This window comes from Balaenoptera physalus, assembly GCF_965194825.1.
Source record: "Balaenoptera physalus genome assembly, chromosome: 3".
Taxonomy (NCBI): Eukaryota; Metazoa; Chordata; class Mammalia; order Artiodactyla; family Balaenopteridae; genus Balaenoptera; species Balaenoptera physalus.
Genome location: NC_138890.1, coordinates 122,883,259 through 123,027,437, shown reverse-complemented (window position 1 = coordinate 123,027,437; position 144,179 = coordinate 122,883,259). Strand labels below are relative to the sequence as shown.

At 41.8% G+C, this 144,179-nt stretch overlaps 1 pseudogene across 1 annotated transcript; it reads right to left on the bottom strand.

The window, feature by feature from the left end:
• Positions 1-57,979: 57,979 nt before the first annotated feature.
• LOC309658535 (ras-related protein R-Ras2 pseudogene) lies at positions 57,980-128,592 on the bottom strand (annotated as a pseudogene). The gene is made up of 3 exons (XR_014268326.1): positions 121,741-128,592; positions 109,944-110,077; positions 57,980-85,438 (listed from the first exon to the last, which is right to left on the bottom strand). The product of XR_014268326.1 is annotated as a ras-related protein R-Ras2 pseudogene (transcript).
• Between the last annotated feature and the right edge of the window lie 15,587 nt (positions 128,593-144,179).

The following is a 144,179-nucleotide window of genomic DNA, read 5'->3' as shown; positions in this document are numbered from 1 at the left end:
AGGATGGAAAGGGATGGTTTTATTTCTTTTTCCAGATAACTCATCTATATTTTAGATGGGCAACTTTCTTTCTGTCCTGTCACAATGCACTTCAAACTAGATAGGAGGAATGAATTAGGATCTCTCAAGAACTCTTCCAAACTTTTTAGCCAGAAGCCTGAATTCCATATGAAGTTCCATCTTTAATAATATTTATGTATTTTTTTTTAACTGAAGGAAAGTTAAGACATTTTATCAACACAGCATGCTGGAAGAGTTTATTACCTTCATTTTTGAAAAAAGGGAAACTGACGCCTAAAAAGCATTAGTATTCTTTTCTTTTCCTTCCCGTATAAACAGAATAAGACCATTTTTCTTTTTCCCAAGGTTTTCTAGGCATACGATTTCCTATCATTGACTCTGGATTTGGCCTCTGAATGTGGAGAAAACATAAAATACAACTTATGTTTTAAAATTGCCTTGCCTGCATCTTTCTTGATTATACTCACCTCTATTTACTTTCACTAGGAATGATTAATATTCCGGGCAGTCTTACAGATAACAATTTTCTCTTTACCAAGGCGAACCGCAATACCTGAGTGACACAATATTGTTTATTTCAATCATGTTACTGACTACGGAGGGATGCAGGATGGAGGGATCTGAGATGAATTCTGAGATGGTGGAAAGGCTGGTAAAAGTTGGAGTGGTCAGAAAAATGCTGTACTTATTGTAAGATTATGGAAAGGGTTTGTTGGAAAAAGTGGCTGCACTTATAGTCAAGGCTTCAACATCAGGGCTTCAAAATCAAGTCCCATTTACTTATTAAGTCACTATTGTTTATCTTCAGAAGGAAACCAATATAGCTGCTATCAGAAAGCTCAGCCTGCGAAACAACTGGAGGGCAAAACAAGACAGGATTCCATCCTCCCTCCTTCTCTGCACTCCAACTGCAGTGTTACAACACTATAGATTTGCCCCCCTGCCAAGAAAATTGGAATGCAGTGGCCCTTTGCTTCCAAAATAAATAGTTTAGTATCCCAGCATTTCCCATCTTTTCCAGGTTCATTCCAGGAGCTTGGTTTTAAACAAGATTAAACATGCACACAGCTGAAATCAAACTGGGTCCTATGGAAATGTTGAAAGAGTGGACTTAAATCTTAGCTCCTCAAGACAGTCTAGATTCATCCCACAGCAAATGTTCCTCGCAGCTGCTGCTCTTCTGGTAAACAGAAGAGAGAAGAAAAAAAATAAGTTATTTTCTGCCTGTTGAAACTATCCCAAACTTAGGTAGTATAGTCGTCATGTAGCATAAATTTATTTTATTTTATTTTTTAATTTTATTTTTAGTTTTAGTCGACCAGAACTGCTGCCTGTTGGAGAACTCCATGTTCTAAATGAAGAGAAAAATAATTTCACTTATTAAAAACTTGATTTTGTTTCTTCTTGGACATCTCTACAGCAGATTTAAGACTGGATTCAGTGTCTTTCCCAAATCTGAACTCACCATTTACTAAGGTTCTCTGTATTGTTGGCAACTGTGATACAGGAGAACCATTTTTATATCTAGCAAGAGCTCTTTGTCTTATCTTTTAAGGATAAGATTGATTTAGGATAGAAGAGAACCAGGCAATGTACATTTGAGAAATTATCATTACCCTCCAAGTCCTGGGTATCGAAGCCCATGGACGATAACTGATGATCTGATCTCAACTTAAAACACACAGACACATCAGGTGGAAGACACCTCGGAGACTGGCTACCTCTAGCCTCTTCATTTATTACAAATGAGGAAGCTGAATCCTAGAGGGGACATCGTGTCCTTCCAGCATCTTCCTAGGGGGAAGTCACTTTGGCTTCCCTCCTTGTGACTTAAATAAATCAAGAAATCCTGCAAAGAGCCATGCCCAGGTAAGAATTCCGTGAATACCATGGCTGCCTGGTATTTATGGCCACACTGGGCACCAAGCCATACAGAGGGTGTCTGGATGGGTGGTCTGAATTGTTGAATTCAGCTAAGTGGTCAGAATAGGAGGATCTTGGCCCAGATTGCCTCAGGAAGGTGACATAGACTCAAAATCAGAATTCCCTGCTCCCTCATGGACTATTTTTAAGGGCCAATGATTTAGAAAGGAGCACAGATTGAGAAGTGTTCCCATTTTAAGATGTTCCCAGGTATTGGTGGTGGTTTATTCCTGATATGCAAACCCTGGGTTCTAGATGAATCTCCTAAGCAAAGAAATCTAGTTTGCTTGTGTGTGTGAACCACTCTCTTTCTCTGCCACTGGTTACATCTATCGTTACCGTGGCATCTGGGATTCAAGCCCAGTTAGGGTCCAGGCTGACCGATGAGGAGTGGAAGAAGTAGTCAAGAGATAGTCCTGGCTGATTTGGGATTAACAGCTACACACTGCTATGTACAAAACAGATAACCAACAAGGACCTGCTGGATAGCCCAGGGAACTATATTCAATATCTTGTAATAACCTATAATGGAAACAAAACTGAAAAAGAATATATATATATGTATATGTTCAGTTTCATATATATAAATGAATCACTTTGCTGTACACCTGAAATATTGCAAATCAACTCTACATCAATATAAATAAATTAATAAATAGGAAGAGAGAGAGAGAGAGAGATAGTCCTGGCCAAGTTGGAAGAAAGCCACAAGGCAGTGAGTGAGGTCTGATTTGGCCTTGCTACTCAAAGTGTCCCCTACAGACTAGCAGCATCAGCCTCTTCTGGGAGCTTGTTAGAAGAGCAGAATCTGCAGGGTCACAAGATCTTCACGTGATGCTCATATGCATTAAGCTTTGAGGCAGTGCCTGGTCCTACTCCCAGAGATTCTGATTGAATTGGTCGAGTTTGTGGCCTGGGCATGGAGAATATGACAGGCTCCCCCAGGTGATTCTAAAGGGCAGCCACAGCTGACAACCACTGCCCTAGAGGGCTGGGCTGTGGCCACATGCCCTGGACAAGAAGAGGGCACTGGGCAAGTGCTCTTGATCCAAGGAAATTCAGCTTATTTTTGCTGTTGTTACCTTTCCAGGCAGAAATCTCCATGGCAGTTTAGAGAAACGACTTTTTAAGAAGAAAATAATGGGGAGAAGGCAAACCTAAAGACAGTTGGGGAAAGAGGAAAGGAAAGATGGCTAGAGCATAATAAGTGGGATGACATGAATTAATGTAAGCAAATCACTTAGAACAGCAGCTTAAACATAATCAGGGCTTTAGAAATGTGTGTTATTGTTACTTCTATTGTTATTCATAGAGAATGTGGACTTGAATAAAGAGGATACTACAATAGCTACCTTTCATTTTAGTATCTCCTAAGTGCCCAGACTTTCATATTCATTATCTCATGTAATCCTCATAACGACACTTTCAAGAAAGTATTATTACCCCATTTGGCAGGTGAAGAAGCTGAGGCTTAGGGAGATGTCTTAGTCTGCTTGGCTGATGTAACAAAATACTATAGACCAGGTGGCTTAAACAAACAATACTATTTCTCACAGTATTGAAGGCTGGAAAGTCCAAGATCAAGGTTCCTGCCGAGAGCCCTCTTTCTGGTTTGCAGACAGCGGCATTCTTGCTGTGTCCTCCCATGGTGCAGAGAGAGAGGACGCTGGTTTTTCCTTCTTCTTGTAAGGGCACTAATCCCATCACGGGAGCCCCACCCTCATGAGTTCAAACCCAGATATACTTGACCCTAAAGCACCACTCCATTTCAACCAGGATGAGGATTATCATTGTATGCTCTGGGAATGTAGAGGATGGAGGTAGGTGAGTAGAGGCTGAGAAAACTGGGAAGAGAAACAGAGATGATCTTGATAAATTCCAAATGTTATCAATTTCCTAGGCCCTGCCTCCTCTCAATTCCCAGACCCTCACTCAGCCTGCTGCCCAAAGAGCAGTTATAAGTTTTTGCCTTTGGAATAATGCAAAACTTGGTCATTCTAGGGAAGCTCATCTCCATATTCAAGAGAGACATCTTGACCCTGGCTTAGCACACCTGGGCTGGGTTCCAACTAACGAACCTCCCCAGCCAATTACAAAGGCGGGTTGAAAGGCTAAGAATTAGAAAGGCGCGAGTGCCAAGTCCAACACATTTTATTACTGAACTGTTAGAATTAGAAGAGGGCGTCTATCAGATTGGCTAAGAAAACACTAGCAACCACTTGGACCGTGGAATTGCAAAAGGATTTGCAGTAACAGAGTCTGATAAGATGTAGCCAGTGTGGATTTGTGTGGGCAGGCCTAGCTTGAAAGAACTCGTTGGGTTTGTTTTCGTTTTATTTTTTTAAAAGGAATTAATGTTATAGGAGACAAAAGAAAAAAGAAAGTCTAGGATTCTATTTACCTAAAATTTCAAAAAGCATTTGATAAGGTTGCACATTAAAGCTAATTGCCCCAGGTGAGAAATCGTGGTAGGGGGTAAAACAGCTCACCATGAAGACAAGATGCTGCCCAAACAGGAAACCAAAAACGAGTAATAAAAGGTAATATATCTAGCTGGAAAGGGGTTACTTGTGGGGCTGGTTTGATCTTTTCTCATTTACATGATTTAATCAGGAGACAAAGACTCTGGTGGCTTTTCATTATTTTTGGGGGGGTGGAAAAGAAATTGAACAAGGATATTGACTGCCTAGCACCATCAAAATCTACCCTCAAGTCCTCTTCTCCCCAATTCTTCCTCCAATAACAATTTATGGGATGCTTCTGCAGTGCCAGGCACTGTCGTAGGCCCTTGGGATAATCAGTGAACCAAAAAGACAGAAATCCCTGCCCTCCTGGAGTTTGCAGTTGTAGTGAACAGACACTAAACTGTATACACAATGCTGTTTAGTTTGGGCTTAAACACCTATGTCATAAATGTAATTGAATTCCAGGAATGTTGCCATGGTTCAGCTCAGAAGAATCAAAAGGAAATGACTGGAAAAATTGAGTGATTTGTTAGAATTGTCACATATCCCACCAGAGGCTACATGGCAAGACTTATGGAATCCTTTCATTTCCAGGTTAGGATTAAGCGGTACTTAAAAGTCTTCAGTTCTTGATGGGAGTGTATTCGTGCACCTTTTCCCCAGCACAACTTGGAGGTCCTTGAGGGCAAGAATCATGGTACCTCTTCTGTTTCCCATATCTCTGCCTGGCTCATGGGAAACAATGAATTCTCAACCCTGCAAATGTCAATGACTTCCGACTTCATTACCCGTTTTCATAAAGTAGAGAAGGAGACCACAGAAACAGTTACAGTAGCATCTCTAAGCCCAGGAAAGATTATTAGTGTTAAGACTACGGCAAACAGTTCTCCATCTCCACAGAGACCAGGAAAAAAAAAAAGCAGAGGAAGTGAAAGTTGCTCAGTGCCAGAACAGGTTGATAAAGATATCAGTAGAACATTTTTCCTCTAGGGATGCTTAAAATGGAAAGGATTCTCATGGGCCTAATGAGATTTGGGGATGGAAATTTCTAAAAACAGACAGTGGTAATAAATGTTTATGTCAATTCTAACTTGTGATAACAACCTAAAAAGCAGGAGGCTAGCACTGGGAAGTTGAGTTCACAGCAGGACATTTAAGGATTGAGTCTCCCGAAAAGGATCCTTGTCGGTGGGGAAGACACAAGGTATCTCTGGGAGAGAGAGCCTTGGCATGTTATAAACCCAATGCTCGAGCCAGACTATTCAGCGGATTGAGTGAGCTTTGATCAAGTATGGCGACTCTGAAGCCTTAACTGGCCAACGCAGGATAGCAACAATAATGGGAGACTAAAGCTATCCTCAAGGTCAGTCCTAGAAGAAGTCTTCACCTTGGAAGACAAATGTTCAAAAGAATGTGGTTGTACTCTATGACATAAATCACAGCAAGATCCTTTTTGACCCAGCTCCTAGAGAAATGGAAATAAAAACACAAATAAACAAATGGGACCTAATGAAACTTAAAAGCTTTTGCACAGCAAAGGAAACCATAAACAAGACCAAAAGACAACCCTCAGAATGGGAGAAAATATTTGCAAATGAAGCAACTGACAAAGGATTAATCTCCAAGATTTACAAGCAGCTCATGCAGCTCAATAACAAAAAAACAAACAACCCAATCCAAAAATGGGCAGAAGACCTAAATAGACATTTCTCCAAAGAAGATATACAGATGGCCAACAGACACATGAAAGAATGCTCAACATCATTAATCATTAGAGAAATGCAAATCAAAACTACAATGAGGTATCATCTCACACCGGTCAGAATGGCCATCATCAAAAAATCTACAAACAATAAATGCTGGAGAGGGTGTGGAGAAAAGGGAACACTCTTGCACTGTTGGTGGGAATGTAAATTGATACAGCCACTATGGAGAACAGTATGGAGGTTCCTTAAAAAACTAAAAATAGAACTACCATACGACCCAGCAATCCCACTACTGGGCATATACCCTGAGAAAACCTTAATTCATAAAGAGTCATGTACCACAATGTTCATTGCAGCTCTATTTACAATAGCCAGGACATGGAAGCAACCTAAGTGTCCATCAACAGATGAATGGATAAAGAAGATGTGGCACATATATACAATGGAATATTCCTCAGCCATAAAAAGAAATGAAATGAAATGGAGGTATTTGTAATGAGGTGGATGGAGTTAGAGTCTGTCATACAGAGTGAAGTAAGTCAGAAAGAGAAAAACAAATACAGTATGCTAACACATATATATGGAATCTAAGGAAAAAAAAAAAAAAAAAGGGTCATGAAGAACCTAGTGGCAAGATGGGAATAAAGACACAGACCTACTAAAGAATGGACTTGTGGATATGGGGAGGGGGAGGGGTGAGATGTGACAGGGTGAGAGAGTGTCATGGACATATATACACTACCAAATGTAAAATAGATAGCTAGTGGGAAGCAGCCGCATAGCACAGGGAGATCAGCTCAGTGCTTTCTGACCGCCTCCGGGGGGGTGGGATGGGGAGGGTGGGAGGGAGGGAGATGCAGGAGGGAGGAGATATGGGAACGTGTGTATATGTGTAGCTGATTCACTTTGTTATAAAGCAGAAGCTAACACACCATTGTGAAGCAATTATACTTCAATAAAGATGTTTAAAAAAAAAAAAAAGAATGTGGTTGTGATCCGCCATTGTTCTAGCAAAGTAGCCAACAACCATGGCTTGTCAGCTTAAAGCAACAAGATGAGTGTACCCGAGGACAGGGAGGGTTTCCATCCATTGTTTTTGTGGGTTGTGATGGCAGAAGACACGCAAGACTTCAAATGATGCTGCTGAGCCAAAGTAGAGCTCCTGTGTACCAAGGCATGGTGGTCAAGTGTTGGCTTTCCCCTCTCCTCTCACCCCTGCTGTCCTCCTTGTCCTGCTAAACACATACACACACTCAGATGAACAGTTGAGTCCTTGAGAATCTGATATTTCTTTGTTCAGTACATTTAGGCAGGTTTCCTGACCACTTATGACTTCCTGATATCCATTTGTATCACACTTCAAAACAGCAAGTCTGTCCAAAATGATCTTGTCTTTGAAACTGTCAGGTTTATGTTAGGCCTTGTAATTTTCTTGTGGCTACTTCTGAAGACTGCAAACTTCCTACAACAGGGTGTGTAATCCAAAAGAAATCTGCTATGAGAAGCGCATTACAGTTTTGACTGATGACCTTGCTTAGATTCCAAGTGTAGAGATACTTCTAAAATTCTCTCTTCTGAGTGTTTCATGTGTCATATCTTTTGCATCATCAGAGGAGGGAATTGGAGCCCAAGTCTTTTAGAACTCAATAGCCAGTGTTCTTTCTTCTGTATCACAGTGCTTTCAAAATTAGCAACATTCTCCTGACATTCCTTGCTAAATTAGAGTGCATTTCTTAGTCACTTTTTTCTGAGCCTAACTTTCTCCTTCTCTTACAATTTTTATTTTTCCAATCGCATATTGGCAAGTCACCTCTGCCCTCAAGCTCCAGGTCCTAGAATCCCATGGATTTGGCTTCCAAAGGACCTTCCTTTTGCTGTTCTTCCAGACCCGGAACAAACATTGCTCTGGACCTCTCTGTTAGTGAAATCATGGGCTGCCTGGGTTGGTGAGGCCCTCAGAGATCACCATGTTAAATGCCCACATTTTACAGGGGTAGAAATTAAGTGCAAGGGAGCCCTCAGTTATACTGGGCATCTGACTCACAACCTACGTCCTTTCTACCTCACCAGGCCATCCTTAACAAGCCCAGCTTCAACTCAAAATTGTCCGGAGCACTTTCTCTGTGCTCCCTATTCTCTGCTGATTATGACAGAAGTACTCAGAAAAATTCTAACTGGTGCACTTTCCCAGCAATAGATTGTCATTCTGAGGTGACAGTGTCTTAACCCAGTAAACTATGCTATTTTACAGATGAATGTTGTGATATGAAATGAATGGTGGGAATTCTGGGTCCTGAGGCAGACGGGAGAGAGACTGTGGGTTGAGTCGTTCTGTCGGACCCTTGGATCACACCGTCAGAACTTGTGGAGGGTTGAGAGAGGCTCCCTAAACCAAAGGTTCCCATGCTGTTTCTTTCTAAGTGTAGATAAAGCATGATGTCCTGAGAAAGGGCAGTGAGCCAAGGAACCCCAGCTTCTCCTTTGCCACAGATTTTCTGTGAATTTTAGTCACATTTCAATCTCTCTGGGACTAGTTTCCTGGACTAGTTAATCCTAGGGACTCCCCCAGTTTTAAAATGTTACATTTTATGATGATAGTAACCTCTAGGTTAGGATTTGCAAACTCAAATATCTAGTGGGCCAGGGAGTTAACATAAGGAAGTAGGATGTTTGTATATCAAGCATTTTATTTACTATTAAACGTGTAGGGCAGCTCTTCTTCCCTATACAATAGACTATGCTGGTCCAGTGTTGCTAGAGCCTCTGACTTTTATCAAGAAAAGCCCCAGGGACTTCCCTGGTGGTCCAGTGGGTAAGACTCCACGGTCCAAATGCAGGGGGCCCGGGTTTGATCCCTGGCTGGGAAACTAGATCCCGCATGCATGCCGATTCCCACATGCCGCAACTAAGACCCGGCGCAACCGAATTAAATAAGTAAATAAATATTTAAAAAGAGAAAAGCCCCAAATCCAAACTTAACATATGGAAGTCTTGATTTTTAATGTTGGGAATTCAAAATTTCACAACAAAAGAACCTGTGGGGACAGAAAACATCTCGCAGCCTCAGGCTGTGAGCAGCCCTGATTGGCCACTGAGAGACCACTAGGTAACTAGGGCAGTCTGGAGTCCTATGTCCGAGGGATGCTGACGGGTACTTGGAAGTGTTATAAAGAAAGTTCCGTGCACCTTGGAAGTACATTTCTGTGCAGGAACAAAGAATTACTAGGCCACGATTTCTCCTGCAGGGGCTGGGCACCGGTGGGAGGGCTCAGAGATCTGGAATTCCCTACCTGGGTGGTCCAAAGAGCTCAGACCGGTTGGGCTCTGCTGCATGCCCCAAGGCTCTGAGCGTTCACAGTTCAAGGAGCGCCTATTGTTAGATTACCGCTCTGCTCAGAGGAATGTGAAAGTGCCTAGAGGTTATCACTTTACAACCCAGAGAAAGGAAGAGGACGCCATTCCCTCACTGCTTTCTGGGGGAGAAGCTGGCCACAGCCCCACCGTGAAACCTGGGCACAGAGAGAAGGCTGTTTAGAGAGGCAGAAAAACGTCGATGGAGTGGGGCCCACAGACGATTAAGGCACCGAGGACCAAGCTCGATAATAATAATGATACTAATCCCAAATGCTATGCATTGACCTCTGGCTCTGAGTGAGAAGCACTTTATAAGCAAGATCGCACTTAATTCCTATAGCAACGCGACAAAGACTAAGTCAGTTGCCCAAAGTCACCCAGGAAGTGGGAGAGCCCAGATGCAAAATCAAGCTCAGGCAAAATTTCTGAGCTGGCTATTAACTTGCAGAATAAAAACACTGCTTAGAGGGTTCAGGGGAAATTCAATATGGTTTGCTGTCCCTTAATCTGTTTGCCCTGACCCTCCTGGAACTGTTATAACTGGTTTTGATTTTCTGGGTGTCACCAACTTCTCCTTGATTTTATCAGAAGTTGGCTTTTCTCCCTGCGATTTTGTCATGCTTTATCCAAATCCTTTACTCTGGAAATATTTTTAAAGGAACAGAATGTTCGTAAATAGTTTTTTATCTTGTCCAAATGCAATAAAAGCTCAGGTAAAAAGCTGGTGGCCAGTGTAGTTTTGAGAGACAGTGATGCGTCATGTACAGTGGCTGGTCTGTCAGTGAGGAGAGCAAGCTGCGTGTTCCCATGAGAAAATTCATGTTTCTTTTTTCCACAGAGGAGACCCCAATAGCTTCAACTTTCTCCCTGGTCAAGCTGAGGCTGCTCTCTTCCTAAAGCTCCCCCATTTCTCTTTGTCCCTAGAAAGCAGGCTTGAATGAAACTTTTCAAAAGCCAACTTGCTTGCCTGTCTCCCCAGACCTACAAGGAGGCATCTTCTTATGTGTGTAGCTCATCACATGATTCCAATCATAATGAAAGAGCCATGGGCCAGAGAATGACCTGATTTTTCTGAAAAGCTTTTGCTGATACAGTAACTGATTTTATTTTCCTATTAACGATGAAATTGGAAAGCTGTTTTTAGCAGCTTGCTGCATGGATGACCATCACCTCGGTCCCAATCAAGAGCCATATTTTTCAGAGGAAACAGTACCAGCGAGGACTGCAAATGAACCCAGTGGACAGGCCTGGCACCTCACGGCATATTACATTATTTGACATTGTTGAGGTCACCACTCCCTGCCATGAAATCAATCTTTCTCTTAATCAGAAAAGGCATAAAGGGTCACAAGTTCCATTTGAGACAACGGTTAAGGGGGCAAAGGAGGAAAAGGGCCCGATGATTTATCTTTATGTGCACTTATTTGATGGACATTTCCATGCATCTTGCTATTATCAATCCACAAAGCGGACAGAGGGAGGGGAGGATTTAAAGGGGAAGAAGGGGATGAGGTGAAGAGGGATTCACCTGGGAGAGACAGCTTAGCCACAGAGGGCAGTGAAATAACATGGTGAATTCAGGAATCAATCCCACAGTTAATCTCCAGTGTTTTGGCTTTGATTGCTTAAATATGGACCCTGGAATCTTAGAACTTATCCACAATCTGGGCACCTTCATCTTGAGTTTGGATGGGTGTGTGCTAAGAGCCCTTGACTTGGCTGATTCATTAGAAGGAACGTTGTCACCATAGTCAATGCGGCAAAAGCAGTTCAGGTGCTTAGTGACCACTTAGGGTGGGTCTAGGCCCTGCTTGGCACTAGAGTTGAGAGGAGGAGAAGTTATAAAAGCATTATATCTGATCCCTGCTCACAAGTTTATACTCAGGGAAGAAATAATGACACAAGAATCATCCAGAGGAGGCCTGAGGATATGGACCAAAGAATATTATTTAAACAGAAAATGCCACCAGTAGAGGAAGAAGAATGAGATGGGTGTGGGCCCGAGTAGCTTTACAGCATTATTGGCTCAAGAACTTAATGTTTAGTGAAAAGTTCCTAATTCCAATTATCTTGCTTATTTCCCCCAGCCTATGATGAGCCATTATAGTACACGTGGAAGGAGCTTAAAATGGAAGAGGCTATAAAAATAAAATATTTTTAATTTTTCTATTGTGAACTAAGAAGCCAGCAGTTAGTTACTGACCTGTTGCTGCTTGTATTCTCACTGGGTATTTGCAGAGAAGAATAAAAATGTGGGATCCAGACAATACCTAATTATTTGGAGCTTCCACCTTCCATCATTCTAAAAAGACTTTATTAAACTGATACAGCCACTATGCGGAACGGTATGGATGTTCCTTAAAAAACTAAAAATAGAGCTACCATATGATCCTGCAATCCCACTCCCGGACATATATCCAGAGAAAACCATAATTTAAAAAGATACATGCACCCCAATGTTCACTGCAGCACTATTTACAATAGCCAAGACTTGGTAGCCACCTAAATGTCTACCTACAGATGAATGGATAAAGAAGATGTGGCATGCATATATATATATAATGGAATATTACTCAGCCATAAAAAAAGAATAAAATAATGCCATTTGCAGCAACATGGATGGACCTAGAGATGATCATACTAAGTGAAGTAAGTCAGACAGAGAAAGACAAATATCACTTATACGTGGAATCTAAAACAAAAAACAAAAAAAGATACAAATGAACTTAAACACAAAACAGAAACAGACCCACAGACACAGAAAACAAACTTCTGGTTACCAAAGGGTAAAGGAGGGGGAGGGATAAATTAGGAGTTTGGGATTAGCATCAACACACTAGTATATATAAGATAGACAACCAACAAGGATCTACTCTATAGCACAGGGAACTCTACTCAATATTTTGTCAGAACTCATAAGGGGTGAAAAAAATGTGTATATATATATATATATATATATATAAACTGAATCACTTTGCTGTATACCTGAAACTAACACAACATTGTAAATCAACTATATTCAATTAAAAAAATTAAAAAGTCTTTTAATATGAGTTCTGCTTTATCAGACAGGAGTTAAATACCACTCTTTACGTAGATCATGTAACGCAGGAATTGTGCCTCTAGGAGTCAGATAATTAATGTGAATGCGTCATAGGGTAGAGGCAAGTAGGACAATAGGTGAGGATTCTAGGGCCCTGTAGAGGAGGGCAGGCTCTGTCAAAAGCGGTATTCACTACTCAGCAAAACCATTACCGCCGTGTGGGGATATGCCACCAATGTCTGCAGTTTTTCAGAAGAAGAAGAAGATGAAAATGGTAGTTTGTATGTGAAATTTAGTGATGTCTAAGTCATTATTTAGCTCACACACACACACTCCAAGGCTAAACAAAACAGAACTCACATCTGGATCTAGTCCATGGATCTCTGGTGTAGAATGCCTGATTTAGAGCAACCTGTTCATTTTACAGATGAAGAAATAAGATCCGTAAAAATGAGATGACTTGCTCAAGGTCACACAACTAGTTCAAGAGCCAAGACTCTGTTTTCCTGAATGTTAAATCTCAATTGCTTTCATCATACCATACTGTCTTACAAGAAATAAGTCTTAGAGGTTATAGAAAGATTCAAACTATAGAAGGCCTGAGAAGGACTTTCATTCTCCTCTACGCCTCATCCTCCGTTTGAATGATTAACCACAAACATTTGTTAGTGGAAGGTCTGGGACCTCCATGTGGCTGCATCTCAAGTCCTTCTCAGCTGAGTGTCCCTTTGAGATTTGTCTTGACAAAGGGAATATGCGAATGATGGAGCCATCTACAAAGAAAGGCAAAGTACTGGGCCTTGACAGCTCACTGAGGAGTTTCAAAAGAAAATTCCCCAGTGCTTACAGTTTGCAGGATGCAACCTAGGACCAGCAAACTCTTCCCAGTTTATAAGTGGGAATCAGCAACGGACAGCAAGTCCTGGTTTCATTTCCCACCAGGAATAGACAAAGTCTCCCCAAGAAAATCATCCCTTTATGACTGATAAAAATAGAATTGCAATTTATGCTTCCATCTACTCCCTCTGTCTTCAGGCTCTTAAGGTGTATTTTCCATTGTAATGGCTGATTTAGATGGACTTCCGGGGTGCTGCATCACTGCTGATGACATTAATGGTCTTGGGTTCCTGAATTTTGATTGACTGGTATGATCTGTGAAACTATTTCAGGACCTAGATTTATTATTATTAAGCCTATAAAATGGTGTCAGCGTCAAACAAGCCGATGATGTGTGTTGTGATGCAAATATGGCCAAGGGGTGGATGCCACCATTTAATAGATGTGAGTAGCTGGAGCAAACCATGCTTCATCCTCTACTCAGGACCTGCCTCTAGGCCCTCTCCCAAAGGCACAGTGGATTTAGGTCCCGATTGTACGGGGCGGAGGGTTGAGGGCTGGGGAAGAAGGAAGATAAAATGGGTATTACTAATTATTCTCCTAAATTGTTTAATTCCTTAAAGAGGTTTTGAAGATTTTATTTTTTTTCAGCTCATTTGGAAAGGACTAAAGATTTCCTGTTTTTTTTTTCTCTGACTTGCAAATATTATCTAGCTTTCCTAGCTCAAACCTGTTGTTTTTGGAGTCTGAGAGAAATATTGATGCTATCTCATTCAACCTCTATCAACGAGAGAAGAAAAGACTAAACAGGGAATTATATGACTAGCCATTTATCCTTTCTTCCTTCCCTCCAGAAAGCTTGGCTCCAGTATTAAGAGCAAGGAAATGGACCTTATATTAGGCTGGGTTCCAGAAAGATATTCTCAAGAACACCAATCCTAAACAAAATGTCCCCTGTCTTCAGAGAGCTGCCAGGCAATCACGGGAGACAGATGAGCAATGCCTGTCTCTGGTCCAACTGAGATGCTCCCCGGGTCCTTCAGAGGCTGTGCTGACAGCCATCATAGCACATTGTAGCGTCATTACGGCATTGTTTACCTGTCTCCCATGACTGAGAAAGCATCAGCATGAAAAAGAAGTAGAAGAAGGATCCACACAAAACAACTGGAATTATTTTCATGTTTAACCTAATAAGTGCAGTTTAATGGAACAAAACATGCTAAACTGAAAAATCTTTTAGTTTATACTACACTCTTCCAAATTCTGTAAGTAGGGTATTTCATTCTTCACTTAAGTCACGGCTAGAGTCCTGTGTCTTAGAATTTTGTGAATGCTGGCTTTTCAGCAACTCATTTAAATCTGTTTTTCTATTCTTTTTTTGGTAATTATGTAAGAGACATGTATAGACAACTAAAAAAAATTAACCCTTTTGGGGGGCTTATGAGGACCAAAGGACTCAGAAGACAAGTTAAGGTGATAATTCACCATGTTTCAGTACATTGCTGAATGGATACTTGCATAATGACATACACATATCAGTAAACAAAGAAGTTGCACATCCCCACTAAAATTCAGTGCAACAAGATACCTAAAAGTCCTGAAAAGTACGTTTTTAGGCACTATATATATAATAAACCAGCTCCTAACACACTGAGTTCAGATGTCTGTATATCCAATATTCTTGATATGAGATGCAGTTATGTTTAGACTTAAATCTTATTAAAAGTGTTCTGTAGAAATCAAAGTCAGCTTTTAGAATAACCCCATGTAAGTGGAAATTCTATGGCTGTGTGTATGTGTGTGTGTGTGTGTGTCTGGAAAGTCTTCCCTGGAAAGGCTTCCCCAGGCAGATAGATGGTTTGCTCCCAATTAAAATGAGGGGCAGTGATGAGAGGTGAGACTCAGGGAGGCCACAAACGTATCTGGGGCTGGAACAGGCATTTGTTCTGTCTCAGAAAAAACCAGGAACTGAAACTGTGAGAGTCAAGGAGCTCTAGGGAGGAAGAGAACCGTTAGAGCTGAATTAAGGTTGGAGCCCAGGCTACGGTTCCCAAAAGGAAGTTAAATGCCTTCTGAAAATGTCACCTACTCCATATCTATTATACCAACATATTCTAGTTTAGGTTTTTGTCCTAAATAAGCTCTATCCTTGTCTCTTGAAGAGTTTGTTGCCCTCTGGTGAGCACATAGCTTTTCTCCTGAGGCCTCTTCCCAGCCTAGGCCCAGACTTGCTGGTCTTGATAGACAAAGTAGCGAACTCAACCAAGGACTCTAATCCAAAGGGTGATTGTGGGTGTGTGTTTCCAGAGGAGTCTGGGGCACTGTCTCAACCCTCAGCTTTGTCTATAAAGCACTATCTCCCAATCTTGTTCTAGTCTTTCCCGTGGTATGGACCAGACAACTGGATTTTTCAAAACTTCCATGATTTTGTTCTTCAGTTCCATGAGAACCATTATATTAGATGGGGATTTCTCAAAGGACAAAGACTGTATTTTTCTCTATTTATGCAACTAATATTTGTTGAGCATCTCCAATGGGCCAGGAACTGTTAGTGGATGGCTATAGGATAGTGAGTAAGAGAGGCATGGTCCCTGATCTCATGGAATTTTCACTGGGGGAGTTAGACACTAAACAAATAATTACAGTTAATTAAATATTTACAACTGATTTAAGAACTACAGAAGAAAGACAAACTTCTATATCCCAGGCACGTGGCCTAACACAATACATACGCATAATAAGTATTTGTCGAATGTCTGCTACTCTGTGGGTTACCTGCATTGACATTAACTGCCCGAGTATATTCTGGTAAGAGTTACTAGGCAAGAAAAACTCTCAGAGAATGTTGGGGAAGCCTGGTTTAGGCAAAGTCAACCAGGCTTCCTTAATGTAGGATTTCTTCAGACTTTAACCCGCTGATGTGTACTGTGACTCTATAGCAGCCCCCTGGTGTGCATGGGGTGTCACAGGCACTTGTACTCTGCAGTGTGTCAAGGAGCCTAATCATCTGGAGACACTCTCTTGGAAACACTTTTCTGAGTGTTTTCAGGTGGAACTTCAATGCTTCCTTTCCATTGCTGGCAGTTGAGCCCTAGAGGGTCTGGCGCTGACCTGGGTTTTTTTTTCGGGTAACACCATCCTGCCCCTTGTTCAGGGAACACTCTCTATGGCACCCAGATACAAGGGGAACATTGCTTTCACTTAGGGTTGCATGGAACATACTTATACCAAAAGATTATTTGTGTTTATCTGAAATTCAAATTTAATTGGGCACCCTGTATTTTTAATTTGCTAAATCTGCCAGCTCCACTTTGGTGCCAGCCTGCTCTGTCTACCACGAGTTCTGCCCGTGGGGTGCTGGACTTTGAATACAAGGGGCCGAGGAGGCTGCCCTGCAGGTGCCACCCTGGCCAAGCTAATAGGAATCCAGTCCAGCTGCTGTGCAGATGTGCAGGACAAACCCTGCCGGGAGGCACTCCTGCTGCTGCCCTACTTGGCCAGGGTCCACTGCTGGGGAGCAGGTCAATTTCACACTTCTCATTTCAAAACCAGGAAAATGATGAGTTCTGTCAGCAAGTTTCTGTGGCGTGGAATAGACTCCAGCGGTGATTCTTAACCAGGGGCAATTTGGCAATGTCTGGAAACAGTTTTGGTTATCACAACTGGGAGGAGGGGACAGTGTTACTGGCATCTAGTGGGCCAAGTCCAGGATAAACATCCTACAATGCACAGAGTAGCCCTTGCACCCAAGAATGACCCAGTCCAAGACCGCAACAGTGCCAGGGTTCAGAAACCCTGGACGAGAGGAAGCATTACCACGTTTCAGAAGCAAGGCCAACCCTAAGGAAGTTTGCAAAGAGGAGAAAGTTTTAGTCCTCTATCCCTGACCTTCTTCTTTCAATAACACCCGCTCTACAAAGAGTCCAGTGTCCCTATGTTGCCTTTGGTTCCTTTAGTTGAGGAAAACAATATCTGCATACCGCGCCCCAATTTTCATGACAGTATTAATGACACAACATGCTAATATTTCAAAACATGTTCCTGTTCAAAACACCATTCAAGAGATGGTGTGGCAGACATTGCTAATTCCTTACTTCAGAGCCAACCTCCCCTTTCTCCTTCCTAAGAGAATATCCAGCTTTGTCCAATGAAGCGAGGTGCCCATTTGAAAATATGGACCCCCTCAAACTTCGACTCAGCTAGAGGTGGATATGAAACAGGACAGGAAGTTTGCTGGGTGGAGGTTTCAGAAGAAGACTGCTTGTCTAATAAAAGTGGACAGACTTAGCTGGCACTGAGCTTTGTTCCTTTTGTTCTTTCTCACCTAGACTGAGGGTGTGATGCGAAACAGAGAAGCAGCTGCCATCTTACAAGTGTGAAGACATAAGCCACACCCAGAAGGTGCTTGAGCAAAAGCGCTCGAATCCTGGGTGGTTTCCTCCAGCTGGGGCATCACCCTGCACTAGTTATCTCCCGACTCCTTGCTACGAGAGAAAAACAAGCAACTTGGTTCAAATGCTCAAGTTGGGTTTCTGTTCCATGTAACCCAACTCAGTCTTAATGGAGACAAAGGCCTGGAGGGGAAAATGTTTAACCCAAGCATGGAATCTAGTGGTGAGATGCTGGGAGCCATCAAGTTCCTCAGGAATGATGAAGTATTGTACTTAGGGACGGGAAACTCTCCCACCCCTCCATCACTCACACAGTAGGTTCCTCTGCACATGGGTAGCTGCTCTAGTTCTGACCCAAGAAACAGATTATTTTTTTTGTTGTTGAAGTAGAGTTGATCTACAATGCTGTGGCAATCTCTGCTGTACAGCAGTGACTCAGTTATACACATATATATTCTTTTCCATTATGATTTATCACAGGATATTGACTATAGTTCCCTGTGCTGTACAGTAGGACCTTGTTGTTTGTCCATTCTAAATGTAATAGTGTGCATCTACCAACCCCAAACTCCCGGTCCATCCTTCTCCCTCCCTGCCTCCTCCTTGGCAACCACAAGTCTGTTCTCTACGTCCGTGGGTCTGTTTCTGTTTCGTAGATAGGTTCATTTGTACCATATTTTAGATTCCACACGTAAGTGATATCATATGGTATTTGTCTTTCTCTGTCTGACTTACTTCACTTAGTGTGATCATCTCTAGTTGCATCCATGTTGCTGCAAATGCATTATTTCATCCAAGGAACAGACTCGATAAACACTTGGCTGACTATTAATGGTGGCAGTCATTGCTACAAAGAGTGGATACAATTCCAAGGAGATAAAGGGTTACAGGAACGGCACTTGGGAGTCCACCAGGCGGCCCAGTGCAAATAATAATTGACCAGCCTTCATTAGGACCCTATCTCCTCACACTCACAACCAGGAAGATGCTTTTGATGGTACTGACTTTTGAGACAACAAGGCCAGCATGGTGCCAAAAAGAGAGGTTCTGGGATCGTCCTTAAAATTGACACAAGGTATTCACTCTCTTTTCATATCCACTTTAGGTGTGTTTGGGGGGGAAGGATTATGATCAAGAAAAGGCCTTCCTCAATATTAATGGGCTGTTTGCAAAGCTCAGTGTTCACACCTACCTTTGGCAGAACTTGCCCAGCTGTCTAGCCTCATGGGGACGGAGCCTGTGATGAGGTATTACATCATCCTGACACTATGGACATAATCAGAGAAATGGCCCCTCACCCCCAATTCACACCCCTCTTTGTCCCCTTCCCCTCCAGGCCCTTGTCAGTGTGTCCCGAACAGGACTATGTTGGGCCAAGGAGAAGAATGGCTAGGTCTGAAGCCCCTCCTTATTAGGATATGACCTTGGCCTCGTTTCTTGATCTCTCTGTTCCTGAAGCTTCCTCATCGGCATAAGTGGTGTCAATGGCAGTGCCTATCTCCTAGGGTCCTCGTGAGGATTAATAGGAATAATTCTGAAAAGGGCCAGGCACACAGCAGGGAATACTGGCTTGCACTGTATGAGTATAAGCCTTACTGGAGTTTCATGAAGCTGCAAAGAGGCGAGAGGATGTCTCCTCCCTCCGTGTAGGAAGGTGCGTTGCTGCATCCTCCCTGGGGAAGCAGACACTGTGTTGTTTTATTATCGCATCGCTCTATTGACTGATCTGTAGAGAACACAGAGCAATCCAGCCCAGCTCTCAGAGAGGAAGAAACTCACACCCAATAGGCACTAAAGCAGTTACTTCCTTCGGGAGCGGGTGCTGCTGTGTCCTGTCAGGCCTGAGGTGCCCACTGCCCCGCCTCTCAGGCCTCGTGATGCTGGCTGGACCTGAGCCCCAGGGCCCTGAGGGCTTGGAGTCACATGCGAAGCCAGCAGTGGCTCCAGCAGGAGGGGGCAGACAGTGGTTGACTGAGGAGAGTGACAGGGAGGGGAAGGCAGGCTTTGCACTCCGGGTTTTAGGGGTGCAAAGCCTCCCTTAAATGAGGTCGGTCTGCACAGATGGTCAAGGAGTCCTCGGGTTGCTCCTGCCAAATATGAAGTATATATTTAAATTGGAGGACACGACGTGTGTAAACCATTAACAGGCCTCCCAACAAAGCGACAATGATACAATATGGCCTTGTTGGGAGGCCTACCTGAATTCTGCCTTTGTGTAATATAATCTGGGCAAACTGCCTCTGGGCTGGGAGCCACTGTGAGCAGGCTGGGTCTCACCTCAGGTTTTTATCTAAAAGCTTTACCTAAGAAACACAATAGCCCAAGTTGACCTGATGCGATTTCTTTTCAAGGGGGGTGTGTGTGTGTGTGTGTGTGTGTGTGTGTTGAGGGGGAAGGGAAGCAGGTAAAGGAACCAAACTGGAACTCACATGTCAACTTCTCACTTGTAAAATTTGTGGGGGAATAAAGATAAGGGCATAAAATACAGTGCTTAACATTCCACGTGGAGGGGGATTCAACCAAATGCGGTCACACAGTTGCAGGTTGTGTGGTATTTGGACGGGACATTTGTCTCACTGGCAAGCCCTCAGTTAAACAGTAAATAGGTTCTAGGACTTTGGCTTTTCGCAGAAGAGAAGAGGCTGATCCTGAGCTGGGCATTGCTGGGCAGACGTGGTCACCCACCCAGCTTTCTCCAGGGATCCTCAAGCAGTCTGTCAACATGACCTCACTGCTGAAGCAAGCTCACTGCCCACTGACATGGTCAAGAGGGCCAGGAAAGAACCAACAAGGGCTCTATCCTCTTCCCTCCTCGGAGTTACCTTGGGTCCCCTCACAAGCCTGAAGAGAACACTGCCGAAATATTTCAGCTGGATTTCAGCGCCTCTATCACTGAGAGAGAATCTCCAGGTCAACAGCAACGGGCATCCCTGACATCCTCTCTTAGGCTCCTTTGCTTGCTTCTACCCTCAGCAGAATCTCACACACCCTCCTTTTTCTCAAGGTTTATGCCTGTATGATATTTTGTAGGCCATTTCAAAATATTTTGACGACTAATTTTAAGGAAACGCTACAAATAGAACAAACTAATGGTTCATCAATAGGACAGCCATTTAAGCATAATCTTACCATGACATACTACACAGTGGCTTTTAAGAATAAGGCTATGCTACATTGGTTGATATGGAATGATTTCTGTAGGAGGTTGAATGGTGGCCCCCCAAAAGGTAAGTCCATGTCCTAACCCCCAGAACCAGGGAATATGACCTTATCTGGAGAAAGGGCCTTTGCAGATGTAATTAAGGATCTAAGATGAGATCACCCTAGATTATCTGGGTAGGCCCTAATTCCAGTGACAAGTATCCTTAATAAGAGACAGAAAATGCGAAGACACTGACACAGAAAAGGAGAAAGACAGAAGGACATGTAAAGATGAAGGCACAGACTGGAGTGATACAGCCACAGCCAAGGAATGTCTGAAGTTACCAAAAGCTGGGAGACCCAAGGAACAGATTCTCCCCTAGAGCCTCTGGAAGGGGCATAGCCCTGTCACCACCTTGATTTTTTTTTTTTTTTTTTAATTTCCTTTTTTTTTGTGCCACCTTGATTTTCGACATCTGCCCTTCAGAACTGTAGAGAATACACTACTGCTGTTTTAAGTCAGCCAGTCTGTGGTAATTTGTTACAGCAGTCCTAGGAAACTAATACAATCTCCAAGATAGATTTAAGACTAGAAAACCAAAAACAGGAAACAAGGTGAAAGACAGTATATACAGTAGGTAGTGTATTGTATTTTCTACTATTGGTATTTTTAAGAAATATGTTTTTAGAAACACGTTTGCATATGCATAGAATATGACTTAAGGATATAAAAGACACTGGTAACAGTGCTGCCTCTGGGGAGAGAGGCACTTTTGTTCTGCTCTAAGTAGCATCCCCTGCGGAATTCCCTGGCGGTCCAGTGGTTAGGACTCCGTGCTTTCACTGCAGAGAGCCGGGGTTCAATCCCTGGTCAGGGAACTAAGATTCCACAAGCCAAAAACAAACAAAAAAAAGCATTCCCTGGAGCTGGGCACTCTGACTGGCATAATAATGGCCCCCCACTAAGACATCCACACCACAATTAAGATTGCAGATGGAACTAAGGTTGTTAAATGTTGACCTTAAAATAGGAAGATTATCCTGGACTGTCCAAGTGGGCCTAGGAATCACAAGAGTCTTTAAAAGTGGAAAAGGGATACAATGGAATATTATTTGGCAATAAAACGAAATGAAGTGCTGATAGATACTACAACACGGATGAATTACAAAAGCATCATGCTAAGTGAAAGAAGCCAGTCACTAAGGATCACATATTATGATTCCATTCATATGAAAAGTCCAGAATAGGCAAATCTATAGAGTCAGAAAATAGATTAGTGGTTGCCAAGGGCTGGGAAGGAAGAAGAGATTACAGGGGAGGTGATGGGTACAGTGTTTCTTTTGGGGGTGCTGAATACATTCTAAAATTGATGGTGGTTATGAATTTACAACTCTGTGAATATACTCAAAGCCATTTAAGTGAGTCAATTGTATAGTATGTAAATTATGTCTCAGTAAACTGGCTGAAAAAAAAATGTAGAAAAGGGAGACAGAAAGGAGTCACAGTAGGAGAAGTGACCTATCATTGATGGCCTTGAAGATGACAGGGGCCCATGAACCAAGGAATACAGGCAACCTCTAGAAGCTGGAAAAGGCAACCAAGCCTCCAAAAGGGATGCAGCCCTGAGACGCCTTAATCTTAGCCCAGTGAGACCCATTTCAGACTTCTGACTTCCAGAACTCTAAAAGAATAAATTAGTGTTGGTTTAAGCCACTAATTTTGTGGTAATTTGTTACAGCAGCAATAGAAGACTATTATAAGTACTTCTTATACCCTTTTTTCCTTTCAGATTTTGTGCTGTGTACATTACCTACTCAAAATTTAAATCAAAACGAAGCAAAACGCCTATTCAGGGCAATAATTTGATGTCATTTCGGAAAATTTTTTAAGTATCTGTAACACTCCTCTTCAGTAGAAATACAATACAGCCACAAATGTGAGCCACATGTGTAGTTTTAAATTTTCTGGTAACCACATTTAAAAAAAAAAAAAAGAAACAGGTGTAATTAATTTTAGTAATAAATTTTGTTTAGCCTATTATATCTAATATATATCATTTCCACATAGCAATATAAAATTATTAGAGATATTAAAATTTTTTTCTCATATTAAGTCCTCAAAATTGGGTGTGTATTTTAGACTTACAGCACATTTTCATTCAGGTGAGCCACATTTCAGGTACTCAACAGCCACGTGTGGCTAATGCACGACACGGATCTACAACATCCATCTGGGGTACAGGGTAGGTTTTTTACCTTTTGAGCATGCTACATCATGCCTAAGAATGTGGCTACAAAAATATTTCTTGGAGCATTGATCAAAGGGTAAACAAATGAAAACAGTCAAAACACTCTCCACCGCAGTACAGGCACACTGTGGATATTATGTAGGTATTAAAAAGAATTAGTTAAAGCTACATGAATTGACCATAGAATATTGACCATGATCATGGCATATTACTAAATGAGAACAACCAGGTAAGCATTGCTTTTTGGGTAAATTTTTGTTAAGAAAACCAAACAACATATAAATACGATATTATTTACATGAAACTGTTAAAGTTGGCTACTCTGTGAAACAGTACTGCGGTATTACAGATACTATCGTTAATTTTCTCCTTGTACACGTTTTGTTGTGTATTGCTTTGTAATTTTTTATAAAATTCATGGATGGATAGAGAGAAATATAGATAGATAGATAGATAGGTAGATGATTAGATAGATAGATAGATAGAGTTGCTAATCAAATCCTTAGGAGGTTCCCAGGGGTCATACCATTGCCAAAGCATAAGCAACCACATCAAAGACTCTTTCCCCACCATAACTCTACATAGGACTCACCTTCCTTTTACCAGGTACTTTTTTCTTATTAGAGGGAGCATCTCAAAATATGCTCTATGTAACAATACTTGTAAACATACAAAGTCACTATGCCTGTAGAGCCTACCAATCTGCAATTGAACCAATATCTATTCTGACATTCAGAGAAGCAGTTTTCATTTTCCCAAGCTCACACTTCCCCAAACCCATTCCATACCCAGATAATAATGAGTGTTTTAAGAGCTTGAGTTTGCAGGGGAAAAAATATGGGGGAGGGAGCCATCATGGATTGCATACCAAATAGAAAGCAAGAAGTTCCACGCATGGATTAAAAGAAAATTCCAGAAGGTTTCAGACTTTGGGGTCTCTTCCACATTCAGCCTTGATCAGTATTATTTGTTACATGGCACCATCAGTCTCGTACAAGGTCTATTGTCCTGTATTAGTGGCATGCAACAGGCAACTCAGGCCCTACAGTACCCCTGTGCAGCCCCCAAAGTCCATGGAATGAGATCCTTCTAACTTGGGTAATTCAAACACAAGTTTATTCCTACAGCACAGTGCCCCTGTGAAGTGAGCCATCACCTGCTGCCTTGAGAGTCTGTCACTCTAAGAGTCCTATTCAGGAAGAAGCATACATGTGTTCCTTGGACTGGTCTGTGTGACCGAGTCCCTGAGAGTATTCCCTCCAGGCAAAGGATGACCTGGTAAAGAGTTTGGCCAAGACCCAAAAGGTTGTCATAATACTTTTGCTTTATGTCCTTTTTTTTTCCTATGGCAAGTATCATTCAAAATGTTAGACTTTCATTTGTTTTCTTCCTTTCCTGCATTTTAAATATTTGTACTGGGGTATGTGTGGGAAGGACGGCTGGGGAGAGGGGAACCCTCTGATGCACTCAAAAGTGGGTGCTGGCACTTACTGACCTTCTTCCCTTGGCCCTACAGACTAATTACAAAATGGCAGAGGGTATGCAGGAGATAACAAATCTAACTTCAACAAATGTTTATTGGGGGCTGTGTATGTCTTAGGCACTGAGACACAAAGATGATGATGTTAGTTGAAATACAGATTTCATGGCTCTTAAGCTATTTGGAATACTTTAAATCATTCAACAAATAAACATTGTCAAGAAGAGAAAAGTAACCCAATTAACTAAATATAAGAGTATTTCAGAAATTCACTGAATATTGTTTTAAAAAAATACATTTGAAAATATAAACCATATATTGAAACATGAGGCAAATATTTATATAGAGATGGAGATAGAGTCAGATGTTTATTAATATTAATTTTGTACCATCTCTATTTCAACTATTATGTAAAATAAGTTATTAATTTAGAAACCTTGCTTTTTCCTAGCTCATGAAATAATTTTATTCAAACTTTTATATTCACTTTTTAAAAATTTTAATGCTTGCATATTCTTCATTATAGCTATCCTTGTGTGGCATTCAATTGCCATGAAAGTTTTTTTTTTTAAAGTTTCTTTGAACCTCTTCTTTTTTTTAATTAATTAATTTATTTGGCTGCATCAGGTCTTTGTTGCAGTATGCAGGATCTTTCGTTGTGGCGACTGGGCTTCCCTCTAGTTGTGGCGTGCAGGCTCCAGAGAGTGCAGGCTCAGTAGTTGTGGCGCATGGGCTTAGTTGCTCCATGGCATGTGGGATCTTAGTTCCCTGACTAGGGATCGAACCCACGTCCCCTGCATTGGAAGGCAGATTCTTAACCACTGGACCACCAGGGAAGTCCCTATATTCACTTTTAACATTACTAATTTCATCATTATTTAAGCTGTGTAGATGATTTTATATAGTTTCTGGAAGATATCATGTTCTATTCTGTGATCTCTAAAATACTTATTTTCAGTGACCTAGAACACTTCTCTGTGAAGCCACATCCCCAGGATAATGACTAAAACTTTGTAAAATTTTTACTTCTTTTTCACTGATCTTATCAGCTAACCTCTTAAGCATCTCCAAACAAGCAAGTACTGACTTTGTTTCAGGTTAGTACATGTTAAACAAACAGTACTTGGTTGTTCAAAATAAAGTAGCCCACTATATGAGAAATATAAGGACACCCACTCCCTCTTTTCTGAGGGATAATTTTAGGGAAAATATATACTTCCCATATTCAGGCACACACAGTATAGAACTTAAGACTGTGTTTGGCACGCAGGATATGTGGTGGACTCACACTGTTCTTAAAGCTGAAACACCTTCACAGGACACACATCGTAAACTGTATTCTCCAGAGATGCCTCCACCAATACATCCTATTCCATCTGCTCCTCTTATATGATGTTGACACTCCTCCATTAAGAACTGAGAGGTTTATGTTCCCTTTCCTTGAATCTAGACAGGCTTGCAATGGTGGCAGAGGTAATACCACATGATTTCTAAGACTGATAAGAGTGATAGAGCTTTCACCTGGCCCTCTTGGGACTCTTGCCCTTAGAATCCAGCCACCATGCTGTGAGGAAACCAGGCAACCACATAGAAAGGTCACATGTAGGTGTTCTGGCTGACAGCCCCAGCTGAAGTCTCACCAACGGCCAGCATCAACACAAGTGGATGCTGAGTGGAGCAGAAATGAGCTGACCCCACCAAGCCCTGCCCATATTGCAGATTTGAGAACAAAATAAGTCATGTCATTGTCCTAAGCCTCTAGGTTTTGAGGTGGTTTGTTATGCAGCCATAGAAATCAGAACAACACGGTTTCTCACAACTGATACACACAAAAAGTATTCTTACAAACTTACATAAAAGACCTTTTACTTATTTCTGTCATTCCATTTAAGATGAAAACTGCTGAGATTTTGGTGAATTTTTATTCTGTCATTCATATACTACTTCTGTTTGTGTTTTCTACAGATGTTCTACATTTAGAAAGCATGTTAGGCACTCATACCTTACTGGCAGAAGTGTAAATTGGGATGCTCTTTCTGGAAGATAATTCATACCCATTCCTCCAAAAATGGGGCAAAACTTTAAATGTGCATCTGTTATGTCCCAGAAATTTTACTTCAGGAATTTGTTTTAAGGAAACGATAATAGATATATGCAAAGAATAGCTACAAAACTTTTTATGTTTTTAACGTATTGGAAACAATCTAAATATCAACATAGAACTGGATAATAAGTTACTGAATACTATTTGGCCATAAAAGATGTTGAAGATGGAGATGTCCTGACATGGGAATAGGTTGAAAATATATCATTAAGTGAAAAAACAAAACTGTATATAATTCCATTTTCACAATACTAAATATATAAACATGTTCAAAGATACAAAGATCTAAAAGTATTTGCACCAAGGTTCTAACAGAAATTAACCAAACTTGGTGGGATTATGGATTTTGTTATTGCCTTCCTTCCTTCTCTCCCCCGTTCTTTTTAGCTTATCTCAATTTTCCACTTACTTTCAATAAAGTTGCATTGCTTTTACAACAACAACAAACATTAAAATAACCTTAGCTTAAAAAATTTTTACAGCTGTGTATTAGGGTAGTCCAGAGGAGAAGAACCAATAGTTTAACCAATAGTTTGTGCGTGTGTCAGTATAAAGAGATTTATTAAAAGAAAGACTGATGTTATTACGAAGGCTGACAAGTCCCAAGATCTGAGGGTGAGTTGTCAAGCTGGAGACCCAGCAGGGCCAATGGTTTCATTCCAGTCCAAGTCTGAAGTCCTGAGAGCCAGAAGAACCACTGGTGTAGCTCTAGTCCAAAGGCCAGCTCGAGACCCAGGAAGAACAGATGTTTGAGTCAGAAGGCAGAAAAGGGCCTCTATCCCAGTTTGAAAGCAGTCAGACAAGAGGAATCCCTCCCTTACTGTGGGGAGGTCAGCCTTTTGGTTCCATTCAGACTTTCAGCTGTTTGGTTGAAGCCCACCCACACTAGGGAGGGCAATCTGCTTTACTCAGTTTACAGATTCAAATGCAACCTCATCCAGGAACATCCTCACAGACACCCCAGAATGTTTGACCAAATATCCAGGCACCCTGTGGCCCAGTCAAGTTGACAGACAAAATTAATCATCACAAATGGAAAAAAAAAAAGTGCAATGTAAACTTCAATTGGAAAAATCACGGAGAAATCCAGAGAAAAAAGTGGATTCTTTTAGGACAAAGTCTTTTCTGAGCCTCTTTAAATCACTTGTCAAGTCAGATTATTTGAGTTAATTTTTTAACTTTAACAAAGTTAATATTTTTTTGTTTCAGAACATTTATTTGACTTGATAGGCATTATGGTCTATGTGTGTTAGGGATGAGCAAAGCATGTGAAGTCTGTTTTTCCTCTGTATTTTTACTATATTTGTAATTTACCTTTTAGGAGACGTACTCACAATTCCAAAGGCAGTGCCTGACTGGTCTGCACAGCTAGGGGAAGGAGGTTTCAGGGGTGGGGGTGGTTCCTTCCCTCCGTGTGCTCCCATATCCCCAAGTGTTGACCTGTCACAGCACTTAATCTTATCGTCCTGACCCGTGTGTTTAGGTCCTTTATGCGATGGTGAGCAGCCCCAGAGCTACTCAGAGCAGAGTGGCGCTCAGCACAAAAGTTGAGCCCAATGTGTTGAATGGAAAAAAAACATCTCTTCATCCAAGTCACTGATGAAAATGTCCAACTAAGCAGGGTGGAGTATTGAGCCCTGCGATGAATCACAAAACACTTGCCTCCATTTACAACCGCTCCTTTCAATTATCTGCCTTTGAGCCAGGTTTTTCAGTTAGATAATATGTTTTATTACAAAGTCTTAAAATGTAGAATTCCACACTTATCATTGACTTGCCCCACCATCCAGCCCAGCATTTTCCAAACTGCAGGGGCACGACCAATTCAAAGGTTGTGAAACCAACTGAGTGGGTTCTTAGCAGTCCTTAAAAAAGGGAATTCCCTGGCGGTCTAGTGGTTAGGTCTAGTGGTTAGGACTCCATGCTTTCACTGTCGAGGGACCAGGTTCGATCCCTGGTCAGGGAACTAAAATCCCACAAGCCACGTGGGGCAGCAAAAAAAAAAAAAAAAAAAAAATTGAACAGAAAATATCAGAGAACCTCTCACCTATTAATAGTAAATATTGCTGCAGGAAATATTTGTTTCAGATCTATATAGGCCTGCATGTGTTCTGAGTCACAATGTAATATGTACTTCTTGCTGTGGCTGGAATCAAAAGCATCTGAATGTCACTAATCTAGCCCATATTTTTCATAGTAGATAGATGTCTTGTTAAAATTAAGATAAAACTAAGGTCAGCCTCATGGGCATGAGACCTGTTCATTTGATGAATTCAGTTGCACAAGGCTCTAGGCCTAGAAGGGCCCGGTGCTTGGTTTAGTGCTCTGTTGTCATTGAAGAGTTCTTAATTCTTTGGTATATCTTCTCTGCTTACATGAATATACACACACAATTCTGATCCAGCAGCAAACGCGTGGGCACAGCGAGCAGTGTGCCCGACAGTTGACTGGGTCTTCCTGTACACAGGAGCAGCCTCAGGGCACTTGGGCACCACGGACCCAGAGGGGTTGGCTGGGGCATGACCTAGACCCAGATTCACGGCAGCCACAGCAGCAGCAGAAGTAGCTGGGTCCCAAGCCCAGGAAAAAGGAGGAGACCCATGGTGGGAGGCCAGCTTGCCCACTGGTCCCCAGAGCCTGACCTTGCTGTGCCTGCACAAGTACTAACTCTCCCACCTGAGCACCAGAACAGGAACCACTGGTGCTTGGGCAGTAAACTTTGAAAGTAAATTATTACAAAACAGAAGCACATACAGGGACATCGTAGTAGAGTTTCCTATGGAGTTATTAGAATTCAAAGGGTTTACAATCTCCAGTTTTGGAAATTGCTGCCAACATTGCAAAGAGAATGTCTACAAACTTAGAAAGAGGAATTAATAAAAGTATTGTAGCATTGAGTAGAAAAAAACAACACCATTTTCATATGAAGCTTTAGATGAACAGATTATTAACAAGGAAAACAACTTTAAAATTCAAATTTTCTGTTTAACTGAAGATAAGGCAATAGAATGCATAAATATGTTTCAATCTATATACAAATTATGAAGTCACTTGTTTCTTGCACACCATCTACAAGCTTACAGTAACTATCAGAAGACACATTAAAAGGCCATTGCATGAATTTACATATAAAATTAAATTCAGGCTGACACAAAACTGCTTTGTATAGTTAAATCTTTTTAGAAAAATTGTTCCACAAGAATTAGTTCCAGATGTGTGACAAATGTATACTTTGAAATTATCAGAAATGTACCCTAATGTCACAGTCTATAAAATACTCCTAACTCCAGTAACAGCTGCAGATTTCTCAAAATTAAACATTATCAAAAATTATTTTCAACATTGAATTTGTCAAGAACTGACATCATTTCCAACATTAAAGTATAAATATATCAATATTGTTAAAAGTATAAATTTGATGACCTAATGAATTTGCAGAAATTGAACCAATAAATAATCTTGTGAGGAATCAAGATATTGTATTAATTTATGGTATTTATGTATTCTATAAAATTATATCACCAAAAGTACCTTTTTGTAAATTAAGTTTGTGTTATTACTCATGCATTGCTATTACTCCTATTATGTTTCATAATAAAATATTTTTAAGAAAAAAGTTTTATATTTTAGTACCTTTAATGGCATTATTTTCCTGCTTTTCAAACATGGGCCCTACATTTTCATTTTGCACTGAGCTCTGCAAATTATATATAGCTGGCCCTGGATACAACATTGCATTCAAGTCAACAAATGTATATTGATTGAATTACAGGTTGTATGAATCAATAAAAGGACTGATCAAGATGAAAAAGATGGGAGATGCAGCTTCAGGAAACTTACATTCTAGGATTCTAAGTCAAATAATTTTAATATATGGTAGAATCTAAGTACCATGTAATGAACAACAAAAGTATCATAAGAATATAGAGGGAAATTAAACTAATCATTTAATTTATGACCTCTTAGGATTTTCAAGTAGCTTTAAGGTATAACTCAAATGTTTACAACCTAAATTGCTTTTTGACTTCTTCAGGAGGCTTAGGCCCATGTCCCACGTTTCAGTTTACCAGTATTCCTAGTCAACTGGCAATTATGTGGTTGGTTGTATCCAAAGGAATAATGCCTTCATTAAGTCCTTCTTCATTACCAGTATCATGAAGATGAATTGTGGACTGAGTCCAGATCTGTCCTGGTCCATGCTGCTACACTTAAGTGTAGAATATACTATTTGATACCCTTCCGTTGAAAGTCCTCAGAAGTTTGGAAGATAAATGACCCCATCCAATTTATGCACCACTCCAGATCTTCCACTTGCCTTGATTTTGACCTTGAGAGGAGCAATACCTTGGGCTTATAGAGTCAGGTCCCTGCTGCCTTGGCCAGCACCACAGGCTGCTTCGGTGACTGCTCACCTAGACCCTCGAATCGCTCCCAGGCACAAGCTAACAGCACCTGTCCACAGCCCACACCTCTGGCCTCTGGACTTTTCTGTTGCTGTCAAGACATGAGTTGTCTTAGGACCCACTTGGCATCCATGTATGCATGCATGCATGCACAACCCAGAAAGTGTATGTGAGTTAATATCCCTTGGGACAGACTTTGACCAATGGGTGTGAACTCTGGCAGATAAACTCTTCTTTTGTTCTGCTGAATGGACTGTTCAGAGATGCAGTAGCTTCATGTGGCTTCTCTGGAGACATCCTCTGAGGCCAAGCAATAGTTCCTGAAAGCTATGGGCAGCTCAGAAACACATTTCTTCACATTTGCTTTTTCCTCCTGCCTTGACTTCCTCTTTTTTCCCATCATTGCTGCTTCCTTAGGATTTCACATCCAAATAAAGTGTTAGCATGTAAGAATTTTACTCAGGCCTAATTTTCTAGGAAATGTGGGTTGAGATATTAATATGCTGTAGGTGTATTTCTGAAATGAACACTTAAGCAGCAGTATAAACTGGTTAAGAGCATAGACACAAGCTGGGTTGCCTGGGTTCCAATCCCAACTCCTGCATTTAGCACCAGTGTGACACCGGGCAAGTCACTCAGTCTGTGTTTTCATTGTTGTCTGCAAAAATGCATAATAGTAGTAGCTACCTCAAAAATTTTATGTGAGATTTAATATTTATAAGGCACATAGTAAGAGTTGTATGTGTTAAATAATAAAAGGAGTAAAAGAGACAGACTATCATTGAATTTCCCTGCTAAAGAAACCTCCCAATCAGCAGATTCCATCGACGGACTTCACCTTTTGACCAAATTGAATTCAAGGAACCAAAGATAGGGGAACCTTGGGGGGTAAAACTTGGAATGAAAAGAACTGAAGCTGAGTCCTACCTACTATGTACAGTGGTGTGGGAGAGAGCTGATTGTTAAATATTCAGGAATTTTTGAGCAGCTGTTCAACTGTTGTTAGCTTGAAACTGGCCACGGTAGTATTTACACTGTGGAAACTGGCAAATGCTACAAATTGGGCTTTAAATTTTTTCCTGATTCTCAGAAATGCCGTGAAGAGTAAGTGGAAATATTTGTTAAGCTATGAAGTGCTACAAAAATTAGTATTAATATTTGCCTCTCAAACTACTTGATAAGGGCTTTGAGGTCTGCACTGTTTGGCTCCACCCAAATCGTGAGCCCTTGATGCTTCTGGTGACCCCTCATTTCTCCCCCAAGAAAGGAAAGATGCCTAAGAGACAACACAGGGCTTATTAAGAAGTGTGTTATTCATGATCTCAGTTTCAATCACCTCACATAACATGCATTATAAATTTCTTCAATTTGTGTCACAGATTTTTCAAAGCATTTAAGTATAAATTTTATCTCACATTTGTGTATGACTGAGAGACTTGAATTACAGTCATTTCCTTGTTCTCAATCCCTAACCTCACCCTTTCTCACTAACGTTGCCCATGTCTCTTCTTCTGTAGTGTTCCCTCCTCCAACATTCTTGTTTCGCCCTTCCCCAGCCTCCCACATTGCCAAATTCATTTTTCTTTAACGGATCTCTGTTCCCATATCACTTGGGAACTCTCCTAATCTTCAGAATTAAGGGAAATGCCTTTCTACCTGTTCCCATTGTAGCCTCCACATACCTCATCTTATCTATTATTGCTGTATTAGAAAAGCCAGCTCATTTTCTGGTCTCCCTTACAAGGCTGTGTATTTCTTGTTTATTATTGTATTCCCACATTTAGTGCAGTTCTTGGCTCACAGTAGGTATTCAAACACTAATAAATTTCTGCAGAGCTTTAAAATTATTCCCCCTAATTCCTACATGAATACTTATATTTCCATAGAAGACCAATTTTGCTATCGAACAGTTTACTAGAGTGAGTAGAAAATTTGTAAATGTATCACATATAGTTCAGGAATCTACAAGCTAATGTCTAACAGGAGACAGATACATGGATACATTCTAACATAAATCACCCATTCTGGATTCTCAAACCAAAAAGTATCCATTTCCTAATAAATAATGGAGAGGAAAGGAGGCTGAGAGCAAAGTGATCATTTCTGAAGTCTCTGATCACATGCAAGGACACAAGGATCCTCAGATGTCACCATAACCCTGGATTTACTCCTGAGTAGAGCTGCTCATTTTTATTAGATAGGGAACTGTGATCCTCTGTCCTCGTATATTTCAAGGAATATTTTATTTAAAAGGTTTTCAGCATGTATGAGTTAGCTGTGCATACTGAAAATGTAATTTTAACAGACAAAAAGTTTCACATACTCTGTGGCTTTGAACCAAGGAGTCCATCACAAACGGAAACTACACCCAAAAAACTATCTTTAGATCTGAAACTTAGAGCTAATGTATATATTTACACTAAGAATTTCTCTTCTTCATTGGGCTTTTATCTTTGGGTTTCTTCAGGAACTTCTCATTAGTCTCTTTATTATCCATTTTCCACCAAAACAGAAGATCATACACTTCCCTGGATAAAGTAGAAAGTCATTAAATTTGGTCCAAGACCATACTACAAACGTAATCAAAATGGCATGGTATTGGCACAAAAACAGACATATGGATCAATGGAACAGAATAGAGAGCCCAGAAATAACCCCCCACACCTACAGCCAACTAATCTTCAACAAAGGAGGTAAAAATGTACAATGGGAAAATGACAGTCTCTTCAGCAAGTGGTGTGGGGAAGTTGGACAGAGGCATGCAAATCAATGAAGTTAGAACACACTCTTACACCCTACACAAAAATAAACTCAAAATGGCTTAAAGAGTTAAACATAAGAAATGACACCAAAAAACTCCTAGAAAACATAGGCAAAACATTCTCTGACATAAATTGTACCAATATTTTCTAGGTCTCCCAAGGCAATAGAAATAAAAGTAAAAATAAACAAATGGGTGATTTATGTTAGAATGTATCCATGTATCTGTATCTAATTAAACTTAAAAGCTCTGTACAACAAAGGATACCATAAACAAAACGAAAAGACAACCTATGGAATGGCAGAAAATATTTGCAAATGATGCAACCAACAAGGGCTTAATTTCCAAAATATACAAACAGCTCATACAACTCAATAACAACAAAAAACAAACAACCCAATCAAAAAAATGGGCAGAAGAACTTTTAGTTCTTTTAGACATTTCTCCAAAGAAGACATACAAATGGCCAACGGGCACATGAAAAGATGCTCAACATTACTAATTAGTAGAGAAATGTATATCAAAACTACAGTGAGGCACCACCTCACACCAGTCAGAATGGCCATATCATTAAAAAGTCAAATACAAATGCTGGAGAGGGTGTGGGGAAAAGGGAACCCTCCTACACTGTTGGTGGGAATGTAAGTTGGTGCAGACACTATGGAAAACTGTACAGAGGTTCCTCAAAAAACTAAAAATAGAGTTGCCATATGATCCAGCAATCCCACTCCTGGGCATATTCTGGACAAAACTATAATTCAAAAAGATACATGCACCCCTCTGTTCATAGAAGCACTATTCACAATAGCTAAGATATAGAAACAACCTAAATGAATGGATAAAGAAGATGTGGTATATATATACAATGGACTATTACTCAGCCATTTAAAAAAATGAAATAATGCCATTTGCAGCAACATGAATGGACCTAGAGATTATCATACTAAGTGAAGTAAGCCAGAAAGAGAAAGAGAAATATCACGATATCACTTATGGGGAATCTGAAATATGACACAAATGAACTTATGTGCAAAACAGAGACAGACTCACAGACATAGAGAACAGCCTTGTGGTTTCCAAGGGGGAAGGATGGAGTGGGAGTTTGGGGTTAGCAGATGCAAACTATTGTATATAGAATGGATAAACAACAAGGTCCTACTGTATAACACAGGGAACTATATTCAATATCTTGTGATAAACCATGGAAAAGAATATGAAAAGGAATATATATATGTATATATAAATGAATCACTTTGTTGAATAGCAGAAATTAACATTATAAATCAACAATACTTCAATTAAAAAAAATTTGGTCCAAGAAGATGTTTTCAAAACTATGCTTAACAATGTAAATCATATCATTTAATTCCTCTGCTTAAAATACACACACACATTTATTTTTTCTGCCCAATAAGAAAATTCTAGCTTCTAAGTCCATAATGGCCTACATGGACCCACATGATCTGACTACTGCACATCTCTCTGGCTTATTTCCTCCCATTCACCCCCTACCCCTGGACGTCTAGTCATACCGTCATTACTGTTCCTTAAGTATACCAAGCTTACGCTTGCTTCAGGGTCTTTGCATTTACTGTCCTTATGACTGGAAAGATCTACCTGGTTGACTTTTTATTTGGATCTCTGTTCAGATAAATCCTCTTTACCACTGAGGTCTTCCATGGCACCAAACCAAAATAGTGCTCACTTTGCCTCACAGCACGAGTCACTATTACAATTCCTGCTTTTTAAGAAATACCATGGGGGCTTCCCTGGTGGCGCAGTGGTTGAGAATCTGCCTGCCAATGCAGGGGACACAGGTTCGAGCCCTGGTCTGGGAAGATCCCACATGCTGCAGAACAGCTGGGCCCGTGAGCCACAATTACTGAGCCTGCACGTCTGGAGCGTGTGCTCCGCAACAAGAGAGGCCGCGATAGTGAGAGGCCCGCTCACCGCGATGAATAGTGGCCCCCACTTGCCACAACTAGAGAAAGCCCTTGCACAGAAACGAAGACCCAACACAGCCATAAAATTAAAAAAAAAATTTAAAAATAAAAAAAGAATTTAAAAAAGAAAAAAAAAAAAAAGAAATACCATGTTCACCAACTTCAGACTATACTACAAAGTTATAGTCATCAAGACAATATGGTACTGGCACAAAAACAGAAATACAGATCCAATGGAACAGGATAGAAAGCCCAGAGATAAACCCATGCACCTATGGTCACCTAATCTAAGACAAAGGAGGCAAGGCTATACAGTGGAGAAAAGAGAGCCTCTTCAATAAGTGGTGCTGAGAAAACTGGACAGCTACATGTAAAAGAATGAAATTAGAATACTACCTAACACCATACACAAAAATAAACTCAAAATGGACTGAAGACCTAAATGTAAGACTGGACATTATAAAACTCTTAGAGGAAAACCTAGGCAGAACACTCTATGACATAAATCACAGCAAGATCCTTTCTGACCCACCTCCTAGAGAAATGGAAATAAAAACAAAAATAAACAAATGGGACCTAATGAAACTTAAAAGCTTTCACACAGCAAAAGAAACCATAAACAAGATGAAAAGACAACCCTCAGAATGGGAGAAAATATTTGCAAATGAAGCAATGGACAAAGGATTAATCTCCAAAATATACGAACAGCTCATGCAGCTCAACATCAAAAAATGGGCAAAAGACCTAAATAGACATCTATCCGAAGAAGACATACAGATGGCCAAGAGGCACATGAAAGGATGCTTAACATCTACTTATTAGAGAAATGAAAATCAAAACTACAGTGAGGTATCACCTCACACCAGTCAGAATGGCCATCACCAAAAAACCTACAAACAATAAATGCTGGAGAGGGTGTGGAGAAAAGGGAACCCTCTTGCACTGTTGGTGGGAATGTAAATTGATACAGCCACTGTGGAGAACAGTATGGAGGCTCCTTAAAAAACTAAAAATAGAACTATCATATGACCCACTACTGGGCATATACCCTGAGAAAACCATAATTCAAAAAGAGTCATGTACCACAATGTTCATTGCAGCACTATTTACAATAGCCAGGACATGGAAACAACCTAAATGCCCATCGACAGATGAATGGGTAAAGAAGTTGTGGTACATATATACAGTGGAATATTACTTAGCCATAAAAAGGAACAAAACTGGGTCATTTGTAGAGATGTGGATGGACCTAGAGTCTGTCATACAGGGTGAAGTAAGCCAGAAAGAGAAAAACAAATATCATATATTAACACATATATGTGGAATCTAGAAAAATGGTACAGATGAACCTACTTCCAGGGCAGGAATAGAGACACAGACATAGATAACAGACATGTGGACACAGTGGGGGAAAGAGAGGGTGGGACGAATTGGGAGATTAGGACTGACATATATACACTACCATGTGTAAAACAGATAGCTAGTGGGAACCTGCTGTATAGTGCAGGGAACTCAGCTTGGTGCTCAGTGATGACCTAGATGGGTGGGATGGGTGGGTGGGGGTGGGAGGGAGGTCCAGGACGGAGGGGATATATGTATACAATGATTCACTTCATTGTACAGCAGAAACTAATACAACATCGTAAAATTATACTCCAATAAAATAAATAAAAATAAAAAATACCATGTATCATTATCTGAACTCATGTTATACATATAATTGTTTATTATCTATTTCTCCCTTCGTTTCCATAAGATGGAAACAATGGATGATAAGAACCATGGATAAGAGAAGAACTTCATCTCTTATTCACATTCCTAGAGCCAAGAAAACATATAGGAGCACGAGAAATAAAAATGGATGACCCAATCAAGGCACTGAGGTCCTTCTAGCCACGTGGTCACCTATCTTTTCACAGAGACTGAAGCACATGTTGCAGCTTCACCAGGCCAGACTCATTTGAGCAAACGGCACCCCCGCATACTTGCAAGGGAGCTTTTGTATTATAAAATGCCCTCCATGTGCCCGGGGTTTAAATACAACTGCAGAGATGAGCAGATCAGAGGCTCAAAGGCACAGAAACCTCCTGGCAATATATTGGGTAGGGTTCTTGCTTTGAGGTTGCAAACTGTTCTTGGAAATCTTATATGGAGTCAAGATTCAGAATATTCACCAGTTCCATTCAATTTCATGAAGGTGCTATACTTTTCGAAGTACCTTTGGTTGAGATGGAGAAGTTTACCCAAGAAGCAATCCCTCTCTAAAAGGGAGTAATTCACATTTCTTGGGAGATAAGATAACTTAAAGAATTGGAAGGAGAAAGGTGACAGTGACATCTAAAACACCTTTTTTATGTAACTTAACACATTCTGTCTGATAAGCATCATTAGTCCAAATTTCAGAAAATTGAGAGGAAGAGCCACACAGAATTAGATTCAAATCCCAGTTTCTCAGCTGGGATGGGATGGCCTTCAACTCTGGCTCCAAAGCCCTTTCTTCTGCATCATAAAACCTCTCATGAGGTTCTTGAATAGCAGCAATAAAGGGTTCAAGAGAGGGACACAGGCAATTATATCACTGGTCCCTTAGCTCTTGACTCAGCCCCAATATACACAATGCAGGAAATGGTTCAAGGGCTCCATTACTATTAAATTTATGTCACTCTTTAACAGGTTTTGGGCCACAACTTATCACCTCAGTATTTTGAAAGCTCTATGAAGACAACTTCACTGTTTACACTAGTGTATTCTTTATCGTAAGAATCCTAGATTTGGCCTCCTGTTCTAATTCATATTACTCCTGGTTTTTAAGTTTTTAGGTTTGTTACCATATCACTGTATTTATTTTTGCTATAAGCCACCTCAAAGCCATTGTGAAATAAAGGTAAGTATAAAGAAATAAATTACACACCTACTGTACACTTACTGTGGTAGATTACAAAAATGGTAATACATTTTCATGCTTCTTTATATCCATGATGTTTGCCATATGGCTTAGCTCCTCCCAGAAAGAGATAGAGTCTATTTTCCCACCCCTTAAATCTAGACTGGCTCTGTGACTTGCTTTGGGCAACAGAATATGGCAGAAATGATAGGGCACCAGTTCTGAGCCTAGGCCTCCACACCTTGCATACTTTTCTCCCTCTTGGGTCCTTGAGGCCACCAAGTGAATAAGCCCAGGCTAACTTGTTGGAGGATGAGAGACATAGGGGACCACTGGTTCCATTGTCCCAGTCAAAAGGCAGCCACACTCCAGAAGCAGAGACACTTAGGTGATCTGTCACTAACTCCAGATCCATAAGGGAGCCCAGCTAAAACTAGTAGAACTATCCAGCTGAGTCCAGCCTAACTAAGCAAAATAAATGATTGTTTCCTTAAATAACTAAGGAAGCAATCGCTACCTGTACACCTATATTCATAACTGCCATGCATACGCACTCATATGTAATAAGTGATTTACTTACATAATCTCAGCCATTTTACGTTTGGTATTGTCCTCATTTTATAGCTGATCCTTACACAGGTTTAGGAACTGGCCTTTCATCTTCGGTAGTATAAAGCAGATCATCCTATTGGATTGTCATAATAGGAAATGTTAGTTAGACTATTTGGCTAAGTTAGTTCCTTAGCCATGAGCTTTAGATTTTTAATTTCACTTATATACCTTCCCATTTGGGCCCCAATTAAGCAGACTAAAAAATGAAGCTTGAAAAACACAAATTCTTCACATTTTTGCTTCTAAGGTAAACCTTAGATCATTGAAAAGAATGAAGTCAAACTCTACAGAAGAACCACCTTATCAGGGAGGTTTTGCCAAAGTCCTTACAGCTTTGGGGAAGTACTGAGGAAGCCACGTGCTCTCTGAAGGGTCCAGCCTGTCCCCGGGTTGCCTGAACATCCCTGAAGGTTACTCTGTAGATCACTCCTCAGAAGGCCTTTGAGAATACAAATTAGTCTCTGGTAAGTTTATGGGATGATACGTCTCAAGAATGTCTTTGAACATTCTGTTTTCCTGACTACAAAACTCAGTACCAAGTCATGGGCCAAATTCTGTTTATTCTATTTGTCTTTGTCCACTAAGCATCCCTTCCCAATGGACAGACATAAATCAGCTTCCCAGTGTCAGAGTGTAACAACTTCATGAGATTGAAAAGAAACAGTGTCCTTTCACATTGGCTCTGCAATCTGTAACATGCAAGAGTCCAGATCTCTTCCAGTAAAAGAGATAGTGTAGGTATTCCAGTGGTTGGCTGAAGGTTGTATTACGTAAGAATGAAATAAGGTGAGAGAATAGAAAGCTGCTCAGTTATCCCAGTTGTGCTCAGAAGGGCAAATATAAATTCATAAACTAAAATTAGAGCAATTAAAAAAAATTTCTACTTGATACTCAAAGAAAACAAGATGCATTCAATTTTTCTCACTCTCATCTTGCTTCTGGTTTGTGTTTTGCCTTGTTGTTGTTCTTGAGTATTTTATATACTCTATCAATCCCTTCCTTGCCCAAGGATTGTATGTGTGTGTGTGTGTGTGTGTGTGTGTGTGTGTGTGTGTATGTGTGTTTCTGTGTGTGTGTCTGAGTGTACACACACAGGGGCAGTGAGCTTTGGGGACAATGGAGGCAGGGATGGATGTACCCAGGGAATGAGAAGGGGAAGAATTCATAAAGTCAAGGAAAACTAAAAGCTGTTTGACAATAAAAAATATATATATATATACAATTGGGCCAAAAATTCAATTTATGAGCCTTAGGAAAGACTCAAAATTATAATGGGCCACATTAAATTTGATAGTCACAAATTTTCCAGAGAACCCTCCTTATACCTCAGCTCCTACAATGACAGTTCTAACTCAATTTATTAACTCCTAGCCCTGTAGGATTGGCCCTCTGCCAACTAACTCCCCTTATCATCTTTGCTTTCTGGTGCTGAATATGAATTCTTGCACCTTGTTTATTAGACTAAGCTTTTGACATTTCTCTAGTCGTTATTAGGCTAAAAGTCAATCAGCCTCCTCTGCAGAAACTTTGACTTTGAGTGAAACGAGGTTCAGGCTGATTGGGTACAACTGTGGTGCTCTTGAATGACTGGGTCAGGAAGGTAAATGGGCCTGAAAGTTCAAGTGGGAGATGGTACTGAAATGTGGACAAAGGGAGACATGAAAAACTTGCCTCCTGGTTCTGCATTTTGCAGACTTGTTTTATGGTCTCTTTTTAAAGAAAACCATTCTGAGGAGTTTTAGTGTTGAGAAATGTTTTATCATTTTACTTCAATAATTATGAAAAAAAGACAAATACTGAACATATGTATATAGCTTTAGAACTACACTGAAATCCTAAGAAATGTTAACTTATAAAACTTTATCAAGGGCTTCCCTGGTGGCGCAGTGGTTGAGAATCTGCCTGCCAATGCAGGGGACACGGGTTCGAGCCCTGGTCTGGGAAGATCCCACATGCCGCGGAGCGACTAGGCCCGTGAGCCACAATTGCTGAGCCTGCGCGTCTGGAGCCTGTGCTCCGCAACAAGAGAGGCCGTGACAGTGAGAGGCCCGCGCACCGCGATGAAGAGTGGCCCCCAATTGCCACAACTAGAGAAAGCCCTCGCACAGAAACGAAGACCCAACACAGCCAAAAATAAATAAATAAATAATTAAAAAAAAAAAAAAAAACTTTATCAATTTAAAATCAGTAAAAATAATTTAAAGAAATGCGGGATTTTGTTTTTGCTGAAATAAAATCATCCAGACTGTATTTAAGGATAGAAAGATGTATTTATATACTTAGTGCCTCGGTTTTTGACTTGATTCTTTTGCTTTTGATAAGCTATTGTTTGACTCATTATTGTTACTTTTTGTTAAAAAAAAGTTTTAGTCATCAATTTATTAGGTTGACGGGCCATTTAAAACTGTGTGCCAAAATGCAATACTGGAAAAAAAAATGTTAAATTCCATGTAATAAAAGGTTTTCCAAGTGTTTTTATAACTCCCTGTACTGTCTGCTTATGAACTGCTCCACGTGCGTGAATAAAAAGATGGGGGCCGCCATCACGCTTGCCAGCAGCAGTCGTGGTGTTGGCTGCTATGACGGAGGGTTTTTTTTTTTGTTTTTTTTTTTTACGACTGAGATCTTTTTGAGCTAGGCTTGTCTAGGCTGCTATTTCCTGAGAGTATTGACTTTTTGGAAACAAATGCAAATTCAGATATGGAAATTGAGTAGCAGGGCTCAATTACAAGGTAACTGCGTAATGTCTAGAGTTGCTTATAGTAACTTGTATGACAACACAAAGCTAAAATGATCACAGAAAATCTGCACCTTGGAGAACACATTCAATGTCTGCAAAACATCATCATGGTTTACTGTTTTGCCTGGGACAACCTGGCCTTGTTAATAGACTTCCTATCAAAGCATCATTAATAAAATAACTTTTGGGGCTTTAGAAATGTGGTAACAAGAACTTACTCATATAGTAGGACTTGAGAAGGACAAGATATATAAAGGCATCCAATAATTGAAGGTAAGAAGATTTTTTAAGAACTGTTCCTAATTTTTATTTACTTTTCTGCCTTAGATAACACAAAATAAGTTAAAAACATTATTACTTTTTAAGAACATAAGCTTTTTTTTTTTTTTTTTTACTTAATATATCTGCAAACCAACACTCAAAGACTATTTTCAAGTGTTTTTGTTTCTGGTTTTTCTGATCAAGCCAGAGGATGCTCCCTCATGCCATTTTAGTATCTCTTGGGGGGGAAAACAAAGCCAAATCCTTTGTTTTACACAGAAATGAGCAAAAAACAAAATTAAGCAAAAATATTTTATGTCCCCTTTTAAAAGTTAACCTAAAAACCCAAAGATTATTTTGAGTTCTATTAGATAGAGACCATCACCCAAGGGATAGGCTTGTCCACAAGGGTGCTAACTATTCTTTATTAAGCACCTTTTTTCACCTGATGCTCCATGTATCTCACATAAACAGATGTCCCACCTGTGCAATTACTCCCTATACATATGGGCCTTCCCCACACCTTGCTGTAATTTGTGTCAGAGTCTCCCCCCAATATCCGGCTTCTTCCGTAACAGAATATGCAGACTTGGTAGCCACGGGGCATTGTTTCCTACCACTAGGTTGCAATAATCCTGGCAATGGGGACCCCAGAGATTTCAGAGATTTCACCATCTCATTGCCTGACAGAGCTGCTTAGGTCACTGGCCATCTTAATGGTTCAGAGGATTATTGCATCTTGGGGAAAACATTTTAGGACAAGTCATTATTATTTACAGAAATAGCTTTAAAATGTTCCCAATATATAACTGTCTACTTGACTTAAGATATTATGTAAGTAGTGACCTATATAAATTTCTGTGTTTGTATGTTTACCCGGATAGGTAATGATTTATATTCTAGGAGTAAATCATTTGGTTTGCTTTTTAGGAACATATATTCTTCATTCTACAAAGAGGACCCTCCCCCCCAATCTATTTTTAGAATATTTCCGGTAGAGGCTGCTCGTTGTCCTTGACTATCCTTTCTCCTTAATAATACGCCTGTTAGCATGCACACGACTGTCCTGAAGAAAGGCCATGTTACCCAACCTCCCTTGTGGCTAAGTGTGATCCTGTGATTAAGTTGCGGTTAATGAGAAGTAAGCAAAAGGATCAGAGAGCAGCTTCTGGGAACCTAACATGAGATTTGGGTGACATATGGCCTTTGCCTCTCTTTCATTACTTCACCCCTCCTGATGCCTGGAAGCAGATGCCACCTTGACCATGAACATGAGGTCATACCATACAGAAAGCAGCCCAGAGAACTGTTTAAGGACTTCCTGGAGCAGAGCCACCCTACCAGCCCTGCACTGCTTTTGTCTGCTTTTACCTGAGAGACATCTCCTCCTATTGCTTGATCTATTTTGTTTAAGTTTTTACAATTTTTGGATTTTGCTGTTACTTGGACATAAACCTAAAGTTACAGAATGCAATTTGGTATAAATCAAATTGCTAAGTTCCCAACTTATAGCACTGATATAGCACAAAGCTATGTGAAAACACAAGAAGAGGCAAGAAATCTATCCATGAACGATAAAGAATTTCTAAGGCATGCACATTAAGGCTAAGTCGATCATTTGGATGGCTAACTGGGAGAGGAACCATGTTCTGAATCCACATAGGATAGGGTGAGGAAAGGTCATCTGCTTGCATAAATGCTTGAAGGTCAAACGTCAAGAGTTGTTTGAACAGTTGTGGGCTAAAATGAGGTAATCCAGACCCATGGCCTCTTGGGAATAAGCTTAGCCGTTGAGTGGGAAGACTAGACAGAAGGGACTTTGAAAAGGTACGTGGGCCAGGCTGACACCAGCCCAGCTCCCTTTCCCTGGAGCTGACGCAACCTGCCCTACTCCACCCTAACCTCTGACCTCCTGTACAGTCCCACACAGAGGAAAGCCCTGGGCAACTGCGCTCTTGCTCCTTTTCCACCCCGGCTGCAAAAATAACCCCCAGCTGCTCCAGGAGTGCCGGAGGGCATGGGGACGAGCCTGACCTCACACTTGGAGTTCTGAGAGGGAAGACAGCCCACTCAGGCAAGCATCAGATGCCTGAAGATCCCTCTTCCTTCTCCAAGCGTGGCAGCTGCGACGAGAAAGGAGGAGACCCTGAGAATGCTCAGTCCTACGTGCTTGGCCTGGTTAGCACACAGGAATGGCAGCAGAGGAGGCTGCCATTCCTGGGCACCCGGGCTCCACTCAAGGGGGAGCGAAGAGGCCAGGGGCACAGGGCTAAAAAAGCCCATGGAAAGCCCCCAGCCCTGGGCAAGTCAGGGTGCCACTGAACAGCTCCGGTCTCGCCCAGTGTCAATACCAGGAAGGGACAGCTGGTGTGACCTGGGCATGATAACAAGAAACCAAGCTGAAACCAAAGCAGCAGGAAGTGGAGCCCAGCTCTGTCAAATAGACATGGAAGCCACGTGGCCCCTGGGGAGAACAGGGCAGGGCAGGAAGGACTAAGCCATGGTCTACATAAACCAGAAAAGATGTAGGTTTTTAAAGCTCCATGCTAATTCAAGGTAAAGGAAGTTTTATTTATAGCGGTTGAGTCAAGCCCCTGCTTCATCATTTTCTTAATGGGACGCAGACATCTTCTCTGAAGGGATGACACACTTGCATGCTCTGGTGCCCCTTTATAACATGACAGACTTCCCCCTTTTCAGTCCTCTAGATTCTCATGCTAAGACAAAGACTTCCGATGCACACAACCCTTTCCATTTCTCAACCTGACAGTCCTCCACTCATTAATCTGTACACTGTTTCTATGAAAGTGACCAGAGTATCTCTGCCCGGTAGGCAGGATAGTAACCTAGAGCAAGTAGACGGAAATGCAAGGGCCACCAGCGAAGGGCTGGCGGAGTTCCCAACCCGGGCTGCCTGTGTCAGCTTGATAAGTCCTCCAAAGCACCGCACTATCATCATCGAGTAAGGACTGGGGTGGTGGTGCTGATGATGCAAAATGCCGTTAACCTTGACTCGCCCAGTTCTTAGATGAATTAATTTGAGTATCTAGAGAGCTGCCTTTCTTCTTTCTCTCTCCTCTTCTTTCCCTTTAGTCAGCTCATAGCTTTTAAGCACCACACCACCTGAAAGCATTCTCTTAGATTCTCTCCAACAAATATATTCAAGGAATCCTTTCGTCAATGCTATACAGTATTAGATCCTATCTCATCATTGGAGTAGTCTCTGCCCACTCCTCACCCCAAACTAAACTGTCTCAGATTTTCTGAAATTAAATCAACAAGTGTTGAGTCCATATTAAAGGTATCATGAGTGTAATGAGATGAATAAGACACAATGGCTGTCTTCAAAGAGCTCATATTCTATACGGGGAGGGTACACACACACACACACACACACACACACACACACAGACACACACATACACACACACACACACACACACACAGTCATTGTTCAAAGACAACAACTCAGGAGACGCAATAGAGGTTTAGTTTGTTCTTTTCCCGAGTGAATGGACAAAAGCTGCTGTATTATTTAGATGATGGAGGGTCTTTTAGCCTAAGTTGCAGAGGAGGCTAAAGACTTCAGGAACCAAATAGGACTGTGATATCCTAGTGTTACAGGGTGAATTGTATTCCCCTCCAAACATTCCCACACTGAAACCCTAACCCCCAGTACCTCAGAATGGGACCTTACTTGGAGATAGGATCTTTATAGAGGTAAGCAAGTCAAAATGAGGTCATTCGTGTCAGCCCTAATCCAATAGGACTGGTATTCTTATAAAAAGGGGAAATTTGGAGACAGATATGCAGAAAGAGAAGACAATGTGTAGAGACACAGGGAGAAGATGGCCGTCTACAAGCCAGGAAGAGCAGTCAGTCTGGTATAGATCTTTCTCTCACAGCCCTCAGAAGGAAACGACCCTGCTGACACCTTGATTTTAGACGTCTAGGCTTCAGAACTGTGAGACAAGTTTCTAGGTGGTTTTTTAAGCCACCTAGTCTGTGGTACTTTCTTATATCAGCCTGAGGAAAAGAATACAGCTTGGCACATGGGTAAGACCTGAGTAAGCACAAGACGATAAGGAAAGATTTACATGTCAGTGAAACAGCACCAACAAAATAAGCCAGTCAGAATGCCAGGCACAGTCTGAGAAAATCAGTTTACCTGAAGCAAAACATTCATGGAGGAGAGTGGTAAAACATACCTTGTTAGGTAAGGAGTCTTTGGGTCAGTGCATACCGGGCTGTGTTCTCCATTAAGGTGTTTGGAATGTATTCTAAAGACACAGGTAAACTTTGGTGGCATTTCATCAGGGGCCATGCGATCATAGAGATGGTGGGTGTATTAGGAAGATGGTGAGCAAGATGGATTGGACAAAGGAGCCCGGCAGAAGATTGTTCAGTTATGAGTGAATCACAAACATCACTGCAAATTAGAATCACCTGGTGTGATAGGCGGACTAATAGCTCCCAAGGATATTCACGGCTTAATCCTGGAAACCTGTGAATGTTCCCTTATATGGCAAAAGAGACTTTACTGTTGTGCTTTAGGATCTTGAGATAGGGAGATGACCCTGGATTATGCAGATGGACCCTAAATGTAATCACAAGTATCCTTGTCGGGAGGGAAGCAGAGGAAAACTTGACTTACAGCAGAGAAGAAGGCCATGTGATAACAGAAAGGAGGAGAGATGGAAACGGGGAGAGAAAAGGTCACGTGATGTGCCAACGCCCTCAGCAGATTAGATGATGCCCACCTGCATTGGTGAGGGTCACCTTCTTTACTCAGTCTATGGATTCCAATGCTAATTTCTTCCAGAAACATCCTCACAGACACCCTTAGAAATGATGTTTTACTAGCTATCTGGGCATCCCTTAGTCAAATTGACACATAAAATTAACCATCATAAAGAAGAAATCATCAGAGTGGCAGAAGGAGACTCGTAAAAGCCCCGTGTGTGTGGAGGTGGGGGGCAAGCTTGGAAGGGAGGGGAAGTCAACACAGTCACATGCTGCACAAAGGTAAAGAGGAGGGTGATTAAGAAATGACGGCAGATTAGAGACCATCTGTGACCTTTGAGAAAGCAGTTTCGATGGTATAGAAGAGGTGGGGAGGGGAAGCAGAGACCAGATTACAGGAGGAAGTGGGGGGGGCGGACGTGGAAGCAGTAGTAGAGGCCAGCTTTGGGGGCTCCAGCAATGAAAGCAAGCTGAGAAAAGGAGTGATAGCCTAGCAAACTAGACAGAGATAACTTAGCATAATGGGCTTTGGAGTCAGACTGACCCGACTCCCCCCCCCAGCTCCTCCACCACCTTGAATTTGCATCAAATTGTTTAATTTTGCACAGACTCAGTTACCTTGCTTGGAAAATAGCTGTAAATAATACCTACACCAAAGAGTTGTAAGAATCAAATGAAATAGAATAGGTAAATTGCCCATTTTAAGTGTCTGGCTCATAGTAAGTGCCATAGGTTTCAAGGCAGAGATGTAAAAGAGCTTTGGAATCCTACTTTCTGATCAATAGGGTTGACAGGTAAAATATAGGATTCACAGTTACATTTTAACTTCAAAATAGAAAGTTTTAAATATGTGTGTCCTAAATATTGCATGGCCATACTTATACTAAAAAACGCTCTCTTTTATTATTTTCCTGTTGCTGCCGTTAGTGAATTATCACAAACTTAGAGGGTTAAACGACCCCAATTTATTATCTTACTGTTGAAAAGTCTGACACGGTTCTCACTGGGCTAAAATCAAGGAGTCAGCGGGGCTATGTTCCTGCTGGAAGCTCTAGGGGACAATTTATTCTTTTACCTTTTCCAGTTCCTGAGGCCACCCGCACTCCTTTGGCTCCTGGCCTTCTTCCGCCATCTTGAAAGGCAGCGATGTTGCAGCTCTTTGACTCTTCTTCCTTAATCACATCTCCCTCTGATTGCAGTCGGCCAGTGTTCTCCACTTTTAAGGACTTACTTGATTAGATTGGGCCCCGCTGCATGAGTCAGGAGACTCTCCCCATCTGCAAGCCCATTAGCTTAATCACATCTGAAAGTTCTTTTGCCATGTAAGGTAACACATTCACGGGTTCCAGGGATTAGGAGAGGAACATCTTGTGTGCAACGTTATTCTACCTACTCCATTGTCAGTCTAAAATCCTAATGCGACTAGGTGACCTCTTGTTGTTCTTTGCTAAATCTGGAGACTGTGACCCCCACCTATAAAACGTTCTTTGATTAACTGGAAGGGAAAATGCTGATTTCCCCTGCTCCTACACATTTTATTACTACACATTTTATTACTTCCTCTTTCCATTCTACGATTCCCCCACATGCATCTCCCTCCATGCTACGTGATGTGAATGTGTTTGTGTCCAAAATTTTACGAAAGAGATCCGTAGCTGTGTAAAGAGAAGAAAACTGTGTAAAGAGAAATGATACTTTATCTTGACTTCCATTATAAAATGAAATTTAGGCTTATGCAATAGGAATTAGTAAGAAAAACAGAAACCGTCTTAGGTATTTCAGGCAACAGAAGGAATTTAACACAAGGAACTGGATGCATCCAAAACTCCTGGAAGGTCTGGAGGAGGGCAGGTCAAGGAAAGCAACAAGCTTTCAAGTTTGCTGCTAGCTTTACAGACACAGGAAGCTTCAGGGACTACAGGAAAGGGCTGGTGATGATTTCATCTGCTTCCAGCACTGACTGAGGTGGATGATTCAAAGGGAAATGTCTGGGATCTAATACAAACTCTGATGTCTGTTGAACCCCACACACCTGCCCACTTCTGACAGAGGAGCAATAATGCGGCATCTCCCTCTCCTCCACCTTCCAAATCCCATGCAAGTACCTCTGGTTGTCAGCATTAGACTCAAAACTCTTCAGGCAAGGGATGCTGAGATATGTAGTGCCCAGCCTTCCAGCCTTAACAATTAGAAGGAATTGCCTAACAGGCAAGCTGGCCTACATAGTTAAAGAAAGAAACACCCCCAAAGGATTGAAGGGAGAAAACTTTTGACAAAGGAAAAGGCAAAATAAACACCAGTACTCAGATTCCTGGTTACTGCGAAATACCAAAATCCCTATGTGTTTTGTACCCATCTGCAACTTTTTCTTTAAAAACAATATTTTGTAAATTTGCTGTGTCTGTCCCATTGTCTTCTGGGCTTACCCTAGCCCTAGGATTTCACTGACTACAAACCCTTGGCCATCAGAATTTTGTTTTCTTGTCTAAGGTGGCAACATGTGAAAAGAAGACTCTTAGTAAACATGTTTGTTTCCAGGGCTAATTCCTGAACCATAAGATATGACTCTTTTAAAAATTATCTACTGCTGTGGAACAAACTACACTCTAAAATTTAGTGCCTTAAAACAATAATTCCCTTCTTTTCAGAATTATCTGCTGGGCTCTTCTGCCCCCGTGGTGTCAGTTGTGTCACTCACTCAGCTAAAACATTCAGTTGGTGGCTGGCTGGGCTGGAAGATCCAAGAGGGCTTCTCATGCATGTCTGGTGCCTCGGTGCCCCTCGGGTGGCTAACTTAGGCTTCCCCACAGCTCAGTCTCACGTGGTCAGAATCTGGCTGCCCAGAGGGAAGAAGTGGAAACTGCCAGACCTCTAACAGCCTGGGCGTGCAAGTTGTAGAACGTCACTTCCACCACATCCTATGGGTCAAGGAGAGTCACTAAGTCCTGATTCAAGTAGAGGAGAAATGGGCTCTACCTCTCAAAGGGTAGAAAACTCATGCATACAGAGAGGGAAGGAATTAATCAGTGGCATCTTTGCACACTCATTGGATTCCATTCTCCCAGATGCGAACTTTGATACTAATTCTCTGATTCTATCCTCACTTCACAATTCGGAGCATGCAGTTGTTGACCTTAATTTTTATCTTTTGCTTCTTCTCCATCAATGGCCTCAACGTTTTTTGCTTATATAGCCAATGAATAATAAATGTTTGAGCAAGCATTTCATATATGTATCCATAGATAACAGGTTGACTGTCCTACATCATTTTATACAAGGGACTTGAGCATCCACTGATTTTGGTATCCATGAGCCAGTCCCCCGTGGATACTGGGGGAGGACTGAATATGTATATGTAACCCCCCTTGAACAACACAGGGGCTAGGGGCAGTGACCCTCAGTATAGTAGAAAATCCATGTATAACTTTATACCAGCCCAGATCATGTAGTATTGTAGTACAGTCTTTAGTGAAAGAAATCCTTGTATAAGTGGACCCACGCAGTTTAAACCTGTGTTGTTCAAGGGTCAACTGTAATACACATTTACGTGTATATTACATATTATATAGTAGTATATGTAGTATACACATATACTACTGCCAATCTATTTGTTAAATATTAGTAAAGTTTAATGTCTTTTTTATTTTTAATAAGCGTAACTATGAACAGAAGATCGTGTACTATTTTTTTTTATACTCCACTCTGAAGATCACTGATCTATCCTTCTGTCTTGGTCTCATCATTGCTTTCTTGTGTTTTCTCATTAACTCCCTACCCTTGCAAGCTCCTTCTACTATCCTCAAGGTGACACTGAGATTTTGCTCCCCCTTTTTATCCTCTTCCTGTTGCCTAGATATATCAAATATCAAATAGAGCTCAGCGTTGTTCCACATTTCACAGTAGATAGCTAAGAAATGTGTCATGTACTCAAGCATTGTGAAATCTGAAGGCTTATAGTCGGGTAAAGCAGATTTACTCTTCTAAATGCCATCAGTTACAAGGTTAGACCCCCAGTGTTTGTATAAATATCAATACATACGGGTACTCAGGCACCCTCATCCCTCTGGGGAAAAAAATCATTGGAGGATTAAGCATTGATTAGAATTATGTTCTCTCAGAGAGTAGAAGACTGAGAATAATCTCAATTTACAGGAGGCAGGTGTATGCCTTGTCATCTCTGTGTCTCCGGAGTTCTAGCACAGGGGCTAGCAAACAACAGGTGCTTAATAAATGTTTGTTATACCAAAAGCTGGCCCCTTACATATAACTATCCAAGTACAGATCGCCTTTTTTTAGTTTGCAAGTGGAAATGTACAGTTTGATTTGCAAGTAGTTACCAAGAAACTCAGAGACACACAAATAGGTACATTTTATAATACACAAACTAAACTCCGATCATCACATAAAATGTCAGATAGAAGGCAAAGCAGAGAAAAACAAAGGTTGGACATTGCAGTTATGAGTACTCTACCCTTTTAATTTTGAGTACAAATTAATTTCCTTCTAATCTTTAGAAAAAAATGTGTGTGGGGTGTGGAAACAGAAGGGGAGACTTGAGGCAGCGAGCAAGGGTGGAAGGATTTTAAGTGATCCGTTGTGATCCGCAGTGCGTATCTTGGCCAGGATTATCTCCAAACAGGCCTCAGTAGAAGAGAAGATGGAGATGGAGGCCAGCTTCCTTTTTAATCAAACATGAAGCTGCTGTGTGCACAGCCCTGATGTCCGGGCCGCTGAAGGCTCTGATAGCTGAGGCAGAAGCAAGGGAGAGGCTGATAATGGGGCAGGAGCCGGGGAAGCCTCTGGGCTGCCCAGGGCCTCCCTTGGGGTGGTTCTAGTGCTTCTGGCTGCCAGATGTAATGCATAGCTCAGGGGCCTGATTCAAGGCCTGGAGGTAGTGCAGGGAGGGGAGTTTTGCCTTTCTCAGCTTGTCTAATTTAACACAGTTTTCTGTCTGACTGCACTCAGTTTCAAAAGGGAGTCGGGAGTGCTTGCCTACATGACAAGAGTCCTATGGAACTTTCTCAGTCGGTATTTCAAAATAAGCACTGGAGGCAACATGTCAGGCAACTGCTGAGAAGCAAGAAATATGTGCAGGGGTGTGTGTGATGGGGGGGGGGTTTGCGAGGGAACCTGGGCTCTGACTGGATGCCATTTGTTCCTTTCATTTCAGGCTGCTGTTCCTATTGTTTTTACCAAGACATTTTTCTCCCCCAGATGCAAAAGCTAGAGCTGTCTGACCCATCCATCCCTGGTCCTTTATACAAACAAACCCTGGGCTGCACTATGGCCAGGAAGCAACAGGCCAGCTCCCCGCAGAAGCTGCTGACAACTCACCTCAGGGCTCCCTTCCAGCAGGCAGGCAGGGGCTTCTGCCACATGGCACTGGATAGTTACCTTTATTGAGACCGGAGGGAAAAAATCAGGATAGTGTTAAGCAAGTTTCAGGCCTGCCCATCAGTCGGTTACAGAGAAGACATTTCTTTTAGGTTTTTCAGAGCCTGTGCTCCCTAAGCTGGGTCGTGCCCCCCAGCCTCTGGGCCCCTCACCCCGTTTCGTGTGTGAAACGAAAAGGTTGGGCCAGAGTGTCTTCAAAGCCCCTTGCCGCTCTGACTTCCTCTGATCCCATGACCTTTAATTGCCAGGATGATGGAGACCAGCGGCCTGGAAAACCCAAAAGAATGGAAAATGCCCAGATAGATATTTTTTCACCTTGGAGTATCATCCCTTGAATGCGCATTGTGCTACCTCATGAAGCCCACGTAATAAAGATCTGACTCAGAAGGTTTCCCCGTTTCTCCATCCTGACCCCTGAAATCCTGAAAAGGTCTGTTTACCTTTCCAAAGAGACGAAACTGCCTGCTTAAGCCTTAGCTGCACCCCTACCCCCATCCTGACTAGTCTTTCTGGTTTCTCTATCTAGTTAGCATTTTCTCTGACTGGGAGAGGGGGTGATGCTTGGTTTAAAAGCCCTCTCTGCAGGAAAGTGCTGCACTTCCTCTCTGCATCCCTCTTTTTTTTTTTTTTTTTTAATGACTGCACACATGTATTTAACAGTGCAGTTTTACATAGAATGCTAAGAGTACTTTTCTTCATATTTTAAAGAAGGCCTTGAAACACATGGACTTTCTATTAATATTCATACCAGAGCACAGCCAATTCTAACTCCTAAATAGATGCATTACAATTTGTTTAGAGTTTAAAGGTTTAATGGCAAAAATGAGGGGAGAGAAAAGAGTAAGCGTATTTTACATAATTGAATGAAAAATACATTCATGAAATAGCAAATAAAATTTAATACGGTCTCAGGCACCCTGAATGAGATGGTGCCTGATTTGGAGGGGTGATTGCTATGTCCAAATAATCTCCATTTGGAACTTCTGTGACTGCAGCGATGAACTGCAGTTTAAGTTACATCTTAAACAGTGCACAGAGAGAGAAAGAGATACCAACCAGGTTTTGAAACAACAAACATGATACACCACGCCATCACTCGTTTTGTTCCTCTTACAGCTCTGTATACATAGGCTAGGTATTATTAGCCCCATTTTACAGGTGGGAATACTGACTCTGAGATAATTGAGTTACTCAAACTATCAAGACTTGTTTAAAAGGCCAAATGAAGACTGGAAACCAAGTCTTCTGATTCTTAATGCCCCTCCACAGCACTGTTTAAAATATGGATTCTCTTTCTGGAGGAAATGGCTTGACCTTCCATACTCACCTGTCTCTGGATTGAAAGAGTGGAAAAATGGAAGAAGTGGGGGAGAGGTCAGCTCAGGATTGAAACTCTTCTCAAAGCGATTTGACTGTTGCCTTGCTGTGCTCAAAAGCTGCTTCTGCTTCCAGGATTTGCCCTGAAACCAATACTCACAAAACCTGTAGCTCCTTTTGTCACGTGTATATGCTTAAAAGTATGCAGGCAGACTCCAGTCCAAGGGTCACCTTTCTGTTGTCCAAGATGATAAAGCTGCAGCATTCATGAGGTATTATGGTGGGTGGGACACCCTCTCCAGTAGCATCATATTAGTGGCCATCTTCCTTGCTTTGACCACATCCCTTAGTAGATAAAGAAGTGTTAAAACTCTTGCTGCCGACCAGTGGGATTTTTTCATGTTTAATGTGAAAGGGAGAGAAACTAAGAAACTTGAGCTAATTGCAATATGAGTTTGGAAAATATATTGATGTGCACATTTTTTCTAATTCAATACTTATGAAAAGGTATAATTTCAGTTCTGATTCTGCATAATTTACTCATGGTTTCATGGGGCGAAACTCATTTTGATTTGTTTTAAAGTTCAGTTAAAAGCATTTTGTTGATGTGTTTTATTGGCGGTTCTTGTCAAGGAATTTTTTTTTTCACAGTTCTGTTTTGTTGAGGTCCTGGAAAGGTCTATGAATATTCAGAGTATGAAGTAGATCTAAAAAGAAAAAAAAAAAAGCCTTGAGAATGCTAAAATTTTTTGAAAAATACTAAACAATAGGCTTCTGATGGTCATGATTTAAACAAGATGAACTGAAAAGTTTGTCAGTCCACTTTGGATTGAAAAATTGCAGATCCTTCTTTTTCTAAATTTCCGAAATCATCTCCTTTACAATGTTTTTTTATGCCCAAAGAATACCATTTCATTCTCTGAAGACGTCTGTCCTGACGTGAACCTTGAACTGACATGGCAGAAGCAGTTTCTGGTTCTGTATTTTGGAGGGATTGTTGGGGGAGGTTTTGGGGGAGGTCACATTGAAAAATCTGAAACATCCAAGGGTATATGAGCAAAAGTTTTCCCCGTAACATGGAGGCACAGAACCTGAACAGCAGAACCAAGAGGGGAATGTGCAAACAGGAGGCTCTGTTCCAGGGATGTCCCTACCTTTGGCCAAATGGTTCATTTTTCACACAGTTATCTGGTGATATTATTTTGGCAAAAACGGTGTGGAGGTTTTGAGTTCTTTTAGTGTCACTGGTGGGGTTTTTTTTTATTATAAATTTATTTATTTTATTTATTTATTTTTGGCTGTGTTGGGTCTTCGTTGCTGCGCACGGGCTTTCTCTAGTTGCGGCGAGCGGGGGCTACTCTTCGTTGCGGTGCGCGGGCTTCTCATTGCGGTGGCTTCTCTTGTTGCGGAGCACGGGCTCTAGGCGCACGGGCTTCAGCAGTTGTGGCACGTGGACTCAGTAGTTGTGGCTCGCGGGCTCTAGAGCGCAGGTTCAGTAGTTGTGGCGCACGGGTTTAGTTGCTCCGCGGCATGTGGGATCTTCGCGGACCCGGGCTCGAACCCGTGTCCCCTGCATTGGCAGGCGGATTCTTAACCACTGCGCCACCAGGGAAGCCCGTCACTGGTGGCTTTAAATGTCTTTTCCAAAACCCAGTGTAGTTCTAACACAACATTTCTTAGCCACAAAAGAGTTCAAGCAAATGCCTTAGAAAATGAACACTTCCTTTGGGCTCTTGCCTTTCTCCATCATCATCACACATACACACACGCCCCCTCATGGGAAACTTCCCATTTCTTCTATTCTTCACCCCAATAGAGCTGGTTGTTTGGATATTATCATCGACTGAATTGCTTCATTTTGGTTACAAATCATTTACTGTAATCACTGAAGCTGTCTACTCATTAAAGGCCTATTAAACTGGCAGCTTTTAATTTTTTACTTGTATGTATTGCATTTTTAAACTATTTAAAACTTGAAATATAGTTGACGTACAATTTTATGTTAACTTAAGGTGTACTAAAAGTAGCAGCTTTAAAATCAGATTTCAATGGCTTTTCTGTGCCGCAGTTTTCTCATCTGAAAAAATGAGGATGGTAATAGGACCTCACTCAAAGGGGCTGAGAGAATTATACTGAGAAGATTCCAGTGAAGCCTTTGCTAGGTGTTCCATGAGTGTCTGATGCGATTCTCCTAACTTCAGACAGGCCTCTTTCATTCTTTGGACTGGGGTCTTGCTGGACTGGGAAGGGGGCTGAGGAGGATGCTGAGACACACCCGGACACGTCTGAGAGGAGGTGGGAGAGAACTCAGGGATTCGGTTTACCGTTAGCCGTCCTTCAGGGAACTTTCCAGTCTCCCTCAACTTGTCCTAACTGCAGAAGTGCAAGCGTTTCCTTTCAGATCAAGGAATAAAAAGGTGCCCCAAATCTCCACTTCTCTGCCAATCCCAAGCTCCACACTGGCCTGATCTGTGAGGGGAAAACTTAACCCTCCTCTTCCACGTTAATTTGAATAGCTGCATTCAAGCCGCAGACAAAAAGAAGGCTCTTCTCTTCACTTTGTAAGGTGGCCACTCCGGAAGGAGGAGAGAGACTCAGGATAAGACTGGCACCTAGGAAGAGGATAAGACCGATTGGTCTTGATTTACGGAAGTACCTGTACCAGCACCATCTTGCCAGGTGAAGTGAGTCACAGGCTCTCTCTCCTGTCCCTTGTCATTGGGGGAAAGAAGTGACAGGGGCATCTCCCAGGCATCCTGGGATGCTGTGTGTATTTGCAACTTGAAGAGGAATTTCCCACCCCTCCCTTGTTCTCTTTCTGCACGCCTACTGCTAAGGCACCGCTGACACAGCCCACCTGTAACCCCTTCCAAGATACTCCTCCGTGTTGCCCCAGGAGCTGCTTTTTTTCCTTTATGGTTGAATTTTTTAGGATCTGAAAAGGCTCTAGCCAAAGGTTTGTTTGTTTTGGTCATGTTCATGTTCTCACATTTTTGTCAAATATGGAAAATGAGGAAGTTAACTGCTCGCTCTCTCTCTCTCTGGAACTCAGCCAGTGCCAGATGAACATGGAATTAGGAGTCCTGAGCTCAGGACCCATGCTTTGTCTCCAAGATCATCCAACCTGTAACGAACATCAGAACTTTCCTGAGATCCCTGCCAGATGGACATAAAAATCAATATCTCGCATACAAGAGGTGGGTTCTACATCAGATTTCATAGAGTAATCGATGAACTAAACATATCTCCCCTGCCTTCAAATATCCACTTGGAAAAAAAAAATTTATTCTTACCCTGAGTCACAGAGGTTAATGCTTAAGAGGCAGCCTGCTTGGGTGTACACTTCACCACCTGCTGGCTACATGACCTTGAGCTCAGGACTTCACCTCCTTGCACTGCAGTTTCCTCATCTGTAAAAGGGAGACAGGAATTGTATGACTGGCAGGGTTCATGGCAGGCACATCGCCCGGCAATAGTAAAGACTGATGATACAGGCCATCAATTACCCTGGCACAGAGAAGAAGGAGCTTCCAAATTCCAACTTAGCTCAATATTTAGGTTCCTATAAATAAGCCCAATGCATTCTCCACTCTGCATCTTTGTCCAAGCTTCTCATAACCCTGGTTCTTCTCCCCGGGACCTGCTCCCTGTCTTCTGCCTCTTCCCCATCCCCTCCCAGCTTGAACTCCCCATGTGCTTCTGACCAAAGAGATCTCTCCTGCCCCCTCGCTTGTTTGCAACCCTCATTCTTGCTTTTCATTATACTGCGTCCTCCTGTACATTGAAAGCAAAGCTCCAGAACGATTTCTTTTGAGCCACCCATAAAGGCAGGCACATTGCTGGGCACACGCTGGAGACACGCGGTTGATGCTCTTTGGAGGATGCGGATACGCCTGGCCTAAGGAGACCTTTCTTAGAAACTTTCCGACCTGAGCGCAAGCCACCTTGTGATCGCCCAGGTGGAACCTCGGGCTGCGCAGAGATTTGCAGATCCTGAGCACAGGACTGTGAAATCCGGGAAGCGAGCGTGCGCTGCGTGCCGAAGCATTCCAATAATAGTTGCGGCTGGGGAGGACGGTGCGGTGACTCACGTCCCGGCGCACGTCCCCAGGCAGCGGCGTGGGCGGGGCCGCGCACCCCGGGCAGAGGGGGATTTACCTGCGGAGGCCGGGACGGCCGCCGCGGGCAGACACTGACTCTGGAGGGAGCCGGGGTCACGAGGGCAACCGCTCTGACTCACACGGGAAAGCCAGAGGGCGATGACCAAATTTGAAAGAGCAAGTCGCCTCTGTCAGGGAAGCTCTCGCCTCTGTCAGGGAAGCTCTTAGAGAAACAGGAAGCGTGATCAGCTGCTACCAAGCTCAGAAGAGGAAAATCAGCTGTCGTCGTACCTCTGTGCTCGCTGAAGTTGATCACGATGAGCGTCTGCGGATCGCAGCACTACGCTTCTGAGAAGTGAGACGCATCACTCCCACTCAGCGTGGGCCCCCGTCCCCAGCCCCAGCCCCGCTCATCCGCAAGGCCTGCCGTGGCAGAAGCCCGGTTCAAGCTCATTCCTACCCTCACGTGGAACTACCATAGCTAACATCTAGTCACAGCCTCCGTGTTGGGTTTTATGGGCTGTGATCAGCTGAAGGGTGGCCAGCTGAGAGGGTACTCTGCCCACCAAAATAACAGCTCAGGCACCAGCCTGAGCCAGCCCAGAGGAAAGGGCCTCTTCTCTATGTGTCTCCCCAAAGGAGGACAGCTTTTTTTTTCGAATTAGCACGACATTCTACATGCTGGCAGTGGTCCTGTTTACTGAGCACTTACTGTATGCCTAACTCTGTGTTAAGAATTTGGTGCACATTGTCACATTTAATTCTTACGACAATCCTAAGAGGCCAGCTCTCTCAGTATCCTTTTTAGGGATGAGGCGATGCAAGCACAGAGAAGTAGAGCGATCTGCCTCACACCACACAGCTATTTCTGTCAGATTTGCACTTTGAACACAGGCCATGCTCCCATCCAATATGATTTTGTTTAGTCCTGGTTGATGATGACGATGATGATTTAAGTCTTGGGTCCTTGGGATGCATTTTTTGTAGGCTGTGTTCTCACAGGTTTTGCAGTCAGCCTACTGTGCCTTTAGGGCGAACTGGGAAGGCTGAGTGTTGGGGAATTCTAGGAGAGGTTGGCTCTATCCTTCTAGGGCCAGGCTGCCCCAGGGCCTACCTAGGGGAAGGATGAGGCTTAAGTGTCCCTGGCTGAGTAGCAGGTCTGTGTGGGAGGTCCCAGGCAGCACAGGGCAGGGAGCCCCCTTGATGAATGTAGCCTTGCCACTGCCCTGTTCCCTCAATGCCCTGAATGGGGTGGACCTTGCTGCTGTGCAGGGGATTAATATGGTGCTCTCCATAAGATGACAGCCAGGATAACCTGCAACTTAAACGGAGCTGTCGCTCTCAAGAGAGAGAACAACCTTTAGTTCAGAAGCTCTCAAGCATCAGTGCCCTTAAAATCATATTCCCAGCCTAAGAACTGGCATGCTAACAAGTTCCCCAGGTCATTCTCTTGTAAGTAGTTCTAAGGACTATTCTTCATGAAACACAGCTTTGGGTGTTTTATACTGTGGGATGTAGGCCCTCTTCCCAGTTAAATAAAATGAGGAAAACTAACACTGAATGTCCCCTTGTCAGATGAAAGCCAACAACCCTTGGTGTCTTGGCTGGCCACCATAAGTTTTCAGGATACTTTTTTTTTTCCACCAGCAAAATTAGTTTATGTGGGAATAGCAGAGGAATTACAATTTGGGACATGCAAACTATGAGGAACCACAGGCAGGTCTGAGGAGACAATGGGAAGGTCAGCTTTTATTAGGTTTTTGGAGGAAATCAGGAGGGCTGTGGTGGTTCTTGTTGGTGGCAGGTGGTGGGCGACTTGTTGTTGGATCAGAAGGAAATCTTTCTTTCCGCTAGGGTCAGTAAGCTGCAGTGAGTGATACAAGTGTGAGAGCTTCCTGACTCCATTTTAAATAGTTTATTTTCACAAGTGTCATAATACTACTACTGGGGGTGGGGGCAGGAGGAAATACTTCAAATGCACCAGCATGTTGCTGATGTCTTAGTGAGTGAAAGCCCAGTCTGCTTCTGCAGACCATGCACGGGTGTTAGTACTATGTCCCATTCTTAGAGACTTCACATCTTCTGAAGTCACCACGGGCTGGTTGTGATGCCTCTCTTCCTTTCCACCGCCCGGGCACGTTTCTCTCTTTTGTGTCTGGCTATATATTTAAAATAGGATAATTTAATTTTGAAAAGGAGCTGGCAACAGTTTGCTCACAACCACAGGTGAAGGTTCTTAGTTGGGTGGCGGAGGTAGTAGGGGGGATGCAGGGCAACCTGTGACGCCACGAACTGCCCTGAAGAAAATCTTAGGGAAAGAATATGTTAAGTATCAGTGGCCTGGGCCATATTTTTTGAGCATGTTTCCCAATGGTTCTAATAAACAGAAGATTTTCATGTGGAACAAAACAAAAGATTTGGGAATTGAGGGCCGATAAGGATTTGTGTTTCAGAGGGTAGCTTAAACCTCCAAGTTCAGGCGTGGGTGAGATGCCATGCCTTTGACCCTCGGGCCAAAGGGTGAGATGCCTCCTCTAATTTCCCACCCAGCCTCCCTCCTGCTTACAGAAGTAGCAGGCTTGACCTGGGTTGTGATATGAAAAGCAACATGAAGCTGTGTGGCCCAGAAATTTCTCTCTAACCTGTGTGACACTTTATCCTTACATGGTTTCCCTCGGTCTCTGGAGGCAGTGGGAACTGTAAGACTACCCAAATGAAAGTGCGTGAGAGGGGACGCCTTCCTCCCTTTGGCTCTGCCATCTTGGTAGGGATTTACACACCCTGGCAGCTGGCTGAGAGAATTAAGGCAGGTAAGGAGGCATCAGATGGCTAACGGGATGGGATGGGAGGCTGCTAATGAGATCAGTCAGGGCACCTAAAGAGGGGAGTGGGGTCTTCCGTGTCAAAGACCAGTTCTGCTAACTCCCTTCATCCTTATGATTAGAGTTGGAATTGTCCCCCCACCAAAAAAAAAGCCATGAGTACCCTCTCCCCAGCTTGCCCCATTCCCAAGAGGCAATACTCTAGGAGTCTAAACAGCTGACCACGTCATATATTTTGCCTTCTTCCTTTTACAAAGGGATAGGGCATGTGTGTCTTGTGTGTGTGTGTGTGTGTGTGTGTTGGAAGGTGTGTTGGGCTCTAGAACTACAGATTCATCCTCTTTTTGTGCCCCTCGGGCCTTTTCACGGGGCCACCAATTTGGACAATCTCAGGAACTGCACAGACAGGCAGCTGGATGGGAACCTGTTTCCTGTGGGCAGACAGCCCCTACATGGAGCCGAAGCTGCAGCCAATCCCCCTGTGAAAGGAGCCGCCTCCCTGTAAGATGCAAAGGCCAGACCTCAGCTACCTCATACCGCCTCACAGTTCCCTGTGTTTGGTTCATCAAGCCCGCAGGTCCTCGATGGGCAGAAATAAAGAGAAGCAGGTTCCTGTTACTTTCCTTAGGAGCAAACCCTCGGAGTCACAAAGCATCAGTGAAGATGGGCAAAGGACAGCCTCTTGGGGCCTCTGTTCCCTCAGATGTAAAACAAATCACAGCAGTTCCTTTCTGTCTCTGAAGCTGTGTCGTTCTCTAACACATAACCGCTGTTAATCTGGCACACATTTAGACATGTGCATATGTAGAGAGACACCCTATAGGTGTTTAACTGATGTGAATTCAATTATATAAGTGCTGTCTCTTTTACATACTTAAACATTAAAATGCTGTAAAATTACATTTTGCATACACACAGGTGGGGCAGGGGCTAGCTCACCTCCTGAGGCTGCACACCCACCCTCCCGCTCCCCTGCTTGCCCTCACTGCCAGCACCGCCTGCTGTGGCCAGTACTAGGAAACACGGAACAAATTCAGAAAAGTTGTTGGTGATTTACAGAAGTCTGATACCCCTCCCTCCAGGGAGTGTCTGCTTTATCAAATGCAGAAGGAAAGGGACATTGGTGGAGGCTGGGGCCCTCAGGCCATTCCTCTGTCTTTCACCTCTGGCCTCTTCCAAGGCTTGTTGAGCAAAATTTCTGGTTGAATCAGATGGTGTTGGTTGAGAAAACGGAGGGTGATAAGTGAGGGAAAGGGCTCAATGATTTTCAAATGGCATCATTCCAATCTGATCAAATACACCAAGTAACCTTCCCTTCCAAGTGCAGTGACTTATGAAAACTCCCAGTTCCTCCCCTACCTTGTCCTGCACCATACATGCAAGCTACTGCTCTTCTCCATTTGGCAAGACACAGGCAGTTGGCCAGCTTCCCATAGAAAGGACACCTTTTCCCCTTTTAGCTAGCATTTCCCTTGAAGGATCAGAAAGGAACAGGCATCAGTGTTGCATGTCTCCATGACTCCTCCTGCACGTTCCCATGACTGGTATCTGCTTTCTGTCCGGCACCACTTTCACCTGTCAAGCAGAGCCCAAGTGACACTTTCTGACCACCACTGCATTCCGGCTGCCCCCATCTGGAGAGTTCTGGCTTGAGTTTCTCTCTGTTCCTGGGCTATCTTTGACACAGTGACCCATTTTACCGCTTTCTGTCCAGAAGTGGCTGTTCCTCAAAGAGGAATGAATCACTTTGTATCCATAACAATGCAAGTGATTCCCAAACAGCAGATGCTTTCCACTGGTTCAAAGTTTTGAACAGGCATTGAAGGAAACTTCACAAGGCAGTTACCCCTGGGGTAACACCTGGTAGGAGGCTGTACAACCTGAAATGTAACTTTACAAACCACCTCAAAGCCATTGGAGGCAAAGATTTGGAACAGAAAGACCATTTCTCTCTAAGTAGTCCAGTATATTTCCTTCCAGCCAAGCAATAAGCCCAGTGTAACAGCAGAATTCCAGCATCTTCCTGAGTTAACACAAAGCCGCCATGTTGACATGGCTCCATTGGAGCCCTTTCACCAGTCGGCCTCATTTTACCATATCTAAGAAATGAGGTAGGCTTCCCCGGTGGCTCAGTGGTTGAGAATCTGCCTGCCAATGCAGGGGACACGGGTTCGAGCCCTGGTCTGGGAAGATCCCACGTGCCGCGGAGCAACTAGGCCCGTGAGCCACAACTACTGAGCTTGAGCGTCTGGAGCCTGTGCTCCGCAACAAGAGAGGCCGTGATAGTGAGAGGCCCACGCACCGCGATGAAGAGTGGCCCCCGCTTGCCGCAACTAGAGAAAGCCCGCATGCTGCAACGAAGACCCAACACAGCCATAAATAAATAAATAAATAAATAAAATTTTTTGAAAAAGAAATGAGGTAGAGGCTGGTTACCTCCTAAAAGATGGAATTTGCCTTGGTTCTCTATTCCACATGCAAGCAAGCAGTAATTTATAATTGCTTGGAAACCAGTAGCACAGACGCTGATGAGTAAGTACTCAATTGAAGCCAAATTCCCCCTCCTATTCATGAAAGGAACTTGGATGCCCACTTTCAAGTGTCAGTCATCTTGAATCACACTGGTATTGAATTGAGCTACTGTTTTTTCCAAAGTAGCATCTCCCATTGAGCCAAACGATGCCTTCGGGCACATTATTCCTTTAAAAGTGTACTGTATTTGAATAGAAAAGAACTCAAATGTGAAAAAAATGTAACTCTATTTGGGTGGTTGGTTATATCACCAGGGTTAAGTGTTTGTACTTCAAGTTACTATTTTGAATCAAGAGTTTTCATGTAACTACAGCCTAAAGGAAACCATAGTAAAAATTTGAACCAGAAATTTACTTACTGTAATGGATGATTACCAAAGAATAAATAAATCGCATTCAGGAACAGGAAAGAAAGAAAAATGACATTGTTAAAAGCTGTCAACTATGCAGAGCAGAATCCCTTCCCCACAGCTCCCCTCCCCCACCCCCTCTCAACTCCCCTTCCCGTCTCAACTAGGAGCTCAGTGACTTTACGCACTTCCTCACCATTTCTCTCTTTCCAAACTTGCCTAATGGAAATAATCTGAAACTCATTTTCATTATGGTATAAATGATTGATAACTTAAGTGTTACATGTTTTCAGATTATTCATTTATTTTAACATGCTTGATAATGCTTTAGTCTAAAGGCAGGAACTCTAATGGGAATTTGAGCAGCCAGACCATAGGTGAAGGATTTTTGTCAGTGAGGGCGATGGTGTTGGGGGAATGCCTTCCCAACCCAAGAGAGATCTAAATAGCAGAGAAGTTTTGGAGCTATTAATGAGGGTATATCAATGAACACAGGCTAAAACAAAATATTTGACAAGCATATTTAAAAAAAAAAAATAGTTGTGTGCCAGGAATTTAAGTGGCCTCAGCACATACGATTTGGGCGTTTGGTAAAAATAGCAAGATATGAAGATTGAGAAGATACATACACACACACCACACTTTTAAAGAGTTTACAAAGAATGTATGTTGGTATAACTGAGTCACTTTGCTATGCAGCAAAAATTAACACAACATTGTAGATCAACTATATTTCAATAAATTAAATAAATAAAAGAGTTCCCAGTACCTCCTCTTACATTAAGGAGGTAGAAGAGGAATGGGGCAGAGCCTTGAGGTTCTTGGAGGACCTGGAAACTACAGGACCATGGGACCCAAGGCCATTGCTCTCAGAAACCCAGACATCTGGGGAGGAAGGAAACTGGGGAAAGGCTGTAAAACTAGGTAGCTAGTAGGTCACTGGTGACCTTTGTTGAGGATAATTCTGGAAGCCATTGTTCTCATGATAAAGACCAAATATCTCAAGACCCTGGATAATCTGCCTCCTGCCTACCTGTCAAATCTCTCCACTTCCTCCCAGCCCCAAACAGCTTCAGCCAAGGATCTTTGAACTTGGCATTTCCCAAGTCTGAAACACTCTTACATTCCTCTAACTGCCCCAGTTAACTCTTACTAACCCTTCAGGTCTCAGCTCAACAGTCATGTCCTCTGAGAAGCCCCTCTGACTCCTCAGACTAGACAAGGTTCCCTGCTCTCATAACTACTATACTTTCCTTTTAAAACTACATTTCCTAGTTTACAGTTATGTATTTGGGTGACAACTGATTTATGTCTCTCTTCCCTACGGCTCTATAAACACCATAAAGATGGGACCATATCTCGCTGGTTACCTCTGCGTCCCCAGCGCCAAGAACAGTGTTTGGCACATAATATGTGCTCAATAAATGTTAATTGATTATGTAAATGAATCAGCTGATTATGTAAAAGAATCAACAATTCTTCTCATCAGTTGCTTTGTACTGAATGTTTATGTCCCACCAAAATTCGTATGTGAATTTTGAAGCCTAATCCCCATTGTGATGATATTTGGAGGTAAGGCCTTTGTGAGATAATTAGGTCATGAAGATGAAACCTTCGTGAATGGGATTACGGCCCTTATAAGAAGAGATCTCTCGGAACTCCCTGGTGGTCCTTGCTTCCACCGCAGGGGGCCCAGGTTCTATCCCTGGTTGGGGAACTAAGGTCCCACATACCAGCCATCACGGCCAAGAAAAAAAAAGAAAAAAAGAGATCTCTCTCCACCATGTGAGCACCCAGCAAGAATGTGTCCATGTGCGAACCAGGAAGAAGGCTCTCACCAGGCACCAAATTGTCTGGCATCTTGCTCTCAGACTCACCATTCTCCAGAGCTGTGAGAAATAAAGTTTTGTCGTTTAAGGCACCAATCTGTGGTATTCTAAGACATCAAGGCAGCTCAGGAGAATCAACAAGCTAGGAACCTTAAGCAAGTAGCTTATTTTCTTCAAACTTCAGTCTCCTTACCTCTAATATGGCATTAGCAATAGCACCTATTTCTGAGGATTGTTTTGAGAATAAAGTGAAATAATACATGCAAATAACTTAGTACATATGCAGCACAGAAAACACACTCAATAAAGTTTTCTTATTATTACTATTACAGCTTTCTCATCTATAAACTGATGGTTTTAAAGGTTCCTTCTGCTTTAAACATGCTATGACTCCTGTTTAATCCTAAAAGAAAAGTTCTTTGTTTTCTGGATTTGTCAACCTGGCAATTTTAACAATCAATGTATTAACTTTTTTTTTCCAGTAAAATAATGCTACAAGAAGCAGCAATGATTCGTCACCCTGTAATAATATGCATGAATTTAGGGCAGGGCCATAATTATTTTACGAACTTACATTTAATGTACAAAAGTCTTCCTTCATCTCACAAGATTCCAGGAAGTACAAAGAGGGGGTGATTTGGAATGAAAAGCTCCCTTTTGATCTACAGTTCTGAAGAGAGGCATGTTTTTTCTTTTGTTGGTCTAACAACAGGGTAGATATATATGCCCTTGCTTAAGAGAGAAGAAAAACGGAAAACCAAAAGTTAAGACATTCATATTACACAAGCCAAAATATTAAACAGAAGCCTGTGTGCCACTCTGTGATTTTCTAACTCTATTGAATATCTTTCTGGATTTAAACCCTCATGAAAGAAGTAATGTTCATTACCTAATAATGATAAAATATGTATGGCCTTTTACTTCCAGTGAAAAACATGATCTTCTTTGCTCTTATAAGGTGTAACGGAGAGTTTTATGCCCACTTTATGCATGGGAAAGTTGAGGATCCACGAAGGAAGATAATTACCTAAAAAGTCACATAGCTAACCAGGCACAAAACCAATGCCAAACGAGCCCAAAGGTTTAGGCCTCATGATCAGATACCCCACTTCCCTTTGCTTACCTGCCAAGTCCCGTAAGTGTGAGCTATACTTCATGTTTGTTTCCCATAAATACATCCTTACTGATAATGTCAATAAAGTAAATTTCATCACCCACTTGGAATGGCTCCGTCTTCATCCTGGCAGTGTTTTGCCTTCCAGAAGAGCACAACAATGCACCATAGTTTCCAAGTGCCTTTCATTTGTCACTGGGACCTTTGCTATTTGGATCATACTTCCTCCTTGCCAGACCTTAGCAAATATAATATCTTGGTCCAGATAATTATCTCTGTAATGGAGGTAATTGCAATGGTAAGCATCTTTAACCCAAATTCCCATGTTTTTTCAGTGCTTTATTTTAGGCTGACCCATACTATCAAAAAGTGTTCCGGCGACGGCTAAAGCTAGAGAGGGACAAGGTATTAACCAAAAAATTATTAAGACCAACAACCAATGTTTGTATAAAGCTTTAAAGTTTACCAAGTTTCAATCCAGGGAGGTAACTAGGGCAGGTCTCATTATTCCCATTTCATAGATGAGGAAAATGAGGTTCATTCAGATCTTTTTATTTCAAATTCCATGCTAGAGCTACAATACCACAATATCACAATACTACAATTCCTGGGCGCTTCACTATTATTGTTATTATTACTCTTACCATTCAAAACCAGAGGGCATTTGCTTGAACTTCCCCCGACATGAGCAGTCAGAGAAATCAGAATTGGGATCATCAACCAAATTTTACTTAAAATAATTTACTTATTATTTTCCAGACATGCTTTGGACAAGTTATTTTAAACACAATTGCACATCAGTAAAAGTCCACAGGAACAATGGTCCCTCCACAGGCTTCTAATGGAGAAAGTGAATTCAGAACAGACCTTGTTACGGTGTCAAAATGAAACAATGCCTGGGCAAGTTCCATTACCATTCCACAAACAAAACTAAGGAAATGGGAGAAGAAAGGAGAAAAGTAAAGTATTATTTATGTCCTGCTGGGCTCTAACTCTGGCAGGAAATTCTGAGTGAGAGCTCTTGTAGGTGCCCTACCACTTGACCCTGGGATTGTGGGACCTTTGCATGGCCATCTCCTATCAGGTGTGTGGTTGGCTCCTTCCACAGGCTTCAGAGGCTGAAGGGGCCTGAGCCTCACTCAGCTTTTTCATATCTCCCCAAACCTGGCCACTGCATATGTAGGGGAGCTTCCCTTCTTGCTCCTACAAGCCTTGTAGACTTCCAGTTTACAGCAGGAAGAACTGCGTCTCTCCCCTCACCCTTTACATCACTTCTACATACATCATTCACTGATCCCTGTCTTAGTAAGTCTTTAAATAAGTGCTTATTACCTATTGACTGGGAACAGACAACTTGAAGAGACATGCTATGTGCCAGACACACAATAATAGTCTCAAACTTGATTACATAAGAATCCCTTGGAATGCCCATTTAAAATGCAGATTTCTGGATCCTACCTCTGGAGATGCTTATATGGTAGGTTTGGGATGCAGCCCAAGATCTGGATTGCAATCAAACACTCCAGATGATTTTGATGTAGGGGATCTAGGGTCATTTCGAGAAATACCATAGTAAGTGCTAAAGAACTGAATAAAAGAATGAATGAATGAATGAATAATATCATGAATGAGAATCGATGGTTGAACTGTGTTTCCCTCATTTGCCTTGCCATGAGGATCATTGGTACACATTAAAAATAATGATTACTAAGCCTGCCCCAGACATAGTAATCACAGTCTCCAGGGAAAGAATCTGGGAATCTGTATTCTTAAATAAGTGCCACAAATGAGTCTTATGAAGAGACACCTTTGAGGAATACTACCATATAGGCGGTGGTCTCTGTAGTTCCCACAACACTCATTTCCTGTTCTTTGAAGCAGTAACTTGGAGTGACCACATTCAAGCAAGTACCTGAAGTTCTTACTATCTTGGTAAAACTGCTCCTTCACTTGCCATTTTAGAAAAAATCAGACCCTTCAGCCATACCCCATATGATGCTTCCAGTAAATAGTCTACAGCTATGGATCCAAATGGGTTTCAATATAATCTGGCGAGACTTCAAAATATTTAATAATCAGTACTGTCTGGGCACCAACTAATCCAAGTGGACAAAGAGTATATACAGTAATATAAGCAACCAATGTCTACTGTCTAGATATTAGTCCCTAGTGTAAGACTTTAAATGATAGTTTTTTTTTTTTAATTGAAGTGTAGTTGATTTACAGTGTTGTGCTAGTTTCAGGTGTACAGCAAAGTGATCCAGCTATATATATTTCAGATTCTTTTCCCTTATAGGTTATTACGAAATATTGAGTATAGTTCCCTGTGCTATACACTAGGTTCTTGTTGGTTATCTATTTTGTATATAGTAGTGTGTATATGTTCCTCCCAAATTCCTAATTTATCCCTCCCCCCCTTAAATGATAGTTTTTTAATTGTGTAAGCTTAATAAAGCTTGGGAAGACTGATGTATTTTCAAGAATCCCTTCTAATTTATCTCTTGCACCCCTTTATAGAAGGCCTGAGTTTGGTAAATATATTGAAGGTAATGCCTGGTAATTTTGCTCAGGTTTGGTTAATACATCTTTCCCTGTTTAATTTGTTGCATGCTCCATGCCCTGACGTCTTATTCCTTACCAGACCAGAAGTTTTTTAATGTGCAAGCCTATTGTGCCTAGGGAAAAATGTTGAACTTTTGCCTTTGTAATAAGATATGCTCCAATGACCAACTTTAGCAATTTAATATAGTTGAATAATAACTGAATGGGACACTTTGTCACTCAGTCATTATTCAAGCTCCTACTGGGGGTGGAGAGAGGAGTTGCTGAAGGCCAGATTATTCCCAAGGGAGCTCAGCCACGCAAATCAACACTGAGAGAATCTTTTCAAAAACAATGTCACAAAAAATCAAAAATTCCAGGAAATACAAGTCAAACTATAGATTTGCAAAATGCTTATAAGAGCTCAAGTTCAATTTTACAAAATGGCATAGTATTTAGTATTCATTTAAGATATTTTCGTACATGTAAAGTATGTTGGAAGGATAAAGCAATCACCTGGATAATTCAATCTGAGAAGTGCTTTGTAGGTGGACATGATCCAGATAGATGAGATCATTTCCACATGGTCCAGAGGTATGTGAAAATTCCCCTTCACCCTACATTGCATGTTAAATCTGATTCTGAAGATATTCCAGTATTCATTACAAGCTTCAAGCACCTGTATCTTGCTCTGATGTGCACAAAGACATTTCTGCTGAAAATTTCAAGGTCTCTTATTTTCCTGCAAAACTTGAAGAAGCCGAAGTTTTTGTTTATTCATTTTAGTCTGAGTTGTTCTGTTTTGTTTTGCTTTTTGAGATGTACTGTAAAGCCAATTTTTCTTTTTTCTATATCTAGGACCAGGGCTTCATTTGCCAGTGAAGAAAATACCACATGCAGACTTTTAATTTCTGTACTTAGCATATATAATGTGTTCTAGAGTCTCATGAAAGTTAATCAAGGGAAAACCCAGATAGCCTGGCAGCCTTAGGGAACTAGGGTGTGGTCATTCGGGAAGGCTGCCTCTTCCTCCGGAAAGACACCTGGTTGGGATTAGGCTGGGCCAAGGCTGTCCGGTCAGTGACAGCTGCCTCAGTGTCAGGATAGGAGGCTTTGAGAAGACATGGCTCTCTTCCAGAACATCTGAGCCCTGATTCCTGCAATGCCACAGTCCTCATTTTTACTCCATGTGTGGATATCACTACCAAAGAGGTCACAGAAGCTCCCTGACCTCATATCTCTACCACAAGAAAGGCCCTCGCCTGCTGCCTAGACCAGACCAGACCTTTTCCTTTCCAGGCATTCTCAGAAGACTCCGGAGAGTTGCAGAAGTTCTGGAAAGAGTTCTGGAAGGTGTAGGAAGCCCTGAGAGACATGTGCCCCGTCAACAGAGGGTCGGAGATCTCATGGAAGTGGCTCCTCATTATTCATGTCCTCTCATACCCCTACCCTACTTTATGCCAATCCCTCGGGTTTTCATAAACCAGGTTGAGGGACCGGCCACAGGTCCAGAAAAAACCCCAGATCTGGGACTGATAAGTTCATTAAGGGACCTCAAAGGAGTTTTACAATTGTTGATAACCTCTGACAGTCATACCTACTTATTGTTAACAAAAAATTTTTATCCTTTCTGAGATGTCGTGGATAGAAAGGCTTATAGGCAGGGTAAGTGTTCAGTGCAGATGTATTTTCTTGATAGTAGATCTAGCCCAGTGATTACTCCCTAAAAGTCATCATAGAGAGAACTCTCACACGGATACAGACAGAAGTTGAAAAACACATTTCCTAAAGTACTGATTTTCTCATATCAAGACTCTGGTTAGATGCCCCATGGTCGGAACCTTTCTCCACGTTTTGCGAATGGACAGAGAAAATCCTAGTCTTTGCCTCAGATTTCAGCTTAGGAGACAGCACTGCTTATCTGGAAAGATTCAGTGGCCCTGGCCCAAAGAATATTCAGCTTTTGCTCCAATGGAACCAGAATCCTCTTTTCGATGTCCACCACAAACTGGGTGTTAGAGAAAACAGATTGACTGCCCCATAGTGGAGCTGCCAAGAGGAACTCTAAGCCAGACTTTGGCGAATGGAAGCTCCCATTAGCACCACGAGCCCCTGGGGAAGCACCTGGACTGATCTTGGTTACTGTCTTCATGGCCTTACCTGACTCCTCAAGTTCCCTCTTTTGAGCCTAATCCGAGGACCACACCTCTAAAATCAACACCAGCCTAAGGTCCTCATTCTGACCCCCATTCTTGCCATTTCAATGGCCACGCTCAGCCTCTGTTTCTGACTTTATCCACCCAAACAAGCCTTAGTCTAACCTGCCTCAGCTGATTATTCAAGCTGAACACATGTCTGCTAGCCCAACGCAGGCCCAGGCCCATCAGAAAGGCAAACCTCATCCTAGGCCCTCGTTCTGGCTTAGTGCCTCCGATGTCTGTTGCACAATTGGGCACCACAAGGAGCACATGACTGCCATCCACAAAGACAAAGATGGAAAATATGAGCCATCCACTTGGCAACTATGTTGGCATCCTCCTCCATTCATGCTGCCAAGCCCTGACCAGAAAGATCTTGGACTGCTTATTGCCCAATGCGGTCAGTCCAGACTCAGGGTGGCTCAGGTCACGGCTGGTAGAACCGGCTATAATGACACTTATACTCGCAAGAAAAGGACAGAAGAGGGGACCCAGACTCCATATCAGCTTATGCCCGTCAGATTCAAGCTAAAGAGAAATCTAGAAATCTTCATGAAACTAAACGGAAAAGATTTATTATTATTATTATTGTTGTTACTGTTATTATTATTTAGAAAATGACCAAAAATAAACATATTCTACCTTTAAAAATTTTTAATTTGATTTCCATAGGAAAAACTGAATGCGTTTTCTGTCCACAGAAAGCATGTATGGTCTTTTTCCAGGAATAAGGGAAGCAGGAAAATAGGTGAAGAAGAGTAAGTAAATGATTAGGGTATAAGCTATAATGTAGGGAAGAGCTATGTCATTGTTACCTACAGAGTACTAATCCTATGTCCCAAGTGATTTTGAAAGCACTTTAAAGAAACCAGGAAGAAAATTAAGTACTTGCCTATACATTTATCTCATTTTATTCCCTCCCCAGTTCTTTCAAGTGAAGATTTATTTCCCCCACCTTGCAAATAAGGAAACTGAGGCAGCCTCAAAGAAGCTAAGGGACTGCTCAAGGTTACAAAGCTACAAAATGGTTGAGATGGGAGTTGAACCCAGTTCACCAGATACCAAAGCTCACAACCGTCTTTCATTAAGGATTGTCATTATTTAGACAACTATCTTCCCCCTGAAGCATATGCCAAAAGAAGTTTACCAACATTCCAAGACAATGTCATCAGGGAGAGCACAAATTACTATTGAAGGAGCCCTTCCAGTCCGTTTCCCAAAACTAGTGTTGGAAGTGTTGGAAGGTGAGTTTGGTAATTGGTTCACTTTTAATAGATGATTTATTTTAAGCTGCCTGGCTTGATGATGCAACCAGCAGGGGAATGAGCTTGGTTTGAAGATAGATTTCTGATCTTCTGGGAAGTGCTTCTACTTCAATAAGCTTTGACTCACCAAGGAAATTCCTAAGGACGTTTAGTCACAACCTGCTGAGCTGCCAACGCTGTAAATATACACATGCCCATATGCACACATATGCATAGGAATAGATAATTCTGTCGTCATGGCAATGAATGCTGCTTTCATCAGGGACCAAGCCATTGCAGTCAGCAGGGAGGAGACTGCTGGGGGGAAACTTTGCTTCTTCCAACTTGGGTCCAGTAGTTGGTGGCCTGTAAATTAACTGACAAGGGATAGGTTAACAGGAAAAGAGATGAGGTTTACTTAAGCCTACACACAGAACTACTCAGTAATAGGTAACTCACTCAACACACTGGGATAAAAACTTTATATATAAATTAACAAAGGGGTGGTGATGGTGGTAGTTAGGGCTTCAGTAGGAAGATAGGGAAGGCTCTGTGGGACTTTTTGATGCTAATGGCTATGGGCAATCTGCCTCCATACAGGCACCTAAATACATTGGAAACACCCATGGTGAGGGGGAGGGAAGGAGGTTAATGGCAGCTGTATATTCTGAAAGCTATGTTTGTGTCAGATAAAGGGACTTGAGATAAGATTTCTTCCTGTATCTTCTTTAGCTCAAATGTTCTTACTTTAAAATCAACTCTGGGGGGTCTCAGCGGTTCCCCACATTTCCCTCACCGGAAACATCCCTAGAAGTTTAAAAAAAAAGAGGCTAGGTTGATGGCTATGGGAAGAGATTTGGATTAGAAGTTGCAGGGAAAGAGATACACAAAGGGAGAAGAAAACAAAGATGAATGGTTGGAGCAGTTTCTGAGTCCACAGGGCAGCCAGTCAAGAAGATTTCTAGACGTTGGATTTTGAAGCACCTTTAGTGAGGATGGTAGTGGCAGTGTTACAGCCATGGCTATTTCCTGGAGCAGAGCATGGAAGATGCAGGTGTTCCAGTGAATTTTCTGAGTGGTCCACACTGTTGTGGTGATAAATCCTTTGAAGTTATAGCACTTCAGCTTCAGCTCTCAGGGCTTTAGGAAAAAGGCAGCTTTAGTTCTCAGTGATGCCAAGTCAGGAGAGTGAGAGGAAAATTTAATTACCAACAAAATGTGTAAGATAGCAGGTAGAATTCACAGAAATGAAAAGTAGCTTTAAGTCAATGAACGGGACTCAAATCTGGTAACATACAAAGGTAGGTTATTATTTTCCACTGAGACATACAATTTCTTTCTACAATCACCCCCATTTTTTAAAAAATTTATTTTATTTATTTATTTTTGGCTGCGTAGGGTCTTCGTTCCTGTGCGCGGCTTTCTCTCGTTGCGGTGAGCGGGGGCTACTCTTCGTTGCAGTGCGCAGGCTTGTCATTGCAGTGGCTTCTCTTGTTGCGGAGCACGGGCTCCAGGCACACGGGCTTCAGTAGCTGTGGCACGTGGGCTCAGTAGTTGTGGCTCACGGGCTCTAGAGCGCAGGCTCAGTAGTTGTGGCGCATGGGCTTAGCTGCTCCGCGGCACGTGGGATCTTCCTGGACCAGGGCTCGAACCCGTGTCCCCTGCATTGGCAGGCGATTCTTAATCACTGTGCCACCATGGAAGCCCCTACAATCACCCCCACTTTGAGCAAAGATTATCAAAGTAAGATTACTCTTGTTTACAAAATAAGTCTTGTCTCATTAAATTTGGCCTGATCATTTACATAAGTGCAGCAAGATTGGTAATTGGACTATATAGGCCTTTTAAAGTTTGCTTGGCTGGAACTTTTATAAGGAATCTCAGATTGGACTTTTAAATGCCTCTTGATGCTTGTAAGCCAAGCCATGAACTTATCAGACTTCATCTGCAGTATTTATAGATTTGGTGATTTCCTTTCTTCTTGAGGTTCCCAAAATATTCTGAAGTTCCTGGACCTGCCAGAAAGTGACTTTCCCTACTCACCTATAAAGGCCAGGAAGTCTGTAAGCCAGGTACCAGGCCAGTTTTTCCAGAACGGTTTTGTAAACATTGGCTTCATAAAGCAATCTTAATTCCTGAAAACTGTTTGGTCATAGATGATTCTGTGCACATGAATCTCAAATATGACATTCCAGTTAAAGCCTTGGTAATATACCCAATTTTCTCAATTATGTCCTGTTACAAAGAGAACAGATTCTTATTGAACTTATGCAAGCAACTATATTGCAATGAGAATAAAAATATTCAATAAGAGTTTCTGAATTCTGGAGGGATCAGTTAGGGAAAAAAAGATAAATGTTTCTTTTCAGTTTGCAAAGATATAATCTTCTTAATTGTTGTGAGTTATAGATAGCTTAGGAGAAAACAGAAAAGGGGTTCCTTATATGCAGAAAAACAAAACGTCTAAGAACAAGCAATATTCCAAACAAATAAACAAAAAAATCCATAAAAATTATAATCATTTTTCATTTGCTCATTCAGGCCCACATAATAATTCTTGTTCCACTTGAAACTGGCTTAGCAGTTTTGTGAAGTCATCCGCTTCACCCCTAGAGTTCTGGAAATCCTTAGTGGTATGATCTCAAATTTATTTAAGCAATGCCATCAGAAGCCTTTACCCCAGAGTACCTTAGGTCATAGATCTTTCTGTGGTTCTCTGAGACATCCCTTTTGTTGAAGACAAAGTATTCCGTCTTGTAGCTGATTGCAAGAGCTTTTAGGAAAGCATCAGAAAAACACAATAACTATCTGTGAATGACAAAAAACTTAAGATGGCCACTGTTAAAGTTTGATGAGAATTCATTATAAAAAATAATGCAGTTGACAAATTTGATTGTTTCTGTGCAATATATTCTCTTAGGATAATAACTGAAATTATGATTGATAACATTCTATCAGGACATATCATAGACAATGAGGGCACTGACAAATTTCTAGGAACTTCATAGAATTTCTGAAGTACTTATATCAATAACATTTAGGCATACCAGTATAACCTAGGGAAGGTTAAGCACCTCTTCCCATTTGACAATGCTTCCCGTGCAACTCAACTTATGACATAAACTTAATTAGTTAAATATCTCCCTTTTCACAAGGTGAGAGGACAAACCCTTTGAGATTTTCCAGGGACCCCGTGGAAAGTCTCAAAGTCAGTTCCAGGTCAAAAAGACTTCATTTAGAATTTGATTTTGGGAAGCTGTCCAAAACGTCAGCAGGTTTGAACATCTGATTAAATAGGATCACAGGTCAGTTTTTATTTAAGAAAAAATACTTGGTCTTCTTAAATAATCAAAAACATGGTTAAAGTACTGGAAATTATTCCAATAAGACACAGAATCTTTGCTTCCTAAGTAGATGACTTAAAAGGTAAAGAGAACCTTTTTACAATCTCTTATTAAGAACAGACCAGTAATCCAAGAAACTTTGTCTTTTTAAGGGAGAGAAAACCAAACTCTAATTTTGCATCAATACATTACTGATATTAAAACAATATTGACATTATAAAACTTACGGTAAATCCATTCAGTCTTAGCCAGCCTGACCACGTGAGATAAGATTCTCTCTCTGTCCCACAACATCACCCCACCCCCCAACCTGTAAAACTTCCTGTATTTATTCATCTTTTTGTCTCTCTTTTTTTTCTTTTTTCTTCTGGAACAATCTTTTTTTTTTTTTGTGATAACAGAGCAGTTTTAATTCTAGCACCTGAAGCTATACAAGGATATGCTTTATAAACTTCGTTGAACTGTTGTACGCATTCAATAAAGTGACAACTCGCAATACCACTTAGTATCTCAAAATCAGGAACATACCTTTGAATTGTTTAAACACAATCCACAGAATGAAAAACAAAATCAGAAGTCACCCACGGTTATACTAATTGTCAATTAAAAGTTTTTCCACTTACTACTTGATATAGCAGTCAGTATCTAGTAGGGGATATCGGAAGTGATTTCAGATTTTCATCCTGTCGTACTCTATTGGGAAGGTTTCTTGAGTAGCTATGTGACTGGCCAAAGGTGGGTACAACCAGGACCAGAACAGCATGTAAGGTTCTACCACAGTTTCTGTAGTTTTCACTTTTTTTCCTTTGTCAGCTAAAAGTGAACAGTGAGAATTAAATACTTATCTTTACATATAACGAGGTATGCTGTGAGAGCATATTTGCTTACAAACATATAAAAATATTTGTTAACTAGTTTGATAAGAAAATAACGTATAAAAGTATATAGCAAAACGTTAATCATCTCTGACCCTGGAAAGATCAATTCCATATTTTATATTATAAACAAAAACAGTTTTAGTTTTTTTGAATCCCTTACCCAGAAATACTTGAAAAGGAAGACAGACAGAAATTATTTATTTTTACTCTCAACATGGCTGTGAAAAGAGTTAAATTAAAAAACCAAGAACACTAAAATGCCTAAGTCCAGAATGAGTCCAAATATTTGGCCACATAGAATATTATCTTTAGGAATAATAGTAAAGGCTTTACATGCAGTTTTTAACCTATAAATACAATAGGCATTTTGGTATTTTGGCCACTGGAAAACAAAGGCTATAGCATCAGTAAAGGTCTGAGATGTCTCACTTTTGTGAATTCAATTCAGTGTATTTAAGGTTAACTAAAGTTGACATCAAAATTTTTAGAGATAGGCAAAAATTCACATTTAAAAAAAACTCCCTATGTTTCTATTTAGAGTAACAGTAGGCGATATGATTCCAGAAGTTAAAAGTTATTTCACAACCTATGACTTCAGCTTGGCAAACAGCTTAGGTTCCAAAGCTGATTCATCCTTATTAAAAGTAAGCCCTTAAAAAAAGAATGTGTCTGTGTATATAGATATCCATTTTAAAGGAATCAATCTTTGAAGCAGCCTTAGTGTTTCCTTTAAATCTGTCTTGAATGACCATTGGATTAGCTTCATGGAAAGGATTAGCCAGCTTCTTGGTCTAAGGCTACCACGGTGATCATTTATCTAAGGCTAGAAAGGTACCAACATGATGTAAACTGTAAGGAGAGAAGGAGAAGATGAGGGCTTTTCCTGGCAGTTTGTAGCTAAAATTCAAGGGATTCTTAGAAAATGACACAGTGGCAGCCTTTCTTGTCTTTTTCTTTCCGTGTTGGTTCTGGTGAAGGAGGACATTCCTGCTCTTGAAATTTCCTTATAACCCGGACAAGCTCATGGAAAGCTTGATCTACATTCATCCTAATCTTTGCTGACGCCTTCATGTATGTTACCTTAAGTTGTCACGCTAACTGCTGTCCTTCCTGCGTTACCTGTCTCTGAGGATCCAGATCTACTTTATTACCAATTAAAATCATTGGAAACTCATCACGATGCTTTACTCTGAGAATCTTTGAAATTTATAGATTTCTTCAAAACTGCCTCTGTGACTGAAAAGACCAACAGGAAACCCTCGCCAGTTCTCATATACTGTTGTCTCATAGCTCCAAACTGCTTTTGTCCTGTTGTATCCAGAATATCTAGCCGGGCTGCCCGGTCATCTGTCACGCACTGCTTTGGGTAGAAATCCTCGACGGCTGGATCATAATCGGTTACAAAATAGGACTGGATGAACTGGATGGTGAGCGCCGACTTGCCGCGCCGCCCCCGCCGACCACCACGAGCCGCTCCTACTCTTGGCCAGAGCCGTCCCGCCAGCCGGCCGCGGCCATGGGGACGCCGCCGAGCCGCCGCCCGCCCTAGGCCAGGCTCCGGGGACTTGTGCGGCCGGCGGGCCGCGGGCAAGCGGCCGGGCGGGGGTCCCGGGCGCCGGGAGATGCTGGAGGGCCCGTCCGGGCGGCAGCGCGGCGCCCGGGCTGGCTGGGTCCCGACCGAGGCGCGGAGAAGCGAGGTGACCGCGGCGGCGAGGGGCTGCAGCGGCCGGGGGGCGCACTCCTGCACACGTCTTCGCAGTGCCAATGGAACAGTCTTTAAACAACCACTTTTGGACAGAATTACTCTTTTTTTTTTTCTTAACAAACACAATCCTACATTCCTTGAATACTTTGCATTCAGAGTTTTCTTCTTCACCCTTATTATTTCTAGTAGCTTCATTTACATATATTGATTATAATTTTGAACCCTTAGTAACCTTTATTTCCCAGAGAAAACTAGGAAGTAGACAATTGTGAACTGTCATAGACCAGCACTGTGTAGTAGATTAGCAAATTTATCAATACATCATCTCACAGTTTCTAGAGACTTATGCTGCCCTCATAGTACAATTTCTCAATATGACAAAAAGATCATCTTTGTTCATAGAACCAAATATCTTTAGTTTCCTGTATAAATAAGAAGTCAAAATAGATAAACTTAAAGCTATGTTTAGTAATTAATGTTTCAATATTTTATATTATTTGGAAATGATCTAGATATTTAATGGATATCTATTATTTAACTTTGTATAACTCTTAAGGTTTCAAGTTACCAAAAAGATTTTGGAAAGTACTTCTAAGCAGACATATAATAAAACACAATTCTTGTTGAAATAAAATTTGTAAAAGCAATGATTTAATTTGATTAAAATAAAATCTCTAAGGAATCTTGCTCCCTGACTTCAGACTATACTACAAAGCTACAGTAATCAAAACTGTATGGTGCTGGCACAAAAACAGACACATAGATCAATGGAACAGGATAGAAAGCCCAGAAATAAACCCACTCACTATGGTCAATTAATCTATGATAAAGGAGGCAAGAATAAACAATGGAGAAAAGACAGTCTCTTCAATAAGCGGTACTGGGAACACTAGAGAGCTACATGTAGAAGAATGAAATTAGAACATTCTCTACAAAAGTAAACTCAAAATGGACCTAAACGTAAGGCCATATACTATAAAACTCCTAGAGGAAAATATAGGCAGAACACTCTTTGACATAAATTGCAGTCATATTTTTTTTTCGATCTGTCTCCTAGAGTAATGGAAACAAAAGCAAAAATAAACAAATGGGGCTTAATTAAACTTAAAAGCTTTTGCACAACAAAGGAAACCATAAACAAAACAAAAAGACAACCTACAGAATGGCAGAAAATATTTGCAAACAATGCGACCAACAAGGGATTAATTTCCAAAATACACATCTTATATGGCTCACTATCAAAAAAATAAATAACTCAGTCAAAAGAAAAAAATGGGCAGAAGACCTAAATAGACATTTTTCCAAAGAAAACATATAGATGACCAGCAGGCATATGAAAAGATGCTCAACACTGCTAATTATTAGAGAAATGCAAATCAAAACTACCATGAGGTATCACCTCACACCAGTCAGAATGGCCATTATCAAAACGTCTATAAATACTAAATGCTGGAGAGGGTGTGAAGGAAAGGGAACCCTCTTCCACTGTTGGTGAGAATACTGGTGCAGCCACTATGGAGAACAGTATGGAGGTTCCTTAAAAAACTAAAAATAGAGTTACCATATGATCCTGTAATACCACTCCTGGGCATATATCCAGAAAAGATAAAAACTCTAATTCGAAAAGGTACATGCACCGCAATGTTCATAGCAGCAAAATTTACAATAGCTGAGACATGGAAACAATCTAAATGCCCATTACAGATGAATGGATAAAGAATATGTGGTGTATATATACAATGGAATATTACTCAGTCATAAAAAAGAATGAAATAATGCTATTTGCAGCAACATGGATGGACCCAGAGATTATCATACTAAGTGAAGTAAGTCAGATAAAGATGAATATCATATGATATCACTTATATGTGGAATCTAAAAAAATGATATAAATGAACATATTTACAAAATAGAAACAAATTTACAGACATAGAAGACAAACTTATGGTTACCAAAGGGGAGGAGGGGGGAGGGATAAATTAGGAATTTGGGATTAACAGATACACACTACTATATATAAAATAGATAAACAACAAGGACCTACTGTATAGCACAGGGAACTATATTCAATTTCTTGTAATAACCTATAACGGAAAAGAGCCTGAAAAAGAATATATATATACACACACACACATATATATATATATCTTTGAATCACTTTGCTGTACACCTAAAACATTGTAAATCAACTATACTTCAATTTAAAAAAAAAATCTACTCAGCCATAAAAAGGAATGAAATTGTGCCATTTGCAGAGACATGGATGGACCTAGAGACTGTCATACAGAGTGAAGTAAGTCAGAAAGAGAAAAATCAATATCGTATATTAACGCATATATGTGGAATCTAGAAAAATGGTATAGATGAACTTATTTGCAAAGCAGAAATAGAGACACAGCCATAGAGAACAAATGTATGGATACCAAGGGGGGAAGGGGGGTGGGGAATGGATTGGGAGATTGGGATTGACATATATACACTACTATGTATAAAACAGATAACTAATGAGAACCGACTGTATAGCACAGGGGAACTCTACTCAGTGCTCTGTAGTGACCTAAACGGGAAGGAAATCCAAAAAAGAGGGGATATATGTATACGTGTGGCTGATTCACTTTGCTGTACAACACAAACTAACACAACATTGTAAAGCAACTATACTCCAATAAAAAAAATAAAATCTATAAGTTTTAGAATCTTAAACATATAGTAAATAATAGCTTATTTGATTAGCAAACCCAAGTAGTCTGAAAATATGTTTGTATCATAATGCTGATAACTCAGAAGAAACAGTTGTTTTTATTATTAAACAAATGATATTAAACTAGTCTTATTTACTAAAGATTTACCCAAATCATGTGAATTTGAAAAAAAATTTAGATTTCTGAGTTTTAGGAATATTTCATTTATATGTTTTTATTTTTCTCTAAGCCAATTAAAGTAGAGCTCTTTTAAGGAATTTTATAAATTAATTTGGCTATACCATCCAGGGGTAAGAAAATACCACATATACATATTACATACATAGACAGACATAAGCATACATGCAGACACAAATAGAAATCTTATAGCTTTCATAGTAATCCAAAATTTATTAGTTTAGGTAAGAGTTAGTGTTTGTCTTTGCCCCACTTTTTATTCAGACTATGTTTCTAGCAGATGAAATGAGTTGTTATTTGTTCAACATACGGGCTAAAGCTTTTTACCAGTATTTGTGGGGGAGACCTTTAAGACCTTTTCTTTGCCTTGATGTATAATCAGTGGAGGCTGTAGTTCAGTCTCAGGTGGTTGTTTTAGTGGCCTGAGAAGTTACTATTTATTTATTTGTTTGCTTGTTGGTCTATGCCGGGTCTTAGTTGCCGCATGCAGGATCTTTTTAGTTGCGGCATGCAGGATCTAGTTCCCTGACCAGGAATCGAAGCTGGGCCCCCTGCATTGGGAGCACAGAGTCTTAACCGCTGGACCACCAGGGAAGTCCTGAGAAGTTACTTTTTAAAGCCCAGGGAGTGCTAAGGAAAAGAGCACTGGGGGCTCATTAAAGGGGGATATTAATTGGTTTTTATTAAGAGGAGAAATAAATTTCTCATATTTTATGACAGGAAGCAATAGTACAATTAAAAGCAAGGGATCCCTCAGGCTGAGAGCCAGCCTTATTTCCTTGGATGTTTGCATTTTAAAGAGATGGCTCTCGGGTCCTGGAGAAGACGGTTCTGGGTGGTAGAAGATTTACATCTCAAAGAGGGAGAGGAAGAAAGAAACCTTTTAAAATAACTGCTCTAAGAGCGTTTTCAGGGGCATATTTGCCTATTACCAGATTTTGGCCGAGACAACAGCAAATTCGTCTGGTAGCACTGAGCCTTTGCAAACAGGCATTTTTAAGGGGGGAGGGGGAGAGGGGGATGTAGTAGGTGGGCAGAATTATTTGTGTTGAGAGTCTGTAGTTTCTAATTGGCCCAGGTTGAGGCCTAGTTGCGAAGAGGTTTCAGAGGAGCCGGACTGAGGAGGCTGAGGCCTAGCGTAATTACTATTTGTGTTTCTTTTTCTTAAGTTCAGGTCAGTCCCTTTTCCAACATCCTGACTTCTTAAAGTATCAGCAAGTATCTTGAGATGAATAGGGGAGGCTTTGGAAGTGGTCAGAAAGATGGGTGTACTTTGGGTTACTTCTAGAGCCATATTTCTGATTTTATAAAGACTTGATTAGTAAGGTAAGGACAGATATTTTTAATTCTTCAAAGAATTGAGTGGCAACCTCAGTAGTGATATTAAGGGGCTGGCCTACCCATCCAACTATATTATTTTGAATTTTGTACTTATATCAGAGAGAGTTCCAATTAAGGCAGAAACCAAGATTCCTATGTTCCAGGGCTTCTGGATTTAGAGCTCTGTGTCTTTGTAATGTTTTTATAAATCGTTCAACAAAGGCTTTAGGATGTATTCCTTCCCTCTGAGTACTTCATTCCACTTTAGCCCAATTAACCTTCAGGGGAAAGGCCCAAGTGGGCCATTTGTAGCAGGGAAGTGGAGGAGGGGAGTTTACGGTGGATATAGATTTTGATTTCTGTTCTTTAATTTTGTTAAGGGAGACTTTTAAGCTAGCTGTGATCTTTCTTTATGTCCTTCTTTCAATTTGATTTTTCCATATTGGTAACAGGATATTTGTTTAGGGTGAGAGTTCTCTAAAAATTCTTACAAATATAAACTCTTTTTCAAATCAAAAGATCTGTTGTCTGGCCACTGACGACTTAGGATCTGCAAACGTATATCTATTCTAAAATGTGCCTCAAAACCAATGGACCTTTTTATGATTTAGCCATGGACACAAGAGGCAACCCCCCAAAAGGGTGCAGAAAATGAAGACCCATAATTTAGTCACTCCCAACAATAGCCAAAGACAAAGAAAGCAAAGAATCTTATTTGCCACAGGTGATGAGAGTGGTGTTTGTGAAAACATGTGTCTCTAGTTTCCCATAAAAGTGAGCTACATTGGGACGTCCCTGGTGTTCTGGTGGTAAAGAATCCACCTTCCAATGCAGGGGACGCGGGTTCGACCCCTGGTCTGGGACCTAAGATCCCACATGCCACAGGACAACTAAGCCCGCGTGCCGCAACTACAGAGCCTATGCGCCCTGGAGCCTGCGCGCCACAACTAGAGAGAGAAAACCCACGTGCCGCAACAAAGCGCCTGCGCTGCAATGAAAGATCCCACATGCTGCAACTAAGACCTGATGCAGCCAAAAATATAATTAATTTTTTTTTTTTTTTTTAAAGTGAGACACCTCCAGTTACAGACCTTCCGATCTGTGTCTGACACCAGGCAGGTGATACCGGGATACGACTTCCCAGCACAAGCAAGGCAGCGAGGAAACAGAGGATAAGGTCCTTGCGGACTAAGACCCTTTATCTAGACTAAGATGAATGCACTAAGAGCTCGTAATGGATGGTTAGCAGAACACCAGCCACAAATGGGGTGCCCAGTCTGCTCACATATTTGTCCTGCAGTCTATAGATTCTCATGATCTCAACCTAATGTTTGGCTTCTTCTGAACACAGATCCAAAAATCTGCATCCCTGGGCAGACAGAAAACCAGAGAGTGAATGCACTTACTAGATCCAAACCAAACTCTCAGGACACAAAAAGAGATGAACAGAGAGGACAGAGTGGCTATCCCCGGGAGGGAAAGGATCTACAATAAGAGTACTCAAACTAGAAAAATGGTACAGATGAACCGGTTTGCAGGGCAGAAATAGAGACACAGATGTAGAGGACGAACCTATGGACACCAAGGGGGTAAAGTGGTGGTGGTGGTGGTGGTGGTGGGATGAACTGGGAGATTGGGATTGACATGTATACACTAATATGTCTAAAATGGATAACTAATAAGAACCTGCTGTATAAAAAATAAATAAAATTCTAAAATTCAAAAAAAAAATACAAAAATAAAAAATATCTTCACAGCAAAAAAAAAAAAAAAAAAAAACCGAGTCACAATATACAAAGAACTAGTTCGTGTAAGTATTTTCTCCTGCTAATCTCAACCTTGGAAAGAAGAAACAAAGGAGAAGCTCTTACTGCCTTTGCTCAACCAGACCCTGAGAGACCTGGGAGTCTGGCTGGTAAGGAAACTTACCTGTCAGCTTGGTCAGTGGTCCCAAGATCTCAGCTACAGTCTCTGGCGTGATCAGGGTGCCCCTACCATCCCGTCCTTATCACCAAAACTGTTGAACTGTTGAAGAAGGAAAACTTTTCTTCTTCCAACTGAAGTCTAGTGGTTGAGGGCCTACAAATTAACCAACAATAGGCAGATTAACAGGAGAAAAGACAAGGATTACTTATGCAGGCAGGTGGAAGTAGTCAGTGATGAGGAACTCATTCAACAGCCAGGGCTTAACAGGTTCATGTACCAAATTTAACAGAGGGGTGGTGGTGATTAGGGCTTCAGTGGGAAGGTAGGGAAGGTTCTGTGGGACTTTTTGATGCTAAGGGAATGGGTAGTCTGTCTCCATGGCAGCTGAATTTGCAGGAAACTCCCTGGGAAGGGGGTTAATAGCAGTTGTATTTCTCTGGAGTCTCTGCCATAGTCAGGTAAGGGCCATTTAGATAAGCTTTCTTTCTGCCTCTGCTTTAGCTAAAATGTTTTGTCTTTAACATTATCTTTATACCAACTCTGGGGGTCTGAGTGGATCCCAAGACTCAAGACTCTCATCACCCCAAAATTTTAAAGAAGGAAAACCTCCCGGGTCCTTCCTGTGACAAGTGTTGAGATAGGCAATATTTCGATGATGGGCTTGAGAGCTTCCAGAAAATTCAGTGAAGTTCCTGGTGACAGACACATTGCTGCCTAATACAAAGGCACTGTGGGTTTATCAATGTAATTTCTGCACAGGCTGAGATCATCATGGGCTTCATTCCAACAACACAAGTCCTGGCTTCTGTGCCCACAGTGAGGGCTGGTATTTAACTTCATTAAGTCCCCAAGATTCAAAGCCCATTACTTGCCTTCAGAAAACCACTGCAAAAAAAAAAAAGAAAAGAAAAATGAAAGAAAATCACTGCACAGTATTTCAAGACTTAAGTGATATCAGTTTTTGAACTCTTTCTATATATAGTTGCTTTTTCCTTTTACCCACCACAGGCAGGAAAGGTAGACTGTTTATATTTTCAGTTACAAATTGATCTTATAACTCAAACACTGATGTCCAAGGAAATATTGTTATCCGTGGAAATATCTAGAAGAAAAGGTAAAATTCAATTCTAATTTCCAAAGGCAGTATTCCATATTCTCTATTACTTTTAGTATGCTATGATTTAGTGCTGTTTGGTTTCAGGAGAACAAGCTTCCTGTTCATTAAAGCCATTTTCACACCTTCAGAAACTCTAGTTATTAAGACAGATAAGGATATCTCCTAAAAAACTGTGGTCTCAAGTCCATCAATTCAAACTGCTCATTCAGAATACGAAGTATAGAAATTAAAGATAAATGAACCACCAGGTGCTCTTTTCTTAGAAGATGGAAAACACCATAAAAAGAAAGTCAGGTATTTGTCTGTAGTATAGACTCTCGGGATGAAATTCTTGAGGATGGGCACCATGGATTTGGGGCTTACTAACCTGCAGGGATACTGGAAATGAATAGCAATGAGAATAAGAACATAGCCAGAATGGTTCAGAGTTTGAGATACTTCTATATAGAATGAATTTAGACATTGCTAATTAGTGGTTTGAATTCTAGCTCCCCCAAATATTATCAAAATAACCTTTTGATACTGGATAATTCTTTGTCAGAAGAGGGGGATTATCCTGGGCATTGTAGGATGTTTAGCAGCAATCTTGACCCTGACCCTCTAGAGGCCAGCAGCATCCCCAGTCATGACAATCAAAAATGTCTCCAGACATTGCTGCATGTCCTCTTGGAGGCAAAATCAGCCCCAGTTAAGAAACGAATGCTTTACAGGTAATAGAGATCACCACCTCAACAGTCTTAGCAGAGGCTCAGCATAGGGAGGGCAAGGTTGGGAATAGTTTTGAGATTTTGAAGTATGGTTTTCTTCAATGTGTGTCTTTCATCTTGAGAGTGGGGAGGTCTGGTTAGGGCTGGGTGAGGACCACAATATAATCTTTAGGATTAATGGACATAGCAAGGTGAAGATTTTGAGGTGAGGGGTTTGAAAATGCTCAAATTGATGTAAAATTACCCTTTGATGTTTTCAGTAGATGAGTTGAAGGGTCTTTGGGGAGGTCTTTGGAGTGAACGATAAAGTCATTTGTAATTGCCATCTTCTTGGGCTTTCTGGAACAGTAAAGTTATGCTGATGAAGACCCACGGAATAGAAAAGTTATGTTAATGTAGAGACTGTGGGGATGGAAATGGTTTTGGTTCTCAGTAGATTTCTTGAGTTTTTTTCCCCCTCAGGTTGCTATCTACTTTTTTGCCCACTATTACCACATTCACAAAAGCCAATATATAAGATGCCAAACTTATTGTGCTGTGTCTCCAGCACAGACTCTGGAGTTACTGTTAGGGTTTCATCCTGGTTTCACCACATTACTTACGACCTGGGCAAGCAACACACTCTTGTCAAACCTCAGTTTCTCCATCAATATACTGAAGTCAGTAATAGTATCTCCCCATCAGGTTGTGGTGGAGTTTGAATGAAATAATACATGTCTGGTGCTCTGAACATAATATGCACTCAAACGGTATAAACCAATTATGCAAAACTATGAAAAAAATGCCATAGCAACAGTGTACCTATGCTTGGACCATCATGTTTTTGAGGACCTCCTTCATTCTCTTTTCCATAAGCTCTAAGAAAAGACTGAGTTGAAAAAGAAACTAAATGCTCTCTCTGCATCCTAGAAATATCATGGAGTGAGAGTGGCTAACTGTTCTAAGTTCCTCTACTCACGTTCTTAATGGAGCGTGCTCTTTGATCACCACTAACATGTGTGGGGTGACTTAGGCTATATTTTAGTTATGTCACCGCTGTGAAAGTTGGTGAACAATAAGAGCACCACGGCACTAGCTTGTGGTAGGTTAAAAGCTACTTTCCTGAAACTTATCCACTGGAATGTTCATCTAATCTATTTTCCATGGGTCATTTTAAAGACAATACCTTGCTTTAATAGCCATGACCTTGAATCCATTACACTGTGGAATTCTGCTTTTTGCTCTCTACTAATTCTAATAACAGGTCATAGACTACAGGCACTGATCTAGGTACTTACAGTTTTCTCATTTAATCTTCACTTATAAGGTAAATACTGTAATGAGAAATCTGATACTCACAGAGTCAGAGTAACTTGTTGCAGACACCTGGCTGATACATGAGCAGAGGCAGGATTTAAGCCTCTGTTAGGCTCCAAAGTTGACGATTCTCCTACTGTGGCATGATGCCACTACATGCCTATTTCTCAAAATAAGAACAGACTGAAAAGCCCAAAGCTAACACATCAAACATATCCTCGTCATGGTTTTACAAAGCCTGAATCCATGTATAGTATTTGACCACATGAACTATTTTCTGGAATATTGGCAAGGAAGAGACAATCTTGCAAAGTGGTGGATCTAATCTGATCACAGGATGACTGAAATAACTGAACACCAACCTCAGGTAACCACAGCCATTGATGGGATTAGGAGGGGGAAAAAAAAAAAAAAAACTCTACACACCATCCAGATCCCCAAAGCATTTTGAGGACTACATACATACATTTGGCAAAGAAGTATTTCAACAGCATAGTTTATCAGCAAAATGGTAACAGGCTGAGGGAATTTCACTGGATAGCACTGTGACTGGGGAGTGACATTGGAATGAAATGTCTTCAAGAAAAATGTCTTAAAGAGTAGGTTTTCTGGGATAGTGTCCTTGTTTTATGGTGATGGTGATGTTACTGTTTTCAGAAGAGGTGATTCAGTAAATGGACAACTAAATGCAATTCAAGTTTAGATCTCTGGAAGTTGTTTTTTTTTTTTTTAAACATGGATCAGAATTCTTCATTTTCTAACACAGCATTGTAAATCAACTGTACTTCAATTTAAAAAATTAAATTAAAAAAAGCGATATTTTCACCTCTGCTTTAGTGCTAGCTGTGTGATTCTGAGCAAGTTAACTGATTTCTCTGGGCCTCAATTTCCTTCTCTATAACAAAGAGGGATCCATAAAGTCCCTTCCTGCTCGAGTCAAAAAGATGTTATTAACTGACTACTGCCCTCTACAGGCAACTAGCTCAGCAGTCTGAGAATTCATAAAGGGGATGTTGGCAAAATTCTCCCGGATGTTTAATGTTGTAACTTAGTGTCCCACAGAATATCTTGTTATTCAATGAACCATGGTTGTGAAGCAATTAAAATGTTAGATTTTGTCTAGACCTTATTTTACAGATAAAGGGTATGAGGACTCCCATGGCTGTGAACTTTCCCGATTCCTTAGGCGTAAGGCTTGAACGCAAGTCTCTTGATAATCAGTTCAATAGCATCCAATAAGTGACCCTTCCAGTCTTTCGCAGTTGTCTTCAAAATACTCTTCCCTCTCCTTGTCAGACAGCATTGGAACTCAGCATTTCCTAAATTTCCTATGAACTTACTACCCTTAGGAGTTGATGAACTGTGGATTTTTCCATTAGAGCAGGAAATAGTTGCTTCAATGTTGACTGGAGAGCACCTCGTTGTCAGGTTGCTTTCTTGCAACCTTCCCTGCTCCTGATGGGGAGGTCGTTTACTGACATTGCCAGGAGAAAATGTATGCATGCTCAATACCTGATTGATTCCCTTTCAAGTTCCAGGACTGTTAAAATTTTTAATCCTTCACGCTGAGACCTGCTTAGAAGTTGGGACACACTATTCATTTCCAAGGTGGAGGACACACAAAAAATTTCCTGGACAGCTTTCAGTGAAAATCTGAGTCAGTTTAAGCCTACTTGAAACAGTTTAAAAATTCATTCATGTTTTAATTTTTATTATTACAAAAAGCAGCATTTGTGCCTTGTAGAAAGTTATAAATTAAGATTAAAAAAATAAGAAAATGATAGCACCGTATTCTTACCACCCATAGATTACCACTGTTAACACACCTGTGTGTAGATCCTGAAAGTTTTTTCCATGCATATATAAATATACATATACATATTTTTACCAAAATGAGATGGTGTGCTGTTTGTAACCTGCTTTCTTTAATTAATAATCTCCATCTTTCCTTGTCAATAAATTTTTTTCTTGTCTAAAACTCAATCTGTATTCAAATTTCCCCTCCTTGTCCCCAAAATGTCCTTTACAGTGGTCTATTCAAACCAAACTCAAACCTAGGGCCCTGCATTGCACCTATTTATTATGTCCCTTAAAATTCTTTAATCTAGTGTTGCTTCCTCCCTCTATTATTATTATTTTTTATCAAATGCCTTGTTGAAGAGAACAGGGAAGGCTGAGGTTTTGTATGTTTTTCTTTTCTTTTTTCTTTCATATTTTATTCTGTACATAAACCAGATTTTTAGGAAATTGCCCAACTTTCTGCTTTATCTTCACCTAAAGAGATACTGCCTTAATGGTATAACAGATGGTCAACAGCTTAAAAATAAAGCTTTTAGTCTAAAATGAAATCTGTAAACCTGATCAAACATCTCTGTTTTTCTTGAATTTCTCTTTCCCACCCTATCTCCCAGTACCCAGAAAAAAGGAAAATTATTCAAAATGATCTCAGGCCCTTTGATAAGCTATAGTGATGAACAAAACAGGCATGATCCCTCATGGAGCATACAGTCTAATGGGGGAGTTAGATTTGAAATTAATCATAACATTAAATGCTTAATTAAATGATGACAAATACAAATACTGAGAAGGAAAAGTATAGAATACAAGGTGTCGGGGTGTGAGAGATGGCTCATGGAAGTATGTTTGGGAAGCCTTCTCCTGAGGAATGACCTTTAAATCATAGTTAGTTAAGGGGAGACCAGGGGAAAGACTGTTTCAGGCACTGGGAATAGCATTTGCAAAGGTGATGAGATTTAGGAGTAGTGCCTAACATCGCTGGGATGAAGAGAATATAAGAGGAAAAATGGAATGAGATAAACCTGGAAAGTTACACAGGGACCAGCCCATTCAGAGCCCACAGGCCATGTGAGTCATTTGGGGACTTAATTATCTAGGCAAGAGGAAGCAATGAGGAGCTCGAAGTAGAAGAGACACCGAGTCAGATTTAGGTTTTATTAAGATCTTGCTGACCATTGTGTAGAGAGAAGACTGAAGAAACAGGAGAGGATACAAAGAATCAGTTAGAATGCCACTGTGATTGTCCAGCTGAGAGATAATGGTTTGGCCTAGAGTGATGATTGGAATAACTCAAAGAAGAGTGATTTTAGAGATATTTAGCTAATTAGGAAGTGGAATCAAAAAAACTGAGGGACTGATTGGATGGGGAGGGATGTGAGGGGGTGAGGGAAGGGGAGGCACTGAAGATAATAGAACTGTTTCTGCACAAGTGATTGCAACCCAATTCAAACTCGCTTAAGCCTGAAAGGAAATTGATTGATTCAGGTGCAGGAAAAGTCCTGGGAGTAGCTCAGATGCTTCAGGCATGGCTGGATCCAGGAGTTCAGATGATGCCTCACAGAGTAGATGTCTTTCTGATTCTTTATCTGCTGCTTTGGCTTCACCCTCTCTCTGAAAAGCTCTTTCCACATGCTGGCAAAATAGCAGCTGGCAGCTCCAGGTTCACATCCTCACAGAGTAGCAACTCCAGCAGAAGAGAACTTCTCACTGTTTTCAGGAAATATTCTAGAACTGAGTTGCATTAGTTAGTTCTGGGTATCATGTTCATTCCTGGGGCTGAAAGGCAGAATCTGTCCCTCTGAAGCAAATAGACGCAGAGTGGGAAAGGAAATTTGAGGAGCTCTTACCAGTGCAATGGTGAATGAATGCTAAGCAGGCAAGAATGACAGTACTTATTACGGGTAACAACTAGCATTTTTATAGGCACAACTGAGTGGATGGTGGGATCATTTGCTGGAGGAAGAGTACAGTGTTGAGGAGAAAGATCACAAGCTCAAATTTGCACCATGTTCTTTTTGAGGTCTATTAAACTTATCCATGCAGATGTCATGTAGACAGATGGATACATGTGTCTGAGGTTCAGCAGAAAGTTCTTGGCAGTAGGTCAAGGTTTGGGAGTTATCTGTGTACAGAGTATGGATGAGATCACCTGAGGAGTGTGTCAAATGAGAAGAAATTTAATAGCTGAGTAGAAGAAGATAAGGTGGCTACAGAGCAGAGTGAAAAAGAAGGTCTGGTCAGCCAATTAAAAGAAATCCTAGGGCTTCCCTGGTGGCGCAGTGGTTGGGAGTCTGCCTGCCAATGCGGGGGACACGGGTTCGAGCCCTGGTCTGGGAAGATCCCACATGCCGTGGAGCAACTAGGCCCGTGAGCCACAACTACTGAGCCTGCGCATCTGGAGCCTGTGCTCCGCAGCAAGAGAGGCCGCGATAGTGAGAGGCCCGCGCACCGCGATGAAGAGTGGCCCCCACTTGCCGCAACTGGAGAAAGCCCTCGCACAGAAACGAAGACCCAACACAGCCAAAAATAAATAAATAAATAAATAAATAAATAAATAAATAAATAAATAAAAAATAAAATAACTTCCCTCCAGAAGAAAACAATGATGTTCATTCCTCCAAACAACCAAATTCAAAGTCTATCAAAACAGAAACAAACAAACAAAAAAAGAAAACCTAGTGCAAATGATGCCATAAAGTCCAGAATGTTTCCTGAAGGTAAGTATGGAATGTCTAACTGTGTGTCATACATCTGAGAGATAAGATCAGATGAGGAAGTGTCCATCAAACATAGCAACATGAAGATGGTTGGTTAGTGGAACAGGTTTAGATAGAGTAATGGGGAAGGAAGCCAGGTTTGGTAAGAGGTTGAAGAGTGAATAAGAGTTTAAAAGATGGTAAAGATGAGAAGTTCGCTATGAATGGGTGGAGACTTACAAAATAATGGCTAGAGTAGGAGATGGAAATCTAAGGAAGGATTTTTGTTTTGTCTTATTTTTTGATAGAGACTTGAACCTATTGAGGAAGAATTTGGAAATACACAAGCTGAAAGACAGAGGAACGTGGGATCCAGAGCACAGTGGATGAAGAGACCTTATAACAGAGAAGGACCACCTCCTTCACTGTAATTGGAAGGGAAAAAAAAAAAAAAAAATGCTGATGCAGGAACATATGTGGATCCCATGGCCAGAAACTGAAGCCATTTCCATATGAAATCTGTTGTCCCTGTGAAGTAAGAAGTCATCTCCTTTAAGTGAGGGAGGCATCTGAAGTGTAAAGAGTAGAAAGACTTAAAACAGAGTTCAGGAAAACAAACTGGAGATAGAGCAGGATCTCAGAGCAGAGCCTGAACTTGCCTTCACCTGGCCGATGGGTGATTTCCTCCAGCAGTTCTCGGCAGCCCAAGTGCTGAACCTGAGGTGAACAGTTGGCCAGTGGATGTGATGGAGGAGCACAGTAAAAAGGAGGTGATGGTAGAGTAAAACCCCATCATAACATGATGCATACGGTGTAAAATGGAGAGCCTTGTTATGCCTAGGTTAGTGAAATGAGAATGGGGCCACGTAGAGAATGTCTACTGAATTCACATTATCACAGGATGGGTTCTCACGGGGTTTCACGGAGTGTACAACATAATGGATGAAGGGATGAGCCGTGGAATCCATGTTGGGTAGGGAAGGGGTGAGGAGAGGAGGGGACTGAAAACTGGGGTTGACCAGAGGTGGTCTCCAAGGCTGGAGAACATGTTTGAGAAATTCAAAGGGCTGAGCCTCAACAACACAGAGTCAGCCTTAGGAAGGAGAGGGAGTCTTGCGCCATGAAAGCACACTGACCTAGGTACTGGAAGGTCCCAGCTCCACCAGTCATTAGTCATTTGGTCTTGCCTCTGCTTCAGATTTCCAATTTAAAAATTGGGAATAATCGTATCTTTCCTGCTCTCCTCACTGAGCTATTGTCAGCAACCAGCTGAAGTGCTATTAAAGTGCGAGCTATATTAGAAAACAGACCCAAAGGTCTCTTTTTTCCATTGTGGCAGAGAGGGGTGTGTGGAAAGGGAGGTGGCTACCCGAGAACTCACCGCTGACTAGCGCTGACCTCACATGTGTGCTGTGCTTAGGTTAGGAGAGGAAAAACAAACTTTGCATGCTCTGCCTTGAGCTGTTGCTATTTACTAAGAAGCTGTTCTTTAGCAGTGCTGTGGTTCTATTTTTTTAATTGTCTGTCTTTATTCCATAACAATCCAACCTTCCTGGATCATTCACACATGTTAAAACACTAGATCACAGCCCGATGCCTGAGGACTGATGCTTCAGAGTGATACTGTAGAGGAGGAGGTAACCCAGTCTCTCTCCAGCGTAGGCTCAATAGTTTTGACACTTTATCCCCATTCTTCTCTCTTCATTCTCATTTTCCCATTAATCCCCGACTCTGGGAAAAACAAAACCAAACCTGCTTCTTCTTGCAGTTGTCTCTATGGCACCACTACTCACCCAGTTGATCAAGCCAAAAACTTGGGAGTCATTCTTGATTCCTGCCTTTCCCTGATATCCAGTTTATTGACAGGTCTGATTGACTCTAATTCCAAGAAAACTCCACTTTCATGATCTTTACTACCAATGTCACAGTCCAGCAACCATCAGCTCTCCCAGGGACGGACAACAATGATAACCTCTTACCTGGTCTCCCTGCTTCCATGTTTGCCTGCCTCTAGTCTATTCTCCCCACAATCTAGAGCCACATTTTTCAAAGCACAAGTCAGATGTCACCTAGAATAAAATCTGCCCTCCTCCTCTACTTTGCTCAGACCACCCTAGCCCTCCTTAGAGTCCTTGAACTTGCCAAGCTTGTTTTAGCTTTTGTTCCTCTGCCACAGCTGTTCTCTTGCCTTGGAATGTTGTTCTCCCTGATCCTCACATGGCTGGTTCTTTCTTGTTATTCAGATCTCAGATTGCCACCTCTCCAGACAGTCCTTCCCTGCCCACCCAGCCAAAAGTAGGATAACTGATTTCATCTGTCTCACAGAAACATACCCAGCCTTTCTCCTGTCCTTTCTTGCTTATTCCTCTTTTCCTTTTTCACCCTTGAAAAGGTCCCTTTCATCTATATCTTAATTTAGCCTATGGTTTATAATAAACATCACTGAGAACTCCCTAAGTACCACCTGCGTGACTAAATTAGTGGAGTGAACATTGCCTTGGGGATCAAAAGAGATGCCTCCCTCCCCCCTTTTTTCTCTCTTCATCCCTCCTTTCCTCCTTCTCTCCCTTCTTCCTTCCCTCTCTCCCTTCCTCCCTTCCTTTACATCATTAACTCACAGGCTCCCATGATATATCAGATTCATATTTCTAATATAAAGGCAGCTATGGTATAAAGACTCAGGCTAAATTCTATTTTCTTCCTATTTATTTGTTTCTGAACCTCAGTTTTCTTATATTTGAAGTGGCAATAAAAAGTATTATTTCACAGGTTGTTGTTGAGTCAGATGGTGAGTGTATCAGTTATCTACTGCCACAATAATGCTGTGTAACAAATTACCTCATAGCTTATTGGCTTAAAACAGCCATTTATTTTTTTCTCATTCCTCTATGAATGAGCTGGGCAGCTTTGCTGATCTGGCCTGGGCTCACGCACATATCTGCAATCAGCTGTCCACTCTCATGGGGCTAGCTGGTCTGGGATGGGCTTCAGCTGGGGTAACTCATCTCTGTCCCATATGGTCTCCTGTCTCCCAGCAGGCTAGTCTAGGCTTGTGTTTCTGGTGGCAGCAGGGTTCCAAGAGAGAAATCAGAAACCACATTTCAAGTTTCTGCTTCCATCAAATTTGCTACTATCCCATTGTCCAAAGAAGTCACATGGCCAAGCTCAATGTCAAAGGGCATGCATATAGGGAGGTATGAAAATCCCATGGCTAATAATGCAATTAATCCACCACAATGAGATCAAATCATGATGACGTAGAGCCTTCTCCTCTGGGAAGCCTCCCTGACTTCCCTCAGTAGACTTGCACACTCTTTCTGATATGCTTCTAGTGTAGAAATTACTCATGAATATGTATTGAATCCCGAACATTCTCTAGACTGGAGGTGCTGAGGTGCTGTACACCCAGCAGTGAATGTAACAAAGTCCATTGCACTGTAGTGGTGGAGGACAGAGAGTAAATAACTATAAACACATGAAAATACACATAATTCCACATACTGATATGTGCTTTAAAAGTATTGTTTTGTAGCTCTTTATGAGCATGTCAGTCTCCCCCACTATGCTGGGATCTCCCTGAGGGCAGGGATCAAGTCTCTTCATCTTTGCATCTCCAGTCCCTAGCACGGTGCCTGGCCCAGGAGGTGCTCAATAAATAATGAAACTGCAAGTGGGCAAGAGAGCCCTGCAGAAGGAATCACCCATAGAAGGCATGGTGATGAGAGGTGTGAAGCCAAGAACCTTGTCATGGCAGTAGCTGTTCATTCTCAGGTGCTTATTTCATTTGATTCTTATGTATTCCCATGAGAAGACACAGGACTGAGTTTTCTCCCTGACACTCTTCTCTCTAGATAAGTTTCCACAGAGACTCTCCTAACACGGATGTCTATTACTCAGCAGTGATTCTGACCAAGGGCTCTGGCATCATTTGCTTCGTTTTGCTTCTCTCCTAATCCAAAGAAACATTTGCTCCCCACTTCTCAGCACTTATATGTCTCATCACAGACGATTGTGGTGGCAAAGTCAGAGAGGACAAGGGCTACAGGGACCTGGGTGCTTGCCTCTTCCATTTGGGATTGTGAAGGCAGAAGTCAATCGCTTTGAGCAGAAAGGCTGCACATTATCCTACCTCTCTCAATGTGAAGAGAGAGAGACTTGGACTACAATTTACAAGTTTTGCTATTAATCATTAGAGTCCCTCTTCAACTGACTTGGTTCTAGACCCTCTGTTTATATGTTATTCACAGCCTCTTTCTGAAGACTAATATGCCTACCTGAAGACACTGGTTGGCTGAAAAAGTACTGATGTGGCTACCTGACAGGTTTTTAACTGCTCAGCCACTGAAACATCCTTTTAAGGTATTCTCATAGCATGCATCTTGGCAGAAGGCAGAACCTGCCTCCCACTCTAGAAACTGAAGAGTCCAATTCTAGTTTTCTTTCTGCTCACTGGCAGGGTTGATGTGTGCATGAGACCAAGTCCAGCCAAGTGCTTCCACCTGGGGCAGTGGAGCATTCCTCCCTCAGTGATCTGGGTAGCAGGGGTAATAGCACCAGAAGGAAACAGGGTCCTATAAGTAGTATCGAGTGGTGCTATCTGTTTGGGGTCGAATTATGTCCCCCCCCCTCATTCTTATGTTGATTATTTTATCCCAAGTATCTCAGAACGTGACCTTGTTTGGAGATAGGGTCTTTGCAGAGGTCATCAAGTTAGAGTGAGGTCATTAGGGTGGGCACTAATCCAAAATGACTGATGTTCTTATAAAAAGGGGCAATTTGGACAGAGAGATATGCAAAGAAGGAAGACAATGTGAAGAGAAATACAGGGAGAATGCCATGTGAACATGAAGAAGGCCATCTATAAGCCAAAGAGAGAGGCCTGGAACAGATCCTTCCCTCGCAGCCCTCAGAAGGAACCAGCCCTGCAGACACTTCAATCCTGGCTTTCTAGACTCCAGAACTGTAAGACAATAAATTTCTGTTGTTTAAGCCACCCAGTCTGTGGTCCTTAGTTATGGTAGCCTTAGCAAACCAATACACCATCCTCGTCAGAAAATTCCTATAGCACGGTTTTGGCTCTGGTCCTAGCCTCTTTAGATTCTTGGTTCTCCATCTTCCAGGCTTTTCTGAAGCAATTAAATATGTCTTCAAGAAATTTTTTTAAATTAAAACTCAACCAAAGTTTGTTGTTTCCAACCAATACAAATACCATGTACTGAAGAGTTTTCCCTCCATAATGGACTCTGGGTTCATTTTTCTTCCTCTCTCTCAAAAAACAGTTCCTGCTTCTGAGCTCCCTGGTCCAGCCAAGCCTTTGTAGGACTGGCATATCTGCCCTTCCTTTATGGTCAGTGGGCTTTTAACAGATCTATCCCCACTCTTCCCTTCCTTCTGATAACACAAGTGCACTTTTCTTATATGACTCTTCTTAAGGTTGGCTGATTTGTTGACCCTCTTAAAACAAGCAGGATCAGAATACTAGTCAAGTCATACTACAGAGGGAGAGATGCGTCCTCTGAAACATGGCATATTCTGTAAATATCAGTAGGCTATCCCCAGCCACAGCCCCTCAGAGGTACATCCCAATTTTATTCCTGCTCTAAAGTGTGTTATGAGTAAGTACTCTGTTGTCTTTACTTTGGGTTTAGTCACATTAACAGCATAACTTGAACTCTTGGCTTGATAATACACTTTGATACAACATCCAGATTAAATCTACAGTAATAGTGTTCCATTCCTTATAAATATATGACACTGAGACTATGTAACCAGTGGTTGCATGAAACTGCCTTATCTTATCAAAGGTTTGCACAAGGTCAAAATGCTGGTGAATTGAACATTTATTTTCTTGGTTACTCTGATATTTCACAGTTCAAGAGATAAAGGAAAAAAAGAAAAAACACCTAACATAGAAGTATATTATTCAGCCCAGGCACTCTTATTTCAAGTTCAAAGCAGAGAAGAGGGAAAGAGGAAAAGGCCAACAGAGTATGATACCAGTTTTTGCCCCTACTTCTATTTCCTAAGAAAAGAAGCAGGGGATACACTTTTGTTAGGGAAGAATGATGTGCTTGATATAATGCTGACTACTTCACAAATATCATCCAATTTAGTTCTTGCAACAACTCTCCAAAATCACTACTATCATTGTCATTCTCATTTTATAGATGAGCAAATATGTTTTCATACTGATAATTGGCCAAATCAGTATCAGTATCATATATTACTCTAAAGGATCTTTCTTTCTTTCTTTCTTTTTCTTTCTCTTTCTTTCTTTCTTTTCGTTCTTTCTTTCTTTTTCTTTTTTTCTTTCTTTCTCTCTCTCTCTCTGTCTCTCTCTCTCCCTCTCTGTCTCTCTGTCTCTCTCTCTTTTTCTTTCTTTCTTTCTTAAGGATACTCTTTCTACTACACATGGAAAGGAGAACATGTTTTCAGCAACCCCTAAGAAAGCCCAGAAGTAACGGTGGTCCCTTTGCTCCAATGGAGTAGCTGGGAATAAACAGCACAGGAAAGTCAAGTTGCTCCTCTGAGAAGCACCAACAATGCTGATTGCACCATCACCTCTCATAACTCTCTTCTTTCAACTCATCCCTGACAACATGGGTAGACCCATTGTCCAAGGGTCCTGCCTGTTCAACATCTAGGATTTGATTTGTTGTGTCCATTTTGAGTGTCCAGGCATTTTGTTTCTTTTCTACTCTCCTTCTCTCTGACTACCTCTTCTGTAGTTTATAGTGGAGAGTTTGGTGTATATATATTCTATAGTTATTGATGGTTATGGCTCCTTGTTCTCCCTGGAGAAAAAGATAGTATGGATGGCACGTAGGGCAAATAGTTATTTTCTTCCGTTCACCTTTATTCCCTCACACTAATAATGATCTAACGGAGTGATCTTGGACAAGTCAATTAACCTCTTGAAACCTTGGTGATTTCATTTTTAGAGTAGAGATGAAGGTACCTTGTGTGTCTGATGGCATGGGCATGACCCAGACCATCTCTTGAGCCTCTCCTTTTTCCATACCAGGAACTATTGGTCGTAGCAAGTACACTCTCTCTCTCATGACATGAATAATTAATTGCTATTCCAATTACATGCCTTAAATAGGGACATCTTATAGTGAGCATTCTTCTGATTGGCAGTTATAATTGTTAAATAGCACCAACCTTGGGGCAGTAGGGATCAGACATCCCTGACTGCAGGTTCACTCTGCACGTGTCACTGGTCACAGTCACCCAAATGCTGTATTTTAAAATTAGTTTCTCAAATCTTTTTAATTTCTAAATTACATAGGGAAAAGGTTTTGCTTTATAGCACCATTAACACCAGGGCACAAAGCATACTTTGACCTAGAAGGGAAGGGCAAAGTCATTTGGGAAGTGAAGTTTGACCTGCTCTCATTCATTTTTTATCAAGCTCCTCTATATTGGAAATTCCAAAACCATCATGGGATATTCTCTAGGAAATATTCATGGTTGAGATATTTGAACTTACTGTTGATACATGAAACAGAAGTTATACTTGGCTTCTCTATTGCTGGAGTACAGTAATAGTCCTCCCACTGGGGGCACTTGTTTGGAGCATGGATTTGAGACTGTGAACCTGAAAGGGGTCTCTGGTGGATGTGAGAGGCTGCTGCATCTTGGTGAATGCTGTAAGTTCCCATAGTGCAGGCTGAAGACTTTTACTTCCTTTCTTTCCATGGAAAAGAGGAGGTGGAGTCAAATGACAGATGAATACTTCTCTATGTAGCAAGGGGAATAATCTACTGCTAAATTAAAGCTCTTTTATTAGACCTTCTTTCCTTTTGGAAAAATAGAGGAGCTCTAGGTCTTGCATGGAGGTGAAAACCAAAAATATAAGCCTCCAGTGATGCCAAGTTTCCTAGTGAGAAGCTGTTAGTCGCTCTAAAAGAAGATTATGGTAGTGATAGTAGTAGGATTACCGATAACCACAGCAATAATATATACTTAACATGAGTGAGGCGTGTATTATGGTCCACGAATCTTTAAATGCTTTATGTGTATTAACTCATATCATTCTCACAATAACCATATCAGTTAGATGTAATTATTATCTACATTTAACAACTCTGAAAAGTGATGCACAGAGACCTTCCCCAAGGTCACGCAAATCCTGGTAGAATCAGGATTTGAACCCAGGAAGCCTGGTCTGAAGCCCACATGTTTTAACTACTACACAGAAGACCAATGGTCTCCACCTCTCCCGGGATCTCCACAGTGCCATCTCTGAGCCGCCACTCTCAATGGTAGCTCTGAGGGTAATTCCTGCCAGGCTTACTAACCTCGCTGCTAGTGGCTCCTCCCCTTGGACACAGTCCTGTACCAGGGACCACACTCAGCAGGTGTTCCACTGGGGAAGTTTCTGTCATTGGAAGTGGCTTCCATCACTACTTCTTGTCATGTTTGCTGCCAATGAATGGTGGTTTGGGGCATCCACTCCTGCCAACATCATTTTTAGGGCCCTCTTTGTGTCTGCTGCTCCTATAACAATATCCAGCTGCCTCAGTCCTTGTTAGCAGCACCTCTAAACTGTAGCTTATTGAAGCTTCAATGCCACACAGCTCTTTCAAGGAACTTATCTGAGTAGTACAATAGCTTAAATATGGCATCAAGAAAGCAAGTTTACTTACCCCTCCATCTCCCTTTATTTCTTTGAGGCATAGCACTGGTCCACTTGGTTTACCAGACCCAATAATTAGACCTGTATATTATACTTGTATAGCTGTGTGTCTATTACTTTCGAATTTACTAAGTTCTTTTTAAAATTCATGATCTCATCTAATCTTTACACTGGCCCTGTGAGTGAGACTATCATGTGCTCCATTTTAGAGATGAGAAAGTTGAGGCTCAGAAAGCTTTCATGCCTTTCCTAAGATTTTATACTAAAGCCAGGAGTAAATCTAATATTAGAATGTTAATTTCACCACACCATTACCAAGGCTATTATCAGTCTTTTAACTCTTTAACTTTATGGGCAAACTAGTATCTTGTTGTTTTAATTTATTCTACTTTGATTATCCCTGAGGCTCTTTTGTACTTCTTTCTTGCCAATTGCCTATGCCAATTTTTTTTTTTTCTTTTGGAGGGCTATCTTTTCTGAATTGACTAATAAGAATTCTTGCTATCAGGGAGCTATTGATTCTTTATCATGTTTGTCCTGTGCCTTTAACTTTTATATTTTTAGGATGTACAGAAATATAAAATTGTTAGGTTGTCAAATTTATCCACCTATTTCTTCATAGTTTCTGTCTTGGAAAAGGCTTCTCAATCCAAAATCATATACATGTTTTTTCTACTTAGTTTGTAGTTTTACTTTTCTATTTAATTTTTTAGGCCATCTGGAATGCATTTAAGTATATAATGTGAGTTAAGGGTTCAACTTGACATTTTTCAAATGAACAAATAGTGATCCCAGCACTATTTATTAAATAATGTGTTTCTCCTACTGATTTGACCTTCATCACATATTAAGCACAGCATCTAATGCCTTGTCACCTGTTCCTCTCTAGATAGAAGAGCCATGATGCTGGGCCCTAAATCAGACTGCACAGACTGAAAAAAGATGCTTCCTTCAATTATAAGTGTGGTGTGTGTGTGCGTGTGTGTGTGTGTGTGTGTATTTCAGGACTGGTTCTCAGTATCCTATGGTTCTCCAAACTAGAGAGACATTTTCTACCTGTGACTTGTGTTAGCGAATACGTAGAATCTGAGGTTGATTTAGTGGCTGTTCCCATTCAGAGAACTCTTCCTTATTTAAGAAAAGTTTTGCTCCATTTAACACAGGGTTTTGTGGAGAAGATTTTGCAACCCTCATTTCCTTTTAAGGTTGCAAGTCATAAGAAAATGTGGAAATACATGAGAGCTCAAGACCTAAGCTACTGCACGTATAGAAACAGAACATCAGTCTGGGGAGTCAGAGACCAAACGTACTGGTCTTTTAAATCCCTGTGAAATACCCTTGTCTGTGCTATTTATGGTCTGTTCAAGCACTGAAAATCACAAAATGTCACCCCTGAAATGGATCGTAGAAATCTTCTAGTCCATCCTCCTTGTTTTCACAGATGTGGAACAGATGTGGAAACTGAGACCCAGAGAGCTTACATGACCTGCTCAATAGGTCAGAACATGGGTTAAAAGAGGGGGTCTCAATGCATTACACTCTGCCCCCACCCCTTTACTTAACAGCTCAGAGTTAATTAAATCAAGCAATTCAACTGACCAAAATTGTATTGACATCCAAAACTCAAGTCAGGACATAGGCTGAAAGTTCTTAAAATTTCAAGAACTGTTCAAATTTGAACAGTTCTTCAAATTAATCCATTTAAATACATCTTGGATTGAGAAAATATATACTGTAAATAGCTATGAGTAAACACTCTCCCTGCTTTCTTTCTCTGTCTTTCTGTTTCACCTCTCTCCTCTCTCTCTTCTTCCTTCCTCCCTATCTTCCCCCTTGCTCTGAAATCTCTCCTGCCAGAAATAAAGTTCATTGCACAGGCATCTTATTGGAGCCCTCACGGTACATTTGGCTGTAATGAATGTGCCTCTCCTGTGCAGGACGCAATTATTCTGCTGCCTCTTCTACCCAGCTGTGGTTCTAGGTCCCGGAATTCAGGCAGGAGTAAGGCAAAGTGAAGTGGGTTAAAGCAAAAAGGACCAGGGCATGCTTATGGATGCATAGTCCAACCCATCTAACCAGGACCTCAGACAAGCTAGACTCAAAGTCCTCATCTGGCACACACCGTAGTCACCTTCGAAAAGGAAGGCAATGATGACTTCATTCACTCAGACAGAAAAGGGGACCAATGGGACTTGTAGTGCACAGAATTGGATGAATATGAATGCTTGGTTCATGTACTCTTTCATGTCGGTTCTTGAATGATCTACTTTTATGTGTCTAGCTAATTCTTTAAGCAGTATTTTTAACAAGGTGGTAAGTACCCAGAACTGGCCATTCAAAACAAAATCTCAGATGCTAATCTACACAAGGACACTCCCCTCACCCGCAGTCACTGTCATCCAAAGTGCTGTGCTTCTCAAGGTCTTGAGTTTCTTTTGATATAGTTTTACTGCATGTACTGTATTCATGAAAATATTTTTTTTAATTTTAGTTATTTTTAACATTATAAAAATGGTATTCTCTGATGACTGAGATTTTCTTCAAAATAATAAAGGAGGGCCGAAGCATATAGATGAAGCAAGATCAGCCAAGATGGAAGCTGAGTGGTGGGTACATGGAGAAAATTATAGTATTTAAAATTCTCCATATAAAAATTTCTCAAGTTATCAGGCTATATATAATACTTTGGGACTTTTTTAAACTAAGTATTTTATTGCTAAGAATCATTCATATTGTTACTTATTTTGATTTCTGTATGATATTCCCGATTGTAAGTAGATCACAGTGTATTTGAAATATTTTTGAATACAAGAATTGAAGCAAAAGATTTTTAATTCACCTAAAAATCCAAAGCAAAAAAATATTTTCCTTTTTCCCCCCGACTTTAGTTACCCTGATTTTTTCCACTCTTCTCCCCAGTTCTGTCCCCTCCCTCCCAGATCTCCTCTACCACCTCCCAGTGTTCCATGAAGTGGATCCAGCTCATAGTGATCTCTGATCAGAACCTTGATGTTTCAACTTGACTCCAATTGGATTGGTTCTTAGTTACCATACAGAGCTTGGCTTCTTGGAGGTGTTGCCTCCAGATACCTTCTGCCTTCCCTGCCTCGGGCAGCGGAGGACCCAGAAGAGCTCTAAGGGAGGGTTGGGAGGGTGTTCTCAAATCTCTGCAGTAGCATTGACCCTTCTGCTACAAATAGCCTCACTCTTCCAAGACCCACCTCTGAGGGCTCCCTTCCCAGGAGCTGGGCCCCAGTCGGACCTAAACTTTCAGTCTTTCATGCAAAGACTGGTCTAAAGAAAATCCAGAGAAAACAGAATATGTCTCTCTCTCTCTTTTGCCCTACTCAATGACTTTTCCATCCTTTTAAATATTCATCCACGGAACATAGAACACCACTTTCAAATGCGCTTCTAGGCTGCCCTCAGATTGGCTCGCATAGAGACTTAGCAACAACCTTCTTTCCAGGGCATCATGCTTGTTGCATGCAACCCAAAATGCTAATCATTTCCTTCATTCACCAAATATTTATTGGCTGCCTATTATGTGCCAGGCACCACAACAGGCTTTGCGTGTACAGTGGCAAAGAGGATGCAATCTCTGCTCCGAGATCTCCCCATTCAGTAGGGGACACAGAGAAGTACATGAGCAAATGTAACCGAGGCACTTGCCAAGTCAGGGCAACATTATGACCTCCATGGGCCCTAATACTTTTGTCTTCATTGGACCCTTCCCCTATAAAAATATTAAAATTATATGCAAAAGTTCTATGCTAATATTACATATTAAAACATTTCTTCTAATTTTAAAAGAACATTTTTATGGGCTTCCCTGGTGGCGCAGTGGTTAAGAATCGCCTGCCATTGCAGGGGACACGGGTTCGAGCCCTGGTCTGGGAAGATCCCACATGCCGCGGAGCAACTAAGCCCGTGCGCCACAACTACTAGAGAGCTCTAGAGCCCGTGCTCTGCAACAAGAGAAGCCACTGCAATGAGAAGCCCGCGCACCACAATGAAGAGTAGCCCCCGCTTGCTGCAACTAGAGAAAGCCCGGGAGTAGCAACAAAGACCCAACACAGCCGAAAATAAATAAAAATAAAATAAATAAATTTATTAAATAAATAAATAATAAAAGAACATTTTTTAAAAAATTTTATTTATTTATTTATGGCTGTGTTGGGTCTTCGTTTCTGTGCGAGGGCTTTCTCTAGTTGTGGCAAGCGGGGGCCACTCTTCATCGTGGTGCGCGGGCCTCTCACTATCGCAGCCTCTCTTGTTCCGGAGCACAGGCTCCAGATGCACAGGCTCAGTAATTGTGGCTCACGGGCCTAGCTGCTCTGTGGCATGTGGGATCTTCCCAGGCCAGGGCTCGGACCCGTGTCCCCCGCATTGGCAGGCAGACTCTCAACCACTGCGCCATCAGGGAAGCCCCCTAAAAGAGCATTTTTATGAGCTCTTAAAAGTATCATGAGTCCTAGACTATCTATCTACTGTGCTTAATGGGAGACATTGGCCTTGCCTGCCATATATATCATCTCTATTTTAGGATAACTCAGCCCCACCTCTTTATTCCTTCTATCCCTTTCTGAGAACAAGGACCTCCCATATGATGGTAATCCTACATTTGGTTTCCATCCACTGAAACTTTATATATTTGCAAAGAGTAGCAATGAAATCACATTCAAATGAATTTTTTTAAATTTATTTTATTTTTTATTTATTTTATTTATTTGGTTGTGCCAGGTCTTAGTTGCGACAGGCAGACTCCTTAGTTGCAGCACATGTGCTCCTTAGTTGTGGCATGCGAACTCTTAGTTGTGGCAAGCATGTGGGATCTAGTTCCCTGAGCAGGGATCAAGGAACCTGGGCCCCCTGCACTGGGAGCGTGGAGTCTTAACCACTGTGCCACCAGGGAAGTCCCTGAATGTCTTTTTAATTTATCATGATGGCAGCCACTTATATGTCTGTCAAACAGTAACAATAGCCAAAGTGTGTTGACTCCTAAGCATGTGACACCAGCCCATACTAAACAATAGCTAAAGTGTGTTGACTCCTAAGTATGTGACACTAGCCCATACTAAACAATAGCCAAAGTGTGTTGACTCCTAAGTATGTGACACTAGCCCATACTAAACAATAGCTAAAGTGTGTTGACTCCTAAGTATGTGACACTAGTTCACATTTTACAGAAATGAAGAAACGGAAGCACTCAGAAGTGAAATAACTTGTTCAGGGCCATATGACCAGTAAGAGGCGTAGCCAGGATTCAAACCTGTAAGGCTCCAGGGCCTTAACCACTATGTTAGTTGACCTAGGACACAACTGTATGAGACATATCATCCAGGCTATTTTCTACCCAATTTCTCATCCTTTACAAAACTGCAGACTGCCAGGAGCCCACAGTGCACAGGCTGGGAACCTATACTTAGGGCAAAAGTTCTAACTCTTTTTATAGCATTAAGCTGCCACTGGGACTCATTTACTACCTGAAATGTTTCTGTTTCAGGGAGCGTATTATGAAAATACAGGAGCCATGCTTCCCCCCGTGGGCCCTAGAGCTCTCTCCTGTAGCTGTCCACGGGCTAACTGAATGAGAAGCTGTGATTCCCTCCTTCCCAGTCCTCTGTACCTGCTAAAATAATTTAAAATATTTAAGTCCCCTGAACCTTTGTCCATATTCTTGAGCACTGAATTACAACAAATACTCCCCTGGGTTGTGTCCTCACCAACAATGTAGATTCACAGAAAAGGAATTTAGGTAAAAAAGATGATGTCTTAAATTCTAGGCCCACAGTGCCAGAACAATCCTTGTTTGCCAAGTAGAAATTTATGTAATCATGAGACTAAAGACACTTCTTATTTCCAAAATGTTACTGCAACCAGCATAATAGTTCTCCCTAAGTAGGTGCCAAAAGACTTTTTCCTGAGTCCTCCTAAGTGTTTTAAGTTGATAGAAAATTATCCTCTTGAAATTATACAGTCAGCTCCAGAACTATAGCTGTACAGCATGGGAAAGGAAGACAGGAAGGAAACATTTCAACTGAGATGTACATCATGGAGGAAGAAAAGACATAACATCCTGACACATATACACCATTTTCTGGTCCAGAAATATTATTTCCTTAACAAGAACTTCATTAGAGAATCAAAAGCAATGATAAAAAAATTATGATTTTTTTTTTTTCTGTCTGGAGGGACAAAGCTTGAAAGTTTGTCATATTTTTCATTCATACAGCTTAGGGCCAACAAACACGCTGTGACTGGATAATATCATGAACAATGAATGGAGAAAAATATGTGAAAGATGACCCAGAATAGTCCCTCCACAGTGGCATCTGGGTAACCAGTAACAAGCTGACAGATAAAAGATCATGTGACCATCTCATACAACGTGGTCTCCTTTCTTAAAAAGACCCAAAAAGTTATGTGTTTTTTATTTTTATTATTATTTTTTGTATAAATGTATGTATTTATTTATTTATTTATTTTGGCTGTGTTGGGTCTTCGTTGCTGCTTGTGGGCTTTCTCTAATTGCGGCGAGCAGGAGCTACTCTTCATTGCAGTGCTCAGGCTTCCCATTGCGGTGGCTTCTCTTGTTGCGGAGCACAGGCTCTAGGCTCGCGGGCTTCAGTAGTTGTGGCACATGGGCTCAGAAGTTGTGACTCGCGGGCTCTAGAGCGTAGGCTCAGTAGTTGTGACACATGGGCTTAGTTGCTCCGCGGCATGTGGGACCTTCCCGGACCAGGGATAGAACCAATGTCCCCTGCATTGGCAGGCGGATTCTTAACCACTGCGCCACCAGGGAAGTCCCAAAAAGTTATGTGTTTTTTAAACTAAGTTTAAATTCCATGGAAGTCTATCCCTAAGTCACTGGACTCTGGATAAAGAAGTATCTGATCACTTAGTCTGAGGTCTTGGGATGGGATTCCAGGCTCGGGCAAAGTCTTCGGTCAGGGCACGTGGATAGGTGGATTTTCACCTTTCAACACATAACTGTAACCTGATGCACTGTCTGAGTTTATTTTCAATCACATACACAAGGGCTTACTGTGTATAATAAGCTGTCTTCCAAACCCATTTCCAGGAAAAGATTCTCTGTGTGTGCCGCCCTGCATCACTTCCTGGGCTACACAGCGACTATGAGGACGTCAGGACCCAGGGCCAAGTGTCAAGCGCCAATAATGGGGCAGGTGTGGGGGGGTGACATTTCCGGTCCTTGTTACTGTTTGTTTTAGTGTCCCGTCCAGTCTGGTCTCAGATGCATCTTAGATGCATTACTCAGAATTTTCAGGCTTACTTCTACTTTCTCACCTGGAATGAAAACCAACACACATTTCACTGAGCCATCCCTACTTGTTAGAAAAGGAGGGAAGAAGAGAAAATTCTGTCTCACAGGTCAGGTTTCTATCTCAAGGTGGGAAAACTTGGTAATTTATACTTAAAAGTAAACAAGCTACACCCACATTCAGCTTATGTGGTGTGTAAACATAAAACGGGCTATTCTAATTTTATTCCTGGTTCTGTGTTCACATTCTGAGTCAACTCTTGTCTTTATTTTGAAGCAAATGAAGGCAGGCCCCCAATTCCACCTGAGACCCTGTAATTCCACTGGGCTTTTCAGAAGCGTTAGGGTCAACACAGGGACATGAATTTGAACACAAACTCTAGCTATATGACTCCAACTAAAATGTGAGGCAGAGAACAGCTCTCAGATTCATGGATGTCAATTTACTTTGAGGAGAAGCTGGATAAAACTTTGAGTTTGGTCTCAAAATAACCTGGACAATTTTAGTTTTCTGACAGCATTTGGTGGCAAGCCTGTTAAAGAACACCATCTTGAAATTTCCCATTTGTGTGCTGTAGATAGCAGATCATCTGGACACACCCAGAGCTTCAAAAGCATTAATCACCAAAGCACACCTGGCATGGAACAGAGCTACAAGGAGAGAAGGAGATAGAATTTTTATTTATTTATTTTAATTTATTTATTTTATTTATTTATCTTTGGCTGTGTTGGGTCTTCATTGCTGCGCATGGGCTTTCTCTAGTTGCAGTGAGCGGGGGCTACTCTTCATTGCGGTGCGCGGGCTTCTCACTGCGGTGGCTTCTCCCATTGCAGAACATGGGCTCTAGGCGCACGGGCTTCAGTAGTTGTGGCTCGTGGGCTCTAGAGCGCAGGCTCAGTAGTTGTGGCGCAGGGGCTTAGTTGCTCCGCAGCATGTGGGATCTTCCTGGGCCAGGGATTGAACCCTTGTGTCCTGCATTGGCAGGCGGATTCCCAACCACTGCGCCACCAGGGAAGCCCGGAGACAGAATTTTAGATGGACCTCATACCTTTTTTTTTGTGCCGCTTTGATGAGGTAACAACTTACCTCATTGCTAAGCCAGAGAGGCCTTAGGGTACAGTGGTTAAGACATGGATGGTGGAGTTACGAAGACTTGATTCTGAATCCCAGCTCTGCCATGTACTGGCTGTGTGAACATTGACAGGTTCCTTAACTTCTCTCAGCCTTAGCTTTCTAACGAGACAAAGTACATCAGGACTAGCATAGTATCTGCACATCTGGGGGCTCAGGGCTCTTCCCTTCTTCCTCTTTCCTTTTCACTGAGTATTAATAAGGATGATATGTATGAAAGTACTCAGCATGAAGTCAATTCCCACAAACTATCAGTGTGTCTTTATCACCCAATGACGTAGGACTTAAAATTATTATTTCATTATTACTATTTGAAAAAGGCCATTTTAAAAGTTGCTGTTTCTGATTCTAGCTATCAAATCACTTTGACATAGGCAATTTTGTTCTGGGCTGAGCTATATGAGAGGTTCAGTTGATGTAAGGCTAGTGCTCTCCCAGGGTTCACATAGAAGGGTTGTAAGAGGGTATTCCCTGACCTGACAAAGTCTTAGTGCTTGACTGCTATTGGCAATGGCATTAGACAGTGCACTCCTTTAAGTACCAATCTTGTATTTATGATGGGATTTGGAGGATTCTTTGGAGGTTGAAGAGAAACAAGACTCAAAGTCCTTGTTTTAGATACTCCAAGTTATTAGAACATCTCTGAAATATGGAAATGTTTTAAATTGAATTAACTTGGTAAGATAAGTCATTAGGGTGGGGCTCAAGGGGAAACTCACCATCAGGTACATTCAAGTGCCTTCAGTTCAAGAACAGGGTCAAGATGGTCCAAGAGTAGAGCTGGTCTGGCACTGACATTGTCCTTTCCTGATTCAGTCATCTTCATACAGTGTCCATGCCCAGTGGAAAATAGCTGAGGATGTGAGAAAGAGGACTGATCACAAAGACTTCCCCTGTTGGAACCCCATTTGCCATGGCACGGAGCCTCATAGCTGAGCAGAACATGGCACTCTAAGGAGAAGCACTCTGCCCTGCTGACCTCCCCGACCCCAGATGATTGGTGGCGGCAGCCTTTCTGCTTGCACTAGACCGATGCACTAATGCTTTCAGTAGAGACACAGCAAGAGCTGTCATCATCTTCCCTGAGTGAATGTGGACTTGGGTCCTTTGTGGACTTGGGTTCTTAGTCTCCTCATGAGCAATGGCCAGGAAAGAAAGTATAGACTTCTCTTCTCAGTGAGCACAGGGGATTAAAGTTATTATAAATTGAACTTTCAAAGAAATGCGAGGTTATTTCATATTCCAAACTGATGAAGCAGGATATATTAGTGACGCTTAGGTGCATTTGAGTTGGCAGTCTTCATAACATCTGTTTCCAAGTCCTTCTGCAAATTCTTAAACTCAAGAATTTGTGAAAATTGAAAATCGCCAGGAGCTCACATCTTAGAATGAGTTACACCTCTTTACCTTACTGCCTTCCAGTCCAGATTTCCAAATGAGGACTGTCCTGAAATGGAGGTTAGGACCACAGGTAGGTTAACTTATCTTTTGAGCTGGATAAGTCATTTCCCTTTGGTGACTAATTTACAACCCCTTCCTCCCACTAGTTTGACCTTTGGCCAATTTCAATTAATTATAGAAACTTGTAATGTTTGAGGTTCCTGGTCTTAGAGACAGAAATGACATTGCATTGGAGTGATCCTGTGTCTTATCATTCTTAAGGAAAGATCCAAACAAGCTCATTAGAAACAAATGTGGTAGATATTCTTGTGATGGTACCAGGAACAAGCCAAGAACAGGAACCTTCATCCCAGCTTTGTTTAATATAGGCTCAAAGATACTATCTAAATTGATTGGTTGTATAGCAAATTTGTCAGGTTGTGTATAACTTTAAATAAATGGCGTGACACAGGGAAAAACCTTTCTCCTTGTGTAAAGATATGGTCATAGAATTGGCAATTTTATAATCTGACCCATAGAGCATTTTTTACTTGATAATTCAAAGCAATTCTCAGCATCAATACTGACTTTCATTATACTATCAGTGGGTGGGGAAGGTACCAAACATTTGCTCACCAGTTGTGTACCTTAGCTTCCAGCATCAGCTGTGAGAAAAAAAATGGAAGGGAGATAGCAGAGCCTGAATTTAGACTCCTATCTCTCAATCCGTTATTCCCACCAGCATCCTCACATCAGTCTTGCTGGGCAGTTGAATGGATGTGATGTAGGGGAGGGTGTGTACTCTTGTGACATGCTTTCCTGGTTCTTAGAATTTGGCTTGGGGTGGGGCTTCAGTTCCAAGGGACACCTTCTTTCTGTGGGCCTGAGAAGCTGCAGCAGGATCAAGCTCTCTAGTCTGCTGGGCTTGAATGAGCCCATTAGGAAGGAACTCCCAGTGTGACCACAATGCCATTAAGATATTGGACATTCTCCTATTCACCTATTAAAAAGTCTTGGGTCTCACACTTCCTAGATGCCCATTTACTAAGTTCTTTAGGGGATTTAGGTCAGACACACAGACCTTAGCAATCCTCTAAACCAAACCCCCTGTTTTACTGACAAATGAACTAGCCCAATGTCACACAGATGGTGAATGGCAGGTCCATGACCAAGATGGTTTTATGTTCCTTCTATCATCCTACTCTTCCCTATGTAAAGACAGATAAGATATGACTTTTGTCCTGGAGGGGTTCACAATAATGGAGGGGAAATGAGACTTCATGCAAACGAACAATGAATATCCCGGCAGGAGAATATGATAGAGAGGGGCAGAGAATTAACAATGCTCAGCACCTGCAATGTACAAAGGGTTTCATTGAACATTTTCTCACACAGTCTTCACATCAAACTTATGAGGAATACATAATCATCCCATTTTATTGATAAGGGAACTGAGGCTCAGAGGTTCTGCAATTCTTTATTGGCACGTGCATGGAACCGTGATCCATCTGTAGACCTACAGCTCTGGAGCCTCAGAGTCCGTGGACTCCCAAAGAGGAGTGGTCCAGTCGGAGAAGGCTGCTCAGAGAGGCGAGGCTGTTGGTTTATTGCACTTGCTTAGGCGCAGAGAAGCTTCAGCAGATGGAGGAAACACAGATGGCCTCCCCACGATTGCGTCACCACCCAGACAGGTTGGAACCAGTTACACACCCACTGCTCTGCAGTCTCCAATGTAAATTGCCTAGAATATCAAGCCTGCCGAAGAGAAAATTTGCATCTTAAACCTGCCGCGGCCTCATTTACAGATGATCTATTTTGGGCAAGGAGTTACACAATCTATAATGGGGAGTTCCCGAGGATGTAGACGACCCTGATGTCCCTTTTCTGAGTTGTATCATTTCATGATGAATCGGCACAGCCATCAGTAAAGGGGCAAGTGATGGATAGTTGGACACAGCTATATACAAGTGCCAAGGGAGAGTCAGGCTGAGCAGGGTGAAGACAGGGAGGCTGGCGTGCATGTGCCAAGTTTAAGGAGGAGGAATATCCTGAGCGATGAATTTGAAGGATGTGCTTGGCAGAGAGCAGGGAAAAGCACTTGAGGGAAGGTTTTGAAATGAGAGAAGGAAATCCCATGTTTAGTTGGGACAGAGAACACAAAACAGAGCATGGGAGCTGGAGATGAGGCAGTTTGGTAAGGAGTATACGTTGGGAAGTTGAGAAATTTATAAATTCAACCACATTACCCTTGATCCCCTGCACACAGAACCTTCAAACCTCCTCAAGGACCCCCTTTCTCTTTGAATATCTTTGCATATGATGCCTCTGACACTGTCATATTTCCTTTATACATGGGGTCCTGAGTTAGTGGGGGTAAGTCAGGCCTGAGATTTTATCATCCCCTTTCCCTAATCGAAGAAGAGGTTCAAAGCAACACATCAACTAGACTCAAATAAAACCTGAATTTGAATTTTATGAAGGAGCTTCAGAACACACAGACTGTCAATGCAAATGTGCCCAGGAAATTAAGCTGTGAACTCTCAGTGGGCAGAATTGCTCTGTGAGGAAGCTCCATGAGATATACGTTGGATGGGCTCCCACATCTCCTGAACTCCTGGTGGCTGTAAAGGTGCAAACCGGAACTGGTGTTTAAAGCAAAGTCTCTCATGCAGGAAAAAAGTGAAAATAGTCTTCCTGAGGAAGCTCTGAGCAAAGGGAGTGACCCAGAGGCAGGTGCTTCAGACTGAGATGGTAAATATCCTGTTGAACAACATAAGAGACTTGGAACAGGTCAGTGGGTTCATTTCGGAAAAAAAATAATGTTTGTTGTGTGCTTTTCCTTTTTTCTGACTTCTTCTTCTGGTAGAGAGAGAGAGGAGGCCAGAAGCCTTGATCCCTGGGGAATGAGCAGGGTCATCAGGGGAATAAACAGTGGTGCAGGCTGTGTCCTGCACGGACGTGCCCGGGTAAGGGGACAACTGGGGGGCGGAAACCCAATTTCTCCCATTAAATGTAAGGTCCGTGAAGGGTATGGCCTTGAGATCTTGGTGTCTTCCATATCTCTCGTATCTAGAACAGTCCTTGACACATAGAAGTTGCTCAAGAGTATTTGTTAATTGAATGAATAAGGAAATAAAGTGGTCTCAGCAATATGGTGTCAGGCTGGAGGAGCAGGAAGGAATGCCCAGGAGGCCACACCCCCGCGAGGAGGCAAGGTCACCACTGAGGCATTCACATTTGGTATCTAGGGTTAGATTTCCCCTGCCCGCAGTTAGGAGACCTGGCCTGGGTGGAGAAGCCAGAAGCAGGGGCTCACGATGAGGGATGGGAAGGCTGGCAGACACTGCTGGGGGCTCAGGTGCCATGCTCCCCTTTTTCCTTACCAACCCCATTCATATTTTGTTTCTTCAGGTGGGAATGCACCTCACTGAAACCCTTGCTTTCCCAGGCTTCAGGGAGACTACTGCCACTCATGTTGGGCCACTGAGACATAATTAAAAGTCTGCGGGGGATTTCTGGGAAAGTTTTGCTTTCCTGCTTCAGGTGTCGCCCTTAATTCTTTGTCCTTTCCTCTTTCTGCTGAGAGCAAAGACCTGAGCTTGGAAAAGGGACAGCCATCTTGTGACCATTAAGCAACAAGAATAAGGCAAGAGCCTAGTGTTAAGGACAGAGGAAAGAAATACTGAAGGGGCCTGGAACTTCAAAGACTTGAAGTGTGAGAAAGACAGCTCTCCTTCTGTTTGTCTAAACCACAGCAGTTAAGTTCTGGTTACAGGCAGACATACCCAATTCCTATCTCAGACAATAAGCAACCACCAGGAATGTAAGCCATCTAGGAATGTTTAGAAATACTTGAGGAAGAGACGGGACTGTCGTATCCAAGATGGAGACTTGGAATAAGACTGATGGCCATTCAAGGACCTAGTGACTCCTCATGACGCTGGGAGACTTGGGTTACAAAATAAAGAATTTTCCAACAGTGAAGCTTTAGGAGTTACTGAAATACACTCTGCAGACCGTCTGTGGACTCTAAAATATGTGCTTCTGGGATTTCCATTCTGACAAGAGCAGAAATGATGTCCTAGTTGAGCAATGTCTGAAAGAACCATTTGCCTAGAACTTCATCAAGCTTGAGCTGGTACAAACCAGTTTGAGAACTTCACATTCTTTCTGTTGCCCAATGCCACTGAGTTGAAATGAACCAATTTATCTTGAATGGGTGCTGTAAATTTGAGCTCTAAATGACTGGTTGGTAATTTTAGTGTCCGTGATCTAAACGTACCCTATGATTGCAAGGAGGAACAGTTGATATAATCACTGTCATCAACATAACAACCTCATTTCACACGCTAACACCTTGAGTTTGTAACATTATTGGTAACTATGCTACACATCTATTCTGCTTTTCACAATACTGGTGCGAATTAGTGTCCTGAAGAGCCGTGGGCTCTTTGAAGTCTATTTGGAGACTTTTTCTGCCCTTAGCGTCCTAGAGACAACAGGGAGGTGTGGATTGGTAGGTATATTTTTAGTTGGGTTACTTCAGCCCCAAACAGGGAATGCTTCAGGCAGTAAGTAGCGAGGTACATCTGATTAGGACTCATAAACCTTGTTTAGGACTACTCATATAGCTAAGTAGCTAAGTGGCATGTCTACAGGTGTGTGTGTGTTTTGGTGGATGCCCTTAGGTGACCCACTTTCATACGAAAAAATCATATGTAATTGTGGCAGGCTACCATCTTTATTCTGTGGAGCTTCAAAATTTATTTTTCAAAAGGTTTTTCTCTTTTTCACCATAGGTCTGAGATGTAGTTAGATGTCCTATGCCAAATACCCTACTCACATGAGCAAACTGAAAGTCAGCTTCAGTATGAGTCCAGTTCTTGATTATTTTTGTAAAAGGGTCAGAAATTTATAAATTATATTCAGATTTGCAGAGGTAAACATAGATTCTTCATCTTCTCTCTCAGATCTTACCTTATTCAGGAGCTCTTTGTTTTCACAGGTAGCAGAGAAAAGTTAAAGTTACCATTTCTGGGTCACTCTGTCTCTGCTGTTCCTTGAATGCTCCGGGCCTCTGACACCAGGTGACCATTTGGATATTATTTCTGCTGCCCGTGCTTGTCTCTAGTATGATGTAGCTTATCTCATTTGCACCTAGCACTTGAGGTAGAAGTTTGTGGTTTCTGCCATAGTCGCCTGACCTGAGGACTCTGCATCATGAGATAACCTCCCCATCTTACCTCTTGGACTTTGCTCTGTCCTTCTCTGGTTCAGTGGTCTATAGCACTTTTTGATTCTTTTACTGAAACACAGGAGGATTCTGGAGCTCCATCCTGGCCATGTAGGGGAGTTTGGGCCTTTCTAATTCTCACCTGGATGGTCCAGTGCTAGACTGAGGACAGGGAGCTCCCCTAAAGGGCTTTTGTTGTTTTTTTTTTTTTTTTTTTTTTACTTCAAGAGGCGTGTGGGTGCCATGTGTTCTTTTTTTTTTTTTTTTTCACACACACACACTGTATTTTATTTTTACAAGAGATAAATAGACTGACACCAAGCATTGTACATGGATGACCACAACAAAAGCAACAATGATTGCAATTACCAAACATGAAACACACTCATACTATGTCATAATATTGACATTCAGTCCAGTAATCCTCCACTGTAACAGCTCCTTTACTTTGCAGTGAAAATTGATTTGTATATTCTTTGCCTCTGAGTCCTTGTGGGATTTTTTTTTTTTTTTTTTTTTAAATTCAGACAGAAAGTCACAAAAATTATACTCATCCTCATCAGTTCACTCAGTCCCATGTAATTAATTGTTGTTTTTTTTCATCTTGATCTTTTGTTAGCACTTTTATGAGTTCATCAGTTTTTCATCAGAGTTCTGAAAATGCTTATTCATTCAGTTCAGCAGTACAGTCAGTTACCAGAAACCTGTACTTGTCAGAGTCCCTAAAGGGCTTTTGAATTCCCTCTATTTATCTTGAGATGTCTGGGCTATGTCAGCCTACTCTCAGGGTTTCTCAAACCTTTTTCCACCCATAATTTTCACCCTGAAGGTGAAGTCACAATCCTCAATTCCATCTGGACTCTCTTTTTTTCTCCTCCTTCTTGGACTCCTCTCTCTGGAACCTGGTGGGTTTCCTTAATTTCCCTTTCAGTCAGGTGAAATTTTTTCTTACATCACATCTTCCTTCTTTCTTTTTCTAGGGCTCATAAGTAAAGCTCTGGAGTCCAAATCTACCAGGCTTGACTCCTGTTAAGTAAAGGGAAGCTTTACAATGTAGAAGGTTCTTTTCTTTCTCAAAAGCTTGGCTTTCAAGGTTACTGTCACACTATAGACTCAGAATGTCAGCTTTTCAACTCAGAGCTAAATGATAACTTCTGAGGAGTTTTAGTGTGTGCCCACCCTCTCTTTCCCTGTGGCAATCAACTGTAAAGGCCCAAGGAGTTTAGGGAAATGGGATTTGCCAGGGATTAATGTTTGAAGGGAAGAGGAAGAAAGACTAGTTTAATATTTAAAAAATATTCTCTACTGAGCTGATGGGAGAGCTAACTGTTGCCCGTCAACTATAGGCCAGGCACTGTGTTAAGTGCTTCTCATGCTTTCCTCCATTTCATCCTCACAGCTCGCAAGGAGGTCTTTACTTATGAGGACACTAAAGCTTAGAGAGGTTATAGATCTTGCTGAAAATCACACAGCTAAACAGCAGTGGAGCCAGTATTTGAGCCCATGGGCTCTGCCTTGACAACTTGCAAGATTACTGACTTGTGACACTGTGTCATAGAGAGAACAGAGGGGGTGAAGATAAAGAAATCCACATCATGTCCAAGAGCATGCACCATAAATCTCATCACACCCTGCTAATTCCTGTTTTTCACTGAAACTTTCATGCCCCATGAAACATATCAGGCAAATCCAAATATTGCTCATTGGAAGACAAGAACTGGCTGATGGTTTGACAGGGGGAGATAGAAGGAGGAAGGCATAGAATGTTCACAAAATTCCAATTGCTGGGAAACAAACTTGCTGGTAAGTTCATTAAGCTTTCACCCACATAACTCTGAAGACGATTTTAATGAGCCATTTATTGGAAGTTTGTTAGGGGCCTGTATTTTGGGTGCTATATTTTTATTGGCTTCCTTTTTATAAAAAGGCAAAACCAAAGTACATAGTGTTCAGATGACTTTCTTAAAATGGGAGGCCATCTGAGTCACAGAAGTGAAGTTAAATTCTCTAAGCTTCCGGTCCCATAATATCTTTCTCTAAATACACTTTTGTCCTGCAGCTTCACTTTTTCAAGATCATAGGATGACTCTCTAGGAAGAAGAAAATCCATCTGACCTGCCTACACGACAATGAGGCAACCTCCTTGGAACCCGTTTCTTTTCACACTCCAAAGAAATCATGTTTCAAACAACAGAGGTGGTAGGAGTTTGGGGGGAAAAGTGGAAGTTTAATGTTCTTTTAAAAATCCAGAGAGCAGTGTTTCTTAATGTCCAGATCAGTAGTGTGAGCCCACATTTTAATATTGTCATGCTTTCTCATTCAGACTGGCTATATCTTAGTGTGCACCATGAGAAGGAAACACAAGCAAGTCATCAAACTTGTCTAAAGATAAATGACAAAATGTTCCAGAATAACAATGAAAACCATTAAAGATCAATAGTTGTTCTTAGATGACTTAAGAGGGGTTCTTTTATATAATCAAAGTTGGTAAAAAGAGATGGAATGAAGACCCCAAACGGAAACAAAGAAGGGGAACTAGAAGAGAAAAACAGAGCAAGAGTATTACACACGGAAACAAGAGGAGTTTAAAATACATAAAGTAGAGGAAGACAACAGAGCCAACAGACCTGTTGAGAGAGAACTCAAGAACTTTTTTTAAGAAGTGGGAAAGATGGCTTGAGAAATGAAACGACTTCTTTGTCTCAGTGTGTGAAGCCGGATAAGTGGGGAGAGATGCCAGAAACAGGCACACTTCCCAAAGGAGGAAGAAATAGAAAATTGGTTTCCTGCCAGAACAGGTGGCGTGTTGACATGTACACATCTGACAGGCAGGTTTCTGAAGCTCTCCAAGGGGGCTGAGCAGGCCAGCCCGAGGCTGTCTCTAAGACTTCAGGGAAAGGCACCACGGGGGAGCCCCAGTGATACGGTTTCAGATGTGTTTGGACGCAGGAGAAATAGCAGTGGTGGGTAAGGAAAGTCGTGAAGCAGCCTGCTATGAAGCACAAGGCTGAAGGCTGGCCTACACTCTCTCAGAGCTCACCGCCTGATACTTTTAAACATCCATTATAGGACGAGAGCCAAATGTCTGGTTAATTTCAGGAGCAGGCAGATATTAACTCGCTGAAGTCCCTTTGACCTTCTCAAATGCTGTGAGGACTTTGTTTTCCTTTCTTTTTTCTTTTTTGCTGGTGGTGGTAATAGTAGGGAGTGAGTGGGAGGGGGGGGTCTAAGACTGGGAAAGCATATGGGTGTTGGGGGTGAAAGGCTGATATTCATTTTTCCTACAGAGTTTGGAATCTTCTTTTGTTTGAATAACTGGCTTATAATATGACCAGTGATTGGGACTCTGCAAATGGCACACTTACCCAATCATAAAAATATTTAAATAATAATCTGGGGCTAGACCTGGGGTGAAACTATCAAACGAAATAGTGATACCTTGAGAATAATGTTTCTCACCCTACTATATTGGGCAGTAGAATTGTGGTTACGTGCATGGGCTCAGGGATAAAACTACTTGTTTTTGTAACCCCACTCTACTCACTGACTGTGTGATATTGTGTTGTGAACCTCTGAGCCTTCATTCCCTCGCCTATAAAGCGGGGATGATCACAGTATCTATCTGGGGCAGAAACACTGTGGTATGTTTACCACATGGTTTCTTTTCCTTGCTGGGAACAAAGGAAAATCCCATTTCCTATTTTCTCCTTGCATCTGTGCGGGGCCCTGTGACTAATTCTGACCATTAGAATGTGGGCGCAAGTAGTTATGCCACTGCTGGGATGACCCTCACACCTCCCACAGGATCTTCCATGCTCTTTCTCCTGTCTCCTTGTCTGCTGGCCAATTACAGAAGGATCCAAGAGACGATTCTGAGGACCCCATAGCTGTTACTGCCTCTGCAAATCATGATGTGAAAAGCCGTCTGCCAACCATCCAACTGACTGTGACCTAAGCACAAAATAAATCTTCTATTGTATGAAGCCACTAAGATTTAGGGGATGCTTGTTACAGCGATTCATCAATTCTAACGCTATCTCAAATATTAGTCACTCCTGAATAAAACTATATCATAAGGTTATTGTAAAGATTAAATGAGTTACTATATATAGAAACTATTAGAAGAGTATCTGTTATATAAGCTCCCAATAAAAATTATTTCACATATCATAATCAGTATAGAATTGACCAGTTGGTTATTAATTCTAGGAAATATTATACTTTGGTCCATTAATTCCAAGAAATGATATTTGCATTTTCTTAGCAAATTTGAGCACAGACTGGGCCACCTATCTGTCATAGTTGTTAACCTGGTTCTATGATATGCTTTCTATAATCACTTTGGGTCAGACTGGCCAAGGCGGTGTGTTTGAATGGTTGGAAATCTGCAAGGACCTCTAGGTGTAAGGCATCCCGGCTCTTCAGAGATACCTTTCCATAGCAACCTAAAATTCATACGGACAACAACATGGCTTCTAGATTCTGATCGGGAATCCTATAAAAGAAGTCACACCAACTGAATACTTGTGCTGAAGGGCTGTTAGGTTTATAAATAGTATATGCACAGGGGGTAGCACAGAACATAGCCCAAATGCATGCTTGGTATCTAGTAAATGGTAGTAATAGTAACAACAAATAAATAATAGTTGTCACTATTGTTTGAGTACATCTCTTTTTTCTTAGAACTTCAAAAGTCTGTCTGTTGTGCACTTTCTACCTGGGGCTCTTGGGAAAGTCATTTTACATCCTGATGCAGCTGTGGCCTTGTTTGTTACATAGTGCCATCTTTTCTAACATTTCATTTACTTTTCCCCTACTGCAGTCAGAGGCCATTACTTGTCCTTATGCTTGCTCGACCTAATGAGGCAAATTGGTCTCTACCCTCTTTATAACATCCTTTACTTATTTGCAGACTCCACACTTGTGTATCATTGAATATCAGGCATTAGATATGCAATGTCACACAGAGATCTCAGCAATAATTAGGCATTTGGAGGTGATTTTTTTCCAAGAAACATTAGTCTCAACCCTAAAATTCCCTTTTCTTCAGTAGGTCCAGGTCAATAGATAAAGACCTTAATGTTCCTTTAATGTGGAGACAAGCAAATCTGGCTGCTTTTGGGTCTGGCAAACTCTATCTGGCTATTTATCAAGCATTATACGGCTGGCAACTCCGCAGATGTATTCTGCCAAACGCTTTGTCTCCTTACGCTCTAAGTGCGTATGTATTTCAGAGAGAATTCAAACCTTGAATTTCTGATTTATTCATACTTAACTGATCAAAGTTGCCACATCTGTCTTAGTCAACACTTACCGGTTCTAACTTCTGTTTCTTTGACCCAGGAAACTTGAAAAGGTTGGCAGCAACCACCTCCCAGAGAAGAAACCAAACCAGTTGTCTGGGTCTGGGAAGCAGCTAGTTCACATATGTCCTTCAGGCAATATTTACAATGATTTTTTCCCCTCTGAATTCTAAGGCATGTGTAAAGAAAAAGATGTGCTTCCAAATCTCTCTTAGCTGATATCAACCTAAAATGAAAGGAGTCTCAGAACACCTCAATGGGAGAGGTGTTGGGGCAGCAATCTAGTTAGAAGGGTGTAGGTGTAGGAGTCTTATCCTGGAGCCCAATTACATACCATTTCACGTAAGTCTGAGAAAACATCAACTGTCCATATTTTTAAAAGGGCAGTGGTAATGGGGAGGGGAGGGGACTCTCGGTACTCCCTCCAAGCTACTCCTTAGTACTGCTTCTGACCTGACAACACCACACTTTGGATCTAATATCTTGGGGCTGATGTTTCCAGAAGCAAAAGGAACCACTAAAATACTGGCTAGGCAAAGAGTGGCAATAAAAGGCAAATCTTTGCTAAAAGGATACGGACATCAAGCATGTCAAACTCACAGGCTGGTTACATGCCCAGGTTATTTTGCTGTGATCCATTATTTTTCCTGGCAACATTTTATAATATTGGCTCTCCTCCCAAAGATGACAGAGCATCATGTGAGTGTGCACAGAGGACTTCACTCTGCAAATATTCCAGGGACAGCAGTCTCCTAGAAAGGCAGGTTAAGAAATTCCATAGATTTATTTTGGCTGCTATTGTATAGTACAGGATGGAGTGATCTTACTGCAAAAAGATAGGAGGTAGCCTTGGACTGTCATAAAAACCAATAACTGTGCAGATGTTTGTCAGTTTACAAACCAGTTCAAATTCATGTAAAAAAGATGTACCTCCCTCTCTACTTTCAGAGGAAACCCAAAAAGAACAAAGTTTACATTTATAAAAGTAAAATGTTTAAGATATCTGCTTATCAGCAACCACTGAATTTTATTACATTAGTAGGTTATAACCTCCAAAGACAAACATCTTTTTTTAATAAAACCAAGTGTGGTGGGCAGACTCTAAGATGGCCCCCATGACCCCTGGTCCTGTATTTCTGGCATTCATGCCCTTAGGTATTCTGCTTCCCTGATGTACGGGCCCTAGATTTGCATCTAACCCAACAGAATATGGCAAAGGTGATGGCCTGTCACTTCCATGATTATGTTGCGTTATTTAAGATTCTGTCTTATTAGCAGACTGACCCACATGGCAAGAGGCTGATAGGAGCCTCTAGAATGACTTCCAGCTGACAGATGGCAAGAAGCCAGGCACTCAGTCCTACAGCTGCAAGGAAATACATTCTCCCAACAACTTGAGTGACCTCAGAAGAAGGTTCTTCCCCGGTTAAGCCTCCAGATGAGACTGCAGCCCAGCAGATAGTCTGATTACAGCCTTCTGAGACCCTGAGCAGAAGACCCAGCTAAGCTTTGCCTGGCCCCCTGACTTACAGAATCTATGAGGCAATAAATAATACACCAAATGTTTATCACAAGGTTTCTGCTATTTATAGGTTTCATACTGAAATAATGAAAAAGAAAGCTGAGCTGTGTAGTCAGCTGATGTTATTAAACGACACAGCGAACCACAACTCTGCTACTGCCACGTTACCACCAAAGTAAAATGAGATAAACATTTTGTCAGGGGTATTCCTTCCCCCTCCTCCATTTTAGCATAGTTAGAAAAAAAAAAAAAACCAAACATAGTCGATGATCTATCCCTCAGGCATTTGGACACTGGGTCAGGGCCATGTTTTGAAGGAACAAATAGAAGCAAATACACTAAAGCTTTCCTTACACTAGAGGTCACTAGTAGAATTTCCTTAAGGCCCCCATCCAAAAATACAAAATAATTAGGACAGCCCACATACCCACATACATTTGCATTTGCATCATCAGTTGACTGTGAATTGCAGTTAGGTTACATGCACTTTTCAAAATTCCATTATGCCCACAATGAAATCCATACTCCTTACTGTGACATTCGAGGCCGCAGAGTCTGGCGCAGCCTTCATCTCTGACCTCTGCACTAGACTCTTTGTTCAGTATTTGTCCCACAATGACATTCTTTCTCTCCATCAAGCACACAAACCAAAGTCATGTCTACCTCTAGGGCTTCTGTCTGGAACACTCTCCAGAATTATTTCCATGGCTGACATCTCAGATTTTAGTCTCAAACATCCTCTCCTTCAGCAAGGCCTTCCCCAATTTTCCCGAAGGCCCCTTTCCTGCCCAGTCGCTCTCTTCCACATTAATTTCTTTTATTTCCTTCAAGGTATCAATACTATCTGAAATGACCTGTTTATGGATCTACGTGATGATTCTGTGTCTCTCACTAGAATATGACTGCTGTGTAGTACGTGCTCAGTAAGTATCAACTGAATACATACATGAAATACAAGTTGATTATTACACCAAGACTGTCAGTTCTTGATTTAGTTTTCTTCTTTGCCCCTTGCTCACCCTTCCACATGTCTGAAATCCCACAGCAGTTTTGCTGCTAACTCAGCCAGCATGTTTCACACACCTGTACACACAGCACAAAACAAGGTATCTGAAACGAAACAGAAGTTGGAGAAGACGTAGTTCTGCCCTTAAGGACTCTACAGATTAACTGGGTGGGAAGATGCAGCATACGTAAATCGATTAAAATCCAACTACGAGGCACTCAGCATAGTAACTAGGCCAAGCTAAATATGAAATTGCTTAGGGAGTACAAAGGAAGGGATGATTAGAAAACTTCTTACAGGAGCTGATTCTGGAGGCAGGAGTGTCTATGGGAAATAAGGCAAGGGCATTCAGAGCAGGGGGAAAACAATGAGAGGAAGCCATTAAACCCCCAAAGGTTTTTTTTTTTTTTAATGCATCCATTTCTCAGAGAAAATGTATTTCTAACCCAGAGCCTGCCTGAGCTTTGGAATCACTTTTTTAAAAAACCAAACACTGGCCTCTACCTAAGCTGAAGATACCAATACTGGCCTCAACTCCAATTAAGTCAGAATCTCTGGAGGCTGGGCTTAGGCTTGGTATATTTCAAAAGGTCCCCAGGTGAGTCAATGTGCACCCAGGGTTGCGATCCCTTGCTAGCCTGAAATGCCATCACACAGTTAAATTGATGAGAGATGCCCCAGGTCAATAAAGGGAGACAGTGAAAGACAGTAGTTAAGGCTCTGGAGTAGAATAGCCTAGGTTCAAATCTAAGCCCTGCAACTTATCTGCTGGGTGACCTTGGGCAAGTGACCTAACCTCTCTGAGCCTCTGCTTACACATCTGTGAATAATAAATGTAGTTACATTTATTTTTAAGTGGAGAATTAAGTGAGATAAGGCTTATGAAACATCTGATGGAGAATTAGGTAAGATAAGGTTCATGAAAACATCTGATGAAATGCATGGTGCATAGTCAGATATTAAACTTTTTTCATTATCGTTATTATATATGTCCCAAATTCTCAATTTTTCATAAATGCACTGGAAAGTCCAATGTGCATTTCTGAAGTCTTTGAATCTATCAGCTTAAAAAATTATTTTAAGTCTGACCACAGCCTTAACCTAGCACATTGATGATTTCAAGCACATTTAAGCAGGACCACAAAGAAGACGGAGGCTAAGTCAACCTGGGAGGAAATGAGCATTGTAATGGAAACTGAAATCATGAGTGATGGGCCAGCAGCCTTGCCTGATGAAGAAACCAAGAGCTCACACTGTTAGAACAACCCCTTTTGTAAAAAAAAATTACAGGGCATTTAAATGAAACATAGCAGAGATTTTCCACATTACTTGGGTTAACAGTACCATCCTTCTCCCACCATTCATGTGGACCCAGCCCTAGAATAAAAATTGTATCCTGAATCACTCTCTCTCTACCTCACCCTAGGTCTGATCACTTGACTCCAAAGTTCCCGAATACGTGTCCCACCTAATATTTTTAGAACAAGTCATTTGAAAGTTTCCTAAACTTCTCAAAAACTAGCAATTTGCCAAGAATAAAACCACTTAGATCATTTATACTTATCAGAGAAGCAGTTTATTTAAGTGTAGAGAATCCACTGCATAACTCTGTTTTCGTATTTCTATACTATGTTTAAAATGCGTGCCTCAGGATGACGTAGAACACAAATTTGGAAATCTTGGGCATATAGACCTGAAGTCACAAAACAGAAGAGCTTTAGAAGCCACAGGTTTTAGAGACCAAGGAGCAAAAGGGCTGCCAGGACAGAAAACTGATAAGAAGCAGTAAGAGCTCAAAGAGATACTTCATCAACAATTTCAAATCCTCAGGAAAGTCAGGTAAAATAGGAGTGGAGAGGTTTCCTTTCAACAAAGCAATGTTGTGGTCTTTGGTGATTTTAATTTCAGTTATTATAGTTGCAAGTCCTAAAATATACATTTGGTTCTTCTTTTAGAGTTAAAAAAAAAAAATGCATGCCTTGTATGTTCCTAAATGCTTAGAAAATAAAGCATGGAAAAGTACCCTCCAATCCTTTGACAGTGGTCATTTCTAGATTAACATTAAGGGTGACTTTAAGTTTTTAAATTAGTCTCTTTAGTGGCATTTGAAATTTGTATATAAGCATTTCTTATTTTTGTACTACTTAAATGAAATTCTAGATGAAATAAAACATATGTTTTATAGCAAGACTCTGGCCCTTCTGGAAACAAGAAGTAGGCTTCAAAAAATGCCAACCCCTTCAACTTAGTCAAGAAAGGGCTGTCACTGAGTATGAATTTTAAATATTTAGTGGGTTGGAAAAAGCCTTCTGCACTGGAAAGAGAAGGTGAAAAAGACTCCTGGTTAGAAAAGGACAACCTTTCTGGCTCCCCCTGGGTGGTTTTGAGCGTCGCAGCTCGGCTTTCAAAGGCTAACCGATGAGGTGACAGCGAATACTCCATTGCACATGTTTGCGAAGCGTAGACCTCCAAGGCTGGCCGAGAAACGTCTTCCTCAGCAAAGACTTAGGTCTCCGTTTTACACATTGAATCAGTGCTTTTCATGATTCCGAAGGACTACTTTTTTTCCCCCCTCTTCCCTCATTCAACTCGGAAACATTCCTTTCTGTGGATTTTCATGAACCCCTGCCCAACACCAGGTGCAAATTGAAAAAATCCCACTGGCCAATTTCAGCATAGGGAGGCCTACTGTTCTTTCAACAGAGTCTCTCTTTCAGGCCAGGAGTTCAGATCTTAGCCCCTGGGCACACAAGTCAGGGGTTTCACTTTCATCCACAAGCATCGCTCATGAAAAAACTCCTTCTCTGTGGCGGCCGCCTCTCCAGACCCCCCAGCCTAGAGGCTCAGATACATCTGCCTGTGTGAACCTGGGCATTTGTCAGGGCGGAAAGCCAGAGGGACTCTTTGCTGATCTTAACCTTTACATGTACGACAGTCCCCGGCTCAGACATGTAATTTTCCACCCGCTGTGGTTTATGTGTGGTTGACATTATCATTTGGCAAATACTTTACAGCAAGTTACCCTCCTTGGCTTGCAATTTAGAGACTATTGGGTGGTCTTCCCCACTTGGGACACTCCACCGGTGGATCACATGTTAGCTCTGCCACCAGTGTCCCGGGAAGGACCTGGGTGCCTTCAGAAACTGGTGGGTTCAAACTAGAATTCAATTCTGGCTTCGACTCAGCACTCCACTGTGCTTGCAACTTGCAGAAACCATCCAGTTAAATTCTCTTTTACAGGTATGTACTGAGCACCTACTTTGGATTGATTATCTATGGCAACCCGAATTACAAACACCTGCTATTTAATGGAATTGCTACCACCATATTGGGCAGTGGGATTTGAAGATCAGGACTGGTTCTCTACATTGCCTCCAGCCTCTATATAAATGTTTCCTCCACTGCTAGTGGGGATAGGGTACACCCAACTGTCAAAGTTCTACTGTTAGAATTTTCCTAATCTTAATTGACTAGATCTGTCACTGTGGACTCAGTAAGTAGACATGGCGTCCGAACTCCCTATCTGAGGTGCAAAAGCGGGGGGCTTGGAATAATGTTTTCTGTTGTTGTTAGCAGGCTGGGGCTACCTGTCTTAACAGCTCAAAGAAGCAGTTCAGATGGCATGTTGGAAAAAAAGATACCAAATTATCAGATTATAGATGTTACATAAAGTTCCTGAACTTACTCTGCAAACTAGGTGTATCAGTCAGAGTCCTACAGGACACAGATAGCCCACTCAGATTGGGTAATTAGTAAAACAAATTAAAGACTGTTCACAAGGCCTGGGCAGGGTCTCAAGGAACAGACAAGGGCAGAGCAGTACTCCATGTCCAGTAGCAAGTAAGAGCTGCTGCTACCACAAGAGAGCCAAATAAGCAGGAAGCGGGAGAGGATCCCAGAGGCAGGAGAGGGTAGCTATAGGGATGGGGCTGCCTGAAAGGAATTGTAGCTTTTGGTAGAAAGATCGAGACAAACCACAGCAAACAGGCAGGGGGGAGCCAGGGAATAAATACTTCAACTCCCTCGCATCCTCCTTTCTGGACTCCTGCCAGTGACTCCCATGAGCCAAATCCCACTGGGAGCTGGAGAACAAGGAAACCCAGAGTGCATATGGGCCAGGCTCCTGGGGCACAGAGAAGAACAGAGAAGGGAGGAGAGTGAGCCTAGAGGGCACACAACCATATCTAGAATACCAAATTTATCTAAGTGCAATGAGAACACAACAAAGAGTACAATAAATGTGTTCTTTCTTGGAAGCTAAAAGCAAATGTATAATTAGGGAGTTGATGCTTGAGCTCGTTCTAGTACATGTAGAATTGTCCTCTAGATGGGAGGAGAATGCTATGGGGAAAGGAGCTTCAGAAAATAGCTGTGTGGCCAGAGCCTGTGGTGTAAACAGCTGTGGCAAGGTAGGAGGCTGGAGAGGGAGGGGGCCAGGCTCTGGAATCCTATGTTATAGGTTGAGGCATTGGGATTTTTTTTTGTGGATTTTAAGCAGCGAAGTGTTATCATCAGACCTCCATTGTAGAAAGGCTGTCAGCTATATAGAAATGGGATGAATGATGCTGTGGGGCTTCTAACCTATTTCTGCAAACAGGTAGGGCAAAGAGATTACATAATCACAGTAAGTTAAAGGATTCCTTCTGACTATGATGGTCCCAGAGATCTGGTCTTGGTAACAGCTGAGAAGGAGTCAGTACAATTATCCTCCTTCCTAACCCAAACAGTTATTATGCTTAATTATCTTTTCCAAAAGATAGTCTTCCTTCAGGTTCTAATATTCTTTCACAGGATCTATAGACATTCTTTGCATCTGAAACAACGTTGAACATATCACACAAAAGAGCCAGGTCCTTTTTTGTCACAAGCTTGTGAAGAAACTTCCTTGGCACTAGAATGCCCCTCTGGCTGACTTTGTTGCTAAATGCTTATACCACTTTAAATGGCTGCCACATTATTTCACATTAAAATATGTACCCAGTGTAATTTTCTCTGAGTGTGTTGTTAATTGTGATTCATTAGATTGCAGCCTCTTTGAATGCACCACCCTGAATCCCACTGTGTGTTCCTCACAGCCACCCCGGTGCTAAATGTGTATTTGTTTTTTCAAGAGCATATGGTCATTCTTTACCTTCAAAGCAATTTGTGCTTTGAAAGGAGGGGTTTCTTACACTCACTGGAGTGTCTCTCTGTAAAACAATCCATGCCTTTAAACACCATTGTGCAAACTTTCTGAGCCCAGGACAAGTATTTATTTAATCAGAAAAAAAAGTATTTTCAGCATCTATAGTATTCAAGGGCTGGCCCAGATAATCAATCAAAGATAATAATTTGGAACATAAAAATAAGGAAATTCAGGCTAATATGTTAGGGGCTAAAAATGGTCTACTGTGTAACCCTTTCCAAATAATATTTTAAAATTTGCAGAGATCTTCAAAGCCTATTCAAAGATGGACTATTACATAGGAGTTTTGAATGCCATAGAGGGGCTAGTGAGGAAGGTATTTTTAGTTGGGGAAGACTTTTGGCATTTGTCAGATTATACCAATCACAACACATATAGGGCTGCCGGAAGTCTGGGTTGGCTGAACTGTCACCTTCTCTGTGGAGGCTTTCCAGATGAGTCTCTGCACAGTCTCAGAGACTCACTCCAAACTCAGGAGTATTTCTACAGCTAATGCTTCTTAAAATGTGGTTTCCAGTCAGGCTCTTCAGAATAACCCAGGGAATCTCATTAAGCCTGCATCCCATCGGTAGCATCACTGGTTCAAATCTTGATGTTCCACGTACATCTATCATTTCCATCAGACTGTGAACTTCTTAAAAATGGGAGCCATATATGAATATCAATATCCCCCCAAGTTGGCACAATGCCAGGAAAATAGTAGATTTTTTAAATTAAATGTGATCATTTTTGCACAACTTAAAAGGTCCTTATGGGGCTTCCCTGGTGGCGCAGCGGTTGAGAATCTGCCTGCCAATGCAGGGGACACGAGTTCGTGCCCCGGTCCGGGAAGATCCCACATGCCGCGGAGCAACTGGGCCCGTGAGCCACAACTACTGAGCCTGCACGTCTGGAGCTTGTGCTTCCGCTACAAGAGAGGCCGCGACAGTGAGAGGCACGCGCACCACGATGAAGAGTGGCCCCCGCTTGCCGCGACTAGAGAAAGCCCTCACACAGAAACGAAGACCCAACACAGCCAAAAATAAAATAAATAAATAAATAAATAAAATCTAACCCTTTAAAAAAAAAAAAAGGTCCTTATGGATCACCGTATTCAGATGTCCATACCTTGAAACCAACCAATGTGTTCTAGGTATCTACTGCCACATAACAAAGTACCACAGAAACAGGCACAGTGATACCTCCAAAGTATTCTATTGGTCAAGCAGTCACAGAGCATGTCCAGACTCAAGCTGAGAGGACATAGACCTCACCTCTCATTGAAGAATGTCAAAGAATTTGGAGCCATTTTAATCCACCACATAGCATATGCCGAAGCCTGTTAAAAGAAGAATGGCTATAATTCTTTCATCTGGCTTTATGGGCCATTCAAGGAGCTAAATAAGGAAACTGGACATTTCATTGGTGGTGAATGGAATAATTAGTACTCCTTATCAGAGACTGGAGCTACGAAAGTGTTAGAAAGTCCAGGGTATTTAGCCCAGGAATATTCTGCTATAAGGATTCCCTTAGCTTGCACCTCTGGATGCAATTCTAAATGTAGGGGTTTGCTTCTCTGGATGACTCTTGATTGGAAAATCTCCTCTCCTTATTTTGCATATTGGCAGCTCTAATCCATCCATGTGTCTAAATAACACACATCTTATGATCCATTTCCCACAGCAGAGAAATAGGACCTCGCTACCCAATTCTATGTCTGGATGAAATGTATGACCAAACAAATACACATGGATCAACCAAGTTGGTCGGCTATCAGATAGTCAAAAGTGAAGAACTGTACTTGGTCAACACAGAAACTAAAATAAGTTGTCCTTGTGAAGCTGGGTGAAAATGGCATTTCAGCTAAAAGCGCTTTTGTTGAGCTTGAAAATTCTTGACTAAGGGGTGGGAGTCATAAAGTGCTTTATGAGTCATGGGAAGGTCAAAGATCACCTTTCAACTTCTAAAACTAGCCCAGGCTACTTACGGTAGCTCTCTTTCTTTCCCTCTTCCCCCACCCTCTCTACCAGCTTCATCATCTCTGTCCACTTCACAGTATATCTGTAATGCATTTGGATCCAGTTCAAGGAATACACAGGAAGCCTTCAGATCCCCAAGCAGACTGCTCCGTAGGAGGGAGAGAGAAAAGAAAACACCCCAGGGTGGCTCTGTATTTCCAAAAGATTAAAAATAATTAAACAATAAGATATTCAACTTGGATTATTTCAGGACAGTGATTAATGGCATTTCTCTCTCTAATGATGCCCTCCCCTCAGCTAATCTCTCCCAGTCTCATTTCAAAGAAGATGTTGGTTACCACTTCATTTGTTTTTTTTTTAAATTAATTAATTTATTTATTTATTTTTCGCTGCATTGGGTCTTCACTGCTGTGCGCGGGCTTTCTCGAGTTGTGGAGAGCAGGGGCTACTCTTTGTTGTGGAGCACAGGCTCTAGGCACATGGGCTTCAGTAGTTGTAGCATGTGGACTCAATAGTCGTGGCTCATGGGCTCTGGAGCACAGGCTCAGTAGTTGTGGCTCACAGGCTTAGTTGCTCCACAGCATGTGGGATCTTCCCAGACCAGGGCTTGAAACTGTCTCCCCTGCATTGGCAGGCAGATTCTTAACCACTGCACCACCAGGGAAGTCCAACACTTTGTTTCATTCCATGTACTCTTAAGTAAATAGGGGTATATTATGACCCTGACACTCATACCAACCAGCTGCCTCCCTCTCTCCCCTCCTGGAATAATTGAGGGTGAAAAGAAAGGAGACATTCTCAAAGGCATCAGTGCTTAACTAATTACCTGTCTACCCGAGGCAATAAAGCATGGGGCACGCAATATGCTGCTGTTGGAACTAGAGTTCAGAGCGTGAGTGTCTCCCAGCCAAGGGGCCCAGCACTGTGTCTACCACAAACTAACCATTCAGTAAATGTCTGTTGCATTAACACACTATAGAAACAATTCCTTTTCTTTTTTGACCTGGGAAAGTTTATCCTTTTCACGGGGACACAGTCTGAGCAGAGGTGACGTTGATGCTGCTGCTCACATAGGATTTCTCAGATATCATAATGGGCTCATATATTCGTTCAACAAGCATTTACTCAGCACCCACTACGTGCCAGACTCTGGATCCCATCTTGTACTGTATCAAAGCAAGGCTTGCTCTAGCAGAGGTGGCAGCAAAAATTAAATAAATAATTACCCCAGTTGACAGTAGGTAGCAGTTTTGTTGCACTTAGTGCATAGAACATTAAAGCACTCAGGGAATATTAATTGAATGACTAATAACATAGAAAAACAACAACCACACATTATTTTAAGTGTAACATCTCCAAGCTCATGTCCTTGAATCTTAATGCAGCAATGTCTTGGCAGCCCAGTCTAGGGACATTTAATTTAAACTGTAAGAATATAACAAAAGCATAGATTTTAGCTCTTGTGTCTCTCCTTACCTTCACTATGGTCAGGCAGAGAGCCTGTTACCCTGGGAAAGTCAGAATGTTCTTTTGCAAGATGACAATTTACCAAAACCATATGGAGATGGCTGAGATCATTTATAAATGTGGCAAGTTCATTTTCATAAATTCATGATAAATTTAATTTGAAATAAAACCTTGACCTTTGACTTAATGATGAGATTAACTGCAAACTGAGCAACTTTTACTGCACATTTTCAACAGCTTCCCAAAAGGACGTTATCAGCTTCCAGTTTGGACTTCCTAGCATGAGGACACTTAGGTTTTTTCTATAGCTCCACCAGCTGACCCGCAGAAAATAAAGGTTCATTCTTTTATCAACACCATTTGTTACATCTTTCTTTATTCACCCAAGTCAGAAGCTTTCCATTTGGATAACAGTGACTCCCCTTTCTAACTTGTAGGAATGGAGAAAACCCTTAAAATGATGGGCCCAAGAAGACTGAATGGCCACACTGTATGTAAGTTAAAAAAAAAAAAACTTCTGTCCCACTCAGCTGCTGTCAAAAAGCAACTAAATGCAGCCTGTATGTAAGCTGGAGCTGGGCTCTTGAGCATCCTGTTCTGAAATGTAACTCCATGACTCTCTGACGGAAGTCTCTATCCCTGCATAAGCAAGAAGCTGACCTCACCATCCAGAGAATGCTCTGAGGAGCCACAGAAAGATTTACCCCATCAGCTATGGCAAAGACTCTCATGGTACCGTCCTCTGAACACCCGCAGAAGTATAGGGCTGAGTGTCTTTTGAGAGTATTATCACTAATTTCTTTCACTAATAATACAAATCAGATATTTTTAAAGGGATGAAGCTTCTATAAAAAATAATCTTGGTATGTATACCCAAATACCTACTTTCTTGGTGGCCACCAGTGCTCATCCAATTTGGGGAATTCACTAAGTAGATCAATAAAGAAAAACTGGCAGCTTCTGTAACAAACAACCCTAAATTGCAGTGGTTCAGCACAATCATTTCCCAGTCGAGTCCCAGTCATTGACAGTTGGATGGTTCTCCTAGGTATTTTGCCTCCATATGATGACTCAGGGATCTAGGCTCCTTATAGCCTGTGCCACCATTATCTACAGGATATGGATTCTTTATCTACATGGAAAAAGAAGAAAGAGCAAAGAAAATGGTCTAGAGAAGTTTCTGTCCAGGAAGGAGCATACGTCACTTTTTGTCCCATTCCAGGGCCAGTATGCAGCATGTATCTCCAACTTAACTTCAAGGGAGAGTAGGAAATTTAGACTTCCAGTCTGCCTTGCAAGAGGAAAGAGATCAGTGAGTATCTACCTAGTCTCCACTACAAGCTTTATGCTTTACAAAAATAAAATATGGAATGGGAGAAACAGAAAGATCCTAACATTTTAAAGTGCTGAAGAAAAGATCATCCTAGGCAATGCTCCCTGTGCTATACCAGCAAAATGAGGGAGAGTGGCTTAGTGGTTAGGAGAATGTGCTCAGGAGTCACACTGCTTCAGTTCATATCCTGACTCAAACACTTATTAGATATGTGACTTTGGGTAACTTGCTCAATTTCTGTGCACCAAATTTATCTGCAAAATGTTGATAATAACAATATTTACCTCATAAAAGTGTTATTGTAAGGATTAAATAAAATTAAATATTTGAAGAACCTGTCCACTTTGGAGCCTAAAAGAAAGGGTAATGAGGGAGTTTTGGAAGGAACCAACCTCTGAGATGCTATAAAGTGAGAGGTGCTAGTAAATACAGTAGGAGGAAGGGGGTATTGAGAAAGCATCCTCAAATTGGACCAGGAATGCCCTGGATTTCCAATGACATAGGCCAGCCAGATGTCAGAGCAACTCAACTTGTTAAAGATGAAATTGCTTTCTGCAGAAGTAGAAGTGCACCCTTAAATGGATACAGAAAGCTCTCATGGATCTCAAGGACAGAGAGAAAAATGAAACTCAGAACTGCTGAAACTACGGACTAGAGGCCATTAGAGAACCAGAGTCCCTTCCCTCCTTCTTTAATCTTTGCTTCTCTTTTCACCTTTGCTTCATTCTCTTTCCTCACTGCAACTGACTTTCTTTGCTTTGTCATGGTGGAAAACGGCTGCTACCAATATTTACATCTCTTCTATAAAGGGGAATAACCAAACTGCACCCAATTCCAAATTCCTGGAGAGGATCTGATTGGTCCGACTTGGTCAGGTACCACTCCTGGTCCATTCAACTTTGGCCAGGCAGGTGAGTTCATGCTACAAGAACATGGCTTCTACAGTAATCCTGTATATCAGGTCTGGGAAGTGATGCTTCCCAAAAAAGGAAAAGGGCAGGGTAGACTCTGTTCTTCAGGCTTCTGATCACATACTGCCTTCTAACTTTTTTTGTATTGACATTTCCATTATTGATTACCTTAGTTTTTCATGTGCTTATATCTTTTCTCCTCAATTAGGTTATACTACGGTATGAATGTGTACCCCTAAATTTGATGTGTTGAAGCCCATCCCCAAGGTGATGGTATTATAAGGTGGCATCTTTGGGAATTGATTAGGTCAAGGCTGGAGCCCTCACAAATGGAATTAGTGCCCTTGTAAAAGTGACTCTAGAGAGCTCCCTTGACCCTTCCCCCATGTGAGGATACAATGAGAAGTTAGCAGTCTGAAACTCAGGAAAGGGCCTTTACCTGACCATGCTGGCACCCTGACTTAGGACTTCCAGCCTCCATAACTGTGAGACATAAATTTCTGTTGTTAACAAGCCACCCAGTCTATGGTATTTTTGTTATAGCAGCTCAAACAGACTAAGATAGGTTATAAGTAATGAAGGTAAGGATGCTGTGTACAATTTTTTTCTATTCCATAGGACTAGCACGTTGACCTATAATAGGTGTAAAAAAATGCATTGAATGAAAGAAGAAATGATTAATTTGGCGGGAGGGGAGGAGCAAGTCTTGCCAACTTAGTGGCTTTAAAGGGTCAGTGTAACACCCCTGGATAACTAACTTACTTAAAGAAAGTGGTTGAATCATAAAGAGACAAGGCAGAGAAGAAACTAATGCTTTCCAGCTTTGTTTTTTTTTTTTTTTTACCATCCTTGCAAATGACTGATTCGGGGCTTAAAAAATTAACCTGCCACTGACTACTAATTACTTTCGCTTATCAATCCTTGGATGCTGCAGCTGCATTGAATATTTTGACCCTTACCTCTTCTTGTCATCACTCATTCCTAAAACTGAACTTCAGTGTAAACAGAAAGAGTATTTTTCACCTTAACGTCACCGTTATGGACGCACATGGTAATTAAACTTAATTATTTAGTGCATTTGTTAGTACAGCACTAACACTAATAGTGCATTTGTTAGTATAGCACTCAATTCTTAACTCTTAACTCTTTAATCCTCCTTGTTGCTAATTCATTCATTCATTCACTATCCATTAAGTATCTCCCATGCACAATGCCCTGGGTTTACAACAGGATTAGGACCCAATGCCTCTCTCAAGGAGCTTACAGTCAGGAGAAGTAATTAACAGGCAGTTATTGAGGAAGCTAATATTCCCCTTTTTCATTTTTGCGGTTCTGCAGACAACAGTCAGCAAATGAAGAACCTTTATAAAAAAAAAAACTTCTGTTCCATAGCATCTAAGTAAAGAGAAAGTCTACAAGTAGGTTGGGGTAAAAACATGCATCTTATTTAATGGATGAAATTTTATACATTCTCTAGTAGCCCCAGTCTATATTTCTTTCCATCTGTTTTCAAGTTGAAGTCTGACCACTGTGAACCTAAAGGGCCACTTCTTTTTTTCTTTCTTTCTAGTCTTTTCCATCTATTTATTCTCATTGGTGTGGAGTTCAATTCCCAAAGGGCATAGTAATGAGAGAGGGCTCCCTGAGGGCCTGGGGAGTGGTGAGTGTGGAATCGAGAGATAATTGCAGTCTTGAGAGGTCGGCAAAGAAGGGATCTGCATCTAATTCCACTCCCCTCTGTCATTACATTGAGCCATCTGAACACCTACAGTGGCCACAAGGTGAGAAATTTAAGAGACCCACTTATGGAGGGGAGTAGTAGTTGTTCCTTTTTCTTGGCTATTTAGCACTTATTCCTAGTATCCTAGTGCTTACTTAGCATCGTTCAGTAAGAAGGAAAGCCAATTGCCAATCCCCTCCACTGTCTAAATAATTGACAAGGCATCTCTTTGGAAACTCAATGGTACAGCTAGATTCATGGGAAAGACAGAGGTCGGTGTCAATCTCTTTCCCACAAATCTATCTAAACATGCCATTCCCCCATTACTTCCTCCAAATGTAACTGGGGAAGACACAACCAACCAAACAAAAAACAACAGAACAACCTAAATACAAAAGGAACAAAGATTCCTGGTGTTAGTTAGACTAAGGATTCTAATGTGAGACGAACTCAAGCTCCTCGTTGGAGCTCCAGATCCCCTTGTACGTGTAGACACAAGGTTTGGTTTTGTGGTAACTTGTGGATCTCAGAAGGCTGCAGAATTAGCAGTCTTTGTGTGAGAATGTGGTTCCATTATTTATTCAGAGTAAATAGTCACATAAAAGCCCACAGGAGCTGTCAAAGCCAACATTAGACAGGGCCTGCGGGCAGAACTGTTCTTTCTTACGTCTTATTCAAGACATAAGAAAGCATCACCACATATTTAAAACATGATGGGCCTGGTCTGACTTCATTTTGGGTGGTGCAAAACTTGGTCTGTTTTTTTCCAACTTGGGAAAACTGAAGTAGTGGCAATGCGGTTAACCTTGGGAGACTCACGACCTACTCCCCTCCCACGTTTATAGATTGTTCCATTCTTTCTTCGTTTCCTCTTCCAAAGAAATGTGGATTCATTGTTCTACCATTACACTATTCAGCTTCTGCCAGTGAAGTGGTAACAAATTTCAACTCTTTCAGAGATGGGTTTTTTCTTTTTCATTTCTAGGGCCGTATATCACAATGCTTTGGTTAGTCACCATCAAATTACAGCTGGGACTTGTCTGACCTAGACCTGAGTGCCAAATACATGGAGAAGAGAACTTGACAGTAGTCAAGGGCCTTGGTGAGATCTTTGTGCACTTTTAAACCTTAGTAATTTAGGTTGTAGGCCCTGTTAGAAATAATCCGCAAGTGGCTTTTAGAAGGCCATTTATTAAGTTTAAAACAACCACATTCGATAAGCACACATAATGCATTTTTCCCCCCAGAATCCATGACAGATAAAAAAGGCTTCCATAGATAAGATAAATTGTGTCCTGTGGTGAGCAGGAGTAAAGTCCATATCAGTTGTGAGAAAAAACTCAGTTTGTGTTTAAATGCCATTTATAACTTGTTTCTTTCACAGTTGCAGCCAAAGTTGTTAAACTTCGAGAGTTAAATGTTTAAAAGCTGCTCAAGGATTTTATGATGTCTGAATTCTTAAAGCAAAAGCACGTTCACCTTTTACAGAATTATGTTTAAATAATTACATAAAAAAAACGTATGTGCAATGGGTGTGTTTAATAAAACCCAAGTGAGGAAGAGTCAAGGTCAAGTAATGGTTGGGGACTTTGAACCAGAGGTGCTGGGTGATGCTCTCTGCTTTTCTCTGAGACTCTATTCCTGGCGCTGTCGTGCCTTCCCCGCTGCCCCATCTCTACAAGGGTGCTTTGGAATCAGGCACACAATTCAGGAACCAGCTTTGTGGCCAGAAAGCACTTACACCTATTCCATATTCCATCGGGACGTGAGCTGGCAGCATTAGGGGCAAGATTTGGAAAATGGGGACTAAGTTTAGCCTTCCCTTTTCCAAGCCAAAGGACTGCATGTGGCACCTTCTACACAGAATAAGGGTCTCCCTGTGGGAATGATACACCCTGAGTCTAAGAGGCATTTGCTGTTGGCATTGCCTAGATCTCCTGTCCAAGATGGGGATGTGGCCACACCCCAGCTCACTCTCTAAACCCCTGAGCTCTCATTTCAGTAGCCCCTCTCCCAATCAGAGTGACTCTGATGTTAAACAAACCTGAGTTCTAATTCCAGCTCTACCATTTACCAGCTGTGTAACCTTAGGCAGGTCACTTCTCCTTTCTGAGCTTCCACTCACTTATCTATAAAATGAGGATCATAATAGCACTTAATTCATGGAGCTGTTGTGAGGATAGATGAGATAATACATGCAAAACACTTCCTACAGTGCCTGGCATACAATGAGGGCCCAAAAATCACTTGCAGTTATTATAATAATCAACATGCATGTGGCCAAGTGTCCAGCTGCTTTGAGGTTAAAATCATTAAAGTCATAAATTCTCTCATTTTGATACAAAACACCTATTTAAAGTGACATTGTGAATAGCAGAGCATTTATCAGGCCTAAAATTCACTTCTTTTAGATGTTCCTGAACTTAGAATCAAGTATGAATGTCTATGTAGGGTTGGAATATTGCCGCTTCCAGGCTTAAAGCAAAAATTCCCAGTAATCAAGGCAGCTTAAAAATCTAATAGTTCTCTCCTATGAGAGGTCTTAGCAGTGCTTTCTCTGAAATGGCTCTCGAATCTGTTGCTCCTGTCTCTGCATTGCTTTTGTAGAGTTAAGATGACCTCATCCTGATCTCCCTGACTCCATAGCTCTACCTCCAGGCAGCTGAGGTAAAAAATACTAGGTGGACTCAAGAACATAGTAGAGTTGACACTTGAACAATGCAGGGGTTGGGGCCAACCCCCCAACATGGTCAAAAATCCCATAGGCCCATGACCCATCATATAGGCGATTCCCCCCACCCCTGTATTGGCAGTTCTGCATCCCTGGATTCAACCAACCACAGATCATGTAGTGCTGGAGTATTTCCTATTGAAAAAATCCATGTATAAGTGGACCCATGCAGTTCAAACCCATGTTGTGCAAGGGTCAACTGTAATTTGAAAATTCACATTCTAAAAATGTCTGTTGCTGTGATTTTTTTGTCAACACATTTACTGTATTTGATACTTCATGTAACTATAAAGGAGGAAATTAGATTTGGGGATTTATCAAAAGGTGGGAGGGTGGGTGAAAGAGGTCTATATGCTCTGCCTTAGCAAGGCTAAGGGCTCTGCATAATCTACCCCAGTGGGCCTTTGCAGGCTCACCTGTTCCAACTTCCTCTGCGACGTCTATCATCAGCCTCGCTGAATTACATACTACATGGCCTAGCCTCCTAAACACCTGCTTTTTCATCCTTTCTGTCTTTGCAAACTTGGCTGCCACTCTCTCTGGAATGACCTGTCTTTAGCCCCCTTCCACTTACAAAGCCTCTATTCAAATATCACCTCACAAGAGGGATACATTTGTAGTCAGAAGAATCTGGGTTTGAATCCGGGCTCTGCTGTGTACTGGTTCCATGACTCTGAGTAATAAATAACCTTCAGTTTTCTCATCTGTAGGTAGCCCAAAGAGCTCCACCAGGCTGGAAATAAAAATCTAATGACTTAGCAGAAATCCCTGACTCTCACCGGTTTGGCCACACTGATCCCCCAGTCAGTTTAAAGGCCATTCAGGTACGGGTGTGTGTGTGCCTTGTGTGCGTTGTGTGTGTGCGTGCGTGCATGTGTGTGTTTTAACAGATCCCCTCTCTGTAAGTATTTTTGGGAACTGTTAAGTGAGACTGTTGAAACCTGACTCTAAATCCAGACCTAGCTCGTCCACAAAGTACACTTGGAGGCTGGAATTTTGCCCTTATTGTTACTGCCACAGTCATCTCAGTCACCTAAAGGCAACTAACTTCATTGCCAGTTGGAGCAGATTGGCTGCCAGTCAGGAGTAAAATCCACCACCAACCTTGCCACCATCTTGATCCTCCTTGCTCAAGCCTTTGGGCACCACCACTACTGTTTCTTTTCTTTCTTTTTTTTAAAAAATTAATTAATTTATTTATTTTTGGCTGCGTTGGGTCTTTGTTGCTGCACACGTGGGCTTTCTCTAGTTGCAGTGAGCGGGGCTACTCTTCGTTGTGGTGCACGGGTTTCTCATTGCGGTGGCTTCTCTTGTTGCGGAGCACGGGCTCTAGGTGCGCGGGCTTCAGTAGTTGTGGCACACAGGCTCAGTAGTTGTGGCGCATGGGCTTAGTTGCTCTGTGGCATGTGGGATCTTTACAGACCAGGGCTCGATCCCGTGTCCCCTGCATTGGCAGGCGGATTCTTAACCACTGCGTCACCAGGGAAATCCCACTACTGTTTCTTAACAGTTCCTTTGGAACAACAGAGATAGCTCTCATCTTACACGTTTTGGTCAGTCAAGGATTTCCCAAAATGATGCAACAGTGCTGATTGGGCCCCAAAGATTTACAGCTCTTCTTCCCCTCCAGATGGGGATGGATTGTAAATACAGGGTGCACCTGTATCCAAAAATTGCCAAACCTTAAACCTTGACCAAGTCTTTAACTGGGACAACTCAATGGGCTACCTAACCCTTTTGGAATTTACTCCCAAGGGTTCTCCCACTGTTCCCACCTGAGAGTTCATTGGCCCCACCAGAGAGTTTAAGACCTCCTTAAACCTCAATACCTCCTATGCAAATCAGCTTACACCAATGGGATTGTGTACACTATAGGGATAGTATTTTATCCCTTCTCACAGAAGCTTCAGTTACCATTCGGGGGAATCCATGTGATATGTAAAATTAGGATAAGACTATCTACCTAAAAGGATCTTGGAGAATGATAAATTATATTAAGTGAGACAACATATTTAAAGTGCTTGGTGTAGTCCCAGGTACATAGCTCATTCTTAGGCAGATGTAAGCAACCAGTGCCCCAAACTCCACAGTGAAAGAGCTCCCTTCTCTGCTCCCACAATGATTAGAGTGATTTTCTGTTTAGCCCTGACCACACTGTGTGGCAGCTGTATTTCTCCCTGCTACACTGGAACCATCTCTTCCCATCTTTGTATCCTTATCACTGCCCCCCACCCTTGGCTTAGTACAGTGTCTCGCATATCACAGCCCCTTAGTAACTCTTGAATGAAGGTGTTAAGAAAAAAATGGACCTGAAACCAGTAGATATTAATTTTCCTTGGAAAATAACAATTTCAGCACATCTTTTGAAGCCTGTGTGCTCTTTCCCAGCTGCCTTATTAGCAACTCTAGGTGAAGGTGTTTAGTTATTCTGTGAGTCTCTATTACCAAGCTCCAGTGTCCTACACATGGCAGACACTCAGTGGATATTTGTTGACGATGATAATTGAGTTACTGTTACCATAATTGTTCAACTCATGACAAAATCCTAGGCCTTATCATTAACCCAAATCCTCGAACACCTATCCCTCAAATAAACAAAATGTCTGCAGTGCCTTATTGCTGACCCCCATATATGGCTCTTCAGAGGGCCTGGACCTATGGAATGTCCTGTAGTGAAGCTACTCTCTCACCCTCTGTTCTCCCCAAGGTACTGTATTGGTCTAGAGTCTGAAAGAGGCTTCAGTTCCTAATTCAACTATCATTACAAGAGTGATTTCAAATTGGGAATCAGATAGCCATACGGAATCAGATGGCTACATAAGAACTGGAGAGGCACCAAACTAGTGCTTCCCACACTGGGATCTGCAGTATCACATGGAAAGTATATTTTAAAAATATAGACTCCCTCCTGTCTCCTTCCCCCCCCCCACCCCCAGGTCTTTTATTCAGTAGTCAGGACATGGGCCTAGAAGTATGCATTTTTCAAAAACTCCCAGGCAGGTCTGATACAACCATCTGGTTCCAGTGAGTGGACTCGCCCTTGGGAACAATGACTTGGGTCATCCAACAGGGCTCAGTTAAGACGTTCCTAAACTCATTGGTCCACTGTGTTACAAGGGATGTAGAATCAAGGCAAGGGCACCTGGGGGGTGGTGTGGCAGCATTCTGAGCTAAGCGGGCCTGTCAGGTGGAGGGATACGTTAGGCAGAGATGTCTGCGGTGGAATGGTACCAGGGTGAAGGTAAGAGCATAAACCTAATGTTGGACCAGGGAGGAATGCAGAATGTGAGAGAAAATGAAAGAAAAGGGTAACTCCAGAAACAGGGTTTTTGAGGGGCAAGGACAGAGAGGCAGGCAGGAAGCCTGAGGAAACCATACAGCAGTTCAGGAAAGGCTGTGGAGGTTCAGCCCCAGGGGATTTCCACTGCACAGGACAGGAGAGATTTCACAGGACAATAAGGGGTTCCAGCCAGAATGCCTGGAGATGGGGGCAAGGCTGGGCTCCTTTCTTGTTTCAGTAAGGAAAGCTGCGATGCCACCCAGGAGATACAGCAGAAGTTGAGGTGGCACAGGGCCACCGTCAGGCACCTTGGGTGTCTCACTGTGAGAGCGCGAGGAAAGGCCAAGTGAATCTGAAGAGCAAAAGCAGAGAATATGACTCAAAGAAATGATCTATTTAAGTCGAAAAATATTTGATGCTGCTATTTGCCACTGTTTCACTAGACCTCCTTCAGTGGAGAAAAAGATACCCAAATCAGGTTGTTCCCAGGCCTTTGATTGCACACAGAGGGCTGGGAGTAACTCCCTGAAGGCACAAGGTGATCCAGATAGGTGTTCTCTGCATGGAAGGAGAATCAAAAGCAGAAGTTGGGCACAAGCAGTCCTCTGACACAATGGAGTCATCTTGGGGATGGGCAGAGATCAGCCCCAGGATGGCAGCATGTGACACACATGAGTTGGGAATATTCTGAGAGAGAGGAGGAGTCTTATGTGTGAAAGTGAGATCCTACTCTGAACTCTGTGCTGGGTACTTTACACTCACTGTTGGTACTTCTCAGGCCTGTCTGTCCCACTTTGGCCCTCACCAGGGCATGTGGGAACTACTGGGGCCCTGTGTGCCCTGCCCAGGGAACGGGGAATCAGAAGCACCATTACAGGTCCATTGGCCTAGACTCCACCATTGCTCTCAGTGCTAAAGCGCACTAGATGCGGCACTGAGCCAAACATGGGCTTCCTCTGGAGACTCAGAGCCACCCATGGTCACGCTCAGAGAAACAGGCCACTAACCCTAATATTCTCTAGTTTGCTTATACCAAACTGGATGCTTCAATATCTCCCCCATCCCAAGCCCCCTTCAAGGTTTGATCCTTCCCCTTTCTTTGCTTCTAACAGAACCCCAATCTTGTTCAGGTATCCATGTACTCAGAAAAAGCTGGCCTCACTCCCAGCCCCAGGAGTGGTCCTGATCAGAGTAAGGAAAGTCTCATTTTCCTTGTCATATTTGTTCAGGAGTGGTTATGTGACCTGATTCCAGCCAAAGAAACATGAGGGGAAATCTGAGCACTTCTGGAGAAACTTTTCAATCTTCCAAGAGAGCTGCAGGAAGGGATAGTTTTCCCTTTCCTCTGCAGATTGCCACGTCTGGATATATTGCCCAGAACTACTGTGGCCATCTTGCTGCCAAGCATGTGGAGGAAGCCAGCTTTTTTTTTAATTTAACATCTTTATTGGAGTAAAATTGCTTTACAGTGGTGTGTTAGTTTCTCCTTTATAACAAAGTGAGTCAGCTATACATATACATATATCCCCACATCTCCTCCCTCTTGTGTCTCCCTCCCACCCTCCCTATCCCACCACTCTAGGTGGTCACTACACACCGAGCTGATCTCCCTGGGCTATGCAGCTGCTTACCACTAGCTATCTATTTTACGTTTGGTAGTGTATATATGTCTATGCCACTCTCTCACTTCTTCCCAGCTTACCCTTCCCTCTCCCTGTGTCCTCAAGTCCATTCTCTACATCTGCGTCTTTATTCCTGTCCTGCCCCTAGGTTCTTCAGAACCTTTGTTCTTTTTTTTTGATTCCATAGATATGTGTTAGCATACGGTATTTGTTTTTCTCTTTCTGACTTACTTCACTCTGTATGACAGACTCTAGGTCCATCCACCTCACTACAAATAACTCAATTTCGTTTCTTTTTATGGCT